Genomic DNA, 144,179 nt, shown 5'->3' with positions numbered 1-144,179 from the left:
GAACACCAACCCCATACATAGTCATAGGCCCAGCCAGTAGGGGCGCTGGTCCGAGAATGAGGATCGTCCGCATAAACGAGGATATCCTCGTAAACGCGTACAAATCATGTCCTAAAAAAATAAGGATCGTCCGCATTTTGGCTGGAAACACAAATACATGCCAGAAACACAAATACACGCCGGAAACACAAATACACGCCGGAAACACAAATACACGCTGGAAACACAAATACACACAGACGCAGTATAGGCTACATGAAAACAACTGTTCTCACACTGCCAATTTGATACTTTCATTACAATTTTTACACAGCTATTATTAATAGCTGTGTATAAAATAAAGGCCCAAAATCTTTGCATGTGCCGAATGTGCATAAATTAAGTATCAAATTAGCAACGCCAACGTGAAAACAGCTGCTGTTGTTTACACACTGCATGTGTTTGTTTCTCCGGCAGAACCAACTAACAAACCAATTTTCCTAAACTTGCTTAATACCTTGTAATCAGCTTTCTCCACAGCAAAACCAAAATCAGTTGTAAAAAATGATACCAAATTGTGTAACTTTCAGATATAGTTCTGAAATTTAATTTTGATTTGTGGACTCTATTTAATCAAAATTAAATTTCAGATCGACATCTGATCCCGTCATTTTCGTCATGAATCAAGGATAGCTCAACCCAGAGTTTGTTTTTTGTTTTTTTGCACAATTTTTTGATATAATGCACTTGCATTGTAAGGTGTTTGGGACTAAAATTACGTAAATAACTTACACAGCAGACGCTATATCATTGAGGTTTAGCTAGAATGAAGCACTTTGTTCCCCAAAAAAGTATTTTCTGTTGAAATTTACAGTAGTAATCTGCTCAAGGTTATGGTATAATGTAGCTTACAATTTACTACCTTTTTTCTCTCACTTTGAAGGAAACCGTTTTGAACCCAAGACTTCGGAGCCCATCACTCGTCCTCTCGATAGTCTAGATGAAGTCTTGTTATGGCAACCAGATGACCAGTTCAACGTTGCCAATTCCCCGCTGGCTACTCCAACGACCCCCGCTGAACCTCGACCTATGACCCTTGTTTGTCATGACATGAAGGGGGGTTACATTGATGACAGGTGAGCAAGATTGACTGTACCAGTATATGGAGAAGTCATGTGGAAAAGATATTGCCGTGACCTCTGACCTTCATGTGTAGGACTCAACACTGACAGGCACAGGGACATGTGGGCACTCAGAATCTATGTCGGGACCCCCCCCCCCCCCAACAAAAAGGAAAAACATTTTTGTACATACATGTATGGCTCATGAATACAGGCTCTATAAAGCATGTGTCCTGGAAACATGTTATGGTCGAGCCCAGGGTATGTTCATTAATATCCCAAGATGTTTAAATGCTGAAAACTGGGATTTATTATTGCAGAAATACTCTTATATATGCACAGAATTTCAGGTTTTGTCCCCCCCCCCCCCCAAAAAAGTCTTTCTCTTAAAAAGCACTTTGATGACAATGTAAATGTAAGTAGGTAGTGAAGAGTACAACATTTATAATACAGTGTACCCCATGCACAATTATTAATGAATCCCAAAAATACTCCTGACACATCCTCACTCCATTCCCTTTCCGTCATCACAGATTTGTCCAAGGCGTACCCATCAGCTCTGCCTACCGCTTCTACCACTGGCAATACATTGACATCTTCATCTACTTCAGCCATCATTTTGTGACCATTCCCCCACCCTGCTGGACGGATGCTGCTCATAAGAACGGCACCCTCATGCTTGGTGAGCACCCCACCCCCCTCCCTCTCATGCACGTGCCCCCTTGCCCTTACTTAGTCTTCAAGCTCAGATTCTAATTCGACACTTGTAGTCTCATACTAGTGCAGACATTCTTAGTTATGCACAACGTCTGACAAGGGTGTGTGCCTGCAAACTCCCTTGTCCCATAGCCACCAAAATAAATTCATGGTCCTACAAATTTTTTTTGCATCAATAACTTGATAATCATTCACTTATTTGATAGGTTGGACAAGCAATTTATTTTTTTCTTATGCTTTCTTTCGTTAAAGATGTAGAAGTAAAATGAATGTGCAATATATTGTTCCACCCTCCCTATTTCTTACATGTATCACTGATCTTGCACCACATGTAGATCCTCTTTCTCTATTCTCTAGTACTGCTTAAGCATTGTTCTCACTCTGACCCCAGCCATTGTAAGAATATATACATGTATACATATATAGTTTTCTATTTTCTGGAGCTCTGTTTCGGTTTGCTAATGTAATCTTGAAATTTTATTGTAGTGATTTTAAATGTTTTTCACCAAAGCTCTTTGTCAGTTGTCCAGAGCTACATTGCTCACTTCTCCTTTGTCTTAAAACACACAAAAGAAAATCTACTTTTTTTTTTACATGCAACTTTTTTTGTTTTCACAGGAACCGTTATCACTGAATGGCAAGATGGGAAGAAGAGGTGTGCGGAGATGTACGGGAGTGAGGCCGCGTGCAAGAGATTTGCAGACAAGCTGGTCGAGATCGCCAAGTATTACAACTTTGAAGGCTGGCTCATCAACATTGAGAACCCCATTCCAGTAAGCAATGTTTCTGTTGGAAGTTTTGTCTACACTTGGCTGTGATTGAGATGATGATGGTGGTGGTGGTGGTGGTGGTGGTGGTGGTGGTGGTGGTGGTGGTGGTGGTGGTAGTGGTGGTGGTGAGGGTGAGGGTGGTGTTGAGGGGGGTGATGATGTGGGTGAGGGTGATGGTGATGATGATGATGATGATGATGAGGGTGATGATGGTGTGGGTGAGGGTGAGGGTGATGATGATGAGGATGGTGAGGGTGATGATGATGATGGTGAGGGTGGGGGTGAGGGTGATGATGATGAGGATGGTGGTGGTGATGATGATGATGATGATGATGATGATGATGATGATGGTGTGGGTGAGGGTGATGATGATGAGGATGGTGAGGGTGAATGTGTGGGTGAGGGTGATGATGATGATGGTGAGGGTGATGATGATGAGGATGGTGAGGGTGTGGGTGTGGGTGTTGGTGATGATGATGAGGGTGAGGGTGAGAGTGATAGTGAGGAGGAGGAGGAGGAGGAGGAGGAGGAGGAGGAGGAGGAGGAGGATATCATTTTGCCACACTGTTCAGAAAGCAGGCATAATAGCCCTATCTGAGGGATATTTAGTTCATCATGGTGGTTTTGAATCCAGGACCTTCTGCTCCATGCCTTCAAGGATTGCAATATCCAAGTTTTGGATTGTTTGGAGGACATAGACTTTTTTTTAGGTTAAAATCTTTCATTGACTCATTTATGACCCAAGCCAGGGAATAACGTACCCTTAGTATTTTTTTTCTTCTAAATTTCCCATGCTAAAAAAAGTATTATTACCATTATTTGGGGGAGAACCCTGTTTTTGCTATCTGGAATGAATCTGAAACGTTTTTTGTTCCAAGGTTTATTGATTGCTGGAAAAGTGGGCACCTTTATGAAGCTAAAAATTTAAGTCTTAGAAATTGAAATAATCTTTAAGTTTGGCAAAGTATTTAAAGACGCTGCCTTAAAATTATGAGCTACCCTCATCAATACTTGTGATTTTTTTTGAAGGGGCATGTCATTTCCATCATCAAAGATTGTCGATATCTGACCGTTTTACAGAACGGTTCTTCCTTTCTCTGTTTCTTTCAACAGCCAGAGCACATGCCCCAGCTCCTTTTCTTCGTGCAGTACCTCACCAAGCAGATGCATCAACATATTGAAGGGTCAAAGGTCATATGGTATGACAGCGTCATTGCCGACGGCTCGCTGCGCTGGCAGGACATGCTGAATGATAACAACAGGTAGGCATGGTGAATGTTGGAAGAGTGACAAAAGAGATAAATACTTTTATTACCGGTAAAATGAAATATAATATTCAAGCTATTCCGATTTCCCAGTTTGATTTAGTAGAGGTGTTTTGGGATGATGAGCTTTTAAGTGAAATACATCTGATTCTTATCATTCAGTTATTATCACCACTTAATGATATTTCATTACCAACAGCCCATTATGTTTTATGTGATTGAACAATAGACTCTATACATACAAATGGAACAGAAAAGTTGATTTGTGTGAAATTTTAAGGATAAATACTGTCGAACCTGCTTTAGTGACCACCTGTCTGCAAAGACCACATTTTTTGTTTCCCTTGAATATGGTTTCTCATTGAAACATGTACTAAAGTAAACTAAAAAGACCACCAGTCTATAAAGAACACTTTTTGCGTTTCCCTTGGCAGTTTGCTGTAGACAGGTTTGACTGTATTAGGTTTTACTCATTGCAGTACATGAAGGATGTATTGATAAATGGAGGGTTTATGCCAAATGTCAAGGAATTGCAGGAGTCGTCTGTAGTTACTTTCTTTTCAAAAAAAATTGTGAAGTCTTTTCTTGAACGTTGAATTCATTCTGCAGAATCTTCTTTGATGCCAGTGACGCCATCTTCTTGAACTACACATGGAATGAGAACAAATTGGCCAGCTCTGTACAGAATGCCGGCCCTCGAAAGCACGACGTCTATGTTGGGGTGGATATCTTTGGAAGGAACTGCTTTGGAGGTGGGGGATGGAACACTAACAAGGTACTGTCACATCATGGTTTATCTATAGTATTGACTTATGGGGTTGAAAGTAGGCCTGTAAACGGTCATCGGATCGGGGGCTGATCTTGAGCCGATCAGGGGTGATCGGATAATAATTTCCGATCAATAAAAATGATCAGAAAAAATGTCGTAATTTTTTAATTTTTTTTTTAATGCCGACAAATTTGGAGTTGTTGTAGACCATGTTTGTTGATATTTAGTGCCTTTTCATGACTTTAAAATTGATAATATTGGTCCAAGAGAAGAGGCAAAACATGTGGGCCGCCATCTTGGATTATAATGCATGCCTACAAAAAAATCTATATATATATATATATATATATACAAATTTAAAAAATTGGCGTACCGATCACAGTTGCGAGGGTGTGGCCCTGATCTTCCGATCCGATCAAAGCCCCAACTTACAGGGTTAGTTGAAAGGTCACAGGACGTACAATACCGGGTAATTTTTTTAGTCCACCTTATGTATCACATGAATCCAATAAAGCTCTCTCTCTCTCTCTCACTCTCTCCCTCTTTTAATTGATTAACTTAAGTGATTTTAGGATTACTCACACCTCAACTTCTAGTTAACTGCTAGGACAATTCCCCAAACTCGTCATTCCCCCTCCCCCCCCCCCCCCCCTCCTCCTCCTCCTCCCTGCAATTTGTGATTCTACAATAACAACCTGTGTAGTACCACTTCCAACCCACTTCCAATCATCTTTCAGGACAATTCCCTCCCCTCAAACCCCCCCACCTGAGTTTATTCTTTAAAGCCCCACTGTACAAGTTGTAGCTACTTGCTCCCTCTATATAGAAAACAATGACTAAGTGGTGCCCGTTGGTCCCCAATGATCCTCTTTTTCTTATGTTAATTGAGAGCTGAATTAATAAGATAGCCACCTGTCAGTGACTATGCTGGGTGGTCTAATCCCTCAAGGCCAAACTAGTACAGACAGGCTTTAAATTCTATTCTTTTAGACTTGTCAGACTTGTTTTTTGTTTCTGTCCATCAGGCTATGGAAGTGATAAAGAGGCAGGGTCTCTCGACGGCCATCTTTGCTCCGGGCTGGGTGATGGAGAAGCTAGGAGAGGCAGACTTTGTCGCAAACCAGGACAAGTATGTTAACCCATAGCAGTTTAGTGTCTCCTTTTAGTGGCCTTTAAAATTTTTTTTTTTTTTAAGTTGATACTCTAAGACAATCCCAAATACTGAGATAATTACATAAATAGAAAGCTTTTAACCCCCATAATAACACCAAATGGTGTCCACCCGACAAAACAAGTTTAGAATAATGAATTTATTCGAGTAAACTCTACCAAAATATCTAAGTCTGAAACCCGGAAGTGCACGTAGAGTCGGGCCTCTATCCGTGACGTCACGAACGGGACTCATGGGCTCAGTGAGAGTGAATGGCAGTGATATCCCTACATACATGCTATCCTGTCAGAGCTTAGATTTGTTGTTGTTAAGGAGTATATTTGATGGATTTTCTGTGTTCATTTGAATGAAGAATAACGAAGCAACATTTTCCAGTCGCTGATTTCTTTTTATATCCTCATATTCACCTATTTGGTAGAGATTTAAGACGAGTTTACTGCTTAGGAATTAAAGTTAAATCGTGCACGTATGAATAGGCGGATGCATTATATCGTCATCAGATAAGGTAAAGGAGCAGTTTTGTAAAACGAATAGGTCTAGAACTATACTTATCATAGATGTGTGTGACTGCCTCAAAAAAGGATACAGTACCAGTTAAACATTTTATGTTGTAAATTATCAAACTTGAACGAGATCATGCAAGCGCGCTTCCTCTATAATATTTTGGCGAGTGATGCGGCTCTTGCATGAACGTTCGTGAAGCGAGCAGAATCGGGAGGTAAGACCAAGCCGCTGCTCTAGGCGCTGCTTGCTTGTGATGGAACGTACGTGCGCTAGTTATATGTTTATCGGCAATTGCAAGAGAATGAAAGCGACGTTGCCAGCTAAGAAAAACAACTAACAAAGACTTGCTCCTGACTACCGGTGTCAGGATTGGTAGATGAAGGATCTTCAGGGCCAAGGAAGGCGAAAGACATGGGGAAAAGGAAGAAGAAACCATCGGGAGTTCGCTGTAGTGTATGGTAATGAACTGTGCATGGGTAGACAGCTACTGTTCACTCCGTGCCTGGGCCGATTTCAACACCAAAACAAAAATTACATGGTGAAAATATCGACTAATAGCACATCGTTGGCATGTATATGTCATAATGTTTAAAAGGGGAATCGATATTAATACTATGAAGTACTAGGGGAAGATAAAGAATTGTACATAGAATTATGATTTATTAGACTTTTCAGCCTTTGAAACAAAAATATGCAGAAAATCGTATCACTCTGCACATGTTTGCTATGGAACATCCGGGTACGTGAATATACTCTTTCCCGGACGTGAGGTCATAAATAGTAGACCAGCGCCGTGACTGATTTTCTATGCAAAGAGAGGCGGATATTTTCGACATTTCAATCGAGGATTTCGAGTAGACAGAATTTTTGTGTGATATACTAAGTAATTGAAAAACTTAAAAATAACATATACTTGCCATAGGTAACAAATTAAGGGACATTTATTTGCTTAGAGTATCAACTTTAAAGAATTAAAAAAAATTATCTTTTGATCTAGAATTCTAGAAATTACATATAGTACTTGAGCAGAAAGAGCAAAAATCACTGAAGATTTTGAATCCATTTATAACGCAGTACAGTGTGCCATTCATGAACAGGAGCTATTTAATTGTATTCCATTATTACAGTCTCTAAATTGGCAACGAGGTGTGAAATTTGTAATCACTACATTTATGTACAAATTGGCAATTGTTTGGTGAACTTAGTAATGTTCATTCACATTAGTTCATTTCATGTACAGTTTTAAAATTTGATATCAAATATTTAGGAGTGGAAAATTGGTGCCAATTTGAGCATGAAAAAGTGATCTATGTAGACCTTAAGAATACTGTGAACTGCTATAATAATTAATACATATATTATATCGTGCATTCCCCTGTCTTATGTGTGCAGAAAGTTTGAGATGTTTTGTTTCTCATGCTATGCTATATTCAGTAAGTGCAACGTCCTTGGTCTACTTGGTAGAGGTGTTGTGGACTAGTTGATATGTCTTCGGACGGTGGATGAAATGGTCAAGGGTTTGAGTCCTGCCGCAGCACCAATGTCCATTGGCAAGACATTAATCTACTTTGCCACACTCCATCCGGGTGGTGTAAATGGTCACCTGTAGGAAGGAATTCCTTTAATGCTGTGAGCACCGAACTGGGTAGCCTACCAGAGCTGGGACCAGTTTCACAAAGCCTTGTTTCAAGGACAAATGACAAAAATCAGTGAGAAATCTGCTGATAACCAACAAATGTAATTTGTCACTGATGACAAGTTTTGTGAAATGGGCCCTGGGGTAATGTTAGAGCACCTTGCATGGTAGATATGTGTGCTATGAATATATCCAATACTAATGCTATTAGTGCAACTAATCAGCAATAAACTTTAATATCATCCAATCATTTTTTTCTCTTCTTCAATGTATCAGGTTCTGGTCTTTGCTAGACTCCTATCTTTACACCCATGGGGTCTCATCTCTACCCTTCGTCACAAACTTCTGCAGGGGATATGGAGAATTCGGTTTCAAATGTGGAAATGTAAGTTGGTTTCAGATTTAATATAACAGTATATACTTATGAGCAAAATTAGGAGACAATTGTCTTTGAAAATCTCTTAGATGTAAGTGCTAATGGCCTTTTGTATTGAATTTGATTTGTTTTTACTTGTTTGAATTGTCCTGAAAGTCAGCCAGTGTTTTAGAGGAGGTCTCCTAAATGCATCCAATCATGTGCCTGCTGTCTTATCATCTGAAGTATTTAAAAAAAAATTAAGTATATAAAAATCTACAAAATTATAAGATATTGCATCACAGCCTCATCACAGATTTGTCAATTTGTCCCCATGGGACAAATATTTTCATTTCATTAACTTAACCCCTTAACTTTAATATCAGTCTGGTTTCATTAATCCATTTCTGTTCTGTTTGGCAGATTTCTCTGCTTCTATTAAGAGCAACATAGTCTAAAATGTAGGCCATTGTTACTCACACCAATGCTTTGAGCCCATGTGTTTCCATTTCAATGTGAAAACCAGAGAGACGAGCTGACATCGATATAGCTCTGTTGCATTACCTATGTGTTTTAGGGGGAAATGGACTTTCCCCCTAACATTTCAAATTTCCTGCTGCATTTCCACTTCCACATCAAACCAGCATAAAGATGGTATCGAAATGACATTGAAATTAAAAACCATACTTCAAACTAATAATGCATTGTAGGGTAGAAGTGCATGGGAAATGCATGCCTTTAAAAATCGAGAAACAGACCCAAATCTAAACAAAAAAGTTTTGGTGTGACCTAGGCATAACATTGATGTTCTCTTATAGAACCCACGATGTAGCTCCAACACTGGACTTTTTATCACAGAATGCATGTGAATTATGACGTTAAAGTGCATCTGTATTTCACCCCTATTTCCCTTTGTCAGGAGGTGATGAAGAAAGCATGGTGTAATCTGAGCAGTCAGCAGATAGTGCCTACCTATGGCAAGGAGCAGTTCTCTGACGTAGAGGGCGCTTCAAAGAAGACGGTCATGCAATACGTGGTGTCCGATGCCTTCAACGGAGGCGGTTGCGTGGAGATTCATGGCGGACTGGCAGCTAGCCAGGTCACCAGATGCAAGTAAGTCAACAGCAGGCACGATCAAATCTAACATACTTTATGGAGATGATATTTTTTTTACAAACTGATACCAAATGTGATTTTTTATGAAATAATAAATTGAAATTGAATTGAAACGATGCAAGATAAAATTGTCGGTAAGATGTGTGGGAATTTTGACTTGATTTGATTTTTTTTTTTTTTTTTACTCTTTCGCCGCACCCCGACTTTTTGATATTTTCTTCTTTAATACAACAATGAGATTACAGATTTAGTAGCATTGATAAATATATTATTCTTCGATACTGTTCTACTTGTAAGTAGTGGAAAATGTGCATTATTTAATCACAGTGCAGTACATTTCATTTAAAGGGGGTGTAGCATGGCAAATACTGGTTAACGCCATCTACAACTTCTTTTGGACAACTGCACGTAAACTAATGGTCTTGATTTACGGTCAGCGCGCGCTAGCGTTTGCGAAAGAGACAAAAGTTTCCTCTTCGGTTTTGCGTATGTTGCACGCACGTGAATACTGCGGTTGTGTCGTCCATAGTTGTACTATACCCGATTGGCCCCGAGTCAGGCCGAGGGAAAGACACGTAGTCTCGTCATGCTACACCCCCTGTAAAAGAGTCTAGTCTAACTTGTGTCCTATTTCTTTATTTGACCCCTCTTCCACAGGTTGTTTGCTACCGGTATCTCTGGGTCACACCCTCTTCTGGTCTCCTACACTGCCAAGCATGGAGATAACTGCAAGATGTGTCTCTACCTATCCACGCCAAACAAGGAGATACTGCTGTGGAATACTGCAGGTAGATAGGAGAACATGTCCTTGACATCGGTTCTAGGACACCTACCCCCCAGACAACTATCCTAGGGGGTAGTTGTTCGGGGGTAGTTGTCCTTGGCGGTAGTTGTCTGGGTGTAGTTGTCCGGGAGGTAGTTGTCCTGGGGGATAGTCGTCTTAGAGGGTGGTTGCCCTAGGGGGTAGTTGTCTTAGGAGGTAGTTGTCCTAGGGGGTAGTTGACTGGTGGTGGTTATCCGGGGGAATGGATGTCCGGGGGAAGGTGTCCGGATACGCTTGAAATCAGTTTACCCCTTTCAGGCTATTATTGCTCTTGGCCCTGTCTTCTAAACAGTTGGGATTCATCCCAACTTATTTGAGAGTGATATCAATCACAACTATGTACATAAGAGATAGGAGACTGCAAAATTGCGATTAATTCGGATCAGTCGCAAGTGTGTTTAAGATGGGGCCCTGATCTGCTGGGATGGTTCTAATTACAATGAATTGATAAAAGGAGTAACAAATATATATGCGATACAAAGAAAAGTTAAAGGCCATCTATACTAGTTTGGCTAGGAGGGATTAGACCACCCAGGGTGGTCACTGACAGGTGGCTATCTCATCAACTCAGCTCTCAATTAACATAAGAAAAGAGGATCATGGGAGACGAATGGTCACTGATTAGTCATTGTTTCCTATATAGAGGGAGCAAGTAGTTACAAGTAGTGCAGTGGGGCTTTAAGAGATAGTGATAGGAAAGACAAATTTAAGAAAGAAATTTTGTCCAAGGGTAGAAGTTCAATGAAGGCAGTTTTAATACCACCAACAAAAAACATGCCAGCAATGACAAAAGAAGCCTGAACAATCACTTGTACTATGGTGTCATTAGAAATAGTAAGGCTTTCAAAGGAAATACTACAGTATGATGCTATAAGTAATCTACTGAGGGGCTTTTGGCTTATCCGTTTACAAACTGACACCACCTTTCAAATTTGTACCTCAGCTTATTTTAATATTTAACAACACAACTTCTTTCGAAGCCTCCTTTTATCTGGTCACTCTTCTTACATCATTCAGATTATGTAGAAGGAAAGGTAGAATCAGAGCTTCTTTCTCGGCTCAGAAAACTTGACAGAGCAATAAAAGTATTGCAATTTGCCTTTGCTGAGACAATTTTTTTTCTTTTTCAATTCAATAAACCATTTGTCTATCTATCTATTTATCTATCTATCGAATGTGTAGTCCTGTAGAAAGAATACCCCTATGATTTCTGTACTGAACCTAAACTTACCTCATTATGTGCATCCTGGAATATATGCTTTATTATGTTGAAATTTTATCAAAAAACAGAGAAAGAAGATAGTTCAAGCATTTCAAGAAGTACAATTGGAGCTGAACGTACACATACTTGTAGCGGTAGGATAATGAAACAGCCTACTTTGTTTGCTATTTAGCTTGTAAAGAGACTGCATTATACTGACACATTTATTATTGTCACTATCTACATTGTACATGTATATATACTTTGTGTTTACTAGTTGGTTCATTGTTCATGTTTGTACTTTCATACACTATATAGTATATACCTATTATCATTTGTATCTTTGTGTCATTATCTATGTACAATGTATGTGAATTGTATTCATAAGTCATGCATTGCTATTAATACTTTTGTGTTTGTTTGTACTCTCAAACCCCAAAAGGGGGTCAAAGAGTCAATGAAATTCTAAATTCTGAATTCTATCTAAATTATAATGAATATGATATTCACTCTCTCATCAAGATGACATGAAGGCAGGCGAGCAACCCATGAGTACCTATGGCCTAAGACTCTCTGCCCTGGTCGACCATTCCACCGTCCCCGACTCCCTCAAGTCCTCCGATCCCACCATCTTCTCTCCTCTGGTTGGCACGTGTCATAAGATCCTCCAGGATGCATCCTTTGGTATTGACAGCTCGGTGGTACCTACCCAAGGCTGGGTGACAAGGTGAGGTTTCCCAAGGGATCATCCAGTCCATTGGTACAATATGTTTCTGTAAAAATTATCTAGGGTTCCATGGAGCAGTATGCTTTAAGAGATCCTCTAGGATGCACTGTTTAGTATTGACAGCTCAGTGGTGCCTACCCAAGGCTGGGTGACAAGGTGAGGTATCCGAAGGGATCGTCCAGAGTCACTTGGTGCAATATGCTTCTGAAAGGATAATCTAAGGTTCTATGTAGCAGTATGCTTCATAAGATCCTCTAGGATGCACTGTTTAGTATTGACAGCTCGGTGGTGCCTATCTGAGGCTGGGTTACAAGGTGAGGTTCCAAAGGGATCATCAGTGGCAAATGGAGCAACATGAAATATTGCATCAAACTCAGTGATATTTGTGTTCTTTTCTCTTCCGACAAATTGATGCTCTACAAAATCTACTGCAATGACTTTATTGAGTTTATTCAAAGTTTATATAATTCTTGTCTAAAAAAAAAACCATGCTGAATAGGGATCCGATATCTTTGTCTTGATTTAGCTCATGCTGCAATGATAATTATAAAACTTAGGTCAGTCAGGATCCCCATGACTTTTACAAGCTGATCGCCTGTCTGATTATCAAGATATTTATGATTGAAAATCGAAATCAAATTTTGCGTTTGCCAAACGGTTTTCATAATACTACAGTCTATTGGAGAAAACGAGTATGGTAAAACTGGTCACTCAAAGGTTTTTACTTTTTCAGGCACTTCTTGATAATTTTGAAGCGCAGTTTTTTTAGGGCTTCAATATAACATCATATCACAGACACTGATAACACGTAGGGCCGTGCATCTCAGATTTAACATTGTTAAACAATTCCCTCTAATATCAAGATCTGATTATGGAGCCTACTTTTTTTGTTTGGCATAATCACATGACAACTTTCTTATTAAAGTCTTACAGGCCTTTCTCGATATTGACTTTCAATTATTTTTTGTACGATACAGGAACTACCTAGTACCAGAGTCTGTCCTTACTGCTGGTGCTAAGATCACAGAGATTGGTTTGCTTTGCTTCTCAGCAGCTCCTGTCGAGTCTTACTCAGTCAAGATCGGAGAAATCAAGGTGAGTAACAACAACAGACGTTTCATTTTGATGTTTATTGATGGGAAATATTTCTATTACCTCATACTTTAGGAAGAATGTTCAAGACTTCAGTTCATTGTAAATGAGTTTCAATAATTTTTCGAAAGCAGTATTCCATCATGTTATTTACACTCTGGAAGCATGATTTTGTTATACCATCTATATCATTAAAGAAACATAATAATAATAATAACAACGATATAGAGTATTTGTAATGTGCCAACTCCACATGACTAATGTGTTCGAGGCCAGGCCTGATAAAACCCGATTTTTCTTTTAATTTTCCTGATTTTTCCCGATTTTTTTCTCTTCCCGATTTAAAAAAAAAAAAAAAAAAATCAGATTTAAATTTTTTTTTTTTTTTTTTTTTTTTTTTTTTTTTTATACCAGATTTTTTTTTTCTTCCCTATTTTATCGTGATTTTCCCAATTTCCCCCTTATTTTCTCTATTCTTCCCTATTTGGCCCTCAATTTTCTTAATCAAAAGGGGGGAATGTTGTTAAATGCCATTTTTTCCCCGCGAATCCTCTTCTTTTTTTTTTACTCAAGGGGGGCGTGATTGAGGGGAAAACAAAAAACCTATTTTTTTTTTTAGTGCTCACTATCACCCCTGGAGGCGCAATGGAGAAGAACAATTATAAGTACACAAGTCATATCTTGTTTGAAAATATGTACAATGCACAAGGGCAGATAATATTTTTTATATTTTATGAACAGTTGGGTCAAACATCTGTTACTTGTTCTGCTTGCTTAATTGAGAGAGGACATGCGAGACCTAACTATCCTTTATTTTGAAGAAAAAAACTCTAAATATTTATAATTTTTCCAAACGCCAGGTCGTTGACCCCGGATCGCTTCGGGACCAAACACAGCAGGTGACCGACCTATCCTGTCAGGACGTCACCTGGCATCCACCCATCGCGAATGTCGTGGACCCGCACACCGTCGTTTCCCTCTGCGCCACGCTGACCTGGTCCTACCCCGCTGGCCTTGGGGACCACTTTGACATCTACTGCTCCGGCATCGAGCGCGACCCCAACCAGAGCCGTGCCGTCAGTAAGAGCGATAAGCTGTTCGTCGGGAGAGCTCACTCGCACAGCTTCCGCGTGTGTCATCTGCTCATCCCGAAGATAGAGAACGAAGGCCAGGAGGACTGCATTGAGTTCTGTGTGCAGCCGACAACGAGGGCGGGCTTCTCAGCACCTCTACTTGATGTCTCCAGCTGCAAAGTGGTCTACTCCAAGTAGTCTGGGTGAGGTTGAGATTTTCTTTAGAATGTACAGTCAAACCTGTCTATAGCTACCGCCCAAGGGAAACACACAAAGTGGTCTTTGAAGACAGGTTCCTTTAGTACATGCTTCAATGAGAAACCATTTTCAAGGGAAACAAAAAATGTGGTCTTTGTAGACAGGTGGTCTTTATAGACAGGTGGTCACTAAAGCAGGTTTGACTGTATTTTGAGAGTTTCAGTCACTGCTGAATCTTTTTTGTGATGATCATGGTTGTGTAAACAATACTTTTGGCGAACATTTCTTTTATTTGCAATAAGATACTCAGTCCCCACTCACCTTTTTCCGTGTATGTTATTATTCGCTGCAGGGATTACCATGTGATTAATGCAATCTGTGATCAAATTAACAGTTATTACTGATTCATTCTCAATGAGAATATGGGTATGTCTCTTTTCAAGTCAATCATGAAAGTGAGCATCGCATCAAAATCAGTATATTGTCTCTCATTTAGTTAGTGTAGGTCATTAACCACGGAGCAATTATTGTTGGAGCATGATGTACAACGATCACTTGACATATGCTTCAAAGTTTTATGTATCTTTTCTTAAACAGCAGGTTTATTTGCAACTATGTGTAGATTTTAGCGATGTGCTATGTTTTTATATGATTTCTTTTATTTGATTGATCTATGCATTGAATGAATACATTCCATACTATATTAAGGTTGTCTGGATTATTTTTTTATTGTGTTGAAAGTACAAAAGATTCCAGTACTTCTGTGAACCCCAATACTTATTTTGTACACCAATTCTACCAATCAAATTTGCAATCTTTCTTGCTTTTGTCAAAACTTTCCATTTATTGAAAAAAGTGAAAGGGAAAGAAAATGATCTCATCCGTAGTATATTATGTCTATCCCTATTTTTTGTCAATATTACAAAATATCTTGTATCTCTGTATTTGTGATGGTAGCATAGCTAAAATTAAATCCAATCCAGCATTTTCAAAATGTGCAATGAACATATATGTTGAAAGGGATTTAGAAGATAACTTGAATGAGGTATTTTTATGCATTGACTTACTGTTACTTTTATTTACTACTGTTGACTAGTTGAAAGATGTACACATGTAAGCAAGAATGTGTCACTCTTTCGGCCATTAATTATTTGCAGAGTTTTAATCTTCTTCATGTAAATGATGAATGTGATAATTTACACATTCCAGCAGTTGGCCACAGCAGTTTTGTTCTCTAAATTGATATTCAATGACCATAGCATGCAGGGATGCCAGTTTTCAGGCAAAAGCCTGAATTCAGGCCCTGGCGATATATTTTCAGACCATAGTTTAGGCTTTTTTGTGTACAAAATACCTCATTCTAGGTGATTTTCAGACCCATCGATCAATTCTAACTGGCATCCCTGAGTATGACAAGGATACTTAAAAAAGATGTAAATCAAAGCTCTTTATGTACAATTGCATTTAATCATGACCTGGCTGAATGCTGATGTGTGAATTTGACTTGTTCAAAAAACCAGAAGCCTATATTTTTCAGATAAGTTTTTTGTGAAACTATGTGTGCCTTGTGTACTGTCCAAGAGATGTGTGATAAATGTATCTGTGTAGAGATAGTATTTGAGCAATTATTTGCAGGGCTGTCAATAGTATGATATCTGCCACATGTATGAATTACATGTTTATAGTGATGATGTAATGAGTCCATAAGCCACAAATCTATATTTTCTTGACTGTTTCCTGCCATTAATACTATATATTCTGTAATCAGTATCATCATGTGTGCGTGGGGCAGGCGTCAAAAGGAAACAATGTTTCTTGAAAAAATATATACCGGTATATTACTACCGGTATGCCAATTCTGTGCATTTGCAGCTCATGTGGGTATTTGCTACATAGCTTGTATGTCTTTTTAGAACCCATGCATTCTCATGCATACTTGGGGTCTTGTACCTAGAAATTTTTCCATGCTTCCTTTAAGCAGCCCAGAGAGGCAACAACGTGATACTTTTATTTTATTCATTTTTTATTAATCAGCTATTTTTCTATAATTTGATAAGGCTCCAAGCTAATTGTATATTTGTCAGTGTTTCTTTGTTTGTTTGTTGTTTGTTTTTTGCCCTTTAAAAGCAATGACATTTTATTTTTTTGTGGCTATGCTGTAGTGCATTAGTAGTTTACGTAGATAAATATATTTGGTGTGAATAAATAGAGCATATACGTACTTATGAAAATTAGATATTTTACACGCATTTCTAATGTTACTTGTAGTTACGGAGCATCATGTAGTAAAAATTATAATCACAGTTTATTGATAGAATTCCTGAGAGGAAATAAACATGTAAAATGTGAGTCCTGCTCGATAATCATGGGTCATGGAATTGTTTTTTGCCAGCAGGATATATATAGTATGCGCTTCGTAGGTTGCCATAGTCTTTCATTGAGGATAAACCATGTTATTATTTGGAGGGGGTGGGGAGTTGTTGGGTTAAATATGGCAGTAAACAAAAGGCCTGCAAAATAATGTTAAGATAGTACTCGTGGGAGATATACTAGTTCAGCTTACAATTATTTGGTGAATGGAGGCATGTTTTTTTGTTAGGGGGGGGGGGGGCGTTAAAGTAGATGTAACATATTTAATTTGCATTCTTTCATTCCCGTGGTGGTATTTAATGTGGAAGAAAAAATATAAAACTTTCTGAATTGAAAATGAATCAAAGCTAACATTAGCTATCTGCTGGAATATAATGATGATGCGTGAAAAATTAACCAATTTGATGGAAACAAATAAAATATGAATGCTTCTAGCTGAGATAATCGATAGTCTATATCAAATGTATTATTTTGCAGGTTCATACACTGCTTTGTTAACTTTGTTGAGACATGATCTGATAGATTGCCTGTAAACAAAACAGAAGTTTTTCTTTATTAGTTTTTTTATGAAATGGTGAAAAAATAGCTGCCTGCATCAAGTGCTCGCATGTGCACTCACCCAAATGTGTGTTATGAGCCACAGAAATGTGAAGTCCATTACATTTTCAAGGCTGTCTACAAAAGGATAAATAAACAAGGCTCTATATACATGTGTAAGTGGTAAATGTTAAAGCATTTTGTCCGTCAAGTGCCATTAACAATACAAAGCTCTTACAGCCATTTTGCTGCCGTTTGATTTGTTTAAATGTAGTTTTATTTTATTAAATTGAGGCTCATGTTATGAAAACAAAAAAGTGTCTTTCAAAATGCTGAAATCGTTGTGTAGTAAATGAGTCGTGCAGTGAACTTAGTGAATACCAGATAGAATTGAGGGCAGATATTTTTATCAAAAGAAAATGTTGATCAAATTGAGTGCTTTAAAAATTAAGGTAGTTCATAGGATAAATGTATTGGATTTAAAGGGGAATTCCACCCTGATATTAAGATAGTTTGAATAGAAGCATAGCAAAAAGATAAACGGGTCAGCAAAACGTGACTGTGTGACCAAAATGTTAGAAAAGAGCTGTTAAAGATCTATATGTGGTTTAATTTTCAAATTTCCAGTTGAATTTTGTTTAATTTTTTAATTTTTGATTTTTTTTCTTCTTCTTTTTTCTTCTTCTTTTTTTCTTGTGTGAGACAGTAGAGATTTACTAAGTGTGATTTCCATAGATACTAAATACATTTATTTATTTTTGTTCCTAATAAAGTCCATATTTCAATAATGACTATTCTTCCATTTATTTATTTTCGTCATCCAATTTCACTGAAATTGTGAAATTCTAATTTTTCTTTCTTTGTGCATGATAGTTTTATGTAAAGTATTTTGTACTACCAGTACGTTATTTCTAGTTTCAACATAACACATTAAATCAGTATCATAACATCATCTGTATTTCAAGACAGAATTTTCAGGAGATTAAGATATGGACTGACATATTAACACCAATTGGATAATTGTTTTTTAATTGCTCCCATTTTCAGGTGAAATATCCATGCATCATCGTGGAGAAGGAAGAAGAAAACAAAATATTACAAATATATATGGAAACTTTAAAGGAGTGATATCTCAAGAGATAAACAATTTCTGTAACTTCAATTGATTGAATTCATGTGTACAATTTGCATATGAAAGAAAAATGCCAGTGTCCATTTCTTTTTATTTGGAAATGTTTCTTTTCATCAGAAAAATGCTTCTTATCATTGATGTAATATCTGTAATATGTAATATAGATTATGTAATATCATGTTTTTTTTTTTCAAAGACATTTTTCTTTTCTCATTTGATGAATATACAACTGTAGTATAAAAATGGTTTTCCATTATGTAAAGAGGCGTTTAGGGAAGGTATACTGAGAATGGTGTTATCTTTTACGTAACCAAAACAATATTAAATGTCGTAACAAATAAATATTAAGACAAGTCATTGGTTGATGTCTGTGCAAAGCTAGCTGCGTTCACGTAAAGTTAAAAGAGACATCTCTGCAAGCACCAATGGTAAATGTTAGTTCTGCACAAGTTATGAGCTTGTTATGAGAAGTAGCATTGTTAACCATACCATTAAAGATAACATCTTTGTCAGAATACAGCCCTAGAGCTTAGTAATAAGATGCAAACAGGGTATTTGTTTCCTCTATGTCCTTGTGAAAAAACTTCATTTCCATTACAACCACTATATTGAACCCACTGCGTACTGAAAGCAGTCGGACTCTGTGTTGAGCCTATGGGAATAAGAGAACTTGGTGGTGAATGGGTTAAAGATGTCTTTTCTTTCTACACATTGGCAAGTGTATGTCTCATTTATTATTTCTGTAATAATTATGCTGTGATGCAAGTAATGTGATTGACATTGTCATGAGCAATGAAATAAAGCTATCTCTGTATATGAATTGTCTCCAATTGATTTTTTGTTGTTGGTTAGTGTGTTTTATGAGTTGAATGTAGAGAATGTGCCTGGACGGCGGGGTATCAAAGTTTGGGCTGAAGGTTATTTTTTTGTTCTTCTATTTCTCTTTCTCCACCTCCCTCTTTTGTCCTCTTTTTGTACCCTGCCCCTTCTCTTTCTCCTTTTAATTCTTCTTCTTCTTCTTCTCTTTTTTCTTCTTCTTCTATTTTTTCTTCTTCTTTTGCTTCTTCTTCTTCTTCTTTTTCTTCATCTTCGTCTTCTACTTCTTCTTCTCCTTCTTCTTCTCCCCTTCTTCTTCTTCTTCTTCTTCTTCTTCTTCTTCTTCTTCTTCTTCTTCTTCTTCTTCTTCTTCTTCTTCTTCTTCTTCTTCTTCTACTTCTTCTTCTCCTCTTTTTTTTCTTTCTTCTTCTTCTTCTTCTTCTTCTTCTTTTTTCTTTTATTTCTCCTCCTCCTCTTCCTCCTTCTCCCCTCTCTGTTTTCTTATTTTTCTCTCCTTCTTCACTCCTCCATGTATTTGTTTATTTACTTGGATCAGGATTGTTCGCAGTAGGGGCAAAAGGAGTACTACTATTTATGTGGGGCGGGGGTGGGCACCCGATTAATTTTTGAAGCCTTGAATATATATAGCGGGTAAAAAATTATGATAATTTTGTTGTTGTTGAATTCTTCAACTTAAGTGTATTAATTGTAGAGTTTACAATATTTTGCTAAACATTAATCTATCATATGTCATTCAGAGGCTACATTCCTAACATTTCCAAGGCGGCATATGGGGGCACCGAACCGAAAATCGGTATAGCTCGAAAATTTCATTGAAAATTAAGTATTCAATTTGTGCTTTTGCCTCCGCTCGGTCGCAATTTGTCTGGTGAATCTGTTTGTACATAGACAAGGCCTTCTCTTTGTCGATATCATATAATGCCCGTTCATTTATCTTTTTGAAGGGGATTGGGGGGGGGGGGGCTTACCCCGCGACTTTGAGAGTTTATCCGTGTTTCGGTCATCAATCCTTGTCGGACCGTTTTCAGTTAAGGTCTAGCGCCATCTCGTGTTGATGAATTTACATTTGTTGCACAATATTCCATTCGCTTTTAATGTTATGAATGAAACTGAACGCGATATGTCACAACACGCGCTGTATATATTGCAAAGGCAAGCTGTGTAATGTAAAATTTATCGCATTGCCAGTCATTAGATTTCCAGTAACCTCAGCTCAGATCAGTCGACATTGCCGAACAGCTCTTTCCACTTTTCCAGTAACCTCAGCTCAGCTGAGTCGGTACTGCCGTAGACTCTACAGCAGAGAAGGCTCCTGTGAATGAAATACGGTACTTTCTACCTAGACAAGGACAATTCCTGGAGTGAACTGGTGAAGAGAGCCGCAGATACAGATGCACCAGCCTTGAGCCTTCCAAGCGGGTAACTTTTTGAAAACGGGATAGATTCTAGGCCAGGTGGTTCTGATGTTCCTTCTGAGTCGAACTTCTAACTTCTATATTACTAAGTAAAGTGTGCCACAAATCCCATCGAAATTTGAGCAAGAACAATGTCATTTTTACAAGAACAGGCAGCCATGTCATCATGTAAATTGGACAAAGGCAAGGGCAAGGTTCCCATGTTTGCGCACACATTAGTTTACGATGGGGTGACCAAAATTCACAGAGATTTTTGAAAATATTAGTAAATGTGATAGTCTACAGGTATTCGATCCGTGATTTCTCATAATCTACACAAATTTATTACCAAATGGACGGCAAAGTTTTTAAGTAGGCCTACCAAAAAAAATTATTGTCAAATTAAGCCAAAGGATTCCTGGGATATCGCTATCTAAAATTGGATGTCGGATCAGCACAAGCGCACGCGCTGCACATAGAACTTTACTAGCTTACATTTAGTGCATGCGCATAATGTTCATCCGATCACAGCGAATAGCATAAATTGGCGCCGACAAGGGCCCTTCTTATTGGCTATCGCTGGCTGCTATTCACTCAATGTTATAAGATATTGGTGCGAGGAGAAAGCTTGCGATTTTCCGTTTGATGCGATAGATTTTTTTCAGCATCCTTAAAATGTTAAGTGTTTCACTTAAGTTTAAGTCATTCCTAACTATTTTTAAAGTTTGAAAATTTCTCATTTCGTCATATTAGGGTACAAACTGGAAAGTTATTCTGAAATGTTCGTTGATTTGTCTATTTTATGTGTGCAATGCTGCAATGCCATGTGTGCGTCAGTTATGTGTGTAGATCATTCCCAAAACTGTTATAAAAACAAAAGTAGACGGTGAAACTGTAAAAGTAAATAGTAGATGGTCAAAAGGGTTCATTTTTCATGAGGATTCTGCTCATCAATTTGTATGCCAAATTTATTATGATTTTGATGACTCCAGAACCTTGCAGTGCACACCAATACTTTACATGCTACATGATCAACTTTTTTTCTGATCCATTCCACACCTTTTCTTTCACAATGCAATCGCATGACCAAAACTCAACTTTATCTTTATTGACTGTGATGATGTATTAATCTACATGAATATGAAAAGAAATAAAAATGTTTACAATTAACCCATAGAAGGCTATTTGGTTTAGCTATAGCAGGCATTTCCCTTGGACTCCAGCCTTAGTCCCTTAGTATACTCGGGTACCATCCTCAACGGCTAACATGTTTCATTGTTGAAAATGTACATGTAGCACAAAAATGGTCAGGGTGTACAAGTTACAGCAGTGGTACTCTTGTAGCAACTAAACAATGGACTTCTACTGCTTCATAGGCTCAATCACATTTCTTGTTTTCTCTTTCTAATTTCAGAATAAATTAGACAAGGAATGGACAGAGAATGGACCACTCATATGAGAAAGGTATGTGTGATGTGAGATTCATCTTTTGTGTATACAGTCAATCCTGTCTATAGCGACCGCCCAAGGGAAACACAAAAAGTGGCCTTTGTTGACAGGTGGTCTTTGTAGACAGGTTCCTTTAGTACATGATTCAATGAGAAACCATTTTCAAGTGAAACAACAAATGTGGCCTTTGTAGACAGGTGGTCTTTGTAGACAGGTGGTCACTAAAGCAGGTTTGACTGTATATATATTATAAATCTATAGCAACATAAAGATCATTGCTCATGTTTGTTGAATGGTATGGAAGCATGTTCGTGATGAAGACAGTTCCCTTCTCGACTGGTTATTGGTTCCCTTGAAAAGAAAACCATCACCAGTAGCATAAGTTTCAGAAGACATGAGGTCTATAAAAACAATGCATATAGACTTAAAGTGATATTAGAATATAATGTTGCTGCAGTTGTTAAAATTCTTTGTGTGGTTCATTGCTCATTTAGGTAAAGGATTAAGACGAAGCAGACGTGGACCAGATGACATGTCCGACAGTTACAGTGGTACAGAGAGAGTGACCGACTGGGACAGAGGGAGAAGCAAGCATGACCATTCCCACCATGGGGATGACGGGTCCAGGAGGAGCCAGAGTTTCAGTGAGGACAGTCATCACCACTGCCATAGCGAGGGCAGTGGAGGACCCAAAGCTAGGAAACAGAAGGTAAAGATCTTACAGAGACCACGGCAAACGTCCGGTCAGAGACATAGATCAGATCGTGATTTGAACTCTGGATTCAGAGGTTCATCTCCCGATGTCATAGACCTCGATGATGTCGGGTCAAGTAGCAGCCAAGAGGTTTCTGGGGCATCATCCAGTCAGTATATGACTGCAGGACAAGATCCAAGCCCTCCAAACACCATGGACGGTGAGAGACAGTCCAACATGTACGAGACGGAGAAGTGTCCAAAGAGTGTCGGTGAGTTGCTGAAGCCAGAAGTCAGCAGCGATGCAAGTTGTGCTCAGAATCCGCTTCTTGGAGGACTTCCTCACTTTGCCAATCTAGCGGGACTGCAAGCAACAGCAGCCATCGATGCGAGTATCTCTTCCAGTATTCAGCTTCTTCAGTATTACCAACAGCAGCAGATGCTGGCGGCACATTTTGGATTGACAGGTTTTGGACAGACTGGCTTGTATCCTAGCCTACCCCTAGCTCCACCTTTACCTATGGCAATGCCCTGTGCAAACTCCCTTCACACACCTTTTCTCCCTTGCTCATGCGTGACTTGCCAATCGGCCATGCTTACTCAGGATTTGAGCCGGCTGTTGCCTCAGTACGGTCAAACCGGACAGTATGCACCACCGATGCCCACCTTGCCAGTGCCTCAGCAACAAGGGTTGGTTCCCCCTCAAAGCCAGGACGTTCAGGCCCTCCTCAGACTCCTGCACCAGAATGATGGACATGACGTCCAAGCAGTGATGCCGCAGAGCTGCCAGGAGTGTGCATGTGAGACAGAGTGCAATGCTGCCCCGTTCCATGTCCCTCATGCCAACAAAGAACCTCCGCCACCAGTTGTGTCATCCAACCTTCCAATGGCTCAGCGCCCACCGTCCAACCACTCGCACCAGGGTATACCATTTAGTCCCTACAGACAGAGCGGAGATTTACCATCTGGTTCAGGAGCTGGCAACAACATGACACCCCTGAGACAAGCCATGACTAGCACCCTATGCAGTAGCCCTCTGCAGTCCCTTATAACTCAGCTCAATGAAAGCGGACTGTCAGCAGTCAGTGCCATCCAGTTCCAGAGCCCTGACAAGCACAATACTTCCAAAGGTATACAGCTCAAACTGTTTCCTCAGATAAAAAAAGAAAGATATATGTTGTGCATTCAGATTTTGAAAGTGAGTTAATGTATTGAGATGGTAATTGTGTTTGTTGAAGTAAACCTTGTTCGCACAAAAGTAATATCCATAAAAACCTAGTTATTTTCATGGTAATGAAGGTGAAAAGGCACATTTGTTTTACTTGTTTTAAATATATCATAAGTATAGTTTACTAATCTTTGATTAACACTCACTGTCAATACTTGACAGTGTCCTAGCAGCATTTCATGCAACATTAATCATGAAAGACTATTGGTGTAATTGAAGCTTGTTTGAGTTGTATGAATTCCAGAGAGACCCAATGACTCTTGACTTCTTTTCTATGGCTATAGCTGAGGAGAACCCACCCATTGGAGTCTTCTGGGACATAGAGAACTGCGCTGTCCCAAGAGGAAAGTCTGCTCTGGCCGTTGTTCAGCGCATCAGAGACCAGCTCTTCATTGGACATCGGGAAGCAGAGTTCATGTGTGTCTGTGATATCAACAAGGAGAGCAGCACTATCATACAGGAGCTTAATGACTCACAGGTAAATCCTTAATGATAATGATAAGCACTCAATTATTTTTTTCATCCCACCCTGTATATACATGTATATATATATATATATATCTATATACATGCATTTAAAGGCTGAATCAAAATGATTTAATGACCATTTAAGTGCTCTGTAAAGAGAATACTCGTACTGTTTAAAATGTTATTTGAGAGAAATAATTAAGTAATTTAAGCCTTGTGCGCTATGTGGGTGTCCCACAAGGATCTTTCAATGGACCTCTTCTGTTTCTTACAAAAAAATTGAAATAACGTGTGATATATCTGTTTTTGTACCAGTTGTTTGAAACATGAATTTATATCTTTAAAGATAAAGGTGAGTTCTGGTCATCCGATTGCATTGTGAAAGAAAAGGTGTGGAATGGCTCAGAAAAAGTTGATCATGTAGCATGGAAGTATTGGTGTGTACAGCAAAGTTCTGGAGTCATCAAAATCATAATAAATTTGGCCCAGTCTTGGTAAAGTAACAAGCACTGTACACAGAAAGATGTATATGGGACTACACAAATGGTGTCGGGGGCTACCAACCTTTATTTCCTAATCTTTCTATGCTCATTACTCAGCCAGTATACATTTTCCACCAAAATTGTTTGGCAAATGACATTTATTTGTAATCTTGAACATTCAGTGCAAGTTTCGTTTGATTCTGTGAGAATTCATTTTCTTTTTTTTTACCAGAACCCACCTTTATTTTTAAAGATTGAATTCTTCATGTAACTTATTTACAGGTGACTGTAGCACACATCAATGCCACTGCCAAGAATGCAGCTGATGACAAACTCAGGCAGAGCCTTCGGAGGTTTGCTGACACCCACAGCTCACCAGCAACAGTTGTACTCATTTCAGGTAACCCCCTATTTTATTTTTGCATAGGTCCTCTTTTATGATAAGAATCGCATGTAATAATAATAATGGTAGCTTCTTAAATAGCGCACATGTTCGTCAAGCAGGGTTTGATGCTGACGCAGTGAAACCTGGGACCCGTTTCACAAAACTTGTCATCAGTGAGAAATGACAGTCTTTGTTATAAGCTACTGAAATCCTTGCTTCTGATTGGTTATCAGCAGATTTGTCACTGATTTTTGCTATTTGTCATTGAAAAAAAGGCTTTGTGAAACGCCCCCAGGATGTAACTCACCTTTGACCTTTCTTCCGTTACCCCTGATCCAGGTGATATCAACTTTGCTCAGGATCTGTCTGATCTAAGGCACAGGAATGGACTGAATGTGATCCTGGTCCATGGTCTAGCCGCCTCTGAGGTTCTCAAGACCTGTGCTAACAAGGCTTACAGATACGATGAACTCCTTGCTGACCTTCCCTTTAGGTCACCCTCAAAGGTAAGATGAGATCTAGTATTGATTAGATTTAGGTTTCTGATGAGGTCTCTAAGTCCCTCAAGAACTGGACCAACAATGCTTTTATGTATATATATATATAATGAGCTCCTAGCTGATTTGCCTTTCAGATCGCTGGCCAAAGTGAGAATTTTTTCGGGGGGGGGGGGAGGAGCACTTTGCTCTTGTGAACAACAGCCATTTCATAGCTAATTGTCTTCAGGCCATCAATCCAGCCATCACATTTCTTGTATTGATTACTAAAAACTAAAAAATGTACATGATTTTCATTTCTTTTCTGTCCCTCGTTCCTCTCTATCTCCCGTTCTCTTATTTACAGAGCATTATTGAGAGCTCTGAGCTGGTGATTCACAACCTTCCACTAAGGAAGGACCCGGGAATCATCAGGACCCGTCTCAAGCAACTCTCCGACAACTGTGGTGGCAAAGTGGGCAACATTGTCAACACTACAGCGTTTATCAAGTTTCCTAGCCATGAGATCGCCTGCAGGTTTGTTACATATTCATAATCTTTAAAGAGAAAGTTGAGTTCTGGTCACGCGATAGCATTGTGAAATAAACGGTGTGAAATCAATCAGAAAAGCTTGATTATCTAGCATATAAGTATTGGTGTATACTGCAAGGTTCTGGAATCATCAAAGTGATTTAAAATTTTAGCCCAGTCTTAGTAAAGTTACAAGCACTGTACACAGAAAGATGTATATGGGACTACACAAACATATGGTGTAAAAATCTGTCCCGATTTTTATGCTATTACATGCCATATTTAGAATATTAAGGCATTTGAGGAGCAGTGCTTTTCAGGGAACATTTTTAATCTGATGTTCTTCCACACTTGCATAATAACAATGATAACGCTCACAAATCATTTTTCACCTCTTCCCAGAACTCAACTTTATCTTTAAATCCATAGGATTAACAAAAATCTCATAGGAGATGAGGATGGGTAGATGGAGATGGTATGGTTATGTCGTTTGAGAAAAAATAGCCATTGGCTCCAGAAAGCAATGAATTTCCAGGTTGCTGGCTTAATGTTTTGTGGAAGACCTCGCAAAACCTGGAAGGAAACGCTAATGTAAGATATGAGAGCATTTAGCCTCACTTGGATGGATGCTGAAGACCAGGGGCCCATTTCATATAACTTAATAAGTGACAAATGACAGTTTTTTGTTATATGCTACTGAAATCCTTGCTTCTGATTGGTTATCAGCAGATTTGTCACTGATTTTTGTCATTTAAAAAAGGCTTTCTGAAACGGGTCCCAGAAGGCTCGGAGAAGAGCCATAAGGGAGGGCATTTAAATCTTGTACGCTCTGTGTGTGTGCAAAAGTCGTGGAGGGGTTAGGAGTACTATCACAGGGTTTGATAGAACGCCAAAACCCTCTGCAGAATGATAGATCGAGATGCTCCTTGTCGTATGATATAGTTTTGACCAGTCCGTGAATGACAATCTATGTATGAGGTATATAATACAGCTTGCACACCTTATACTTTCACGTCCTTCTCATTCATGTCTTTCATATAAATATTACGCAGAGCTAAGAAAAGACTGGAGAAGGAGAGTGTGTATGGCAACGTCATCACCACGTCCTTCTGCCGCATCAATCGAAATGGCTACGGGAGTCCCAGGTATGGGAGGAACAACGTCAGATGGGACAATGACAGGAGCTGGAGAGACGGACAGGAAGAGGTCTCTAGTCATGGTAAGTTCAAGTTCAAGTTTTTATTGTTTCACATTTTACAAAAAAATATAGACATACATATAAATTTAAAAATTATACAATACATGTAGTATAAATGAGCACGTCCCAATGATTCTCAATTCATATAAAAGATTAAGTAGAATGTGAGGAACCTATTAAAAAGCAGTGCTTATATATTATAGGTTCCTGGAAAAATAAGTATTGTAGAAGAAATAATTGTAGCAGTAGAGAAGGACGTAATTTAGAGGTGAGAATTAAAAACACAATGGAATTTAAGGAAATTTGTATCCAAAATAATGCGTTAGCACCAATACCCAGAGTCACCCGGTTAAAATGCGTAGTCAAAATGCGTAATCAAAATGCGTAGTCACCCGAGCAATTTAGTTAGCAAAGCACAAAGTAATTTGTTTATATACATTAAAACAAAACAGAACATGCATCATTAATTAACAATTAAGATTAGCATAATGCATTGAAGAAAAAAGGACTGGGGAGGGCAAACAAATTATATTGTAAGAATTTAAAAGAAAAACTTGAAGTTTGCGTTTAAAGCAATTTAACGATGGTGCTTCCTTAACTACAAATCCAAACCATTCCTAAAGTGATCACCAAGCATGCATATTCATTTGAATCTTGGATATTCATGTACCAAAATCTGTCAGGGGTGGTGGTAATTAGTTAACCTTTCCAAAACCTAGACAGCCCATCATGGTTTAACTTGTGCCATACTCTTCCAGACATATCCCTGTGTGTGTTCATGGGAAATGCATGTTATTCCAAATTTCAATCGTATCTAATTGGTGAGAGAAAATTTACTCAAAACACTTTGCCTTTTTAGGTAAAAAAAGCAATATGTACTTTTTATTTTTAATGTTTAATATGAGAGAGTAGTTATCATAATAAAATTGAAAATAGTAACAAAATTCTTGCATTGACATGTGTAGTAATGAACAGGATAAAGGATAAAGAGCGTTGCAGTAATGAATGCCTGTCATGTGTTATATCTGCAACTGATAAGAAGTAGGTGGGTATGTAGGAGAAAGAAAGGCCTAGAATATATTGAGAGATCGCATGTGGGCATTGCTGTGATTGAACTGTCTTTTATTTAAATGTATAGACCAGTTTTGGGAACGCCCCCCCCCCCCTCTCAAAAAATGAATGGAAGCTCTTATTACCAATCATGTGAAAGAGTATGTTTTGACTAATTCGTGAGGATACAAATTTTGCCGGGACACCGCCTACTAATTGATATACTTGGTAAATTATTATATCTATCCGGGCTGGATAGATATCGCGTAGTCCCATATACATCTTTCTGTGTACAGTGCTTGTAACTTAACCAAGACTGGGGCAAATTTCTCATCATTTTGATGACTCCAGAACCTTGCAGTACACACCAATACTTATATGCTAAATGATCCACCTTTTCTGATCGATTCCACAACGTTTCTTCACAATGCAATCCCATAACCAGAACTGGTGTATACCTTTAACCTCTGTGTATTCTCATAGATTCTAGTAGCAGCCAGGGAACAAGCGAGAACCAGAAAGCGGAGCCAAACATTCCAAGCATCAAGACATACACAGGCCCCGCCCCCAAACCAATCCCCGTCTCGGTCGCCAGTCAGAGGGAATGCACAAGCCCTCTGGGTGCGGGCAAGACGGACATGAAAGTCAGCAGTGGCCTTGCAGCAGCGTTCCGTCCTATCCAACCCACCTCCTCAGCCCCACCCTCCTCTGCCGCTTCTCCTCGCAACACCCCGACCCCTCCCAACTGCGAAGGCATCAACCTGGTCATGGACGGGGCAGCCATGAGATCGTACCCCGCCCGAAGGCACCAGCAGGATGCTGACCCCCTACTGTCAAACAGGGCGCAGTCAGAATGGAAGCCCCTCATCCCCACGCCTCCTCCCATGGAAACACATAGTTCCTACGGCTGTGATGCGTTCAGGCCGATACCGTCGGTCCAGAGGATGGCAGGGGCTCCTGGATCTCACCTGCATTTCAGGAAAGATGGCACGCCTGGTAACCCATATCTCAAGGGATCATATAGGTGAGTTGATATCTTCAATCAGCTGTTTTTCTAAAGGAGACCCCCAAAATGATGGAATAGATCCTGAAAGAAACCCCTAACCAGTCTGTAAGTTTTACAGAAACGCAGTTTTTAAAAAAAAATCATCTGAACACAAGACATTATTTATAAATCCTCTGACAAAAGATATCTTATCTACAGTTGTCTCTCCCTCCTGAAATGTACCTATGTGGTACTACTAGGTTGAACATATTCACACTTTTAGTTCTATTCTCCATTATCTTTGGGAGTTCCTGCCTTGGTAGACAATTACCTTTTTTCTAACTGATCTATGTAAGTCTTTGCTGGGAGACCACAGTATTACCTGGTAAGAACTATTTCTTGCAATACTCTTTGTGCCTATTGTTTTAACCATAGCTACAGCAAAGGCAATAAATTCTTGAATGAAAGTGCAGAGAACTGTTTTTCAATGTGCTCTTTTTTTTGTATGCACTGGCTATTCATAAGTATATATTTGGCATGTATTCTAAACCTTATTTATTTCTTTCCCTCCCTCTTCTTCTTTCTCTCTCTCTCTCCCTCCCCCTGTCTCTCTCTCTCTCTCTCTCTCTCCCTCTCTCTCTCTTTTATCTCCTGTGTCCCCCTCTCTCTCTTTCTCTTTTCTCTCCTGTGTCCCCCCCCCCTCTCTCTCTTTCTCTCTCTCCTTTCTCCCTTCCTCCCCCTCTCTCTCTCTCTCCCTCTCTCTCCCTCTCTCTCTCACTCTCTCTCACTCTTTCTCTGCAATCAGAGCCCCATCTCCCCTGATGGTCACCAGTAAGCTGAAACCCAGCTGGCAGCAGCAGCAGCAGCTCCAGGGTGGTGGAGCCATGGGGTTAGCTCCAGGGGTCAAACCCTGGACCCCCATGCCCGGTATTGACCTCCTCATCACAAACCTAGACTGCCAGATCACACGCAAAGAGCTCAAGCGCCACCTGGTGGCAGCCATCAGTGAGCATTGCAAGGTGATTTGACATTCTATTCTCTATTCAGAGCTGCCAACCATTACATTGTTTTTTTCTAAATTACGGTAGTATGTTTTTTCTTCATAAATTTTTTTTTTTTTTTCGTTTTTTTTTTTCTTCATACCACACGTCAAAACAACTGCCCTAAAATGTTGATCACAAATTCAATAGAAAACTAATAATAAAATTCAATAACTAAACATACTTGAAGAGAAAAATATTCTCAAGAAGAATGAAACACAAATTATACCAAAATTAAAAAATTAAAAATACCTACTTGTAAATAATCTATAGGTCCTAATATAGAAATACAGCTTGATGAATGGACATTTCTGCATTGGAAGTGTGTCGCGCGTGGTTGTAAGTTTTGTTTTAATGAATTCCTTTTTTTGCTTGAAATTCCTCTTTTTTCCCATTATGGTTCCTCTTTTTGGTCGCACAAGGTTGGCAGCTCTGCTACTCTCCCTGGAAGCAGGGTTTGATGCTAACGCAGTGAAACCTGCTCTAGTGACAGACCACCTCCCTATAAAGACCACTTCTTAAGTTCCCCTTTAAAATCATCTCTCAATTTAATTCAATTTAAATATAAATTCACATATATTTTCTTCCATTCAATTTGACAACATATTTGACATCTGTTCAAACAATGCAATTTATACGTAGGAACATAAATATAATCAAAGAACTTGTATTACAAGGAAGAAGGCGTGAATCCTGATGAGCAAAGCTTGTAATGGGTACTCCCGAATACACAAATACTTAAAGGAAAGGAAGCTGTATATGAAAACCACCTGTTCATGAAAGACTGTAATTCTTGTCTCCATTGAGTGATCTTTATGCACAGATTTGACTGTAGTTTGCAAACCACAAAGATATTTATGGTTTTATTTGAAGGCATCACTGTGCAACACCCTCAAACAGTAAATTCTCCCAACCATTTTGGAATTTCCCCAACCGTTTTTCCGTGAAAATAAGACAGGCTTTTAAACATCTTTTGACACTTAAATGTCTGGAATGGTATATAGAGCCATTTTGTTGATTTGTGACAATTAAATTCACCAAAAAATGTAATTAAGTTGTAATAACTGTAGATGGGAGAATTAAGGTATGGATTTTTACCAATTTTTATCATTATAATAATGGTCTGTTTTCACTCAAACTTTCAGATTATCTTTTAAAATATTTTGTACATTAAGCATTTTCTCTCATCTGAACAATGTTACCAAGTCCCTTTAATGTATCCATCTGTAGGTCCTGCATGTGTTCCTGGCAGCCCCTGCTCAAGGTTATTTCCAGGCCGTTGTGAGGGTGCCCTCTATGGGCGATGCTATTGGAGTCCTGGCCAATGTCAACCGTCGTCAGATCGGTTCCAGACTCGTTCACATCTCCATTATGCCTCCAGGCGATTCTAATGCAGACAGACTGAGGTAAGGCTCATTATTAAATTATGACGTAGATCCTAATCAAATGATTGGTTTGAAGTTGAAGTTTTATTTATTCCACATTTTACACAGAAAAACAGTTTATATTCTTTTCTTTTTTATACAGGCGTATATTATTATAAGAATAGATTTCAAGAAAAAAAATTATTAAACAAAATTAGAGAATTCAGAATCAAATATAATGTACAGAAAAAAAGTACGAAATTTCGAAATATGTATATATAACAGGCTGGGTAGAACAATGTAAAATGTGGGGAGCCTAAATAAAAAGCATAGCTTGTATGTGAATAGGCTCCCGTACTGAGTAACACAATATAGTAGGTTTGCATTTAAAAGGTATTTTAGGAGGCGAAAACAGAGCGTACAAGTGACCAGGCAGTTATTTTGCCTAACACGTAATTTTGATAATAACCGGTCATTAGTAGAATCGTGTTACTCTACTCGGGTGAGGTAAATGGGTGCCCGGTAGGAAGAAATTCCTTGAATGCTTGAGAACCTCTTAATGGTAGGTCGGTTAAAGCCGGGGTAATAATATGAATGCAGGGCCCTCGGGTAGAACAGTATGAATACTGATGAGGCTACCCTGGGTAAACGAGACATATTATTATTATTATTATTATTGTTATTATTATTATTATTATTCTGTTTCTTTCCCCTATATCCTTATCTTTCTTTCAGGATGATGATCATCCAGATGCTGCAGGAGATCCCAGGAATGAGCATGCCTCTCTATAAACTCAGACAAGCCTTTGAAAACAAGTAAGACTCTAGATATCACTCTTTCCGTTTCTGAATACTTGTTCAGGTGTCATGCCACTCGCTCACTTTTGCGATGTGAAGTTTTAAAGCAGAGCTTTTCTCTCTCTATTTGAGTTGTCTCAATTTTTTTTGATTGACTAATTTAGCAGAAGACAGAACAGTCCAGCATGGTTGGGTTAGATCGGTGAGGGGCTGATAATTATATGATTACAAGGTTAAATTGTAGGATGTTTCACAGCAAAGATTTTTGATAGTGAAATATTTCAATGAATCATGTGCAAGTTTATTCTACTTCTACCCCAATATAAATTGTGGAAGTGTTGATAAGGGCTATAGTTGATGAAAGAGATGACAGCAAATTAAAAAGATTTGAACAGATCATGACTATGAAGAAAATCTCATGAGGAACATATCGAGGGTTCAGTGACTCAAAGATGTAACTCCATATTTCGCCAAAATGAGTATTTGATATCAAAATGTTCAGAAAAATGTGGGCTTTCCTAGAAATTCAAAGACTTAACTCCACCCAACACCCCATTGAAGTCAATGGCTAGTGAAACATAGACTTAACTCCTTAAAGCCCAAGTGTTCAGTGACACATAAACCACTTTTTCTAAAAATGGCCAAAATAGAGTTATATCTTTGTGTCACTGACCCCTCGATATCCACCTCATCTTTCTTTCAGATACCAGCAGCAGCTCCATGTAAGCGACCTCTACCAGATTCCTGACACAGTCACCATGCAAGAGACACATGGTGGAAAGCTTGTTTGTCTGACCGTGCTCAGCGCATCCAACTCTCCCGTACCCGGCAGTTACAACTCTCCCCTCGGCTGGCAGTCTCCTTCCATCCCATTTATACCACAAAGGTGAGTGATTTGGAGCACAATGTTGATGAGGAGGAGGATGGTGATGATGATGATGGTGATGATGATGATGATGATGATGATGATGGTGGTGGTGGTGGTGGTAGTGGTGGTGGTGGTGGTGGTGGTGGCAGCAATGGCGGTGGTGGTGGTGGTGGTAATGGTGATGGTGGTGATGGTAAGATGATGGTGATAGTGATGATGATGGTGATGATGGTGGTGGTGGCAGCGATGGCGGTGGTGGTGGTGGTGATGGTAATGGTGATGATGATGATGATGATGATGATGGTAAGATGATGGTGATAGTGATGATGATGGTGATGATGATGATGGTGATGGTGATGATGATGATGAGGATGAGGATGATGAGGATGATGGTGATGAGGATGATGATGATGATGATGATGATGATGATGATGATGATGATCCTACAAATTATTTAATCAGATATGATCGCATGGAATAACAGATATTGGTCGTCAATGTTGAGTATGTCTATTGATTGGTTTTAGATTATGACAGGGTTTACAAAGGATTCCTATGATTTCCTCTTGCAAAAAAAATCTTTAAAAATTCTAATAATCCTACCAAACATTAGTCCTTTAAAGGCCCACTGTACTACTTGTGGGTCATTCCATGTCAAATCACCCAAAAAATCTGAAAATCTTAACCCGACCATTTTTGATTTTGATGAAACTTAGTGTACTTGTTGAGTGTGATCTCACAGCACCAAATCCAAAATTTTAGGTCAATTGGGTGAGGTGTTTGGGAGATACGGCCAACCAAATTTTGAGATTTTTTCAAAAATGGGGGTGGCGGGCCTACCTTTGAACCCTTATATCTCGGGATCTAATAGGTAAATCTTCACAAAATTTGTAGTGCTGGAAAGGGTATTCAATAAGGATTCCAAATCTGCCGCCATTTTGAAAATTTGTACATGTTGGGGTACTTTGACCTCTTGACCTAAGATTTGACCTTGAAATTGACCTTGTGGATCACGTGACTTTGACAACATTTTTCATGAAATGTAATCTCTGACATGTTCACTTAAACATATAAAAGTTTCAGAGATATAATATTTTTTGTTTAGGAGCAATAAGGATTGAAAGTATTCATACTTACAGATATTCACAATAAACCCTATTATAATGTATACAATACATGCAATATGCACAGTACAACATACACTGTACATCTTCCACATGCTTCTTTGTTCTAGTCATATCCATTCTAAATGTCAGCAGTACTTGAATAGAAATAAAATGACAAGTTCATATAGGCCTAAAGGTTTAACAGGATGTATGGCTTTAGGCCTCTGAGTCGGTTCTAGGATAATTACCCCCCTGGAAAAATAACCCCAGGAAATGTTCACCCCCCCCCCAGGACAATTACCCGACAATTACCCCAAGGACTATCACACCCAGAGGCTAATTAGCCCCAGAAAATTACCTCCTAGGACAATCTTCCCCCCCCCCCCCCGAGGACAATTACCCCCCGGACAATTACCCCTCAAGGATAATTACCTCCCCAAAAAAATTCTGCTTTGATTAAAACCAACTTATTATCAGGATGGACTTCCCCTTTAATGAATAGGGGGGGGGGGGGTAATTATTCTAGGGGGTAATTGTCTGGGGGGTAATTGTCCTTGGGGGGGGGGACAGATTGTCCTAGGAGGTAACTTTCTGGGGGGTAATTGTCCTCAGGGGGGGGGGGGGGACCTTTCCTGGGGGTTAATTTTCCAGGGGGGTAATTATCCTAGAACCGACTCAGAGGCCTAAAGCCACACATCCTGTTAACCCTTTAGGCCTATATGAACTTGTCATTTTATTTTCTATTCAAGTACTGCTGACATTTAGAATGGATATGCCTAGAACAAAAAAGCATGTGGAAGATGTATGTTATACTGTGCATATTGCATGTATTGTATACATTATGATAGGGTTTATTGTGAATATCTGTAAGTATGGATACTTTCAATCCTTATTGCTCCTAAACAAAAAATATTATATCTCTGAAACTTTTATATGTTTAAGTGAACATGTCAGAGATTACATTTCATGAAAAATGTTGTCAAGGTCACGTGAGCCACAAGGTCAATTTCAAGGACAAATCTTAGGTCAAGAGGTCAAAGTACCCCAACATGTACACATTTTCAAAATGGCGGCAGATTTGGAATCCTTATTGAATACCCTTTCCAACAATACAAATTTTGTGAAGATTTACCCATTAGGTCCCGAAATACAAGGGTTCAAAGGTAGGCCCGCCACCCCCATTTTTGAAAAAATCTCAAAATTTGGTTGGCCGTATCTCCCAAACCCCTTATCCGATTGACCTAAGATTTTGGATTTGGTGCTGTCAGATCACACTCAACAAGTACACTAAGTTTCATCAAAATAAAAAATGGTCGGGTTAAAACCATTGGGTGATTTGACATGGAATGACCCTTGTATCTACTTGCTTCCTCTATATAGAAAACAATGCCTAATCTGTGACCATTGGTCACCCATGATCCTCTTTTTCTTATGTTAATTGAGGGCTGAGTTGATGAAATAGCAACCTGTCAGGGACCATCCTGGGTGGTCTAATCCCTCCTAGCCAAACTAGTACAGACGACCTTTGAAAAGCATAATTATAATAATCATGAAACAGAGAACTTCATGAGTAGTTTCCATTATGTTCTTAATACTGCAGAGAGCCGAGTCCAGAGCCATCAGAGCGTTTCTGCAGTCGACACGACCCTGAAGGTCAGAGCCAGTACAGATTGCTTGACACTGATCTCTGTGTGATGGTGGCCTATCAAACCTTCGCTGCTCAGGTCACGACCCTGCTAAACCTTCACAGTGGTTCTTTGTCTCTCCTAAGGTAAGCTAAAGTAGCAGGGGGGTGTTTCACAAAGATATTAAGTTGAACTTATCTCTAAGTTGGACTTAACAATTATGGAAAGCCGTTAGCAGCTTTGAAAATATTTTGTAAAAGTTATTTTGAAAGGCATAAAATGTTGATTCATATCATTAATACTTTCTATTATCAAGGAGATTTCATGTTCCTGATGTGGAATTTATGAAAAGTCTAAAACACTTAAATTTTTGCTTTTGAATATATTTTATTTTAAGGCTTCAAATGGCTCTCCATAATGTTTAAGTCCAACTTAGAGTTTAGTTTCGACTTGGAATTTGTGAAACACTCCCCATTCATGACAAGTTTGTGAAACCTGTATAGAAAGACCGTCCAAGGGAAACACAAAAAATTGTCTTTGTAGTCAGGTGGTCTTTAAATATGGGTTTCCTTTAACAGATTTTTGATGAGAATCTTGATTTCAAGTGGGAAAAAATATGGTCTTTATAGCCAGGTGGGCTTTCTATATGGGTAGTTGTGGGAATATCTAATAACGTCTTTATACAAGACTATATATTTGCAACGTTGAAACGACGACACGAAGTGAAAGTAAAACATAACCAAATCGTACTACCCTTTTGTGTCCATTCTCCCTTTGTCGTCTGGATAATACTACATGGTGGCAGCGGTATAAGTGAAGAACCATGGAAAGTTCTCGTCTACCATTGCCAGAAAGCTTTGATAAAGTTGCAGGCTTAAATCAAGCAGAACAATGGCCAAAATAGTCACGGCGGTTCTAGAGATATCGCGTCGCATCGGGCCTCGCATCCAAGCCAGACAGTGAGCAGGTTAGTACGCTACTCTATGCTATGGGTGAATGTGCCGATGATATTATCGTGTCTCTCAATGTGAAAGAGGAGACAGCAAAGTATGATGACGTGATCGCAACATTGAAGAAGTATTTCAATGTACGGAAAAACATTATTGTTGAAAGGGCAAAATTCAACAAACGAACACAACGCCCGGGAGAAAGTGTGGACACATTTATCAATGATTTGTACAGGCTAGCAGAGGACTGTGACTACGATAGACTTAAGGAGGGCTTGATAAGAGACAGAATTGTAGTTGGGGTGCTTGATGACTCCCTATCTGATCAACTACAGTCTAGAGAAGACCTAACTCTCTCAAAAGCAGTTCAATTGAATAGACAGTCAGAAGCCCGGAAACAAAACAAGTCTGTTGTGAGGGGAGGTGCAGAGAGTGAGAGCCCTAACTCGGCCGTAAACTACGTAAGGCCTAAGAGCAAGGGAACGTACTCGAAGAAAACATCTCAAACTCCGCAGGGTAACTGTAAGTGGTGTGGAAGGCAGAATCATGCACGTGCCAGCTGTCCCGCAAAAGATGCAAAGTGCCATCAATGTGGAAAGATGGGCCACTTCCAGTCTGTGTGTCAAGCCAAACAACCAGAACAGGGAAAACAAGAGGCAGCAAAGCTAAAATGGAAAGCTCGAGTCAGCGAAGTAGATGATTTCGATGACATTGATGTCCCCTTCCTTGGTGAAGTCAGCGAGAACGATCAGACGTACTGGAGTTCATCGATCCTCGTAGATGGGAATGAAACACACTTCAAGTTAGACACAGGAGCAGCCGTTACTGTGTTGTCTGATTCCACTCCATGGCTGAATAAACACATCATGAGACCAACAACCAAGAGGTTACGTGGTCCAGGAAGTACAGTCCTGACTGTAATAGGACAAATGACATCAACTCTCAGGCATAGAGATAAACAGATCAAGGAGACTCTCTATGTGGTCAAAGATCAGGAGTCTTCATTGCTGAGTAGGAAAGCGTGTAGAACCTTGAATCTAGTCCGCAGAGTGGAGGAAGTCGATTCTTGTGATGATGAAACTGCAAACTTCAAGGCTGAGTTCCCTCAACTTTTCACTGGTTTGGGGAAACTGAGGACAGCATACCACATCACGTTAACTTCAGATGCCAAGCCGATGTGCCTGTATACAGCCAGGAAAGTTCCTCATCCGCTTCTACCGAAGGTGAAGAAAGAACTAGAGTCCATGTTGGAGCAAAATGTGATCTCAAAAGTGACTGAGCCGACAAAGTGGTGTTCGGGGATGGTTCCAGTGTTGAAGCCCAGTGGTTCGGTGAGAATTTGTGTAGACCTTACATCTCTCAACAAGGCAGTTGAACGAGAGATTCATCCGATGTCTTCAGTCGATGAAAGTCTAGCAAAACTGGGAAAGAGCACAATCTTCACAAAACTGGACGCCAACAGCGGGTTTTGGCAAATTCCATTGGAGGATGAGTCAAAGCTACTGACAACCTTTGTCACTCCATTTGGGAGATTTTGCTTCAACCGATTGCCGTTCAGGATAACGTCAGCGCCAGAAGTCTTCCCGAGAGCGATGTCCACTATCCTCGAAGGACTTGACGGCGTGATTTGTCACATGGATGATGTGCTAGTCCATGGTGCAACACAAACAGAACATGACATCAGAGTACGAGCTGTTCTACAACGTCTGCAGGAAGCAGGTATCACACTAAATCAGGGAAAGTGTGAATTCTCCAAACAGAGTGTGAAGTTCTTAGGGCACTTCATCTTCGACACTGGTGTCAAGGTCGATCCGAGCAAAACAAGAGCTATTCGAGATTTTCCAGTTCCTCGAAGCGTGAAAGAGCTACAGAGGTTCATGGGAATGGTGAACCAGGTGGGAAAGTTTCTCCCAGGATTAGCTGAGATCAACGAGCCCCTTCGTCAACTCCTGAAGAAAGACAATGTGTGGTGTTGGGGAGAAGCGCAGCAGAGATCTTTCACACAGATCAAAGAGATGATGGTCTCGACAGCAGTCTTAGCTCATTATGATCCAGAACTGCCAACAGTCATTGCAGCAGATGCATCCGGGACTGGAATGGGTGCAATCCTGTATCAAGTGCAGACTGATGGAAATCGTAGACCAGTGTGCTATGCATCTCGATCGCTTACCGAGACTGAGCAGAGGTATGCAGTGATTGAAAAAGAGGCACTGGCAGCTACTTGGGCGTGCGAGAGGTTCTCCGAGTATGTACTTGGTCTTCATTTCGAGGTGGAAACTGACCACAAGCCATTGGTCACACTTCTAAACTCGAAAGAACTTGTGAAAATGCCTCCACGACTCCAACGCTTCAGAATGAGAATGATGAGATTTGATGCAGAGACATTGTATGTTCCAGGAAAACAGCAGACATCCGCTGACGCCTTGTCACGAGCGCCAGTAGAGAGGCCAGGAATGGATGATGTCAACTTCGTAGATGAGGTTGAATCATATGCATCAACATCAGCCATCAACCTCCCAGTGACAATGCAGAGATTTGAGGAAATCAGAAATGCACAAAAAGCAGATGAAGTATGTGAAAAAATCAGAGACTACTGCGTTCAAGGATGGCCAGACTACATGCCACATAACCCGATCCTCAAACACTACTATGAGCAGAGAGGACACCTGAGTGTGGTAGAGGACTTGCTTATCTACGACGAGAAAATAGTCATTCCGAGAGCTCTGCGACTTGATATCCTTGAGAGGCTACATCAAGGACATCTGGGAATCACCAAATGCAGAGCCAGAGCCAGAGATTCAGTGTGGTGGCCAGGTCTATCAAAATCATTGGAGGAAATGATTTCAAGCTGCTTGACCTGTGCTATCCATCGCCAAGAGGTCCGCGAGCCTTTGATGAGCTCATCCTTTCCTTCAAGGCCATGGGAGCGTCTTGGAATGGACCTGTTCGAACTCAAAGGGAAATCGTTCCTGATAGTAGTTGACTACTACTCGAGGTGGATTGAGGTCAAACAACTCCAAGGTCAGTCAACAATGGCAGTGATTTCTTCGCTGAAGGAGATCTTTGCAGTCCATGGGATTCCAGACCTTGTGGTTTCAGACAATGGTCCACAGTTCGCCAACGAGAACTTCAGAAAGCTTGCTGAAGAGTATGGATTCGTCCATACAACCAGCTCTCCAAGATACCCACAAGCTAATGGTGAGGCTGAAAGAGGAGTTCGCACTGTGAAAGCGTTGCTGAAGAAGAACGACGACATCCAGTTAGCCCTTCTCAGCTATCGAGCGTCACCACTCCAAAACGGGTTAGCTCCTTGTGAACTTCTCATGGGGAGGAGATTGCAGACTCAGGTTCCTACTTTGCCGCACATGCTGCTGCCACGGGTACAACAGCCGGACCTGACGACTGTGAGAGAGAAAGAGGAGAAGTACAGGTCAGATCAAATGATGACCTACAACAGACGTCAGGACTCACGTGAGCTTCCAGAGCTACAACCAGGAGATTCCGTGTGGATCCGTGATCAGTCTCGCTACGGGAAAGTCACCCAGAAAGCGCAACAACCACGGTCCTACCATGTCAAGACAGAACATGGGACAGTACGTCGTAATCGCCGTGCACTGATTGCTGTCCAAGGTCAACCCACCAAGACCAGAGTGCCGGAGTCATCCATGAGCAACGATCCAGAGAGACCTGACGATTCTGATGAAAGCGACTCAACCGGTTCCCAACGTAACCAGCAGATCAACCGGAAGCAGCCTGAGGGAGCCTCTACACCAACAGCTGCGACAGAGACGCGAACGCGATCTGGACGACTCGTGAAACCACCAAAGCGACTGTCCATGTAATGGGTTAAACTTAAATACCAAAATTGGGATTAACTTTGCAGGAACTGAAACTGAACAAGACTTTAAAGGTTTGGACAGTGTTTATTTGGGTTTAATAGTAAACTGGAATGGACTCGGGACTCGAAGAACACAATTAAGGAGAATATCCGTGAACTCTTAAACAGGATTATATTTCGGATTTTTATTGGATTTGAAACTATTTGGAAATCAATAAGAACTCTTGAACTGTTGATAATAAGCTTGGGGGGAGATGTGGGAATATCTAATAACGTCTTTATACAAGACTATATATTTGCAACGTTGAAACGACGACACGAAGTGAAAGTAAAACATAACCAAATCGTACTACCCTTTTGTGTCCATTCTCCCTTTGTCGTCTGAATAATACTACAGTAGTCACAAAAGCAGGTTTGACTGTAATATGAATTTCTTTGCATTGTTTCACATGAATATGTGAACAATTAATGAAAAAAATTAGGTTGTAGGTAATTGTTTCTGTAGCCCTGCTGTCATGTGAAGCCCCCAAAATCTTGAAGATATGCATGTAAATAATAATGATCTACAGAATTCACCTAAAACATTTCAAAGAAAAGCAACATAAGAGAAATCATAGATACAAAATGAAAGCAAGACCAATGATGTTGGCTCTGTTGTACCCTGGTAAATGATCTATCTTTATTAAGATATGAAATTAAATGAAATCCTTTTTCCTCTATCTCCCTTGTTAGCTTCCCTCTGTGCTACAAAGCAGAGTTCAATGACCTTGATGAGGACTTTGAAAAGGGGATTCCCCTGGAGCACCTGCTCAACTCGGTCCCAGGTGTGAGGGTAGCCTTCTGCAGGGAAGGCTTCAAGGTCATCTGCTGGAGCCAACAGAAAGAGGAGATCATCACTGATGGTAAGTATATCATTCAATGTGTGATGTTATTTAGTAGTAGTAGTAGTGGTGGTGATGATTATTTTACCTGAATGCTAAGAAATCATAAATGCTTGTTAGTAAGCAACCAGAGGACCGACGGCTTAATAGGTCCTCTCCAAGAGACCTGGTAATGAGGATAAATGCCTTTCCAAAGGGCATTAGTGCATCGCCTTGGTTTCGAACCCAGGTTGCCGGATTACAAGACCACTGCTCTACCAACTGAGCTTATGGCGCCTCCATTTCAGTTTTGTTCTGCTATAACTTGAAAACCATTGAATGGATTTAAATAAACTTAGTATATATGGGCATGCAAGGATGGATTGACTAGATTTTGGATGGCAGAGCCATCAAATTCATTTTGTTGGAAAATGCCTTTGAATTTGAGTTGCCTAGTTTAAATGTATTTGGGCACAGGCCAAATGAATCTGGAAAGTGTCTGGAAATTGAGGCTCTTATTGAAAGTAAATCTATTTCTAGATATCAATAGATACAGAATAACCGATTTCCCTTGAATATTTTCTTCTATATTGAAGAAGACATTGTATTTGATTCATATGAAGTAAGGATAGTTGTACAAAATTCCAAAGGATTCATTGCCTAAATATGAGGCATTGTATTTTTTTAATGACTTCCCTTATTTCAAAGCATTTGTAATTTTCATGTATTTTGCAACATTTGTAACAAAACCAAGAAACCTTTCAGAAACATGTTAAAACGGTTTTATTTAGAGTTACTTATGATATTATGTTGTTAAAATTCTGGAGAGAGATTTGTGTATTTTGTTTTGTATAGCGCCTTGAGTAAGTAATTAGAAAAGTGCGCTTTATAAATATTTATTATTATTATTATTACTTATCTAGTGAAGTGCCTTAACAGAATAACTCCATATATAATCAAAACTACTTCTTTTGACCTTTTTTTCAGATGGGCAGCAGATTTTCCCGCCTCTGCTAGGGCGTACCACACCCCTCCTTCCTCCGGCCCTGTTCCAGTTCAGCAAGGAGGTCGTAGAGCTCCTGAAACACTCCACCAAATGTCGTCTCCCGTTCACCCGCTTTGTCCCCGCCTATCACCATCACTTTGGGAGGCAGGTTCGGGTGGCGGACTATGGCTACCTCAAGCTGATTGAGCTCTTTGAGGCAATCTCTCATGTCCTGGAGGTATGAAAGGAAACATCATTATTTACCATTGAAAAATTATGTTACTTTCTTCGCCTCTCTGTACAGCCGCTCAATAAGCCAGTTCGTAAATACTATCTGCACATTGGCATTATTTGTTGTAGTGTATTACATATTCATGTACAATTCATAGTAAACAATTATAAAATTATTAGTATGGCTTTAAAAAATAAAACAGAAAGAGCAGGCCAAAGAAACTTATAAACCATGAAAAAGAGTATTTTAACTGTACGTAAATTGACGAAATTAAATTTAAGGGGTCGAAACTGAACATTGTGAGGTATGTCAAATCAAAGCTGATCATGCTGTATAAAGAAGAAATCTTTACCTTTGGTAAACATACAATCACATTCTAGTAGCATTGATTAATTAATTATTCATCATTACCAAGTCCCTCGGAGAGGACTTGAAGTTATCAGTCCCCTGGTAGCTTACTGCTGACAAGCATACACATGCATTCTTAGGAGTCGGGTAAAACAAACAAACATATGGAACTACCAGATTTTTCATCTAATCCCATTAGCATACCTGCCAACCCTTCCGAATAATCTGGAATATTCTCATTTTTCAAAATTGCAATTTTTTTTTTTTTAAATAATTTTGTTCTAATTTTTATATATATTTTTTGTGCTAAAGCCAAATACAACTTTTTTTTATCATGTGCCGCGATTTGAGAGTTCACGTAATGCGTGCGTTGAATCGAATGGCTGCATGCTCGAGCAGTGAATCTGAATTCGCTTTTTGGTACAGATTTACCCGTATTGCCAGTTATACTGCTGCTGCAAGTGAGATTTCTTATTTTTGAAGGCATACCGTGCTAAAAATTCCTAATTCTTATTTTCAAATGTTGGCAGTTATGCATTAGGTTATGTCGACATTAGGTTGTCATTTAATTTGTAGATTATTTAATTTCATCCTGACCGTTCACAACGATTTCTTGTTTCAGATCCTTGGTGCTACTGAGAACAAGACCCTGACCTTGACCCATCGTGCTCAGGTCAAGAGGTTCGGACAAGATCTTCTCAAGGTGCTCAAGTCACAGGCCAGTAAGAAGGTAGGACAAGTCACATTTCTTTGAACCCTCGCCAAACATGTGCTTGGTTTGTACCACTGAATGAAGCTTGTCATGGGAACAGAGCTGCCAACCATTCCGTTTTTCCCGGAATTATTCCATTTTTCCATCCAAATTATGTTCTTTTTTTACAAAATACTTTTTTTTAAAGAATTTTAATTCTTGTTTTTTTGTTTTTTTTGTTTTACATACTGCACGTCAAACAACTGCCCTTTCGATCACAAAGTCAATAGAAAACTAGGGTTAAAACATACTTGGAAGAAAAAAATATTCTCAAAAAGAATGAAACCCTGATAATACCAAAATAACAACAAAATACCTACTTGTAAAAAAAACTATAAGTCCTAATATGGAGAAGAAAAAAGATGCATGAGGAATAGTCATTTCTGAATTGGAAGTGTGTCGCGCTTGGTTGTAAGTTTCGTTATAATGAATTCTCTTTTTTTGGTCACACAAGGTTGGCAGTTCTGCGTGGAGAGCATAGTTCCAAGATTACTATTTAATAAGCCATTTTCAAAAAGTATTCAAATTTACTTAGGAACGAGCTATTACATTCTCATTGAATTTCATTAGAATTTCATTAGAATGTGAATGAGATAAATTATTTGTTGCTAGGGAGGACAAACATTATGGCTTGCCTTACCTAACAACAAGTAAATAATGCAATTTATATTATGACTATTAGTGTACAATTATTTTTAATGGGTGAATGAAATAATTTGTAACAAGGCAGTTCACAAAGTTGTATGCATGAAATTTGATTACAATACGAAAATGGTCTGATGTTTCCAGTATCTCTAGCATCTCATTGTCTTGGTAAATACATTCAAAATTGACATTTTTGGATAAAATTAATGAAACTACATGAACAAGCAGCAGTCAGTCCAAACTTGTCCTTTTGAACTTTTTTTTTCTTCCTGTAGTTTCTAGGTACATTGTTTGCTTTTAGTGTATAAGTTTGTGCTGGCAATTTACTCTGGGTAGTAGTAGTAGTAGTAGCAGCAGCAGCAAAATTTTGGAAAATACAAACAAATAAATTATAGGTGAAAAGCATAAAAATACATACAGCAAAAAAAGAAAATTGTACATTTTAACACTTATGATGAGAACATTTGATGAACACAAAATGTAAAAGCCTCCACAGTGATGCTCCTTAACCTTCATTATTCTTTCATCCCATTATATATGGATCTTTTTAGTATGTATTTTTGTCTTTCTCTTTGGTAGCAATCTTTTTTTAAGTTTTATAAGATTGGTCTTTGTGTAGTATCCTTAATCTGTATGGCAATGTCGTCTCTCAGTTTTAGGATATCTATAAGTTGTTCACACCATAACCAACACAAGTTGTAAACTACCGATCACTGTCTATCAATTGTCACTCTTTTTCAGGTGGTCATCAATGACTTTGCCCCTGCATTCCAGAGATGCCTCGGTCGTCCATGGGAGACCGCTGATTACGGCATCTGTGACATCCAGGACCTACTCTTTGACCTCCCTGAGAACTGGGTCACTGTAAGTATTTGGGATTCTCATCTTGAGGGTGTTTCACAAATTTCCTAAGTTGAATTTATCTCTTAGTTAGATTTAACAATTATGGAAAGCTGTAAGCATCTATGAAAATATTTTGTAAAAGTTATTTTAAAAGGCATAAAATGTTGATTCAAATCAATTATATTTGCTATTATTAAGGATATTTCATGTTCTTGATGTGGAATTTATAAAAAGTCTAAAACTTTCTCCTTTTAATATATTCTATTTTAAGGCTACAAATGGCTCTACATAATTTTTAAGTCCAACTTAGAGTTAAGTTTGACTTAAAATCTTTGTGAAACACCCCCCTTGTGTTGTAGTCATAATGGAAATGTATTCTCATAGAAATGCACACAGATTATTCGAGATAAGTGAAGACCTGCTAAATGGTTTTGATAGAACATATCCAGACAACTACCCTCTGTACAAATACCCCCCAACGACAGTTACTCCTATGTAATTTTCCTGGGGGGGGGGGGGGTAATTGTCCCTGGTGTAAGTGTTCTTGGGGGAGGGATAATTGTCCTGGACTATGGTAAAATACATGCATGTGTAATAGATGAGTTATGAGCAAGGAATAAGTCCAAGTCCAGACATCTTCCTCAGACATTTACTACCCGTTGTCTGACATCTATTAAGTGGCAGCTAGCTACTAGTGCACGTCCGAGGAATGTGTCTGGGCCTTTCAAAATACTAAACAAGTTACAATAACCGATATAATCTACTGAAATCATGGCATTTGATTGGCTGTGAGCGAATTTGTCATAGAAATCGAGCATTTGTTATTGAGGTATGAGTTATTGAGTTTTATGAACCAGGGCCCTGGACTTAGACCCCTGGGGGGTGTTTCACAAAACTTGTCACCAGTGACAAATGACAGTTGTTGTTATAAGCTACTGAAATCCTTGCTTTTGATTGGTTATCACTAGATTTGTCACTGATGTTTGTCATTTTTCATTTGTCAAAAAAAAAAAGGCTTTGTGAAACGGGTCCCTGAACTGTCACTTAGGTAAATAAATTTGGATGTGTGATTGAACTCTTCTCTTTTTGTTTTGTGTTTTTTTCCCCTCTTAACATCAGATTGAATGGGACGGTGATAACACAGTGATATCAATTCCAAAAAGAGGTAAGTGTTTTGGATAAGTAGACAGTTCTGCTGAAAAAAAATCATTAATTTCTCGATTAAATTCTAACTAAGCTCAAGACAGCTCGTGCTAATAGATCAATTGAAATTGAAAATGTGTCTTATACAAATATTTGGGTTAGATTGCAAATTTAGCATGTGATTTGTTGGTTTTTCTGCTGTATAATAATTAAAGGGATTGGGTAACTTTGTCTCAGATTCTGAAACAAAATCCTGGATTTAGCTCATGCTGCAATGATAATTATAAACCTTTAGGTCAGTCAGGAACCCCATGACTTTTACAAGCCTGTCTGATTATCAAGATATTTATGATTGGAAATCAAAATTTAAAAATTCGTTTTCCTGACGGTTTTTACAACACTGCAGTCTATTGGGAAAAATTAGTATGGTAAAACCGGTCCCTCAAAGATTTTTACTTTTTGAGGCACTTTATGATCATTTTGAAGCGCAATTTTGTTAGGGATTCAGTGTTACACCAAATTACAGACACTGAAAACATGTTGGGCCATGCATCTCAGATTTAACATTGTTAAACGATGCCTTTAACTCCTTTTAATCTGTCTTCTTAGAGCAAACAGAGGAGGAGTGTATACGAACGAAGAAGTTTACCAGGGAGATCGTCGACCTCCTGAGCCGACAGCATCGATCTCGCATCACGTTTTCCAAGTTCATCCCCGCCTACCACCATCATTTTGGCAGGCAGTGTCGGGTTGGGGAGTATGGATTCAACAAGCTGGCTGAACTGCTGGGGGCACTGCCAGAGGTGGTGCAGGTGAGTTTTGTGGTCTGAAAGGGATTGGGAATCTTTGTTTCAGATTCTGAATAAAAATCCTGGATTTAGCTCATGCTGCAATGATAATTATAAACCTTTAGATCAGCCAGGAATCCCATGACTTTTATAAGCCTGTGTGATTATCAAGATATTTATTATTGGAAATCAAAATTTAATTTTTTCGTTTTCCTAACGGTTTTCATTACACTACAGTCTATTGGGGAAAACGAGTGTGGTAAAACCGGTCACTCAAAGATTTGTACTTTTTTTAGGCACTTCAGGATCATTTTGAAGCGCAATTTTGTTAGGGCTTCAATAGTACACCATATCACAGACACTGATAACACCTAGAGCCATGCATCTCAGATTTAACATTGCTAAACGATGCCTTTAACAATTACGCTCAACATGTCTTCTACAACCTTGTTCAGATATGGCGCTGTAAACTGCAGCTTAAAAAAAAAAGATGATGTAAATCTGTAATACACTTCGCATATCCCATCCTATAGCACGGAGCTAAGTGAATACACATACGATGCACGCAGTTGCCATTCGTTCACATATAAAAAACCTGTGGCAGGTAGGAGGCAACGTTTGATCAAGTCTGTGTTTTTTTTTACCATGGTATTAATCTTTGGATAATGAATGAAGGGTATGATTCTATATGCTTGGATTTTGTTTTTAAAAAATCTTCAAAAAGATATTTAGCTGCATAAAACTGTACTAAATCCTTTCTCTTTTTTTCAAAGTCAAGTATAACACATGGTTCTGAGCTGAACTTATAGTTCTACAGCTATAGCCTACAGAAATTTGTATAATGGTGAGTGTTTTTCTCCCCATGTCTCTCTAGATTGAAGAGTACGGTGACGAGCGCAGCGTCCAGCTGACGGAGCCTGAGCGTCTTGCTGTGATGGCCCGTCGCATCTCCCAGCTGGTGCCCAGGAATCGCCAACACTCCCTGGCCCTCCATGCCCTGCTACCAGCCTACTGTAAGGTCTTTGGGCATCCTGTATGTCTGGAAGACTACGACGTCCACGACCTGGAGTCCCTGGTCCGCAGGTTCTGCCACATTGTAGAGGTACGTTTCTCTCTTCTTCTTTTTTGTCTTATGTGCGTAGCAAAAAGCGAGAAATAATTCTTCTGTTGATTCTTTGTCAATATTCACTTCAAAATGCTGATTATATTCAGAGGATTTCATTTTCTGGGGCCTGCTAATGGGCCACCCTGCCTAGAAATATGTCCAAACCTCAATTTTCATCATATCGAATTGTGTAATGCAGGCGAGACAGCCAAGAGCGTTTCCCTTGTTTTTGTTGGGGGAAGGGGGTTGTTTAGTTGATTCAATTTCATTACACTGTGATGTAGTATGAGTTGGTTCATAGCAGTGAAAGGGGCAGTATGGATAAGAGATGAGTCGTTGTGGTCCAGTGGATAAGTCTCTGGACTGAACCACAAGGTACAGGGTTTGAATCCCTGTTGCAGCACTAACGTCCTCTGGCTATACATTATCTACATTTGCCACTCTCCACCCAGGTGAAGTACATGGGACCCGGGTAGGAAGAAATTTCTTGAACGTTCTATGGTGGATAGCTACAGCTGGGGTAATAATATGATACTTTGTATTAAGCGTAGTGCAGAGCTGCCAACCATTACTTTTTCCCTAGAATTATTCCTTTTTTTCCCTACAAATTACGGAAGCAAGTTTTTTTTTAAAATAATTTTATGATTTTTTTTTTTTTTTTTTTTTTTTTTACATACCACACGTCAAACAACTGCCCTAAAATGTTGACTTGATCACAAGTTCAATAGAAAACTAAGGTTGAAACATAATTGAAAACATACTTGAAGAGAAAAATATTCTCAAAAAGAATGAAACAACAACAATAAATTTTAAAAAAATGTTAATGGATACTTTATTATCATCTCACTTTCTCCTCCCTCATTCAGATCGTGACTGAAGATGATGACAAGCGCCTCCGATCGGTGGAGCGGGAGCACCTGAGCGACCTGACCCAGCGGATCCTGGTGGTCCTCCTGGAGCAGCCACGAGGTAGTGCATCGGTGGAGAAGGTGGTGGAGCTTCACAAGAAGCTATGGGGCGAGGAGCTGGTAGCAACCGAGTATGGGTACAGCAGCGTGACTCTGCTACTCAAGGCTGTCCATCATGTGGTCATGGTAAGAGACATTAGATATTAGTAGATATTAGGCATGTTTCTACAGGATTACATATCGAGGGTTCAGTGACACAAAGACCTAACTCCATATTTTGCCAAAATAAGTATTTGATATCAAATTGTTAAGAAAAATGTGGGCTTTCTAGGAAACACAAAGACTTAACTCCACTCAACACCCCATTGAAGTCGATGGCTTACCTCCTTAAGGCCCAAGTGGTGACACGTAAACCACTTTTTCTCAAAATGGCCAACATAAACCCTTAACTTCCAGACTTTTCTGGGTACGTGCTTCTGTAAAAACACACCATAATCAGATTATAACGCTGATGCTAATAGAACAGTGTACTCATCCCTAGAGGTCTCCAAATGAGCAACATAGAGAGAAATATATAATCACTCTTTTCATGTATAAATTGTCAATTTCATGATGATTTCTTGTAATTTCTTCCATTTTGTTTATATCATAATCATTTTTATTTTACTTAAAACTATAAAAGAGAGGAAACTACAAATAATTGGTGCCACTATACGGAGGGTAAACTGATTCACGTAGAGCTTTCGAAAAATCTGAACTGCAATGGCTTAATTTTCACCGACAGGTAAAAGACGAGTGGTCCGACGACCCCTGTGCCGAGCTGACCCCTACCTACCAGTTTGCCCGTAGTGCCCGGGAGGTCCTGATCTCGGTACCAAACCAGACCCTGACCCTTCAGGCCTTCATGTCTCGCTATCAAGTCGTCCATCGCTGTGAGCTCCTACCCCACGACTTTGGCCAGACCACGGTGTCCTCCCTCATCTCGTCGGTACCGAGGGTGCTGACCCTGGTTGGGCGTGGCGCTCAGAGGGCCATCACACTCAACCCCTGCTGCATCGGTGAGTCCAGTGCCCGCCCGCTGACTCTTCTCCCAATTTTGGGAGTATTTGTGTTGCTTTTTGTTTTGTGTCTGTCACGTACTGTATAAGCTGTTATTTTTGCGAATATCGCAAATTTTGGCATCTCATCATTCCGGAGCGCAAAAATATCAGCATAAAATTATGTGCTTGCGTCCTCTCGATTGCTAGCTAGTAGTAACTGCTTTATGTTTGAAATATCAGCTTATACAGTAACTTTCTTCTTACTGGTCAGAATCTTATTTTTTCCCCCTTGAGAAACTTTTGAACAGTGATGTACATGTATAACGAAGCGCATTATATGTTGCCATCTCTAAGCCCTTCACAAAAGAAAAAATGTCATGCTTATAAAATGTACTTACATGGATTGATTAACTAACTTAAGATACCAGAACTCAGATGCTGAGAAAAGGTGACTTATGCATCCTATGTATCCCAGTGTTTCTGCAGTCTTTCCTTCATGATGAATCTTTGTGAATTGCAACAATATTTTAGAGCACGTTCAGTAGAGAAAAAAGCCTACTCAGTCCAATGCATCCACATGTTGTTTTTTTCTTCTCATACGGTTCTAAGATTACCACACCAATACTTTTCCAGTTACTGAGAATCTTCTTTATCTGTTTTACGATTTTCAGTTTCAAGTGACGGACAAACTTATCAGGATCACTCGTTTTCATCGGAGCACAACAAGACATCCCCCAGTGATTACACAGGTTAGATTCTTAATACTATTTACTGATCCACAGGTAGGGGAGGAGAGATGGTTTCCTTTGCTCAAGGTGCTGTAAACAAGGAAGGTGTTTCACAAAGATCCCAAATCGAACTTAACTCTAAGTTCGACTTAAGAATTATGGAGAGCCATTTGTAGCCTTAAAATAAAATATATTAAAAAGCAAAAATTCAAGTATTTTAGACTTTTGAAATCATGAAATCTCCTTGATAATAGAAAAATATGAATGTGTACCAACATTTTATGCCTTCTTTACAAAATATTTTTACAGATGCTAACGGCTTTCCATAATTTTCCATAATTATTAGGTCTAACTTAGAGATAAGTTCAACTTAGGATCTTTGTGAAACACCCCCCTGAAATTGTACATCCATGATGCTTTAACAAATTCCGCCTGTGGTTGAGATTTAAAAAAGTTTTTTTTCATGCCATGATGTAACTCAATTAACGATGATAAACAAAAATAACTTCTGAAATATATTCATTTCACAAATATCAAATTACACAGTAATTGCCAAATGGCCTGTTAAATTTGTGCTTAGATCATGATCAAAATACTACAGCTAATTAAATGGTTTTACACATTTTCCACTTTAAATTTGCTGGAATTTAAAATGTTAGGGTACTTGAATATGTTCTTCATTGTAAAATAGAAGTTATAGGTTTGTACTTATTCAATTATTGATTGTAATGTTTCTTTTTTAGCACCAAGTTCCACAACCAGTGAGAAGGAGAGTGGGAAGACATCTTCTAGTACTTCTACATCAGGTAAAGGAATGTTTTATTTTCCAGGGAAGTCTTAGAAAAAAAAAGATGCAGAAACCAATAAACCAAACAAATAAATACTAATGGTAGTTATGTGCTATTTTTTTAAAGGATCTGATAAATACCCTGCATTCAATACCAATTGGTAGATAATGCATAAGAGGCTATGATTTCATGGACAGACAGGGTTTGATACCATATTTGTGCAACAGCTTTCCTCACTATATGTGTATATGTATATGTAACAAATGCCACAAGCCGGTCTATAGACTAATCTACTAAAATACGATGCATATTCATCATAGCAGAGGCCTTCAAAATTTTGATAGATTTGGTAGATTTAGCATCAATCAAAGCTGGAATGGTGAACGCTTACCAAAAATATTATTCTCCAACTCCTATTCTCCCTCGCCGCAGAATCTGACGGTGTGAAGGGATCCAGCCCTCGAGCTGAGTCTGCTCCATGTGATCTCATGTCGGGTGGAGCAGCTCCCTCTAGTGACCAAGCTCCCTTCCTGGAGCCAACCCATCCTGAGGCTCCTCCTCCTCTTCTTCCTCCCAAGGATCTCATCAGCTTCAACAGCCCCATGTTTTCTCCACATAAAGGTAAGGAGAAAGTGTTGTGCCCATTAACAAAGAGTTCATATTCATCTGTTTGGAGCCAGAAGGGTGTTAACTCATTTAAACTGGATGCACTACATTCTTTTTGTTTATAAAGATGATTGAAGTGGTACACCTGCATTCAAATGTCATTGAGTAGGTAAATAAGTGCTTAAATGAACTGTATCATAAAGCATATAACTTAAGACATATTACATGTGATAGACAATTAATAAGACTTCCTTCTCTTTCTTTGTGTGTGCTTGTTTAGAATCCCAGAGTGCATCGGGTGACCAGGAGAAGATAGAACACATCGATCTGAGGAGCCTCCTCCACCTCCTGCCAAACCAAACCCGCTTCAGCGTCGGCCAGTTGCCCCACGACCTCTGCAACCCTCTACCAGGCCACGCCCTTCAATCAGGACCGGCCTCCTTACCCCACTCCGCCTCCACCTCGTTCTGTGTGGATCAGGGTGGGGACGACGGCGAGCTGCTACCCCACCACCTCCAGCAGCGCCAGGCCTGCTCCCTGCCATCGTCTGCCGCTTCGTCTCCAAGGCGCGACGTCTTGAGAGGGCGCACTCGCTTTCGCCTTGCCGCAAACTTTTCCCTGGGATTTCAAGAGGTACCATAAGAAATTTCAAGAGGTACCATGAGAATTTCAAGAGGTACCATAAGAATTTCAAGTTGTACCATAAGAATTTCAAGAGGTACCATAAGAATTTCAAGAGGTACCATAAGAATTTCAAGAGGTACCATAAGAATTTCAAGAGGTACCATGAGAATGTCGAGAGGTACCATAAGAATTACAAGAGGTACCATGAGAAATTCAAGAGGTATAAGAATTTTAAGAGTTACCATAAGAATTTAGAATCGGTAAGAACATGTGCGTTCTAGGAACACATGCTTTGCAGTTAACTGTTATATGTACATTTGTTATGCATGTGTTGTGGTAAGCAGCCTCTGCCTACCATTGTAAACAATTATTCTCTTAATATGAGTTGAGATTTCGACTCGGTTATCCATCCAATCTTCAGTATTACATGCATTATGTTTAATGTGGATAATGTTTGCGTCAAGAACCGATGCTACAGTTAAGATGCGATGATCGTCTGTTGTACATACATGTAAGAGTAAGATGTTTTTATGATGTGTACAGTTGTAACCATGTTGAGATTCATTTCATTCAAGTATTGCAGTACTTTAAACTCAGGTGCAACATGTGACATTACCTTGTGACTATCATTATGTATGCATATTTGTTGTAGCAGGACTACCATTAAAGTCTTTGTAGAGCAATAGCCAAAGTTTTTTTTCTTTTCCTGCACAATCAAAGAATGTGTAAAGGGTGTATGTATGTGTGTATGTACACTGTATGTATGTATGTACATGAATGTGTGTTCATAATGTGCATAGAAATTTGCAGCTGCTTATGCTGTAACAGAAAATGTCAGTGGTAAACTAAAGCTTGAACATTATTGTAGCATGTAGAAATGTTTGCTCCCCCCCCCCCCCCCCCCATTTTCCATGGCTAACATAATTTGCAGATTTGGCAGGCAAATTGTTGTATATATAGCTTGCTCTGTGTAAGAATGATTTCATTCTGACTTTTTGGCAATCAAAATTGGTGCTTTGGGAAATTTGAAGATACATTTTTGTAATTATCCTGTACTGATTCAATATTCCTGTTCCGATCATACTTGAAGCTGAGAAGTTGTCGTCAGTTAGTATGGCTTGTTTGATGTTATAAGTATTCACAGTATTTCACAAATGAAATAAAGATTTAAAGATACCAACTATACAATTATAGAGGACAATCATTAGAAACATGAGAACAAAATCTGAAATGAAAAAAAAGAAAGTATTTGCTTTCAATTGTGGCTATCTGCTTGAATGGAACTTTCCTTGTTTTAGGGGGGGGGGGGGCTCCAATTCATAAATCAAAAGAATAAAATAGGTAAAAGGTCACCCAGCTGTTTATATTTTTTTCTTTCTGAAATACAGATTTCCCCATATGTAACCTTAAGTATGAAATAATTTTGACGTAGGACTAAAATCATAACCAATGCCTTTTTCATTTAACAACTCTCAAGAGATGAAGAATTTTGATGATGAAATAAGGCTTCCTTTTGAATATAATGGAATGTGTGAAATTATGATTTTGTTTAATGCAATATGATTCCTCCATTCTTGCTTTTTTACTTGCCACTGCCACGGGTCTGATGTTTGATTTATTTTCTCTAAAATTTTTGTGACATGCAAAGCTTTATTTGCATGTGCTGTGGTAAACAGCCTCTTTCAAGCATCACCAGCAAAATGAAACCATTTTATGTGTAAATAGATGGCTTGCGAGGGTGAAAAAAAACCAAATTAGCTGTGTGCAAATAAAGACTTAAAGTGCACTTACACATCTATGAAGTAAGATACAAATATATGAAGCGCGCTATGTTTCATTTTTTTTATTTTGCTGCTTCAGCTGCTTTGAGGCAGGTTTATCCCTCGCCATGTTAACAAAGCTTAATGGAGATGTTTGTGTTTGTTAAGTGCAAGGAAGCACTGTCGATATGCTTGTAGCAAAAATTCTTGCTAAAAGGGCATTTATACAATCTTCCCATAATACTTGGTTATTTGTATGGTATTTGTATGGTAAAAATATGTGCAAATTGTAAATACTACTTAAGTTGCTAGGGAAAGAGAATAAACACTGTGTGCGATATGAGAGAGTATGTATTCATCAGAATGCATTTAACTGTAATAAACATAAAGATAAACATGTTTGTTTATTTTTGTACCTACAGATAGTTGTTTAAGGGAGATTAAGAAGTGCAATGGTGAATGGTGTGATGTTTGTTATGACTAACAAATGTACCGCACACTTGGACAAAATGTTTATTTGTATTATCATAGATGAAGAGGATTGATCAAGAGAGAGTGGAGATAGCACATTGCAAAGACTGTATTTGCAAGATAGTGCAAAGCAAAGTTTGAAGCAAAACTTTGGAGAATCATGACAGAGAATGTTGTCATAATTTGAATGTGCTTCATTCAGATATTTACTTAATTTATACTTTTGCCGTTGAGGTAACAATACTGTTAAAAGTCATAGTGCTATATTTGTTTTATATTTGTAAGCCATTGAACACCAGCATTATGCATTGGTTGGAATTTACAAAATTTTGAGATTCTTTTTGTCAACAAATTCTGCACTTATATGTTATATGAGGTGTCTCACTGACTATAGTTTTGTTCATAACTCAGAAGCAGACTTGTCCCAAAAGAATACACTAGCATTGTTTGGTTCACTGTGGTGAATTTCAAAACAATTTCATTTTTCGAAAGGGAACACCTAAAGATAATAATTTTTCCTCTCCAGCAAAATGACTAATATGGACCGTGTACGGTTTGCATTTTGGAGGAATTCATTATTGGTGTTGGACAACATTGTGTTAAACATGTACCTATTACAAAAATGAATGTGAATTGCATTATTTTTGTTAGTGTTCGACAAAACTCAAGTGCAACTCTATTGAATTTTTTTTTACACTTTAGATGAGAGAGGTTTGAATAGGATCATTTTAAGTCCATGGCCAAATGTAAGTGGATACAAGAAAAGATATAGGCCATTACAATGGTAATACTCTCAGTAGTTTCTAAGTGTTGAGAGTTTAATATTTGCATTGAGTAGCGAATATTTTTTATAGGGGATTCAGTTTTAAAATGCGTTCAAATGTGTAAAAGCTAAATACTGTAGGTGAAGAATTGTAATGTTCTTCAGATAGTAAAAACTTATGTAATTTGCACACATCATTATTACATTGCATGGTTTAATGAGTAAGTTGAATAGAAGTTAAGGAATATTAGTTTGAAATTGAATAGCAAATTATTGCTGGGTTGATTTGTGCTAAAGAAGGAATTGTTTTTCTAGATGTTATTTATTAACTGCTTCCTCTATATTGTGCATATTTTGTGAACATTGGAATGATTTATATACCGTCTGTTTGGAGCCAGAAGGGTGCCAATTCGTATAGTTCAACATAGAGCCCTTCTGGTTCCAAACAGACTTGCAATTGAATCCCAATTTTTGTGGAATAGGAAGCACATGAATCTCTGTTTAGGGACACTTTGCATCAATGGCTACATTGAAAACAGTATGAATAGCAAGAGATGCTTGTGTCAAAACACATTTCTAAGTGTGTCTTCCAACTTTCAATAGCATACAAGATGTATGTTATAGATGATTTTGAGAAGCTTTTATACTGTGCCCTTTCTTTCCAGTTTTGGTTCTTGTATTCTAATACCCGGTACATGCCAGTTTATACTGAAGCACTTTGTGTTGATTGGTTTTGCTGGTAGGGAAATCGAGACATTTCCAGAAAGGTGTGAAAAATAGATTTTCTCATTCTCGTTCCCAGATGTTCTACTTTTGAATCAGAATTTATCTTTGAAATGTAGATGTAATGAAGTTGGAAGACGTGTCAGAATAGGAGCACGATTTGTTCTCGAGTCAAACCGATTGTACCATTAGGAAAATATCGAAATAGGATCATCTATAGTATTTTTCATGAAATATTGAGAGGAGCCGAGAGAGAAACCCTTGAAAAGATGAAAGATAGTATATTTTGTGAGGACTAAGCTCATCTTTTCCTTGGATTCTCAGTTCTTGAAATCTCGGTCAGTAGATGATCAAGACATTTCCTGAGGAAAACAAAATGGATGGACACGAGTGTGTGTGTGATGATCAATTGTGTGAAGTAAATATACGTCATTGAACTTACTGGAAGCAATACACACATTGGAAAGTGCATGTACGTATAGGCTTCAACCCAGGAGCCAGTAGTTTTCTTCCAAGTATCTCTCCAAATGCCCTATCGCTCAAGGCACGCTTTGTTTTTTCAATTGAACGTGGCCTGTGGTGAATCGATGCATGGACAGGATTCACAAGAGGCAGTCTTGAGCTGAGACTACAATAGTGTTGTAGCCAGCCAAGTAGCCTCCACTAGCCAGTCACTTGCATGAAAAGTGCTGCCAGTGAGCTATTGCAAAGGATGGGGATACATCAAGAAGGCGCTGGTGAAAAGCCTGGTTGGTCAGAAGTGCTGTATATATAAACATATATGTACATTCTACATAAAAGTTTTAAATAGGACAAGGGACTAGTCTATATTTAAGGATAGAGAAACTATTGTTCATCTATTTTTCATACATTAAGTACTGAAGTATATTTGCAAGTGAGCAAATTTGATTTTTCTGATGAAATTTTGTTAGCCATTTCATTTCACTTTTTCAGGTACAGTGTAGGTACTTTAATCTTAGTTAATTGTAGATCAATGATTAAATGAAGGAGGCCGGATGAAGTAAAAGGAGGCGAAAGGGAAGATGAGATTAGAAGAAGTGAGAACATTTGTTGGTGTTGCCGTTTGGTGGTCTTCAATTTCCTTTATCATAAAGAATTGTCAATGGAACCATATTTGTTAACTTAACATATTTTCACCCTTTTTTTTCCTGGCAAAGAATGAGAAAGTGCTAATGTATTATTGAGTGTAGTTAAGATCAGATGTGACTTGATTTCATGTACAATGTTTATTTATTTAAAATTTGTTTATTACACATGCAGTGTACCATCAGCCGAGAGCCAAAACAGACAACTCTGTATAGCAAACTTACGCCCTTACGACTCTCAGAAGGTTCTCGATCTTCAAACCCTGAAGAGAATTAGAACCATTTCTATGTGATAAGTTTAGTTTTGCATCAAGAAACATTATTTTTCGTGTTTCTTTTCTTGGTGATCATATCTTTGTGCCAAAGAGGATTTTTCTTGCTATGCCATGAGTAGTTTCAGTGTCAGAGCTTAAAAAGTTTTTGTTTTGTTGTTGTTCGTTGTTTGTAGCTACATGACAACTTTTGTGTCTCATTGATAAGATAGTCAAGAGACATCAATAAGAAGCAGGAAAAATATTTGTTTTTATTTTCTGTGTCGAGTAATCAAACAATCTCTACCGGTAATCAATATAAGAAGCCTCTACCAGTTGCATTATGCCATCACTTTTGCATATTCCTCTGTATTTTGCACAGGACTGTCGTAATCCATTGCAAGTCTGAATGAAAGTTCCAGAATTTTTTTCTCAAAATTGAGGATGTTAAAAAACAAAAAGTCATTAGCTAGTGACAGTATTTTCTTTGTGATATTTTTCAAATTTTGCAACTGTTTTGAAAGTTTGGACCACATGTCGAAGAATTGTGATGACATAACGTATAAAACAAGACTTTGCTGATGTTGCTGTCAAGACAATTAATTTTTTTTAAACATCGTCCTATGATTTTGACAGCCATCACTCTCAATGTAGTTGACTCTCCTTGTTCCGAGTATTTTTGTATACATCATATCATACTTAATGATCATCATCATGAACATCATCATGAAATATTATCAGATGTTATCATGATCTTCCTTTGTATTCCACAAGGATTTTGTGATAAGTATTATTTTCTCGGAGAAGAGACTAATTAGAGGTGATTAAGAATAAAAACAGTAATAGTAATGTTAGCCAGTTAATATTTCAGTCACACCAACGAGACCCAACTACAAACTGAACAGAAAATTACATTAGCGCTAATGGCCAAAAATTGGTCGGTCTGACGTTGATGTGAAGTTAGTTTGGCCATGTGACTTAGGTGTAAGGGTAAGAAGTAAGAGTTCTTCTTCATTTTTGTTTCATTTTGTAATGTTTTGTTGATGTTCCCTTGTGAATGGCATAGTTTAGGCTATTCTTTGTAGTGCTGAGCTTCTGCTGATGTAGTAAAAGATTAGAATAAAGAAGATGAAGTAAACCTACACCAAGATGATCAAGGGGATCATTTGTTAAATATTTGAATGTTCATGAAGTATTAAATTATTTGTGAAACATTCAGGTAAAGCAAAATTTCAGGGATTGTTAATCCTCATTTGAAAACGTTATGAAACATAAAGCTTGAAATTTGTGTGTTTGCTTCCGTGTAAACCTGTGTTCACTGCAGCAAGCTCTTCTGTTATGAGTATAATTTAAAGTTTGTACAGAAGAATAAGAATGAAAAGAGTTTATTTTTATGAGTTTTGTTATATTTCCTGAAAAGAATTTGACTTGATATTTTTGTGAATTATCTTGAAGAAGACAAAAAACAGAGCAATGAGAACTGTCTAGATTTCATTCTTTTAGTCAAAAATAATTTGATGTCTTGAAAATTCATTACATATTACTTTTCCATTTGTATCATGAGAATTCAAGAGGACCTTTTGTTTTCTATTATGTTATGTTGATAAATAATTTTTTTTTTGTGAAAAATAATTTGGAAGGATAAAATAGTCATCTGATTCTCACGGTCGAAGTTCAGGTATTCATATTTCTTCCTGCTAACTATATTGCTCTTATGAAAATTATAATTCAGATACAGTATGCCAATTCAGTATGATTTTTCAAGATTGCATAATACTTGCGGTATCAAATATGGAATCACTTTTGATCGAATTCCATCCAGTGTAGGTTTTACAACTCAAAATGGCAAAAAGCAATACTTTTTTAATTATCAGGTAGAAGATGAATGTATCTGTTCTTGCTAAATCAGTTGTTTGTTAGAAAATGGGATATGAAGTTGGATGATATACCAAAGTTACTCATTGTATTGAAACTTGACATCTATCTCATAATAGCAGATATTAAAGAGGGGTATTCAAATACTTATTTAACTTTTAAAGCTGATTCACATATGACATGGTAAATTGCCGCAAATAAAAGAGAAAATTATATGTAAATAAATGGCAGCTGCGGGTAACAAAGGTCCTGCACGTATCCACTGAGCTCTGTCTTGTAAGATACAGAAATGTGAAAATTACTGCATATTTTACTTCATCTTTTTTTTTTGCCACAGTTTTACCATGTCATATCTGAATGAGGCCTTATAGGGGGAAGAAGTACAGTTCACTTGTATTAGATTTGTAATTATCAAATACAAGAAGTATTTGGGTTACCGGTATAGTAGAATTAGCAAGAACCAGTGAAAATACAAGTAGTTGTTCCTTTACAGTAATTGCCATGCAGGGAAGTGTTACAAATCAGTTTTTCTTTGCTGAATTCCTCTTAGACCACATTCCATTTTGTTCACTATTCTATGTTGAACTAATAAATGACCTCAATGACTATATAATGAGTGCATTTTTTGTTTGTCTGTACCTACGTGTATGTAGAAATCTCAATCATGTATGTCGTCAGCTTTACATATTGCTTCAACTTGAAGTCCCCTTCACATTTACCTCTACAAGGTATCTTCTCTCTTAATTTATTTTGTCCCCTCTCCTTGTCACCGTTTCATCTCCCATTTTCTCCTTCATTCTCCCTATCACTTATTTATCCCCCCCCCCCCTCTTTCATTCAATCCTCGTCTTTGTCAGTATCACCTCATCCTTCTCTTTACCCATTTTCTTTTACAACCTTACTCTCATGTTCTCTCTCTCTGTAAGTCGATCCTCCTTTTTGTCATTATATCAACCCGCCCTTCTCTTTATCCATTTTTCTTTACACTCAGTGACCCTCTTTCTCTAAGTCAATCCTCTTATTTGTCATTATCTACTAACCCTTCTCTTTATCCATTTCTCTTTACAACCTCACACACTCTCTCTCTCTCTCCTTCTCTTTCTCCACACCGAGTCCTACCTATCATAAGGAATTAACTTTATGATTGACTGCATGTACATGTACCACTCAAGCAATGTTCCCTTTCGATATCTGGCATCAAACAAAGAGCAAAGTATTCATGAAGTACTCTTTGATTTCTCATTTTATTGAGAATAACATATCACTGCTATTCAAACGCAGTCTTTTCTCAAACGATAGGTTTCTTTGTAAGATGTATGGCACATCCATCTCCACAACGTCAAACCATCTTAAAAACATGTACATATATCTATATACAGCTGGATCTTTTATCAACTGACTCGATAAAAAAACAAATCCACATAATATTAGGAGCGCATTAGAATCATCACATTATAAGCTTGGGTGGAAGAATAAATTTCAATTTGGTTAATGACTGATGTGTGTGTATGACTTAAGATCTGAAAGATGTTACCAGCAAACTACTACTTGATTGAATGCACCTCACAAATATCAAATACATTATCTTGCAGACCACCACAATGGGAAAATTTAAATTGTCTTCCAGAATAGGGAATTAGACTAGATTTAGAACCCCCGAAATGGGAGCACTGAAATAAGCCTTAGAAATTTTACCTAAATAACCCTAAATGTTGACTGAAATTGATATCTCTATTCTGTCATTCATCTCTCTAAATACACTGAAGAATATCTTTCCTTATCAAAACTCTTCTCCTGCGCAAAACCCCGACAATCTCTCCTCTTCCTGAGCTTAATGATGGTGGTTAATGTGATGAACATAATGGTGGGCTCCAAGATCTAAGGTCAAACAGCATTTTCCTGATGTCATACTGATGATGGCTCTGCTGTTTTTCCTTCTACATATCTAATTGGTGCTGTTTGAAGAAAAAAAAAGGAAAAAGAACATAAATTGTGGAAAATGAATATCAAAAGTGAATGTTTAGTTTACCCTGATAGTTAGACGCAGTTTCATAGAAGGATTATTAAATACCATTTTCATCTATCTGTTTGTATTTTTATTTGAAATCCAACCCCATGTTTTGGTTGCAATAAAAAAAAATAATAATAGGGAGAAAAAAAAGTTTAACAGAAGCCTTATTTGACAACTCTGAATTTAGCAAGGAAATCTGTAAATCTTGCCAGTAAACTCATCATTCTACAGAAACACTGCTGACAAACTGGAGAAGTCATCAATAACGGGTTTGTGGCAGCATTTGCCCAAGCGGTTCTCATACATATTTGAACATATTCTATGCAACGCATGGTTGGCTGGGTAGGAAATACTGAGCAGTACAGTACCTCCTGGATGTTCACCGCTTAATACCGTAATGCCCAGCACATTTTGACCAAATACAAAATAGAAACTGGGAAATACTCCAAAGACAACATTTTAAATAGTGAATTACCACAAAATAAACACATTACTGATCAAAAACCTATCTGAACAACAAGAGCAATGAAAAGGTAGTTTTATTCATGCTTATTGGGGTCGTTGCAACACGTTTTTCCTTTTACATGCAGTCCAAAGAGAATCCCTAGAATAATAAATGACAGAAGTATTTGAAATATTTGACTGTACAGGAGATCACATAGGATGAATTCTTACTTGGGTATTTGTTGGGTATTTTATCGGCATCGCTCTTCACTTTATCCCAGTATGAGTTGGGTGTGAGTAACCATGTCAGAGGCACTGTATGAAGCCATTATGAGAGAGAAAAGTAAAAAGGAGGATAATGTAATTTAATGCAGGCAACAACAAAAAAATTAACATAAAACTTTCATATAAATAACATAATAAAAACTGAAGGAGTGTTTAGAAGATCCTGACTAAAGTCAGTGTGAAACAAGGTAATACACAAAGCAAAGAGAGCATAAGAGAATAAAGATTTTTCCAAAGATTTATTTGAATAACAAGTACAAATAAAATACAAAAAAAAAAAATCAGCTTATTATAGACAAACATACCCTAATTAATTCTGATATTAAATACAATCATTGTAAAATATTGTACTCACAATGACACAAGCTTACATTAATTGATTTAATAATTTGATTGTAGCACATTGTTATTAAATTTATTAATTTATTAGACTCTACAGTTTCTTTAACTTAATTTGAAATCTAACCTCAAGTTTTTTGGCAATAAAGAAATAATAATAACAATAATACTCACATGTAGAGCCTAGAAGACAGGAAACAACAATAACAGGCTCCTTATCCCATGAAAACTTCAGGAAAGGGACGATACCTAGGGCAAGAAAACAAAATAAAAAACAATTTTAATAATGAATTGGAAATCTATTAATTCCTGTCAATGTATCATGTGGTGCTTAGAGTTATTCTGAAATCGTTGTAAACGTTTCTTGGTCACCGCTCCAGCCAGACTAAAAGTACATGAATCTCCAAAGTAACTTAAATTTTGATGCATTTTGACGAATAGTCTTAGTTAGTGTGTTTCAACATTTCGTGTCAATTTTCTTGATATTTTTGGAGTATTTTTCGAAAAAACAATGATATTAGTATACACTTTTTCTCAGGTTTCACTGCAAACTGCTACACAATACAAGTGCATACCGATGGTGGGTTGAGGACGTTCGCGCGGCTGTGTGAAGTTATGTACCGTAAATGAGGATCTGAGACATTACGGTAGATAACTTCACACAGGTGCGCGCCCGCCCGCAACCCACCATCGATATGCACTTGTATTGTGCAGCGGTTTGCCGTGAAACCTGAGAAAAAGTGTATACTAATATCATTGTTTTTCCGAAAAATACTCCAAAAATAACAAGAAAATTTATACGAAACAGGTAATAAACATAACAAATTTTAACTCATAATCTTTACTTGGACATTTAATGAATATATACTTCATTTTTGGTATGTTTTAGTAGGGTGTCACTATCTCCACGCCGGAGTTACGGGTCAAATTTTGGATACGTTTCTGAACCAGCGCCCAGAATCTGGCGCTTGAAACAATTCTCATTTTCGTCATACTTAAGGTACAACCTGGAAATTTATTCTGAGATGTTCGTTCATTTTTCTATTTTATGTGTTTGCAATGCAGTGTGTGCGTCAGTTATGTGTGAAGTGCGTCACCTGTTTAAAGCAGGACTTGTCAAAAATCTCTGTGGTGTGACGTAATATTACATATTGACTTTGCCGTTGAACTTAAGTCACGCTTAAGTTAAGTAGGCCCTCTCTCACTACAATTCAAAGCCACTCGAGCAGATCGGCCAAGGAGAGCACGTAAACTAACTGTACAGCGCTCAATGCGCAAAGATCTTAGTGAATAATTCACATTATGAATTGATGATGTTCATTCAGTTGCTAACTTCATGCACGCATGCTTGCACCCCGGCCTACTACTATACTGTCGTTATGCACTTGTATCGTGCAGTAATTTTGCCGTGAAACCAGTGAGAAAGTGTAGGAGTCTACCGTTTATACATATGTCTTCGTTTTTATTTTAGGAAAAATACTCCCAATTTCCAAAAAAGATAAGAAAATTGACACGAAACAGATAAGAAAGATAACGACTTTCAAATCATGACCATTATTTGAACAATTGTGGAGATTTAGATGATTTTTGGTATGTTTAATATAGTTGGGTATCTCCACACCGGAGTCACGGGTCCAATTGATCCAAGTGTTCACAGTTGTGAACAACTAAAATACAAGCGCCCAGAATCTAACTTGAGCTTACGACACTTAATATGGCATGACACGAACTCGAACACACGGGACTGGTATGAATAGAGGAGACGGCATCACAGGCAGTTTTCCAAGTCAAAATTAGAGGCCTGTAAGACTGTAACAAGATTAATTTTGCTTCAAATATTATAGTGACAAATAGGTTTACCACCAAAGATAACTCTTAAATAATTACATGCTTTATAAGTAGTAAAATAAGGGTAAAATTACCTTTTCTCCAGGCCTCTCGGGCTGGGGAGATTACTCGAGTAGCCATGTTCAGTCAACCGTGTGATGGTCAAATCCGCGCGATGGGGGCGCGCTAGCGTCGCCGTTTGAGCTTGCAGCTGGCGTATCAGGAAAAATATCCCCCAAGGAAAACCACCCCCACCCCCTGATCATAAAGGGGAAGTCCACCCTGATAATTAATTGATAAGTTGGTTTTAATCAAAGCATTTTTTTCGGGGGGAGGGGGGGGGGGGGGTAATTTTCCATGGGGTGATTATCCCGGGGGGGGGGGGGGGCATTGTCCTCGGAGGGGGGGGGGGGGGGGTTATCGTCCTGGGGGAGTTTATTGTACCTCTGATAATTGTCCAGGGGTTAATCGTCCTAAAAGCCATCAATCAAATGAATAGAGGAATACAAGTTACATGATAGGGCATTGCCTTCTTGTGTTTATTATAAAAGAAAAGTTTAGATTTGTTTTCTTCATGATTCTCAACACTTCTCATGCAGCGTGAAGGTTACTGACATCTAGAGAGTCATACATTTACCTAGTTAGAAAAAAATCTGGTGGAGGGTAGCTTTTTGTAGCCAGGTACCGTATATTGTTACCACTACAATTAGGCTATAAAAGCAGGGAGCCGGTTGACACACTGCCCTGAATTTCATAAGAACGAACTGTACACCTTTAAAAAAAAAAAAATACCCCTTCTTTGAATAAGTTATTTTCATGATTAGAATTGTGCCCATTTTATACTAAATCGTGTGCCACTTCAACTTCACTGATATAGGCTGACATTTATTTCCCTCAACTGCTATATTTGAGGCAACCTTCACCCCATCCTCAGGGGCGTCACTAGACTATTTTCAGTGGGGGAGGGGGTGTAGAGGCCACCGATTACCGACAAATATATTAATGCCAATGTTCCAATGTCTACAAATTTAACCCTATAAACCCGTGGCCAGGAGCTAAATTATTTTTTTGGTCTTGCTTTGGAGAAAGAAGACGATTCGTTCAACCGTTTCCGACTCTGAAGCCTAGTCTGAATTTAGACTCCCCCCCCCCACACCGTGCGAAGCGCGGAAGCTTTGACGTTTCGGAGAAAGGAGACGATTCGTTGTACTGTTTTTTACTCTTAATCCTGTTCTGAATTCAGTTCCCCCCCCCCCTTTCTGCCGCGAAGCGCGGAAGCTTTGACGCTTCATTAAATTATATGAGAAAGAAGACGAATCGTTGTACCCACTCTCAATCATTGTTTGAATTTTCATAAATGTTTCTTTGTCCTATAAAAAGTCACAGTTCGTAGGGGGAGAAAGAAAAGAAAGAAAAGGAGAAAAGGAAAAAAAGAAGATAAATAGAGAAAAGGGAAACAAAATAAACGGGGAATGAAAGAGAGGAGAGGGGGTAAGTGCCTGAAAGAAGAAGGTGGGAGAAATAGATAGAGGGGGGTGTTGGGTGGAGTCGCCACGTCGTTGGGAGCAAGATAAATACGCATAGATAATTATGTTGCTGTGTCGGGTCCGCTGTGTCGGTATTCTTGCTCGATCCTTGTGTACTAGATCTATATCAATGCAGAAGATTTAAAGGACACATGACATCGAAATACAAATGGATTCCTGTTGGTGTGCAGTCCTACATACATTCCATCATATTTTAATATGTAAACCTCTGAATTCGTTCCATAGATTTTTAAATATTTTTTGAAATATTTGTTTTTCAAACTTGCTAAGCTCCACCCCAAAAACCTCCAGATCTCATTCCCCTTGTGACATCATTTATCAGTCATCAATGAGCTAACTTGAGAAAGTGGTATGTATCTTTGCCGAAGTCGACCACCTGTTACAATACGTAATAAAATAGCGACATACGAGTTGCTATGTCAGACATGCATTCTTGTATTCAATCTTACATTTATTCTTGCATTTACTGTTTATATTGTATTTAATTTTTGTCTGTTTTTTGTTTGTTTTAGTTATTATCAAGTTGATTTTAATGAACATATAAATGAACATATTTGCTACATGCTGTAGCATCACCTTGTACATAATGTATGGAAGCATGCAATTCTATTATGAACGTGTGCTAAGCTGGGGGAAAATTGCATATCATTGTCTATTCTAGAATATTAGTTTAGTCTGATATGTGTTACTATTGTTTGTGGTATTGTAACAGGTGGTCAACTTTGGCAAAGTTACATGCCACTTTTTCAAGTTAGCTCATTGATGACTGACAGATGATGTCACAAGGGGACTGAGATTTGGAGGTTTTTGGGGTGGAGCTTAGCACATTTGAAAAACAAATATTTAAATGTATGAAACGAATTCAGAGGTTTACATATTAAAATATGATGGAATGTATGCAGGACTGCACACCAACAGGAATCCACTTGTATTTCGATGTCATGGGTCCTTTAAATCTTCTGCATTAATATAGATCTAGTACACAAGGATCGAGCAAGAACCCGACACAGCGGACCCGACACAGCAACATAATTATCTATGCGTATTTTTCTTGCTCCCAACGACGTGGCGACTCCACCCAACATCCCCCTCTCTCTCTTTCTCCCACCTTCTTCTCTCAGGCTCTTACCCCCTCTCCTCTCTTTCATTCCCCGTTTTTTTTTTTGCCCTTTTCTCTATTTATCTTCTTTTTTTCCTTTTCTCCTTTTCTTTCTTTTCTTTCTTTTCCTTTCTTTCCTTTCCTTCCTCTTTTTCTTTTTTTCTCTTGCTCTCTTCCCTTCTCTTTCCTTTCTCTCCTTTTTTTCCTTCTCTTTTTTTACTTTTCTTTCCCATTCCCTCTCATTTCCCGGCCCTCCCCTTTTCTCTTTTTCCCCGACAGCAGCGCAATTTTACCGACAATATCCTGACAGGTGAGGGGGACCCCCCCCCCCCTTTATCGACGCCCATACATTCTGTAATGCCCATATACCCTTTGAACTTCACAGGCGCACTTGTAATAAATTGCCCCTTTTTTTTAAACTTTAAAACTTTATGTGACTGCAAAACACAACCAGATTATGTTAAACTCATTATTACACAAAGGTGTCATTAACAGTTTTTCTTGTAGCCTTTGCGGCATGCACGGTGCCCCTGAAGCATTAACTGAGAGAAAATTCCCCCAAATCGTATTCAATTGCCTCCGCTCGCTTGCATCAAAAACTTCTTTCATTAAAATGTTAATGAAATTGAGCTTCAAGCACCGCCAAGACTGCTTATTTTCTTAAAATCTAATGATTCAGATCGGTTGCAATGCGACCTCTGTTACTGAAATCTTAGATAATTTGCTCGCTCTTTCCCACACTAATCTTTATACAGAGTAATGAAACGGAAACAGTGAGAGTAAAACGTTGAAGATATTCCTTGATATATATTTTTTAGAATGTACGGACTTTACCTATGTCTAAAAATTGATTTTTTTTTCTCGCATTTTCGCAAAATCGCCCTTTTGTGTTGGTTCCCTCCCCGCCCCCCCCCCACTCAGTGTTATTTAGGGTACGCATATGCTCGTACCCTCTTTTTGAAAGCACCCCCTATCTGAGGACTGCCAACATTTCCGAACCCCCCTTTCGCGGGCTTTTCGCGGGCTTTTTTTTGCATCATGGAGACCCCCTAAATCAGAAAAAATGCTCAATGTACCCCCCTAAATTCGGAATAATTTCTCAGGAGTCCAAAGAGATGAGAGAAAAAAAAGAAAAACACCCCCTTTTTAAAGAAATCTCCGGGTGAAAAGTCAAATACACCCCTTTTCTTACAATTCTCGGGCCGGACTTTGTCGCACGAAATTATACCCCTTTACCGGACATTTTGGCAACACGCATGCGGTCATTCCGACCTCTGAGTGGGGGGCCGGGGTTCCCTCCAGTCCACTTTGAAGAATATAGTCCCTGTCACTGGCGTACTGGTTGGGGGGGGGGGCTTGGGGGGGCGCCAGCCCCCCCCCCCCCAAATAAAATTGAACCATGACTTTTTTTCAATTCCTTGATGTATAAATGTTCGTGATATCTCACTATTTTCAACAAAATGCGCGTTTCTCCATTTCTGTTGCAAACTGACACATTCCAAATAGCCAAGAAGAGCATATGTTTTTTTATAGTCATTAAGGGGCCGTGGCCACTAACAGTAACACTAGTAAAAAAATCATTTCCAGAAGCAACTGTGACAAGCACTGCCGGGCGTTCCATACTTACATCATGTAACACTGCACATGTACCGTTGAGGGGCCCAGTTGGGAAATTGAATTCAGACAAGATTAAGAGTAGAGAACGGTAGAACGAATCGTCTTCTTTCTCTTATAATTAAATGAAGTGTCAAAGCTTCCGCGCTTCGCTCGGGAGGGGGAAAACTAAATTTAGACAAGAACACGACACAACGAATCGTCTTCTTTCTCTAAGAATTAAATGAAACTTGAAAGCTTCCGCACTTTGCGCGTGATGGGCGAAAACGAATTCAGACAAGGATTAAGAGTAATAATTTATTGAAACGTAAAAGCTTCCGCGCTTCGCGCGAGATTGGCGAAAAAAGATTTCAGACAAGGATTAAGAGTAATAATTTAATGAAACGTCAAAGCTTCCTCGCTTCGCGCGAGATGGGCGAAAATGAATTCAGACAAGGATTAAGAGTAATAATTTTTTAAACGTCAAATCTTCCGCGCTTCGCACGGGAGGGAGGAGGGGGGGGGGGGTGAAACTGGATCCAGACAAGGATCAAGAGGCGGGACTGGTACAATGAATCATCTTCTTTCTCTAATAATTAAATGAAACGTCATAGCTTTCGCGCTTTGCGCGGGAGAGGGAGAAACAAGAATTAAGAGTCGAGAACGGTACAACGGATCGTCTTCTTTCTCTAATAATTTACTGAAGTGTCAAAGCTTCCGCGCTTCGCGCGGGAGGGGGGGGGGGGGGGGAAACTAAATTTAGACAAGAACACGATACAACGAATCGTCTTCTTTCTCTAATAATTTCATGAAACGTGAAAGCTTCCGCACTTTGCGCGTAATGGGCGAAAATGAATTCAGACAAGGATTAAGAGTAATAATTTATTGAAACGTCAAAGCTTCCTCGCTTCGCGCGAGATGGGCGAAAAAGAATTCAGACAAGGATTAAGAGTAATAATTTAATGAATCGTCAAAGCTTACGCGCTTCGCGCGGAATGGGCGAAAATGAATTCAGACAAGGATTAAGAGTAATAATTTATTGAAACGTCAAAGCTTCCTCGCTTCGCGCGAGATGGGCGAAAAAGAATTCAGACAAGGATTAAGAGTAATAATTTTTGAAGCGTCAAATCTTCCGCGCTTCGCGCATGAGGGAGGGGGGGGGGGGGACTGGATCCAGACAAGGATCAAGAGGCGGGACTGGTACAATGAATCATCTTCTTTCTCTAATAATTAAATGAAACGTCATAGCTTCCGCGCTTTGCGCGGGAAAGGGCGAAACAAGAATGAAGAGTCGAGAACGGTACAACGGATCGTCTTCTTTCTCTAATAATTTAATAACGTGTGATAGCTTCCGCTCTTCGCGCGGGAGGGGCGAAAATGAATTCAGACAAGGATTAAGAGTAATAATTTAATGAATCGTCAAAGCTTACGCGCTTCGCGCGGAATGGGCGAAAATGAATTCAGACAAGGATTAAGAGTAATAATTTATTGAAACGTCAAAGCTTCCTCGCTTCGCGCGAGATGGGCGAAAAAGAATTCAGACAAGGATTAAGAGTAATAATTTTTGAAGCGTCAAATCTTCCGCGCTTCGCGCATGAGGGAGGGGGGGGGGGGGGGGGGACTGGATCCAGACAAGGATCAAGAGGCGGGACTGGTACAATGAATCATCTTCTTTCTCTAATAATTAAATGAAACGTCATAGCTTCCGCTCTTCGCGCGGGAGGGGCGAAAATGAATTCAGACAAGGATTAAGAGTAATAATTTTTTAAAACATAAAATCTTCCGCGCTTCGCGGGAGGGAGGGGGGGGGGGACTGGATCCAGAAGAGGATTAAGAGTCGAGACCGGTACAATGAAGCGTCTTCTTTCTCTAATAATTAAATGAAGTGTCAAAGTTTTCGCGCTTCGCGCGGGAGGGTGGGGGGGGGGGGGGGGGGGGACTGAAAAATAACTTAGTTCCTGGCCCCAGATTTATAGGGTTAAATTTGTAGACATTTGGACATTGGCATTAATATATTTGTCGGTAATTGTGCTCGTTTTGTCGGTAATCGGTGGCCTCTACACCCTCCCCACCTCCCTCCCCCCACTGAAAAAGATCTAGCGACGCCCCTGATAACGACACAGTTTATACACTCGATATAATTTTTGCAAGTACTACTGATGAAGTACCGGGCATATACAACGTCTCACGACTTGACAGATCACTTTTCTCTAACTTCTAACCAATCAGAAGGCCTCGTTTTTTTCCAGGAAGTGCCGGTGGACATTAATGCGCCAAATGTAGTTCTCAAATTGCAAAAGATCCCTACTCTTGGAAGGGGTAGGAGAAAGCAATTTTACGTCATATTACTCCAGGAAGTGCCTGAAAATGCGTCTAATTTGGTTCTAAAATTGCAAATGCTTCTTACTCTGGGTCTTACTCCAGACCCAACCCCGCTTGGTCGCTCCGCTCCCTCGCCGCTAAAGCCTCGTTCTGTCACTTCATCGTTTTACATATATTTAACCCCATGCAATTTTGTGCCCCCCCCCCGGTAAGAAATTCCTGGATCCGCCCTGATGCCCATACCCCTTGAGCTTTGGGGGCTCCGCCCCTAGACCCCACTTTGCGAAACGTTCAGCGGGGCCTGCATGTTAGAGTGGGGGTGATGCGGATATTTTTTTTTTGTCAGCCCCCCCAAACGTTTTTGCTCATTACGCCACTGATCTGTCCTTGTATTATTTAATTTTTTGTTTACTCATTTTGTTCAGACCGAACGCCACGTTATTTACCACCAAATTATTTTAGCGGAGAGGTCAGTGAGATTTTGCGTCAGTACAATGCAAGTACCGTAATAGAACTGTACAGATCAACACTGTTCAAGCCGCGCCGGTGCTGTTTTTAGTGCAAGTTGTGTGTCATTTTTCTATCTAGCACATCTTTCAAATTACGTATTAATTTGGAAGCACAGGCCACTATTCTCACCGAATAAGACCATCTTCGATCAATTTTACGCCGATTTAGCCCTTTTGGAAATACGTAAGGATTAACTATGGATGACGAGGACATTCCAAAATTTTCTTCACAGACTGAGGAGTTGGAATACTGGAAAAATAAGGCACAAGAATTGAAAACAAGGTAATTTTGTAGTGCGACAGAATAAGATTTGCGAGGCAGTGCCTTACTACGGGTGACAGTATGTTGATCGCGTCGCCGCAAGACAGGCGGCGCAAGGCGTAGCTCGTAGCGGGTCCCCGTTTTGTACATGCATTACATGTACACACCCGGCGTTTGCCGGTGCAGCTGCAGCATGCAGTGCGGTGATGTTGCGCTTGCTTTCCATTCCAGTTCAAATTTCACTAAAATGATTTCTGAATCTGATAAATGATAACATAGCAAAAAACGAACAAATCTCAGGGAATTTAAACTTCAAGTTCAATGATAAGAAAAGCAAAATGATGTTCTGACTCAGGACTCTGACTTGTTCACTCTTTTATTTGACAAGGCCAGGTAAAACTAAAAGTAGACTCTAGATCTAGTCTAGACCCTACTAAGACTAGAGTAAAGAACTAAAACTAGATTTAGATCTAGAACCTAAGACTAAAAACTCTAAAGTTTGATTAAATTTAAGTAGTCTACTAAGCTGTCTTAAATTCCAAAATTAAAGCGTAAGACATACATGTAGCGCCCTAAAAGTAGAACTTAAAGTAAAACAATAAGACCAAAAAAGGCACCAACTATTGACTGTAAAAAGTATTTGTATTGTCGGCATTGGCATTGTTTTTAATTAAATTTGTTAATTGTATGAGTGCGAAAAGCAGGAAAATGAGAGAAACAGAAATCAGAATGCTAAAATATCGGTTTAAAATAAATCAATGAAAAGGAAATTTTGTTTTACTTTTTAGATGTGTCGATATGAAATCTGACCCTAGAGTCTAGAGTAGATTTCATCTTTGTCGATAGACCTGTAATTTGGTCAGTGGATTGTCACTTGATCACAGACAACTTTCAGATTTTTTGTGTACAAAAAGTAAACAAATATATTTGTTTTTTGAATTCTCCAAAAAGTAAGCGCCTTCTCCCTAGCTCCCTTTACATACATTGTAGATTGATAATTGATCACAAGTCTTAAAAATTCATAACTGTATTATTGATTGATTTCATTCAAACTTTCTCTACTTTTTTCTGCTTTCTTTTAGTCTTTTTTCTTAAAGCAATCTGCTATTATGGTTGGATTTTCCTTTAAAAAATAGACATTATTTCTGACTCTGTAAACTGCTGAATAAACATGTGTGATGTGAATGCTACTGTACACTCAGTAACATTATCAATATTGCCCTTGGCATCGTTTTTTTAAAAATACAGTCAAACCTGTCTATTAAGGTCACCAAGGGCCACTGTAGACAGGTGACCTTTCTATGTATATGCATGTACATGTACATGTATGATGTCAAATTGATGGTGATTATAATAAACATTAAGTGGTAAGACTGAATAACAGCCCCTACTTAATCTTAATTCAAACCAAACTGAAAGTGCAATTTGAAGTGAAATGACACATTTGATCATTTGATGTACACCGTAAATGAAAGTGTGACTACAACTGTATACATGTACATGTACATGTACAGTGTATGTGCAGAACTCCCAATACTAATGGCAATATTTGGTATAATGTACATGTACATGTACTTTACATGTGACACCAATTGACTAAATACCCATTAAGGCTGGAGTTATTTAGAAACATAATACCAAAAAAAGAAAAACAAAATTAAAAAGAAGTCCAAGACCTCTTCTTGAGGCTGATATACAGTGTACATGTAATTCAATGTTTTCATTTTTTTTTAGATCAAGGTATTGAATATTTTGTATACAGGTATCATTTTTTATTTTAATTCAGAACATACGTGTACCTACATGTGTATCATTGTGCATTTGAAGAAATGGTTGTCGTTATTGATTTTGTTCTTTGATGAACTGAGAAGTGGACTGCAGCTGCCAGTACATGTACACAGTCTCACATACTGATCTCACTTAAATGTACCTGAGGTTTCAAACGGGCTATACAGCATATCCTGAGCTCACTATTGCATGCAGCCATGCACATGTACAAAGTCTTGACCTTGTACATTCATGAGCAATAAGTGAGAGAGAAAAGGTGATAATATTTTTCAATACGTAATGTATATAACTTTTAAGTACTCTAACACATAACTGTACTGTATTTAAATAGTTTTGCAACATTAGAAATTGCAAGCGCTTGAAACGAAAGCAAGCCTAGAAAGGCTAAAATCCACCACAACCCAATAAAATCTTTCAATCATGTCTCAGGTCATTTTTACTTAATACCGCCAAACCTGTCTGAGGCTGCCAATGTGGTGCTCTAGCATTGTAAAGAATTAATTACTTCCAGGTACAGCATACACATTTTACATTTATCTCACCTGGGTCGAGTGTGGCAAAAGTGTAAATTAATGTCTTGCCATATATGTGGCTTACTGTACATTGTACATTGTGGCTTACACCCAGTAAATAAGATCGATTGATCGATCTGTATTGATAAACAAGTCAGAAAAAATCTTGGAACCAGCGGGACTTTAACCAAGATTTTTCTGACTTGTTTTTCAATACAGATCGATCAATCGATCTTATTTACTGGGTGTAAGCCATGTATGTTTAAATAATTGAAATTTCTCCCAGGAGGCATTACATTTATAAAAAGTTATTGTCCATGGCGGACTAATGAATATAAAGTCAGAATGAATCAGGAGAGCTTGGGTATTTGTTTCTAGTTCATCTTGACTGTACTATGGACCAGTGATGGCCTGGTGGTAGAGTCGCTGCCCGGCAATCAGTAGATGGCAGGTTCAAATCCCGCTGGTTGCAAGATTTTTTCTGACTTGTTTTTCATTACAGATCGATCAATCGATCTTATTTACTGGGTGTAAGCCACAAATATACTTTGAATACTTGAAATTTCTCCAAGGAAGCATTACATTTATAAAAAATAAGCATATTTTTATCAACACTACAGTAGACACAGCATTTATAATACTAGTGTACCACACAATTAATTGATCTACAATGTAATGTAGGAAACATGACTCTTTGATTGCAGATCTATGCATCCAGTATTTCCACCAAGCAAGAACTGAATCCCCTCTCCTTTTCCATTTGAATTGATGAATTTTGAAAAGAAAAACAGAAATTACATACATGTACATGTATTGTACCTGAATACATTGTGAACTGTTACATGTTTGTAAATGATATTGTATTCTGCTACATGTATGTACATGTAGTTAAATCTGAATGCCTTCAAAGTAAATTCTACATCTCTATCAGTCATCTAGACTCTGAATTGTAAATGCATTTACATTATAAGCTTTGAAATATCATTTCTATGAAGATGATTAGATGATACATCATGTTGTATTGTATAGTAAATTGAATGGTGTTTTAATGTGTGCATGCTTCCAAAGCAGCCAGTAGGATTCCGGTGGCTGCCAACTTCCACGTCATCGATTGAGATACCAGTTCCTGTTCTCTACCCAGTAATCATCACAGATTCCATGAATGCCATTCTAGAGCCCTCTTCCATCAGTAGGCTGTGATATTTACATTCAAGTTGTCCTCACTATACCGGCTTTTTGCTCTGATATAATTACTGATGATAGGATAGAAAACTAGACATGTCCATCGACACCATGCTTATTATCTAACAGAGAGAGAGAGAGAGGGAGAGATACAAGGGGGGGGGGGGGTGAAGAGGGTGAAGAGGGAGAGAGGAAGATATGGATATAGGGAGATGGGGAGTGGTACATGTACATTGTAGATGGATGAAGGGAAAGATGGAGAGGGTTGGGATGAGAATGGGAGAGAATTGTGGACACAGAGCGATCTTGAAAAAGGGCTAATTGATTAATTTAAATTAGATCTACATTACATGTACAGGTACACTGTACATGTAGACTTGTGAGTACCCAGTGTATTTACAATTGTACATGTGCATGTGTACATGTGCAGTACAGTACATGTATGTCCTTGTCTGGATGGTTGTTGCATATTACATGAAAGCAAAGATGGAGAATTTAAGGCCATCCGTATCCTCTTAATCTTTTTAAATACTTTTCTGTCTCTTTTTCATAGAATTGATTGTAGATGACTGAATAATCCCCAAATGTACATGAGATAATGACTACATTGTAATGTACATGTACATGTACATGTACGTACATGTAATTGTATTATTGTACCAGACTACCAGTGTTGAGGTGCGAATGTATTTATCAGACAAATAAACATTACTACATTTAGTGTACATGTACACTGTAGATATCAGGCATTCTTGTCAATCATACTGGTTCCTGATTATAGTGTACCTGTACACAAAATGTACATGTACATGTAGATCTATTATGACTTACATCTGTATACCGGTAGTACAATACCGGTATTACATGTACATGTACCTGTACACGTACACCTCTACATGTACATCATGTATGTCTGCATCAATTGATGTGTAGCCAATCGTGTTTCAATATTAGCTTTAGGTTCGGCTCCATTCATCATAACTTTTTTGTGAAAATGTCAAAATGTGTTTGGCTTTGCAAATACTATCCTGTCACTCAAAGCTCATGCCCAGTCTCGACAGATGCTTATATTGAGATAAATACTGTTGGGAGTGTACATTGTCTATGGCAAATACATTGTACATGTACATGTAAAACTAAATCATGGATCTAATTCCTTATGCACTGTCTTTGATGATTGTTGACATTTTTAAACTGACAGCTTTGAATACTGCTGTTACTATGTTAGAATATTAGAAAATACCCATGTACATGTAGTGTGCATCACAAAAACATCTTATACATGTACATGTACATGTACTAGGATTATAGGATACTGTAGGCATTATGAAGTGACATTACCAAAATGTACATGTAGTTACACTACAACTGTACAGTATGTTGTGCATCATGGATAAAGAGAAACTTGTAATCTTTTATTTATTTTTTTTTTAATATTAAAATGTAATTCACACTTTAGAAGATGAGTCTGAAGTGGAAATAAACTTCTATGTTATCATTGCTTAATGATTTTTTTCTCTTTCTTGTTTTCAATGTTTTAGTCTGAGTGAGACCAAGGAGGAGCTAGAGGAATATCAGATCAGTAGTCAGGAGTTAGAAGCAGAGCTGGAAACACAACTAGAACAGTCAGAGTCTAAGGTCAAAGATCTCGCATCTACTAAAGAAAGATTATCAACAGAATGTGATAATTTAAAGGTAAGATATAAAATTATGTGGAATTTGTAATACAGGTACAGGGTAGCACTTTGACTGCATGTCTTGTGTGTGATGATACAAGCATGTAGTACATGTACATCTACTTTTTATTGTTTGGGATGCAAATTACTCAGATTCAGAAACACTAAATAATCTATAAATTTCTTGGAGTAGGATGTTGTTTTCTTCAGATCTCAGTGATTTCACTTTCGATGCATATGGATCCAGAATTTTGTCAACATTTGTTTATTATGATCGTCTAAAGTTTTATCACAAATTTTGTCTATTTGCATAAAATTGAAGGAAGCGAAAGTACTTGTATTGGAGGAAAACTGGATATGAAGGAGCCCCTTGAGAAGAGCAAACCTATTTTTTACCCCAGTCTCATTACGTCGTCATTATCATGTGATATAATTGCTTTCTGTGTTAAATACAAAACTCAAACTTTTTTATCATGCAGGAGAAACTGGAGATGTCCCAGGATAACTACTTACGGCAAATCAACGAGCTGCAGGATGAACTAGCACAAATTAAGGCCATCCGGGAGGAACTTCAAAAATACATCAGGGAACTCGAGCAGACAAACGATGATTTAGAAAGAGCCAAAAGGTGAGTGCCTTTTTGTTTCCCCCCTCCTCCCCCCTCCTCCCCTCTCTCCAGGATGCTAATGGCCTGTTCAGACTAGGGGAATTTATACAAACTTTGGATAAAGAAACGTTCCTTTAATAAAGAATCATCATAGTTAATGTAGCAGCAGGGGTGTACCGGTACATTTATGAAGAGGGATATTGTACCCCAAAACACCATCATTACAAGGAAACTAGTTTAGAAGAGGTTACATGTAGATGACATGTACAGGTCAGGTACAGTACAGTACATGTAGTTCACGTGACAGCGTGCTTTAATACAAGAAGCCACCCAGTTTTAAAAAGTTTAAACAGCTATAATTGTTGTACATACATGTATGTACGATGCAGCGTTCAGACAAGAGAGTGAGTGACCCTGATTCTTTTTCGAATTTTTGTTCGAAAATGATGCTCAACCATCTGTTTCATGATACAACAATGTTTCTTTAATATGCAATGTTTTATTATTCAACGTTCAGACTGGTAAAAATTAATCAGTTTTCGTACATGTAAAGCCTTACAATAAGTTTTGGTTAGTCTGAATGGGGGGGGGGGGGGGAGAGAGGAAGTGAGCAGCTTTGCCAGAAATTCCACATATCGATCATGAGGTGTATTTTCATTACCCAAAGAGTAAAAGTAACACTGACGCCACTGATCTGGGTATATTAACCCAATTAATAGGCCACTAATTTACCCAGCTTTACAGTAAAGAGTAATGACGTGGCATCAGGCTAATGAAAACAGGACTGGTTTCCTTGGTTGGGAAGTGCTTATCAATTTCAGTCTTATTTTTTGAAGCTCAAGATTCCAAATGCTATGGTGAGGACAGTGTACCTCCTGTGCTGGGACTTATGAGTAGAAAGATGACTGTTCCATGGAAGAAGATAGCAAAGGCATTAGGGTTATAAATCTTTCCTGTTGTCGTACATTAGCCTTATCTGTTTACAGTAATATTTTGAATATCTGCTGAGATCCAGAAAGGTGTTACCCATACTATAACATGGAGGTAACACCCTTCTGGCTGTCAATGGGTGATATCATATTTATATACGTATCTCTGCGCTATCTCCATTATTAACAACAGTGTTTATTCATTAGGGTAACTCCCAGAGCAGCTGTTTTGTGTAGGCTGTCAGTATACAGATATGAACAGGACAAGATCTTGATGTCATCTGTGCCAATAATAAACCAAGTATCGCCCCTGTGACATGCTTTCGACAGCTTGTTCAGCTGTGAAATAAATAAATCAAATTTCCTGGGGGAAGGGGTATGACAAGAATGTGCCCTCAAGTTCAGTGCTCCTTCACTGTCCCAGTTTTTTAGCTTTTAACCCATCACCTTCCAATGGCTTCCATGATAAAATTCAAGCTCATATGGTTGCATACATGTAGTCATGTGACTCATGTATAGCACGATAAGTACATATTCATTTATATCTGAAGTTAAACACTAATAATGTTTTATTTTGAAATGTACTTCAAGATTTACATGTAAACTGAAATAGCAAAATATGCAGGAGCTGTGAATGGCGCATAAAACAAACTATCAGAATTGCCCATGAAAAAATGTCATATTTTCTTGAGAGCTAATGTAATGCTTTAATAATGCGCAAGGTCCTTTATATTTTTAGGTACTGTACTTCCAAAAGGTTTACAAAAGCAAACAAGTTTGTTATTGACATTTGATCAAATTGTTGCATCTGCAATTGTGTACCTGTTCAGTGTCCAAGATTTGTTTTGAAAATAAATATCAGCACCGTTCTTGGTGAATACTAAAGATGCAATATTATTTTGAAAACACCCTTTTCATGAGAAGCGTTGGGGAGGTGGGATCAATTCAAATGCCATCGTTCAATATTAAATCTGAAGGTGTATTTCCAAATAAAAGTACCAAAGATGTATTATGTTATTTGAAAACAACAAATGTTTGTGAGATAACACAGAGGCGGGATTGATTCAAATGCCATCATTCAAGGTTGTTTCTTCCCATGAAAATGGTGATGACCACAGAAAGAAAGCCATTCTCCATCGACTCAGTACTAAAAATCATTGTCTTGCATTTTGTCATTGTAGAGGCATTGGTATGTGTGGTTCTATTGATTTGGAATCTATGGAGTGTTGTGGCACCACTGTTTCTGTTAGATTTCACCTTGTTTAGATGTCATGTGTATATTTAAAAACCAATTATTACTGTAGGCTCACCGTAGATTGATGATTGATGAACATAAACAATGTTCACTGTTAGAAAACAAAATCAGAGAGAAGAGAGTGACATAAAGGGTACAAAACATTCATGAACAATACCTTTTCACTTTAAAAAAATGCATGTAATGTACATGTAGATCAAAGAAATAGAATGTACATGTACACATATATACACAAGTATATTTTGTAAACTCAAAATAACAACTTCAAGAAAATCACATGCTTTGCTGCAACACAATAGAAACCAGAACAGCATACTTCCTGGCCCCAGTCCATTGTTTCTGATCTTTGTCTTGCAAAGGACCCACCTCAAAAGTTATGTGATGATACTGTTGCTCTTTTTGTCTACAAACAAATAGCATTGATTTATTGAATGAAAGAAACATTGGCTTGAGAGTTGAGAGAAACTCAAGAAAACAATTTACAAACTTCATGAAAGAGGAAAACATGCTGTCAATCACCGGTGTCGCAATTAGTTTAGAGGAAACCATATTATTGCCAAACATGTGACGTCTGCATTGGACATGGAAAATAGTTGGTTAATAGTTTTGTGAACTTCCTGTTTTTCATGTGTCAGCGGGGAAAACAGATAAAAGTAGAAGACTTGTGACTGTTTTGAAAAAAATAAGTTGATCCAATTTTTGAAAATAATTTTGTTGATTACTGCGCATGGTGCATAAATTATTTTGTGTACAGGATACCCTCATGTACCGGAAGGGGAAAACTGTTCTGTGCAGATAGGAGAGAATTTACTAAAGCTCTGCAAAAGTTCAAAAAGGAGCCTAGAAAGAAAAAAAAACAACAACAACAACAAAAAAAGTTATAATACTGCAGGCTGTGAGAATATACATGTACACTGTAGATTGTTGTCAAGGATATTGAATACTTTCAATTCAGAAAGAAACAAAAGCTAATTGAGTTCCCTGAGGCTGAAGGAAGCACTTCTACAGTAGGCTCATTTACACAGCCCCAAAATCTTCATGCTAATGCACAGAAGCAAGGAGAGTCATGTGACCCAAAACCGGAATCATGCACCAATGTTTTGAGTGCGAGCATTTGCACTGCAAAAATCTGTAAAATTTCTGCAGGCATTTAAAAATAAAACCCGTCTGGGGGGGGGGGGGGGGTTTCAATTTTTTTTGGTAGTGTTTTCAAATACAATGTAGTTGCCCATTAACTTCTGACAAAACACTGAAACATGAGAACAAAATTTGCTTGTAGTGGAAGTAGTACAGACGTGTAGTGATGTAATGTAGATGGACCTGTGACATTCCAATTGAATGTGTCACCTTCCATAGCATAGAATGAGCAGCTGGGAAATACTCTGCCCTCCGAACTTGACATTGTTTTGCTTTCCACACGTGATTGCGACAACCTTTGGCGTAGTGTCAAGTGATTGTGCCAGTCGATGATTCATTCATTTATCTTCCTTTAATTGCAATTCAATTGCCATGTTTACTTTTCAATGCTCACTAGACCAGGGGGATTGTGATATTATATTTTTATCACCCTAGGAATGATATTTTATGCTTATTTATAGGGTGAGCAAAGTGTCAGGGTTGAATGAGGCCTTTCTTTGTTGACTTAAAATCAGTCTGTGTAAAAATAGATGTACATGTACATGTAGATATAGTATGTTCTAATGTACATTTAGGCCTACAAGTACTGTGTATGAGTTAAATTGGCACCAACAAACAACATAATTTACTGGTGACAAAAGATATGTACACTGTAAGTAGAGGGCCAGAGGCCTGGGCAATGTTTTTCTATGGACACATGTACATGGAGCCCTACATGTACATATACTTTGTAGGCTATAACTTTCTTGCACCATTTAACATACAATGTACATGTACCTGTATGTACCTTACAGGTAATTCAGTGGGGAAACAACAGTATCAATCACTTGCTTGAAACTGAAAGTATTTTAATTCTCGTCTTAAAGCTCAGCTCATTCACGTATTTTGTCACATTAAAAAAAGTCAATACTTCCTTTGTCAAGTCTATTTATTTAAAACAGCTACCGTAGTATAACACCAGAAAATTTCACAGATGTGAAATGTTCGCAAATTGTTTCAGAGCCCTAAATTCATGAACTTCTAAAAATCAACAAATGATCAACTTCTGAGATAAATTTGTTCTCAGCCAATCAAAGGCAATGATTTCAGTAGCTTATAACAATTCTTGTAACTTGGTATTAATAACAAGTTTTGTGAAACAGGGCCCAGGTTCAGGAATGTGGTTCAATTTCATGCCAAAATATAATTAATACTGTAACTGACAGTCTGACACAACACCAAATTCTAGAAATTTGTGAATATTTCTTGCCATAAAATAAATCACTCTAGTTTACAAATCAAGAAAGATTCTTGTTTCTGTCACATTAGACAGATTGGCTGGAATGCTCCCCAGGGAGTGGAGAATGTGCATACATTGTGCGGGTAAGCCTGAATCCGATGACCGGGGTACTGGTAATAATATGATCGCAGGGCCCTCAGGGAGAACAGTATGAATACTGATGAGGCTACACAAGACATATTATTATTATTCTTATCATTACAAACAACAAACAATAGTGTATGTACCGGTCAATATAGTTCAGACCCTGTTGAAAGTGATGTTGAGGTGCAACCAACATTCCAACAAGTATAGGGCTTGTGCATTTTAAACTGCACTCTTCAAGAGGGTGTGGTGACACTTTCCATGAGTGAAGTTCCTTTACTTGCCTGTTGAGCTAGCTGTTTGGCCCTGAGTGAAGAGGTCACATACTGCTCCATTGGTGTTGAAACATGCCCTCTCCAATAGTGATATTGGTGACATGCATGTAAATGTAGTCTCAAAGTACAGACAGTTTTTGAAAAAGATTTAATACACAAGATCATTTTCAATAATAATCAATGACCAACGAGAGCAATTTTGAAATTTATGACAGAGCTGAGTACATTATACATGTGTACATGTAGGATTTGTGCAATACATGTACATCTGTCATTTGTTGAGAGTAAGAAGGGTATAAAGTCATACAGTGTATAGTTAATAAATACAGAGTTACATGTAACACTCTTCTGCCTTTGAACAGATGAGTATCAGTTGTAATGTTATTGTTTAATAAAGTATATTGCAGCAATGTTTGGAGTTGCCAACTTGCCACGTGTAATACCATTATGTGCCTAACAGAAGGGCATGAACAGATTTGAAGGGTTTCAAGTTTTGACCTTTCCTTGCCTATTGTAAATCTACATAACATTACCAGTTACACTATAAACAGATGTGGAGAGTTGTTTACTACATACTGTACGTGTTTACAGTGTTTGTGTATATATTGTACCCGTCTTGAGACTACACGTACACAGTTGACTCATAAATGCAGAGTATCGGGGACATGTTACTTTAATACCAATGTCCCTGCTATTGTCACAAAATATGCCTACATGTACATGTATTTACAGTCGTAATTGTACACAGTGTACAGTACACTGTCTGTATGTGCATGTACAATTTAGATTTTTACATTTTTTTCAATTCATATTTATTTCATTTCCATCATAAAGATAAACAAAGGTATACAGAAAGTATCAAAAAATGTATGTACATAATTCATTTTTTCTTGGGGTGAGTGCCTTTACCCACAACAGAAAACATGCTTTCTAAATGTTAACACTGTAGAATTTCCGTTTTTTTTATTTTTTTTAAAAAATCTATTCCCTACGTCTGTAATGTTATGTAATATAAACACATTTTATTGGAAGGATTGATCTTAAACAACTTTATCTTGATTGTTAACAATTCCCTTTTTACAGATTAAGACTCTAGATTGCGATCTGTTCCTCTTTCTTTATATTGTCTTTGTTATTATTTGTTTAAGAACTGCCCACATGTATTGAGGTTAACTGCGTGGTAATTCGCAGGTGTAACATTCTTATTGTTAAATAAAGTCGAATAAAATACATTGTTAACTGTGTCGATACGATTCACTGTAATATAAATTCCTTGCTGTTTACCATCAATACTGTTGTAGCATATGAATGACAGACCCTGATCTATTTCTTTGGAGCCTCGTAACCTATACACTCTTGCGCATTTAAATGATCTATTCTAACCTGCATTCCTCTTACCTGTCCCTGTATATACCCACACATATTTGCCTTTAATACTGTACGTTCTCTCATGTTTAATTATTTCCCCCCCCCCCCCTTTTCTTTCTTTTTTTCTTTTTTTCTTTTTTTTCTTTTCCTTTTTTTTCCTGAACTGGCGGTGGTCAGTACTAAACCGGAACCGCCACCAATGGCTGCAATTCGCTGTTCCGTTCATTCACTCACCATTCTTTGTATTATTTTAGCACTTGCACAAGTCATTGCACATGCACCCACGGTGAAACGACTGTTTATATTGAGACTAGTACGAAGTGAAACATTTTACATACTTAACGTTACATATCAAACAGACTTTATTATTCTACATCATATTCAAATCATTACATGGGCCCATTTCTTAATTATTTTATTTGATAATTGTAGGCCTATATTGAATTTAGTCATATGAATTTTGATTTAGAAATTAACCAAGATGTAACAGAAAATGAGTCAAAATATTTTACTACTGACGATTTCAACGCTGCTTTTAATTTAAATAATGATGGCCATAATCAACAGTCCCTTAGTTTGTTGCATATTAATGCTAGAAGCATGAATAAAAACTTCGATTCTATGGATTTATTTTTTTCTTCTATACAACATTTTCCGTTTTCCATAATAGGGATAACGGAAACATGGTTGAATAATAAATCACCTCCTTTATTTAATATTGAAAATTATAAACTAATTAGGGCTGATCGTAATTATGGACGAGGGGGTGGAGTAGCCTTGTACATTCATGATTCCTTAACATTTAAAGAGAGACCTGACTTAAGTGTAGATGGCTCCGAATATATTTTTATTGAAATTATAAATAAACAAGCTAAAAATATACTTGTTGGAGTAATGTATAGACCTCCTCATAGTAATATTGATACGTTTGTAGATAGATTAGAAGAAAGTCTTTCTTTAATATCGCGTGAAAATAAAATCATATATCTTATGGGGGATTATAATATTAATCTTCTACCACCTGCATTGAATAATATTGGACTTAGGTTACTAACTACACTCTCTTCTTATTCCCTCCATCCACATATTAACAAAGCTACCCGAATAACTAGTATAACTGAAACTTTAATAGACAATATATTTTCGAATATTTTTAATGAAAACAGTCAGAATGGAATATTGTATTCTGATATTTCTGATCACCTCCCCATATTTGTTATTTCCCCTACAATTCAGTTATTTAAACATGAGTCCATGAAGTATATATACGTTCGGAAAGAAACGGATGCTAATATTCAGAGCTTTCGGGCGGACTTAGCATCAGAATCTTGGGTTGATGTATTTAATTTAGTAGTTGCAAATGATGCTTACGATATATTTTTGAATAAATTAATGTATTATTACAACAAAAATATACCTTTGGTTCGAATTAAGTTAAATAAAAAAAAGGCTAAGAAACCATGGACAACGAGGGGCATTTTACGATCGATTGCGACTCGCAATCGATTATATAAGAAAGCGTTAAGAAGTAAAGATCATATTGATTTAGATAAATATAAAAAATATAGAAATAAGTTAACATCTATTATTCGGCTATCCCGCAAATTATATTACTCAAATAAAATTGCGAGTACTCAAAATAATAATTCTCTTTGGAATATTATCAAAGATCTTACGGGTAAGAAAAAACATATTAATACAACCATTAATGTTAATGGACAAGACATTAATAATTTGAATGAATGTGCTAATTATTTTAATGAGTACTTTGTTAATGTAGGTCCCACATTAGCCTCTAAGATAGATGCTGGCAACAATCATTTTTCTCAATATCTTTTAGAACCCTCTGAAAATTCATTATTCTTTACTCCCACAACAATTCATGAGGTAGTTAGAATAGTTCAATCACTGAAATCAAGCAAGTCATCAGGACCAGATGGGTTAAGTATGAATCTCATTAAGCAAATAATACACTTTATTGTTTCTCCATTGGTTCATATATGTAACATTTCTCTTTCTACTGGTTCCTGTCCTAACTTATTAAAAATTGCTAAGGTTATACCGATTCATAAAAAAGATGACCCATCTAAACTTCAAAATTATCGTCCCATATCATTATTATCAAGTATTTCAAAGGTTTTTGAGAAATTGGTATATAAAAGATTGATTTCTTTTTTGAATGAGCACGATATTTTGATTCCTAACCAGTTTGGATTTAGGAAAAATCATTCAACTGATTTTGCTTTAATTAAACTTTGTGATAAAATAATTGAATCTCTCGCAAATAAGAAGCATGTTATAGGTGTTTTTATGGATCTGAGTAAGGCCTTTGATACCATTGATCATACAATCTTACTTCATAAACTAGAACACTATGGTATCAGAGGCCTTGCTCTATCCTGGTTTGAGGACTATCTTAAAAATAGAACACAGTATGTTTATTATCATTCTAATAGTTCCTCAAAATTGAACCTCACATGTGGAGTTCCTCAAGGCTCCATCTTAGGCCCGCTCTTATTTTTGATTTATGTAAATGATATAATAAAATCATCAAATATTCTAACTTACATTCTTTTTGCCGACGATACAAATATACTTTACTCACACAAAAATATTGATACACTCGTTGATACTGTAAATCATGATTTGTGTAATATTTCAATATGGTTTAAATGTAATAAATTATCCTTAAATATAAGTAAAACTAATTTTATCCGTTTTAGAACTATTAACTCCCAAGACCAACCACAATGTAATTTGTTTATAGATGGTTTATCCCTGGTAGAAAAACAATCAACGAAATTTTTAGGAGTTATTATTGACTCAAATTTGTCTTGGAACGAACACATTCATAACATAAATATTTTGATATCCCGGAATATTGGTATTTTGTATAAAATGAAATGTTTGATAAATGATAGATCTTTGTTTATGCTTTATAATACTTTAATTTTACCATATATAACATATTGTAATATTATATGGGCAAACTGTAGTAAAACTAAAATAAACTCAATATTTCTTTTGCAGAAGAGAGCAATTCGTATTTGTACACACTCTAACTATCTTGCAAATTCAAACCCGTTATTTAGTCAATTAAAAACATTAAAGGTTTATGATATACATACGCTCCAAACTGCCATTTTTATGTATAAGTACACTTCCAAAACTCTTCCAGCATCTTTCTTAAACTTTTATTTATTAAATGTAAACGTACACTCATATTTAACTCGACATGCTCATGATTACCATCTTAATAATCCCAAACTTAGTTTAGCCCTACGATCAATTAGACACCATGGACCAGATATTTGGAATAACTTACCGAACCATATTAAAACTAGGACCTCCCTTTATTCTTTTAAAGCTTATATGAAAGCATATTTGTTAACTCAGTATAGTTTACTAGATCTTACATAGAAATTTAAAAATTATCTAATTTGTTATGTCTTGAATTGTTCTGTCTTTGTCAACAGAAATGGACCCTGCACACATTTTAATATTATCACCCGAAACTGAAACCAACACACAATTAAATATCACGGTATTAGTCTCTTTTTGTTCCACCAAGCTAAATTTTTTGCACCTTGCACAAATGCACTTCTCAACACGAAATATTTCACTAAATTTGTTTTGTTATTTTCACTCAAAATTAAATCAGCCATGCTCACTTTTAATCACTTCACTTATATCTTATTTAACATTGAATACAATGCAGTTGCATGGGTTGTTCTTTTATTTTGTTAACTCGGCAGAGGCCACGGTCATGTTCAAGCATTTACGCTTACGACATGTGGTCTCCTGCTTTTTCCTTTTGTAACAGTATGAAACTTTTATTTAAACTAGAAACAAACTTTGTCAAACTTACATGTTATTCATTATATTCATTTGTATGTTTCTTTGTAATGATATGAAAAAGTGGAAATAAAACAAACAAACAAATACACTTTACACATAATAAAATTATTACAAGAAATTCTGAATTTTTTTCTAGGAAATGGGGGGATCTACTAAAAAGCAGTGCTTGTATTTTGTGGACCCCCTAGAAAAAAAATCAGATTGTGCCTACAAAGTCTTGGAAAACACAAGGCAATATTACAAATTTCCTTCACCTCTATCATTAAAGGTTAGCACAGAGCCTAACTAGTATAGAGGCAATAAAATAGAATTACAAAATTTAATTTTAATAGTGTCGGCTTCGTTCATCTACACACTTAACATACAGTATACTGCCTAATGTACAGTACATGAAGAAAATTTGACATGTACACTGTACAGTGTGTACAATTATGTTCAAGTACACTGTAAATGAGCATGCAAGTATTGCATCATACATTGTCTATACATGTACATGTACATGTACATTGTACATGTATGTAGAGGCCTAGCCATTACAATGATACAGTTTGCAAGCTTGAAAATCTTGTTATCTTGAAGTTAATCAGATTATTCTTCCTTCATCTTGATTAACTATAACCACAAATCCTCTATGTTTGGAGAAGGAATTAAAATAGGATTAAGTTTGTGGGTCTCATTAACATATAGCTGTTCTTGTCTATATTGTGTAGGCTGTGAGGAATTTTTCTCTGTAATACATGTACTGGTACATGTATAATACATGAGGCCTACATGTTATGTAATAATAGGGGGTACATGTACAGTATTGTAGATCCATGCTCATGTGCAATTCAAACAAAGTTAAGCCTGTGAAATTGAAAATTAATTAATCTTGAATTCCAGTATTACACTTTTAAAAGCCACTTTAAAATCCCATGTGTTGTTTTTGTTTTTGTTTCAATTTTTTCTTCAAATTATCATAATTTTGCATTATTATTATTATTATTATTATTATTTTTTTAAATTTTATTTCTGCATTTTTCCAAATATAATGTAATTGAATAACAAAGAACATATAAATGTAGGCCTAAGGTATAATACAAATAATACAAACAATAATTTCTTCATGTCAAAATATTTTTTTACATAATACATGTACATGTACAAATAACGAAACTTAATATTTCCATAACATGTTATCATAAATTTAAAGTATTATCCAAACTATTCTGTTGGAAAAGTGCAGGAGACCGCAATCATAAGCAAAGCTTGACAAGGATGGCGGCCTCAAAAAAAAAAAAAAAAAAAAATGTTAAGGTAAAACTTAAAATGACAAAGTGTTTAATATGCATGTGTACATGTAGGTCTTGTATTTCAAGGGTATTCTAATGAGATAGGATTGGGATTGTAATTCCAATAAATGTTGATAAATTACTGTTTGAATTGATACAGTATAATTTTATTCCAATGTGTGGGTGATTAAATTGTATTTTGATATTTGAAGTTTAAACCATATATATTTCTGTCTTTTTCTCTCCGCTACAGAACAACTGTAACATCCTTAGAAGATTTCGAACATAGACTAAATTCAGTAAGTATACAGTATAATATTCAATCTTTTCTTGAAGTGTATTATGACCAGAAGCTTGCACATATTAACAAAGGGCCGTTCCAGTTTCCATGGCAAGAAATTCAGTGAAGTGGGATCCATTTATATGACAGCATTAAACTTTTGCATCTTGAAACCTTTGAGTACTAGTGAAGAGGCTAGAAATGTCAAAGAACACATAATTATACTGTCAGTTTCAACTGTACACATGTACTGTACATGTGAGTATGGAATATGGATTTTGTCAATTTAAAGGTGAATAGTTGTTAAAACCAAATTCTTCTGCTGCTCCTTTTTTAAGTGTCTGATTTCATAATAAAGGATTTATTCATTTAGATGGGTAATCCATAACGAAATATGGGGTTGGACTGCACAGATTTCATTTTAGGCTACACCTGTATACTTTAATATTCCCACGAGAATTAAGATACACCTGTTTGCACATTAGCACACGTTTCTGACAGTTCATTGAAAACCGTTTTTTGGAAATCTGGCATTCCTTCAAACAAGTGATGACACGCTCCGGCAAATGACAATTAGGGCCCTTTTGCTCCCAAAAGAAGGATTTGTAAGGTATTTTGACTTTTTAACACTGCCTATTTACCTCTGTTTACCCCCTAACAGAACAATGTAAATATATTTTCAACCCTAAGGATAGTAGTTATTTTGGCAGCTCTTCCATTCCATTGGCTGATAATTGAGTCAAGAAGATTGTGACACACCCTCTGTATTAGTTGTTCACATTCCAAGCAGGGTAGGACTGAAAATACTGCATTTCATCAATAAATATACCTACAGACATTGTCTGTGCTGGATATTTATTATCAAGAGCAAAGAGAATTGTATGCACCTCCATGATTTATTGCAGTACCTGTCAGTTGGGGGCAATAATCTTAGCAAAAAAAATTGCTGTAGGCGATACTCCTTTCTTCTAATTCTACAAACAAATGTAAGGTGCTTTTTTTTGTATGGATAATGCAATATAGGATTTGGTTCAAGCAGAAAAATTAATACCGTGAATGAAACCTGCTTTAGTGACCACCTGTATAGAAAGACCACCTGTCTGTAGAGAACACATTTTTGGTTTCTCTTGAAAATTGTTGCTCACTGAGTCCTACAGGGTGTTATGAAAGGAACCTGTACAAAAAGACCACCTCCCTTTAATGACCACTTGTCTTGTCTTGTCTCCCTTGAGCGGTCTCTACACTAGATTTAACTGTACCTAGATCACTTACATGAAGAATGTTGCCATTTTCCTTGCATTCTATGGGAAATGTACTTATCGTTAAAGTATTATTATTATGGACAAATTATATAGGGATGGAAAGATTTTCTCTTGAAAAACACGAATAATTTGCTGAAAATCATATAGATATCATGGAAAGGCCTAAAATGCAATTTTGTGGCTAGCTGTGTCTTGCTTGTGACGTCACAAATCTTGACGCTCTATGGAGGACCGCTGAAGGCAGAAAATCTGGATCTCAAAATTAACATTTATGAGAGGTGATTACTGCGGGCCCCAAACATATTTTGAAGAGGGAAGTTTTATATTTGATCGGTAAGGCTTCCCCTTTGCAATGATATGAATTTTGCATCAATTCAAAACACTTTTGATTCTTTGTGTGTCTACTTTAAAGGTATAGACCAGTTTTGGAAACGCCCCCCTTTCAAAAAATGAAATGGAAGCTCTTATTACCAATCATGTGAAAGAATATGTTTCGACTAATAAGTGTGTGATGACTACTTTAAAAAGCATTTTCAATGTCATGTACATGGAGATTACATACAAGGCCCAATATAGCACACCACATGTTCACGTGCCAGTGGTGAAATACATGGTCATGTCTATGTTTTATGCACCATGTGCATTTAAAAGTTACTGTGTGAAACATATGGGATGAGTTCATTCAAAGGTTGATTATAATTACATGGTTAGGTCATCTAATAAAATGATACCCATCATGTCACTCAGTCACATAGTCGTAAATACATGCAGTCATTTGCTCTTACACAACAAATATAATGTATGTGTAAGCCTACAGGAACTGTGCATGTACATGTATATAGGTTTTATATCGAGCTAGAAGAGCACTATCTCTGTGTATTAAAAATGATATGAACACCCTCCTGGCTCCAAACAGACAATAGGCGGTGTCACACAGAAAAGTCCCTTAAAAAATCCCTTGAAAAATCCTTTCAAGGGAGAATTTTCTTGCTTCGTTAGAGGATTTTTGAAGGGATAATTGATGACAGACAGCAATTAAGAGGATAACTAAAATCTGGATAACTAAAAATCCGGATTGTTGGCCTCTGTGTGACACCGCCTTTTATGTAGGTTTCATACGTGTGTACATTTCATGTGTAGATTTCAAGAGAGAGGGAAGAGGTGAAAGACACCAAATGTCATCTGCATTGTACACTCATGAGTCATGACAAACTAAACGTCACATTCATGTGAATGTACCGTATGGGAAAATTTGGTTTTGGATCATGCCACCGTTGATTTGGTTAGTGAGTTACCTAGTAAACAGTGTCAAATTGTCTAATATGGCATGGGAAGTTATAACTTAGCTACTGCAATCCCGGGTGACTTAATAGATGAAGAACAACATGTTTGACTTCTGCCACGACTCCTGCCACAATTTATATGTTTTTTTAAGGCACATTTTCTGTGTACATGTACAATTCATGCTTCACTATCAGAATACACCTACATGTACATGTACATTTACATATCAAGGCGTTAATTACATTTGTGAATTATGAGCAAATCTAGTTTTATTATTACTATAGGCTATTGTCCCCAGAAATTAATTGAAAATTTGGGATAAAGATAATTTCCTTTTAATAATGAAATAAAACTAAAGTAAAGATTTATGCTTCAAGGGACTGACTGACTGTTTTATAGAAAAAATGTAAAAGTCATGTGTGTTTATACATGTACACTGTATGTAAGACATGCATGGTGACTCCCCCATGTCTTAGAAAAATCAAAATTTTAAGTCTTGTGGGTATTGATGATTTTCAATCGTTCAGACAGTTGATAAGGATTTTATTTGTGTTATCCTCCCAGAAACATTTGTATGTGTATACAAGGTACATGTATATATGACTACATGTACCTTCAAAACCACAGGAATGGAATTCATGGATTTCAAAATACATATCAAATGATGTGTATGATGTGTAATTTTTAGGTAACATTACATGTGTGTAGATTCACTACATTGTCATTGTAAATTCATATCATACTCTCTAGGCCTACAGATTATAGATGAAAGCTATACATGTACATTGTGAAGGTCTGATAAGATAAACTCTGAATTATGCGTCATATCGTTATGCCATAAAAGATTTACGAGTTCAATGAACAACGCTGGCTTGCAAAACGATCCTCCTGAGACATTTAGAATTTACAGTGCAGTATGAATAGCCCTACTTCATTACACTAAGCATTGCTCGCATGACTGGCCATGCTAAAACTTTCACTGGCCAATTCCACAACCGGCTGCGGCGAGTGACGTGGACTATCGTCAGAAAAGCCATTTCAGAGGAAATGAAATCTAAGGGAATGTGTACATGTAGGCGGTCAGACTTGATCGCTTTCCAAGGTTGCCCAGCAGGTCTTATGATGGCGAGATATAGATTTATCTTTTGAATCGATAAATGCTTGGATGTAAACTTGAACACAGCAATTTTTGCCAATGTCTTCAAGAATTCCTTGACATCTAAAGAATGAAAGTAATAAGTTCTCATACAATGTACGTCATCTTCGACTCATCTTCTAGAATTACATTTTGGGTTCTTACAGAATGCAGTGTTTCTAGTGGTCTACTGCTGTATGTACATGCATGTACAGTAAATTCATGTTATCCATTTTTAACTCCATGTACATGCACATCTACTGATGTACATGTACATGTCTATCCATTTTAGGCTCATATTGTGCATTTGTTATTGTCATTATATACATGTACATTATACTGTACATGTAATGTTCATGTAGCCCTTTTCTTCAAATCGTCATGTACCGGGTACATGATATGTAAATGTACTCTTTTGTTCCCACTAAATTTGACATACATGTACATGTAGATGTCACATACATGTATGTACACCTGTACCAGTACATCCAAGATCATGGTCACAAACTGCCTTTTATGTTTAAAGGTACTAATAACTATGTCCCATTTGCAGGCCAAAAAAATGAAAAGGTTAAATTCCAACGGCATTTGAAAGATAATACTAATTTAGAACTTCCCTGAAAAAAAAAAGGGGGGGGGGGGGCTTGAAAATGTCTTTAAGTGGGAAAACAACGACTATTAGTTGTTGAATCAACTTGGGAGCTATAGAGCCAGTAAGTAATAGTCTGATTTTCAGACCATTGCACCGAATGGTTGTACATGTACGTTGTATGCTGCACAAGGATTCAATCAGTTTAATTTTGGCCATTACAAGAAGTGGGTTATCGATGTAGACAAATGCTCATGTACCCTTTACAGCTCATTTTATGTATCCAAAGAAGAAGAAAAGCCAGTCAGTCACTCAATAGTGTCTGACAGTAAAGTCTAGCAAGTAAACAGGTTTCCTTGCATAATTTGAATATTAGGACACTGCTAACGTTTAAATTTCATAGATAGGACATACATGACTTATTCATAATTCCTGCTTCCTGCAAAGTTCTACATAATTTGATGTTGGCTGCAAAAGGGACATAGTATCTTTAATACAGAAATTCAACTATGTCATTGTAATAAAAAATATGAACAAACACAAACCCCTTGTAGTGTTAGACAATGTCGTTTTGAATTTAAAAGTGCCCACCCACATTGATGCACTTGAATATTAATGCAAGAATCCCCCTCCAGTTCTCAAATGAGTCAATGCTCAAATAAGGCTCTGTACGCTTCTGTTCAAATGAGCATGCAGTCTAACATCAGTCTTGGAAGTACAATTCATGTACATGTAGCTATCTATAGAGTAATTTATTAAGCCTAATGCATAGATCTTAGCCCGGAGCTGAGCTGTCGGTGCAGGAGATGCACGCTTCCTAGCCAAATGCACCTGAGTCATCCAATGCTCTTATATTGGACTCAATCTAATCGCATCCCGTCTGGCCCTTTCCTAATTAAAAGACATCAGAGCAGATGCGTATGACATAAAGTCTGCTATTAAAGGGCAACTACATTTATTATTAGAAGTATGAATATACATGTACACCCTCCTGCACTTTTTGCTAAATTATGAAAAAGGGGATGCATGCTTTAAGTTTATTGATTTACGATATGGCCATTGTTGTTTAAACTGTTAGTTTTTGTTTGATGTAAAGCATTTCAAACCTGCAGCTCAAAAGATGGCATTGTTCCACTTGCAAAGTAATGAGTTGTTATTAAAAAAAGAGAGATATACTCTACGATGGTTGAACAATTGACAATCAAAGCTCTTCAGTTATTATATAAATCTATCTGGGATTCTATCAAGGATTATGATAATCTTGATAATAAAATTATGTACAAAAAATTACTATCTAGATAGTAGTATCATATTGTCTATTGTTAATTTTGTACAGAAATATTGCATGGATATTTCCTCATTTGAATTTCCAAAAGAATTCAATCTTTTGCTAGAAACCAAAACTGAAACCCCATCTCTTCAGAAATATATAAACCCAAGTTGCATAAAAAAAGAGTACTGATACTTAGAAACAGACAGATGATGTGCAGTATGTGTAGTATAAATGGGTATCTAATTAGGGATAATTATACATTTGTGTTAATTTATGATAATTGCTCTTATATCAATTAATAAATTGTTTTGTCTTCCGCTTTTCTGTCTTTTTCTCTTTGTGTATATCTATCTTTCTATCTGTCTCTCCATCTCTATTTCTGTCTGTCTCTGTCTCTGTCTCTGTTTTTCTCTCTCTCTCTCTCTCTTTGCCTTGTCTCTCTCGCCTCTTTTTCCCATTCTCTCTTTCTTCCCCTCTCCCCCTGTCTACCTCCCATACCACTCTCTCCCTTCTCTCTCTTTCCAATCTAGGCAATTGAAAGAAATGCCTTCCTAGAGAATGAACTTGATGAGAAGGAGTCATTAGTAGTCACAGTTCAAAGGTTAAAAGATGAAGCAAGAGGTAAGTTTATTTTAAATCAAATAAAAAAAAGTATAAATCTTCTTTCAAGCAGTATGATTATTACAAATGCAGAACAATCTGAAATAATAAGATATGACAAATTGTGTTGTTCACAGAAATTGCAGGCATATTGGATGACACTTTTCAGTGCATACAAACATGTATGTGTACGTGTAGAGGAAGGGGAAGTCAGTGATATCCTACACTGTATGCTGGCAACTCAAGCAGTATTTAGTTAGAAATAGGGGCAACAGTTTAAAATCCCTTGTAGTATAGGTACTGTCCACAGAAACTCAGCGAGCAACAAAGGTGCCATAATTTAACACACTTATAATTATAGTATAATTATAGAGTTGACAACTTGTCACCTTTCTTGCTTCTCAACATACATGTATATAGCAATGTCTGCTGAGAGCCAGAAGGACATACAAGAACACTGTACAATCATATCCTTCAATACAATAGATAAATCCCTTATGGTTCTCAGCAGACAATTACTATAAAGGCACACTATGGCCTGAATTCACAAAGGAGGTTTGTCGACAAACCTAGGTTTGACGCACATAAACCTAGGTTTTTTGACAAACCACCTTTGTGAATTCTCGCTACCCCAAATAGCGATTCTGCCGAGATCCGGGGAAAATCCTGAAAACGTGCATTGCATTATGGGATAGCTTTTCGACATTACAGCTTCCTGTGCAGGCGCTATATTACTAGGCGCGATAGCGCAAACGTAAAACGCCGTCGCCACACAACGTGTATGCACCGAATATGTCGTCTGCTCGGTCTTGTTTTTTTTTCGCAAATATTTCAACGTTTATTTGAACATTTCATTCATTGTTTTTTGCGTCTTTTGACATCAGTGACGATGGTTTTCTTTTGTGAGGCTGCACAGTGCTGGGCTCATGATTCCAAGCGTAAGAACCCTGATTTTAGCGTGCGTGAAAACTCTGCACAGCGAACACAGGCGCTAGCGCCAGCGGGATGGGACTCTATACCGGAAGTTGTAGTGACAACCCGAGAGAGTGAAAATTACCTCGTCTCGCGAATTTCGAGATTTTCGTACCTATTTAGGGTAGCGAGAATTCGGGCCAGTCTGTATGAATATGTATGCTGAAGAGAGCCAAAACCATCCAATTATTCATCACATTGTTTTCACTAATACATGTAGTGAAATATTTCTTTTGAAAGTTTTACATCAAATGGCATTTCAAAGAGATGACAGATATTCAATCAATAGTGACTCTTTTGTTCAATACAGTTTTTTATTTTTTATTTTTTATAATTTTCACCTGCTTTTACATTTGTTGCTGTATTGAGAGCTACTTGTATTCTCCTTAGCTTCTCTTTGATTTACCCTTAGTTTAAAAACTAGGGAGAAACATAGGAAACTTGTGAGGGTATCAAGGTGAAAGATTAGTAACTAAGTACAAAGGGATGTTCAAGATGGTTTGTCATTCAAGGAGGGGTATTTCTTAAAGGGAGATGAACAAAACTATTGATTGAGGAGGGGGGCACCTTGTTATGAAGTGGATCAGGGATTGTGGGGAAGGGAGAGGGGGTTGAGAGTGGATTAGGGAGGTACCGAGTGTACATTGAAAATGAGACTATTCATAAGGGAAGAGAAACTAGTGTTTTTTAGAATCAAAGTATTCAGGGTTAACACAGGAGGCATACAAGTACACTGGAAATGTATGCAGCTTCTCTCTGCAGTGGTTTGCCATTGTTTTTGTCATTTGTAAAGCTGAATGAATCATGTGATGATTTTCTGTACTTGTGTGCACTGTAGTTAGCTTAGCATATATAGTAACATGTGAATGACACATGATCCTGGGATAAAACACAAGATATACATGTAAAGAGTACGCGTACATGTATGAGAAATATGTATTCATTTTCATAATGGCTATATGGATGTGTATTAGTACTAGGAGACAGGCTGATGTACATGAACCATAAACATATCACACTTTCATGCTATGATTGTACATTGTTTATCTTCATGTAGCCTATACGGCCTAAATATTTCTTCACGTTGCCTTTCACATACCTACATCTACAGGAAAAGAATCCATGCAGGTTTTAATTTTCTTAGTACATTCAGTGTATAGACTATTAATGAAGAGCAGCAGGAAATTAATGGAAAATGAAAACCGAATACAACTGAATCGACCCCAATTACAACCGAATATTACCAATATCGAGTGGAAAATACCCCCCAAAAAGACTACAAGCTATTTAGGTACAATGGTGTAGTTCCAGTTTCAAGATGGGGAAAACCCCTTGCATAATGAGTAACACCATGCTGGCCTACATGTACATGTTAAAATTGAAACAAATTGAGGGAGGCGGGTGGGCTCAAGCAATTTCCAAATTTCTTTGAATCCCCCCATTTTTTATTGGTTATAAATGAATTTAAGTGAGGAAAATTGTGAAATTAATGCAAGGATCCCCGAGCCACTCTCCCTATCTCCCCAATCATTCTTCTAGAAATGCGCTTGGCAGTGGCAGTTAACATGTACAACAGCATGTACATGTATGAATGAACCATATCAAATTATCTATCTCCCAGCTTTTGCAGTAAAGAGAGATATTCTGAATAGCAGATTATCTACTTTGTACATTTCAATAGGACACAGCCTCCCTGGACTGATGTTATATTATTCCACACAATTCCAATCAATCATTCTGTAATCTGCTTATGTAATACTTCTATTCATAACTTGGCTCTTATTGCTGGATCAGTTACGCTGTATTGTTATTGAACGATCAACTATTGGTCCCTGCCTTAAAGATGTGTGATAACTGAAAGATAATTGACCCAAATCATCTGAATAGAATTCACCATTGCAAGTTTAATACTTTAATTTGTTTTATGTATGAACTAATAATTTCATGTAGTTACATGGGTGTTGCCTGTGTGTAGATTTACTGACACCACTCTCTCACAATAGGGTCCCATTGGTAGCAATAGGCAGTTTGAATGGGACCATTTTGGGAGCTGTCACTTTGAGTAACAAAGAATATATTTTGCAACTGGAGATTAAGAAAGTAAAAGTCACAGCTCCCTGGGCCATTTGAAGTACATGTTTAGTTATTTTGTTTACTTTGGCTAAAAAGGACCATGTATAAAAGAAGAATTGTTATTATGTACATGCATTCATTTCTGCAATGAACATGGCAACATGTTTTCTTTCATATGAAATATTTGTTAGGAAACCTAGCAGTATTTTTTTAAACTTTAGTTGTAAACATATGAGTATTATCCTAAATATGATTTTGAAAACTAGCCAGAAATAAAGACGAAACAGTTTGTTGATTAAAAGGGAAGCACTGTTTATTTCATATGAATTTTAATTCAATTTTTAGTTCATTATATTATATTTTTCATTTTTGTTAATATTCAGATCATCTCCTTGTCTTCATAAAATAATTATAAAGAATACAGTGAAATGGACTACATACATGTACATTCAAATTTAGAACGAATAGGGTAATTCTAGTCCTTCAGAAATATGTCCGCCTTTCTGCTAATCAATCGCAGTCAGAAAACAGAACCAGCAATGATTTAATGAATTTCTAAAATAGCCCTAATCTATTGATTACCATGAAGGAAATAGTGCAGCTCCCCTCAGCCTGATATTTTGGTATTGTTAACTGCCCGCAAGAAAGCCTTAACAGCTATTCAATGTGTCAGTGACAGTAGAGGCCTTCTTTGCTGGTAGCCAATGATTGCATTAGCGAATGTAGACTAATAAAAAAAATTGTTAGCAGTAGCGGACAAATAGACACTAGTGGTTGATACCATCGGTTAGGAGGGCAGTAATTAATGATGGATGAATAATGGGTCACTTCAGTCAATACAGTGGAGTGGTTAAGGACACTTGATATCTTATGATCTAATATGATCTAATGTTGATTGATAGATGAATGGAGGAGGGGGGAGGGGGGGGGGGGGGGGTGACTAGATGGCTGAGCAAAGATTGAAAATGTAAAATTGAATAGGTGAACATTCATGGGGTTCATTGGTGATAATGTTACCAATTAATCATAATTATATAAGATGCAATTTAGGAAATAACTCCACATCATTTAAATATGTTTTGACTCCTTGAGAAGAGATGATATACATATAGTGTTATTCATAATGAAGATACATAATGTACACTGTACATGTAAGTTGTATGTTTGTAAGTGTATTACATGAAGGTTGCAGTCGTAGGGGTGCACAGTATGAGTGATCTACTTAAGGATTTTCCCTGGTTGTGTACATCATACATGTTCATCATTTAGTCATTTCATACCATTCACCCATAAATTTCTACTGTACTTTCCCATCCTTATTTCATGGGATAACCCCTTAAAACCATATCTAATCATTTTTATTTTATAATTCCAGATATGAGGTCAGAGATCAATGTCAGGGTCGTGCCGGACAACGATGCAGAGCACGCAGCGAACGGAAGACACACGCCCTCTGGTGACCACACAGTGGATAACAAGGTCCTTCACGAAGCAGAGACGAACACCACCCCAGGAAAAGGTAATTTGACCACTAATTGGTCCATACAGGATTTGTTTGGCACTTGTTGCAAGTCATCACATGTCATTGTATGAGGTCAAGCCTCTGGTTAAGTTTGTGTATCTGGGACAAATTGAGGAACAGGTCCAACCAGTCCAACCTGTTTTAAGTCATGACTGAAGTTGTATGTAGGTACCGTAGGTGACTGGTATATTGATTGATTGGTTGACTGATTGGATGCTTCAACATTCCATGCAAAAATAACAAAAATATGATACATTATTTACAAAACATTAACATTTCTTTAAGTTTTATAAAAATAATTAATCCTGAATTACAGTAATTTTACCATAAAATAATGTTTTGTAAATCATTAAATACAGAAGTGAAAAGTGAAACTACTTCAAATCATCTATTTGTGGCTATGATATCGGGTTCTGACTTTTGGGAGGGAATGAAAAGGTTACATGGTGACCACTGGGAATACAACAACAAAAAATGTTATATGAAAGATTGATCTGAATACGACACATTCAAATCTACATTACATTGATGTTGATTAGAATAAAAATCACTGGTATTGTCTCCTATTCATTCTCAAATTCTGTTAATTTGAAGTTTATTTTACGTTGGATGCCGAAAGATTAGGTCTTTGTTTTTCTGTAACTAGTAAGCATTCATAGGACAATACAGGTAGAGCTCTAGCTCCAGTTTGTTGAGCTAGGAAAGGCAAGGTTTGATGCTTTTCTCAAAGGTGTAATTTAAACCCAAGATATCCCAGACAAACTGAGCCTCCTTTATATTCAATGAATTAATGAAGTTGTTTAGACACACCTTTGAGTGGGCTTACGGCACTAATGCTGATGCATATTTATGATTTTTTTTTTTTAGAATCCAGTATGACCTTAATTAGAAACTGAAATGGCTCTGTGTAAAGTTTTGCTCTTAGAAACATGCAAACAAGTACCGGTAATGAACCAATTCGACAGGCAGTGCTTAAAACCTGCTCCTTAATTAGCCAATTAATGTCACGGTTGCTGAGCAACATGAGTTATTAAAGTGCCAAATCAATTAGCAATTTTGAAGTGGCGGGACTCTTAATTGCACCTGAGTCAATAAGATGGGGGTAAATGTGTACTTGAAGAGACAGCCAGATGGCATCTTGAGGGGGTATGGAAGAAAATAAGACGTGGAGGGATGAAGATGATATTGAGGATCTTAAGAAATGGAGAAAGAGGGTTAAGGGGAGATCTAAAATTACAGAAAATTGAGTTCTTGCAAAATAGACAAGTGGAGAATATAGAGCACATTTGGAGTTTGTTCACTGACTTCAAAGAAGTACAACAATGTATGAAGGAGAAGTAGATGAGCAAAAACATTGTATGCATGGAGAACCAATTTTAAGAAAATAACCTGGTAAGGTAAACGAAAATATTGGGGCCTTTTGATGTATTAGTATATCAGTGCTTGCTCGTCCATTGTGTTTTTATTGTAAAGATATTGTTTTTTATCATGGGATTTTTCCTCTCTGTCTTTCTGCGATTATCCATGATTTTACTCTTTGTTTATATCTTTACCTCTACTACTCATTCATTTTGATAACATCTCCACATTCTTTTACCCTTCCTTCATCACCCCACAGATTTACAAGCTAATTCAACAGGCGTAGCAGGGAGTGGCAATGCTCCACTCACACCGTCAGCCAGAGTATCTGCTCTTAACATCGTTGGGGATCTACTCAGAAAAGTTGGGGCAAGTATATCTCCCACTTTGAATTATTAAATATCCATGAATCAGCAGTTCAAGTTTGAGCAGAAGTCTGTCTGTGTCAGTCAGGCAAACAATTGTTTATGGGTTTTACCTTTAAAGATGAAGTTGAGTTCTGGTCAAGCAATTGCATTGTGAAAGAAACGGTGTGGAATTGACCAGAAAAGGTTGATCATCTAGCATATAAGAATTTGTGTGTACTGCAAGGTTCTGGAATCATCAAAATGATAAGAAATTTGGCCAAGTCTTGGTGAAATTACAAACAATGTACACAGAAAGATGTATATGGGACTACACAAACACGTGGCGTAAAAATCTGACCCTGGATTTTTACGATGTTATATGACATATTTAGAATATGAAGGCATTTAAAGAGCCATGCTTTTCAGAGAACATGTCTTATCTGATGATCTTCCACACTTGCATAATAAGAATGATAACGCTCACAAATTATTTTTCACCTCTTCCCAGAACTCGACCTTCTCTTTAATGCCCTATATAATTAATTTGTAAAATGCATTTTAAGTCTGGTATTTAATAAATCAACAGCATTTCCTCTGCCTAACGTAATTTTACTGAAGACTTGTTCAGATATGGTGAAGTAAACCACCACAAAAAGATGAATGGCTACTGCGCACAACCAAGGACCTGCAAGTATTCATAAAGCTATATGGGGTCTGTCACCACGAAATGAGTCCAGTTGGTCAAAAATTTTATTCCTGTTTTTAAGTATTATATGAATCTACATTAAGTAAGCTTTAAATTAAGGGGTCACACATTAAAATTGATAAATTATATCCAGAAATATGAACAAAAACCTAATTGGACTTTATAACAATGGGATTACCCAGTTTTGAGATAATTAGGTGTAAAGTTGATGATGCGTAACATATTATAGTCTGGTCATCAACAACAACATAGCAACAACACACTTCCCATCATTCGATTTCAATGAAACTTTCAACAAACAAAGAAATAATAAGTCGATTTTTGGAAAAATCTTAAATGTGGTACGTGGGTCAATTTTCAGTACATACACACTATACATCGCTATTACTACGATTGAGCCTAATGCGACACTGGACTCATTTCATGGTGACTGGCCCCATATGTTATAAGATAGGAAAAGCATCAATTGTGAGCGAGCCTTAAGGAGGGCTGACAATTCAGCGGTATTCATATTTGACAGCAACATTTATGATACGGGATGGACACTAACCCCTTTGTGACTCCTTCATATAAATGCCCTTCTGATAAACTTCTGATAGAGACCTCTTTATGTTGGGTTCCCGTGAAGACCTTTTGCTTGTACGGCTGTAACATTGTACAAATATTTGGAATATATTTTAGGTGCTCCCCGAAATAGCTAATGGAAATTAAGAATGGAATTTGTTTGCATTTCACACGCTTTTGCTCAATGTATCCTCAAGACTGGTTAATGAGGAATTGTCCATTTCTAATTAAGAATGCTTACAAGGTCACTTAATTATGATAAACTTCTGGAAGAAACCTCTATGTAGGGTTCCAGTGAAGATTTTTTTTCTCGCTTGTACGGCATTAATATTGTAAAATTATATATTTTAGGTGCTCCCCGAAATATCTAATGGAAATTTAGAGTGGAATTTGTTTGCATTTCACATGCTTTTGGTCAATGTATCGTCAAGACTGGTTAATGAGCAATTGTCCATTTCCAATCAAGAATGCTTACAAGGTCAGTTAATTACCAAGTAAACGGACTTGGGTAATGATACATGGCTGTCTAAAGTGCATTGCTATTGTGATGTTATACAATATGCGAATAGTATGGTGTATGAATAAGTACTCATTAAAACAGGGCTTGATACTAATTAGAAAAGATGCACATGGGCCCACAAATTCGAATTCTTTACCCCCCAAACTTTGGACATTTAAACAGGGGCAAGTACACAACAACCATAGAAATTTCACTCCCCACCTTCTTTGAAGCCCTGCTTGAAGTGATCCTCATTTTTATGCTAGGTGATCATAAATAAATTCATCTTTTAGTATATATGACTGCAACACTATCCAACTTTCTGGTCATTAAGATGCATACAATAGATGATAATCTACTTTCCAATAGATGATGATCTACTTTCGTATAGATGATGATCTACTTCCCTATATCCTAATATGCTATATCCTACATCTCCAAATTCTCAGATCTAATCAGACTTCGTTTACAAGCATAAATGTTTACTAAATGTCAATTTTTTTCAGAGCTTTCGTACCTTATGAAAGTCCCTGCTTTGAACCAACCTTTAACGATCCCCCTTTTTGTCTTTTAGGCTCTGGAGAACAAGCTTGCATCGTGCCGGAATTTCGTCAAAGACAAAGAGGTTCCTAGGAAACCTGGCAGTCCTGTCGATACACCAAGGTCAGTACATGCATCTCTAGTTATATTTACTCATGAAAAAGATGATAATAATAATAGCTAGTTCTTATATAGCGCTTTTCAGAACCGAAGGCCCTCTCAAAGAGCTTTATAGATATATATATATATATATATATATATTATTTCCCCGGTCATTGGATTCAGGCTCACAGTGCATGCACATTTTCTACTCCCTGGGGAGCATTCCAGACTGGCGTCATTTTTACAAGCGCACACTTGCTAATCTAAGCACATTAGCTTTCGCATCCTACCGGGTACCCATCTAACACCTGGGTGGAGAGTGGCAAATATAGATCAATGTCTTGCCAAAGGACATAAGTGCCGCGGTAGGACTTGAACTGCGGACCTTGTGATCCACAGTCCGGTGACATATCTACTCGTCCACTACACAAAACTGTCTCAGATAAAGACAAGTTCAGAGTTTATACCCCACGATTCTTTACCCCGATATACAGTCACATAACTGTTAGTTATAGAGTGGTGGCACATCATGCCTCTTGAAATAAACAATCCCCAAAGTAATATTTTCATGCATTTGAGTTGATAGTATACAAAATGTTGGCAATGATACGTTTCAGGGGGCTTTCCCTATGCCTTCAGCAGCAGAGTGAATTGATTTTAAAGGTACTATGTCCCATTTGCAGGCCCAAAAAATGAAAAAGTTAAATTCCAACTGCATTTGAAAGATAATACTTATTTAGAAGTTCCCTAAAAAAGGTGGGGCTTGAAAATGTCTTCAAGTGGGAAAATAATGACTATTAGTTGTCAAATCGACTTTAGGGCTTTAGAGCCCAAAAGTAATAGTCTGCGCAAAGATTCAATCAGTTTAATCTTGGCCATCACAAGAAGTGGGTTATTGATGTAGAAAAATGCTCATGTACCCTTTACAACTCTTTTCGTCTATGTTATTACCAAAGAAGAAAAAAAAGCCAGTCAGTCACTCAATAGTGTCTGACAGTGAAGTCTAGCAAGTAAACGGGTTTCCTTGCATAATTTGAATATGAGGACACTGCTAATGTTTAAATTTCACAGATAGGACATACATGACATATTCATAATTCCTGCAAAGTTCTACAGAATTTGAGGTTGGCTGCAAAAGGGACATAGTACCTTTATTAAGGCCATATGCATATTTTTGAAATATTCATTAAAACTAGTGATCAATAATTACTTTTGGGTTTTGTTTATGATGTAATCTGCCGATTAAAAAAACCTTCAGGTCTGATCTTGCGAGGTAATTAGTAACATTTTCTTACATGTTTCTCTCTTCCCTTTGCACCCTAGGCAAACAAAAAGAACGCCGAGATCTACAAACTCGACACCCTCATCAAATCTACCAGGGGTCGTGAAGATAACCGTATGAGCTATCACTGACTTTAAGAACAATATCAAACTATTTACTCCTGTCAAAGGATGTTGCATTGAAAATGTGTATTCGACCCTGATCCTCAGAAAGGAAATGGCCTTCCGAATGGTGTAAGCGGACCGGTAGTCTCTCGCAGAAGGCCAGCTTGCACTGTACAGTTTCACACCCTGAAGGCCGAAGCGACGAGAACTCTCCATGAATGCTGCAAGGTGCGTGGGACACTCTGCGTGAGAAAACCTCTGTCTGTCCGAAAATCCTTCCAAGACTGCAGCAAAGCTGTCATCTGCGGAGAGGATGTGGGAGGCGAGAGGACGATACAGATTCATCTTCTTATGCCATGGAATGCCCCAAATGTGCATTGTTCCTTTATACCTCTTTGAATGTATACCCTTTTTCTGATTCCCGTGTGTTTTCATCAAGCATTTTGTCGAGTAGAGTGTGGGCTGATAACAAATTGAGTCCAATTTTCACTCTGTTTTAAGAGCGTCCCTGTCTCGATATTGAGGAGGCTGAGAATGTTTTGGTCCATTGCTTTTCTGCTGTCTGTACCGCTCTTTATGTATCCAAAATCTTGCCTATTGGATTTCATCATTTGATGCCTTCAGTTACCAGAAAAGTTTAGATAAAGTGTAGCTGTTGGATGATTTTTGGATCTTTATGATAAAAGGCTTACGATGGTACACCTTTCAAAATTGTTGATAAAAAGTTCATCGGAACTATCAGTGACATTAGCAAAACAAGGACTGGGAAGAAACCGAACTACTATTTTTCAACTTCATAGAGAAAATATAATAATACAGTAATAAGAGTAAAAGAGGGTTTTACACAAACAATATCTGCACTAGTGTACTGCACTAATTTATATTTTCAATTAACTTGTTACATGCTTCTTCTGTGCACATGAAAGATGTTTACGATTATTTATACTTCACATAATTTGTGGTACTTCCACTACGGGCATATATGGAACATTTTGAAATCTAAAATGGTCCTCCGTGAAGTGTTTCTTCTCACTTATATTCTTGCAGCTACATGCTTTGGCATAGAATACTAATATCAATGTTGCTTAAAATGAAAACACACACATCATTTTGTTCAAGCAGATTACTGCAGAACAGATCTGTAGAAGAAAGAATTTTCTTAAAAAGCATATTTTTCTGTCATACAAAGTTAGACATGTTTGGTCGATTCCATTTGTAAGATGGGGCGAGTAACCTATAGCGGTAGGTAAGAGGGCCAAATATGTTTCATATGGTGTGGACTGGGGATAGGGGCAATGAGAAGCTGTTTTGAAAAAAATGTGTGTAAGGAAGAGGAGACATGTATTTATGAAAAAAATGTTAAGATATTTTTCTGTATCTTTTAAAATATACAGAATAAAATTTATATGATGCAAGCTGTTTTGGAAGGTGTAACGTTTTTGTGTTCTGTCTAAATGGTATTCAATATTGGGGTAGTTTCAGCTTGTGTGTGTTTTTCTTTTTTCAAGCATGAAGGTGTAGATAGAAATCTTATCTGATCATTAGCAAATTAGTTATCAAATTAGTTATCAAAGTATCAGTTACCAAATAATAGAATATTTTTCAAACAGCAGTTGTATCGCTGTTGCGTTCTGTAGGCACTTCATTGAATTCTGTATGCTGTTTTGCTCTTAATCAAACAAGTTGGACCAATTTCTTTGTCTTGTCTTTTTAGGAAATATTTTAAGCTTTCAAAGGTAAAGAAAATGATCTTTAAGCTGAGACTCAACTGAAAGTGCTGTTCTACTTCTCCTTTTCTGCAGTTGATTGATCATACTATGAGAGTACAAAATCAAATTGTCTTTTACGCGCATGCAATCTTTCTTACCTAATTGTACCTGTTGTTAGAGGGCAATCCAACCTTTGTATTGAGTTCATTTGTATGAAAGCAGAAAATTAAGAGAAACAGAATGGCAAAAGTTTGGAATATATCGGACCAATTACACAAGAATGTTTGAAAACGAAAATGACTACCTGTGTGCAATTCTCAAATTGGTAATTTGGTCAGCGGATTGTGTCATAGTCATAAATAGTTCAGAATTGGCAGATATGAAGAAGATGAGTGTTTTGTTCCATTCTTAGCCAGTCAATGCATGGGAATGTTAATGATAGATTGAAGTACAGCATGACTGTAATTAGTGTTTGTTAATGCAAGCAAACATATAACCAACATTTTAGCTATAGGCTAGTACCCGAAATTAATTAGTTTTTGCAATGTCAACAAAATTTGTAAAATGCAAAAATACAATAATGTTCTTCAAAGCAGAATTTTTTATCTGTGACTGGTCTCAGATAGTTGTTTTGGCCCTCATTTTGAAGTATTACAACAGCTTTAAACAGTCCTATTTGTTGCCATGTCTTACAGATAAATATAGCATGTAAATTTTAGCAAAAGAAATTATTTTTGGAATAAAATGAATATGATAATTGATATAATCATAACGAAATAATTTACAATTGTACGAAATAAGCTGGGAAGTACACATTACACAAAGAGTATGTCTTTGTGGTAACTCTTATATTGGACATAGTTTATACTAAGCTGATAAAGTCACTTATGGTTCATACCTTAATTTTTATTTCCTCATGCAGATTTGTCTGTCTGTCAGTCTGTCTGTGAAGCATGACATTCTTCACGTTGAAATGTTGACCTTTTCTAGACGTTTGTTCAACTTAATATTTTTTTTTCTTCATTCAGATTCAGACCCATCATTCATAAGTTGATATCTGATCACTCTATACATTTCAGATATGTAAACATGAAATGTATTCTATGATTTATCTTAGTCAAGATCATTTACCAATGGCTATTCATCACTTTATTGACTGCTTTTCATTTTATTTTATCAGTGATTATTTCATTGACTTTCGTAAGGTTAAAGGTCATATGTATCCTCTTATTCCCCTTCATTGTTATCAAATCTATCATACACTATTCCTTCCAATAAAATCCCATTTTAACCGATGCATGACTTCAGTATAGCAACATGGAACCCCTTACATCAAGAACAAAACCTTTTTGGTAATTAGTACTTTTTAAATTCTAGATTGCGCCCAAATCCAGTGTCTGTTTATTTGTAACCAAACAACAACTTCAATCTTCTCCAAAAGGCTTTTTTTCATAATTTAATAAAGTCTAATACATCTTTGTTACGTGCCTCATTATGAACTATTGAATTTGCCTGTTATGAAAAAATTGTATTTCAGTGGTCCAATTGCAAATTGCATATACTTTTTGTTAGGCAGGGCAATCTGCAATGTCAGTCTGACCTAGCAAAAACCAATACATGTAATTTGCATTCTGACAATTTGATTACAACAATATGTAACAGGTGATTGAGATAGCTTTTTGGAAAGTCAACAGGTATAAATTTATAATCATTTAAAAAATGGTGTACTTACTAAAGAAAGAATAGGTTCATTTCATCCTAAAACATATACAATGACATTTGTGTTTGGTGTACGTTAGATACTTGTTATAAAGCCTATGTCAATCATAATCATTTATGTGTTTCTTTTTTTCTGTTTTGTCTTTTCTAAATCTAATCTATACATGTATTTTAGTTTATAAGATCTGGTGCTGCTACTGTGTAGACAAAAAATGACAAAAAAGAGCATGTAATACTTTGTAACCTAATATACGATTCACATTATCTTTCTATTATGATTTTTATGGTGTGTTTAAAGAATGCCTTGATGGAAATTACTGTATGTGGAATAGGCCAGTTGCTAACTATATACATGTATGTAGATGTAGCTTTGAAAAGATTGAGTTGCTGGGTCTCCAAAACAATATTGGCAAATGCTATTGCCAGTGCCGACACTTACTGCAACACTAAGTTTGAAGACTGTGTTTTAGTACAATTGTTGTTGTAGGTGTCCCATACTTGTATAGTTCCATAATGCTCCATCATTTCATATTAGATATTCATTGCAGATGTTTTCTTTGTTAAAGTTGCTCAAGCATGGGTATGTAGAGGGCAGCACACGGACGTAATACCCATTACCCCAGTGTTATGTAGTGATCGCCAAGTTGCCTACTTCATGAACGACTACATACCCACGCATGGACATCTTTAAAGAAACAATCGTGTGGGAAACTGTTGCTATTTCCCTCCCGGTTTAGAAGTACCTCACCTTTTCTGTGTTGCCTGGAATCGTAAATTTTCCAATGAAAGAGCCCTTCATGCCTTTTAAATAGCTCATGAAAGATAAGCCCTATGTTGTACAAAATGTCTGCTCAAAACCAGAGGGATGTGAACTCACTGATGAAATACAGTGTTAACATCCCTCTGGCTCTCAAGAGACGAATCATGTGACTCCATGCAAACACGCATTTCCCTTTTCTTTCTGTGAAAACATTGGACATGTTGCCAAATGGGTCATACAAGGTATAGGTAGCCCCACGCTGTTCAGTATGTTATTGGTGTATTTAGTTGAAACGGTAAAGAAGGTAAAGCATTCATGTAAAAAAAGAATATTGATCATTTTATTGATCAGCTTCTGCTTTGGCAAATAACTTATTTTTTTACCTGGTTATTTGCTTGAGTGGGAAGTATGAATTTTCAGAATTGTACAGAAAAAATATTTGAAATATATAGAGCAATGTAAGAATTATTTAAAAACTAGACAGATACTAGTATTTGAATGAAGTACATACTGGAATGTAAAGGACACATAGTGTATGTAAATTATAATATTGTGCATGGCGTGGGTAAATAAAAAGAATACCATTAAAATTGCACCTTATTATCCCAGGTAAATGGTACTTGTACTTTTCTTTTACTACCGGTATGTTGTTGCAGCCATTGTGAGCATGTATGTTGTGTAGAGTTAGAGAGAGGAGAGAGCAAAAGAGATGTCAGGAGAAATTGAGTAGCCCTAAGGAAGGGGGGAAAAGGAAGAACGTCATGTTTAACACTGCAAATATAAGATGTTAGAAAAATTTGAGGAAAGTCAAAGCAGTGAATGAATCAACCCAAACTACCAAGACCCATGGTACTTGTACTGTTTAGAAGAAAACATCCCTCACAATAATTCCAATAACAGGAGTTGAAAAGTATGAATGCATATATTATTCCAAGATTTTGTATTTAGGATTGAAATTGAATTGTACACTGTTTCATCAGAAGATGAGGAGGGACTTTGTGTATTGAGAAAAGATTCTATCGAGGGGCAGGAGAGGGAGGGTGTGTGAAAGAGAGAGTGATTAAAAGACTGAAAAATATTGATGGGCAGTACAAAGAGAATTAAATCCAAGACATGGTGGAATTTTTTGATAATGAGATAGATATGCCACAAGGACATGGGCAAGAATATAAAAAGAAAAGAACTTGGAAATTTATTTATTTTTATCTTATATCATTAGATGAAAGTTATGCACACAATTCTTTAAAAAAAAAACACACACACACAGAAAACGTATTTGACTAGGTTAGGTACAGTATCACCTGAAGTGGTGTATTATTTCCATAGAGCTATCCTCTGTCTTCATAATGTGTGGACAATTTCAAACAATAAATCACATACAATGTTATCAACACAATTTTCTGTATGATTAACATGTAGTTTTCAAGCACGTTGCACACGTTCTAAAGTTATATGGTAATGGCTGCCATACATGTTCTAGTGAAGTTATATTATCTCCTTTTGCTTTAAAGGTACTACACGTCCCATTTGCAGGCCAAACAAATGAAAAAGTTAAATTCCAACTGCATTTGAAAGATAATACTAATTTAGAACTTTCCTAAAAAAAGGCTTGAAAATGTCTTCAAGTGGGAAAATGACGAATTTTAGTTGTCAAATCGACTTTAGGGCTATAGAGCCCAAAAGTAATAGTCTTGATTTTCAGACAATTGTACCGAATGGTCATACGTTTTATGCTGCGCAAAGATTCAATCAGTTTAATCTTGGCCATCACAAGAAGTGGGTTATTGATGTAGACAAATGTTCATGTACCTTTACAACTCTTTTCATGTACATGTATGTTATTATCAAAGAAGAAAAAAAAGCCAGTAAGTCACTCAATAGTGTCTGACAGTGAAGTCTAGCAAGTAAACGGGTTTCCTTGCATTATTTGAATATGAGGACACTGCTAACGTTTAAATTTCACAGATAAGACATACATGACATATTCATAATTCCTGCAAAGTTCTACAGAATTTGAGGTTGGCTGCAAAAGGGACATTGTACCTTTAAACATACACATGTAATGCAAAAAAAATACATTTATTTATTTACCATGATTCCTCCAGGAATTGCACCCCAAAATGCTAGTTGATTCAGAAATAATGATAATTCACATACAAATTTATGTGAGTAGAGGAGATTTTGATGCTAAATTGAAGGGTGCAGTTATGATTAATATGCAAGTATATACTTCAAGACGTTTGGTAGTTCGGGGGATAATGGTTTTGCTAAATTCAATATACAACAGTACAAAACATAAAATAAATTAAATGTACATTACTACATAGTATAATGTAGAGTTCAATTGCTATTGTCGAATGTACACCAGCTTTAACCTTAAAAACAGAGTATAGTATTCAATCTTAAGACATCTTACTGCTTTCTCTCCCTCTCTATTGAAAAAGAAAGAAAACATAAAACTACTGGCGTCTATAATTATTGCTTTACTAGTTTGTGCGATACTGAAAATGCAGCAAAGACCATGTTTGTTGGTTGAATAAATACTACCAGGTATAACAAAAAATAAAGGTGAACAGTAATAGGCTATTTGAGTATTTGACTTTAATCAGCACACTAGCACAAGGCATTTTCATTTTCATTTTTACAAGTGAAATATAATGTGCTTTGAATATAGACCCTGCTTCACTTATCGCCAAAATGTGCATTCTTCAGAACAGACAATGCCCTGAAGTTAACAAGAAATATAAAACTAGAAATGTCTCTATCAATAAATAATGGGAAGTAAAACACTTTGCCAATTCACATAGCGATTGAAAAATCCTGTAGTTTTATAAATGCCTAGGGGGAGGGGATTTAGATCAATTTCTCCACTTGATTTCAATTACTGTTCTTTAAAACTTTCTCTGTCTAAAATCTAGATTCTATAAAATATTTTCTTCTCTTTTACTCATGGCATTTCCCCCTCATTATGGGCTGTAAACTAGTGAATTTTTCATCCTTTCTCAATGCTTAGCCTTAAAATCTTCCCAGCGGATTTTCTGAATACAATAGAAATATGATCGTTGCAAGTACCTCATCATGCCTTTTGGCATAACAGTTGCAGTGGACATCTTGGACAAACAAATTAAATTAAAGTCTTCTAATCATCAAATCTGGAGTCACTAAGTCTCTAAACACAGTGGAACCTCTTTATAACAAACTCTAATGGAACCATGAAATGCTTCACCTTGTATCTTGCCTGTAAAACAATAGAAAACAAATAAGTTGGGCCAGCAATACCTTGATATCAGAAAGTTAGAAAGTTTTTATTCCATAAAAGTGTTCAACATAATCAGCGTTCCAATGAATTATACTGAGAAGACCAAAGATGTCAATTAAAAGTTCACTGATTTGCAATATATATATTTCTTCAAAACATCCTTTCTTTCTAGAAACCAATTCCAATAATATTCACTCCTTCAAACTGTCGTCAATCATCATCTCTTGTGCCCTAAGCTCCTCCATCTTCAATCCAATCGTTCTCCTCACATTTCTCTCCTGTTCCTCACTCAGCTTCGCCATGAGGTCCTCGAATTGTGACAGTGTTTCCTGCACAGCTTCCTTAGCGTCCTTGAGATCGTCATTGAAGTAGACGGTGTCCTTGGACTCCATCTGCAATTAAAAACAAGGTACAAGTACTGTCACATGCAGTGCTTTGTGTTTCCCATTCAAGGCACTTAAAGAAAGAATCAACACACACACACATCAACAAATAAACAAAGAAAAAAGAAGATGTGCTTGAAGTACTGTCATTTAGAATAATTGTAAGCTTTCCTCTTTTCTGCTTAGCTGACTTGTTACACTAAAACTCTTGTTTTGCAAAGAATATTTCAGTAGAAACTACATGAAGTGACTAGGTTTATGCCTATTATCTACATAAGATAAGAGTATAAGTTCATCAAACAATTAATTAAGAATGTGATGGAAAATTGAAATAGAAATTAAACATAAATCTAGTAATTAAATAGCGATCACGAGAACTACTGCAAATTCATAGGATTCAAGTAAAGTCTTATTTTAACACCAACTCAGCTAGATGATGGAAAAACAAACAAACAAGCACAAGATGAAAATAACAACAATAACAATAATGATAATGATCATAATAATTTTAAAAAAATAACAAAAGTAATAATAAACAATCATAAAAGATATCCTACCGAGAGTTAAACCTAAATTTAAATATCATAACAATACCAAGGCCAAAGTAGACTCATCAGATTATAATTAAAGTTTATTGCACTCAGTCTATTTTCATTTTGCATAAGGTTAATTAAGTAGAAAATATGGAATGTAGACTATGTTTACATCTAATGAAGATAGTGAACACATTCCTTGAAACCGGTGTCAAAGCTCATTGACAACTTTGCAAAAATATTTATAATTATATTTATATATATAATTACAGCTAGCAGTAGAGATGCACAGAGCAGATTTGGGAGACTTTCTCCTGTATTGGAGACTTAGCTTACAAAAGAAAAAAAGTTATGTGTGTGGATGATAACAAAACTTTTTTTTTTTAATGAGGAATTTGCTCATCTCATCTTTGATTTTGAGCTGAGTTAATCCCTGTGCAGCAAATGTAAATAAAGGAAATTGATATCCCAATACAAATCTGAGGGAAGCTGTCTCCCAAATAGCCTATAATAAATTTTGTCTAAATTTTCCCAAATAGCCTACATAATAAATTTTGTCTAAATTTTCCTAAATAGCCTATAATAAATTTGGTCTAAATTCTCCCAAATAGAAGAAAATCGTGCATATTATTAATATTATTGGGTGTGTATCTGTGCGCTTCCACTGTTCAGGGTCAGAGCTGCAGAGTCAGAGAACATTTCAATGATTTCTCAATAATCAGTTCAAACTACAAGTATAACTGGGCTCAATCTTGGCTTCATTCTCAAACTAATTTTTGTATTGCTTATTTGCTAATGCTAGCATATATTTGAACTCATTCCTGGATTCCAAAGCTTTTCCACACTCTCTACAACTACAAGCTTTACATTAAATTCAACTTTAAAATCTTACAGCATCTTCCAGGAGTTCTCTGGTCTCCATGAATTTGTCGGTCAAATCATCAATTTCCCTTTTCAGTTCCTTTTCGGTTATTCCTGGCTCTGTGCTTGAAGTTGAACTGGAAGATGATGAAAATTCCTTGTACTGATGTCTTGTTCCCCAAACTAGCCTTTCACTGCATGATAATAATACTTGGTTGTTTCTAAAGTATGTGGCGTTGGAAAGAAAATGTGTCGAAGATAAAGCTGAAGCCCACTCCTCCGCAGCACCACCTATGCTTTTGCCCGGCCCAGCGGCTTGCCGTTTGCTACAGCTGTGAACTGAAAGAGCTGCGGACGCGGACGAGTGACGGGCAACTTCTGTTCCCCTCCCCTGGAGACACGGGGCCGAAAGAAGCGGGAGGTGGTGTGTCCTCGCACATACGGCTGCGACAAGGGTTGCCGAAGATTGGTTCACAAATTTAAACATTTCTGTGATTTTGACTTACAAGTTCATTAATTGAAGAAAATGATGAAATAAATGTGTTCTTAAATACACAGTAGTAGAGTTCATGTAGGAAATATGTTCTCAAATTTGAGCAAAGTTTCGATTAGATTTCAGTCACGACTAGTGTAATTTGCCATCAACTTCACATGGAGGCTGCCATTTTGTAACATAAATAGGCTCAATAAGATTAATAATCGTAGATATGATAAAAATTACCTAAAATGTTATATGTATACCATTTAAATGCATTTAAATAATGATTATGGCTAAATTATATTTTAACGAAAAATCTAAATGGAATAAAGCTGCATAAATATTTTATCTTTTAGTACAATTTCATTTTAAAGGCTCACTTCATGGCTTCCGTACATCAGCGTTGAATATGTGGGACTAACTGAGAATAAACCCTGTGTAACTTTTGACTATTTTGGTAAGTAAATGCCACTAAACCACTTTTTAATTGTGAGAAAACTGGGTATGAATTGACTCCTTTTAAGGAGGAGAGACTACCATTTCCAACGTATAAGAAGTGTTCAATATGTTCTGGTAAACATGATGTCGTGACAGAACGCTCGTGGAGCTGGAGATCCCATGCATTGCGTATGTCCATGTACACTAAGTACACAGTGGCGGGAGAGCGCATGCTACATGTACATGCGGATAGCCTACACACGGCGCGGCGCAGCGGCGAGGCATTGCATCGGCTTTGCCCTCTCGTAGCATGCAGCATGAGCATAATAGTAGGCCTAGATCTAGTGGCCTATACTTTATAGGTAAAAGTGAAGACACCCTCTGCAATGCTCTGGCTCTAGACTATTGTATCTCAAATTTTCCAAACGATATTGATGATTGTACAAAATCACCAGAAATCAGTAGGGGCGCTGGTCCGAGAATGAGGACCGTCCTCATAAACAAGGATATCCTCATAAACGAGGACAAAATGCGTCCTCAAAAATATGGGTCGTCTGCATTTTCGAGGATGTTTTTTTTCATTGGCGCTCTGGGGGTTTCATGTTACAGAACGGCCTGCTGGCGATGCCAAAAATGGATTCCCCAGGGGAAAATAACCCTAGTTCACCGTCTACTTTTAGTTTTATGGGTTGTCCGTCTTCCCAAGTATTTATTGCTCATAATGTGAAGGTCTCTGTACAAAGTCAATGTAAAATGCATCAAGAAAATCATTGCAGAATCTGTTTTTGGAATCGCCACTGCGCCGATCAAAAATATGAAACGTCTGCGAAAATGCAGATGGTCCTTATTTTTGAGGACGCACCGGTTTGTGTTAAAGAAGACGATCCTCGTTTATGAAGACGATCCTTATTCTCGGACCAGCGCCCCTACTGGAAATGGCAGAATTCATTAAAAATCTGCACTGCCGTGACAATTGATGACATTAAAACGACATTTAAACGTAGAGTTCTAAAAAGCCTAGAGTAAAGGAGGGGGTAATCGACCAGCTCCAGTTTTCGGCCGATCTGTTGGATTCATGGTAAAATCCCTTTAAAATACATCGCATAATAGCATATCACATATCCCACACATACCATACCATGCCAGAGTCACTGAAGAACCACATTTGCAATGGAAAATATATCCTAAAATATCACATTTTAGCGATGTAATCGGCTGTCCCGCTACCCAAATCTGAAAAATCGAGTATCTTCGCGTGTCTGTAAGAAATATGGGTACCAGAAAATGAGCTTTATTTCAAGTATTTTTCAGATTTACAGCCCGATTTTGTGTTAGTCGCAAGCTCAAAAGTATCTCATCGCATGTATTAAATCAATGCAGCCGCACACTGCAACGCACACACGATATGTCCGTCTAATTCAGATTTCAATTTCTGATCACGGCAGTGCTAGTTTTCGACCAGACGAGCACTGGGGAGCTCCGGCATGGGATACCTGCTCCGCCCGCTTGTGCTATAGATCAGCGCGGAAACGCACGGCGTGCGCGAGCGCTTCCTATTGACTTTGTACATGCGGTCGAAAACCGACTCGCTAGGTCGATAACTGGCTCCAAAACAGTGAAAATTGAAATGAATATTGTCATGGCAATTCGTGATTTTTTTCTGGGATTCTTTTTTTGTTTAAATAATAATAATATTTTCTTCATGATTTGAACAAGAAATGATAATAAATAGGAAGTAAAGAGTCCAACAAAATAGGATTTTGTCTTAAGTGGCCGAAAACCGGCTCCTCTACTCTAAAATAACAAGAGAATACATTCAATTCAACTCGCGGATGTTTGAATTTTAAATCAGAAATCTATCGTCAATGTCAGTTCTGGAAAAGAGCCGCTTCGTATTCATTTTGTGCCTTTCTTGGTCACAGCGCGCATTTGCAGGCAAGCGCTTCAATCTCAGAGACAAATATTGCAACTGCCTCCTCACCCCCCCCCCCCCCCAACACAAACAAGAGTTTCATGCGCGAGACATCGGTGGACTTTTGTGACTGATTTTTATTGGGCAAGTTGGTTACTGGGAGTACGGAGAGTCAGTAGTTTAGAGCAGGTATAAATTTGAGTTGGGAAGTTAAAGAGAAGGTCGAGTTCTGGAAAGAGGTGAAAAATAATTTGTGAGCGTTATCATTCTTATTATGCAAGTGTGGAAGAACATCAGATAAGACATGTTCCCTGAAAAGCATGGCTCTTCAAATGCCTTCATATTCTAAATATGTCGTGTAACATCGTAAAACTCGGGGGTAGGATTTTTACGCCACGTGTTCGTGTAGTCCCATATACATCTTTCTGTGTACAGTGTTTGTAACTTTACCAAGACTTGGCCAAATTTCTTATCATTTTGATGATTTCAGAACCTTGCAATACACACAAATTCTTTTATGCTAGATGATCAACCTTTTCTGGTTGATTCCACACCGTTTCTTTCACAATGCAATCGCATGACCAGAACTCAACTTTATCTTTAAAGAAGCCAATGCCAATTAATGATAGATTCTTCTTAGAGATCTATGTAGACATGCAGTCGAAATTATAAAGAAAGTGGGAGGGCATTGGTGTTGAAACTTGAATGTGACTCAAAATTAATTTCTGTGTACAGAAATAATATCAAATTTTGGAAATAATATCCAGACGTGGGATACCACTACGCTTGGTATTTCATTTGCAGCATCACCTTTATAAGCCCCACTGTACTACTTATAGCTACAAGTTTGCTCCCTCTGTATAGAAAGTAATGCCAAATCGGTGACCATTGGTCCCCCATGATCCTCTGTTCCTTGGTACTTGGTTGGGTAATCCCTTTGGCAGCTCACTCAGGAAGCTATACTGGGATGGTAGGTGAGGCAAGTGACTACAAGGAGTGTCATGAATTGCTGGAATGGTGTGTGGACAAAGCACTTGTCAATTTACAGTAAAATATGCTAAGTCCAGTGCAAGTAAAAACCAAGCTAGTAAGCTTATATGATGTGAGAACCAACGGGGGGCTGCATCATTCTGATGGAGGGTAGAGCAGCCTCCTTGAAGTTGGTTATTCCTGTTGCATTGACTGCTGAGCCTGGCAGATGGTTCCAGATCCTTATTGCTCTTGGGTAGTATGAGAACTTGAAGGAGTCGATAGTTGCAACAGGAATTACATACTTCAGGTTGTGGTCATGTCTTCCGAAGTATGTAGCAGGGATAACAATAGTTGGTGCAGGTATGGAGACAAGTCGGTGATGGATCTTGTAGAGAAGGGTGCATTGGTCGAGGATTCGACGTGTGTGAAGCGTGTCCCACCCTAGAGCTGCCACAAGAGCTGATGGTGATGTGGTGTATCTGTAGTCACGGTACACAAAGCGAGCCGCTGTTCTTTGTACTTGCTCTAGCATTTTTGTGACTGTGACGCTGTGTGGGTTCCAAGCCTCCGAGGCATACTCCAATTGGGGGCGCACTAAGGCTGTGTAGGCCCTGGACTTTACATCCCTGGTACAGGGTGAGAGAGTCCTGCGAAGAAGACCTAGGGTACGGCTTGCTTTATGCCGGATGGTTTGGCAGTGCTTGTTCCAACGGAGATCAGCAGCAACCATTACTCCTAGGTACTTGTACTCTTTCACTCTCGGAATCAGTCCATTTGACAGGTGGTATTCTCGGATGCTGGGAGTACGCTTCCGTGTGATGGTGAGGATAGCGCACTTTTTCACGTTGAAGTCCATCATCCAGTTTGAAGACCACCTGGACAGCTGTTGGAGATCGTCCTTTAGGATTTGATGGTCCTCAGGTCCTTATGTTTAATTGAGAGCTGAGTTGATGAGATAGCCACCTGTCAGTAACCACCCTGGGTGGTCTAATCCCTCCTAGCCAAACTAGTACAGACGGCCTTTAAGTTGTTGTCATGTATGAAGGAGAGATTTTAGGACATTCTTTTTCCATGTACCATGTTCACTAATCTTTACCTTTCTTTGCTAGGGGGAGAATGACGATAGACGACACTCTGCGGCGAGACCTTTTCAAGTCTAAGGCCAAGTCTGGTGATCGAGAAGGGAGCGGGACAAAGGCTTATGACATTGACTTGGACAAGCACCTGGTGTCTTCTTCGAAACAGGTTAGCATAACATCTGAACTTGCTTGCCCACTGATCTACATTGTAGATTTATCCTGCTATCTACTCAACACTGCCACTCCAATATAAACCTTTCAATTCAACATGATGTGTGTGTTTGTAAATTTGTTGTTACCTACATGATTTCTCTTTCAATTTACTGTTTGTAAAGTCACTGTCATGTATGTGTGTAATGATATTGAAAAGAAATAACTGCTGTCTCTAACATTTGCTATTTTTTTCTTCACATTCCTCAACTAGTTTAGATATAAATGGACGATTTACTGGCAAGAATGCACTATTTGTCAACATGTAATCACAAAGTTTCAGCAGTATAGTACCTTTTAATTTCAATACTAGTAGGAATCAAACATCATTGGGTTGACAAAATATAGAAAATTAGAAAACAAAGAGAACCCAATCTTTTCTGTTTACAGCTGATATGTCATCCATATATTATCTTGATCTGTTAATATTTCTCAATAAATATTTTTCACTGGCAGGTACTATTGAAGCATGTAGATTTCCAGGCAGCACAGAAAGACATTTCGTTTCGTCTCCAGAATCTGCGAGGGAAATATGTCCCATTGAATGCAGCCAAGTCAAACTTACAGGGTGAAGGCTCTAAGAAGTCCCAAGGATATTCACACAAAGGTTTGTTTAGGAAGGAGGGTTGGGTTGCCTATAGACATTATTTTGTTTACTGTATTTTTAAGGTATGGGTTGCATTTTAGTTTAAGGCTAGGTTGAGGCTGGGGTTAGACATTTGCTCCAAGGTTGTCATCAAGAATTCGGGTTTTAAAGCAAATTGACTGAATCATGTGTAAAAAAAACTAGAAAACACTATCTATGTTCTTGCAGTTAGTTGAGCTAAATAGAAATGACATGAATGAGTTAAGGTGATTTTGCTTTTGCTTATATAATTTGAATTAATTGAAGATAGACTTAGGGACACGAAAGTTGAATTTGAGCTGTATTTGAGCTGTTAGCAGCAAATTGAAGCGAGTGCAGTCGTGTCAATTGATCTAAGAGCGACTGACTTGAAAATCTTATTGAATACATGTAAGGTAGAATGCTTCAGCTACTTTAAAATTCATTTTAAATTTGACTTGTGATTTACTTTATGATAATACCTTAGTCCAAACAAACAACTTGAACTAAACTGAACAAAAATTCCTAATAGTTTGATTGCTCTTGTTATTATTTGCAGGCAAGATGAGCCTTCAGGATGAGAGCCAAAGCAAGTCGGATGGCATCCCGGCCCCCAAGCAGGTGCTCTACAAGCCGGAGAGGGTGCGGCTGGACTGGCAGAAGTGTAACCGAGTCGGCAGCGGCCTCATCAACATGGGCAACACCTGCTTCCTCAACTCCACCCTGCAGTGCCTGACCTACACAGCCCCTCTGGCGAACTACCTGCTCAGCCATCAACACAAGGAGGAGTGTAAGTTTGAAATAGGTTGAGGGGGTATGTTCCCTGAAAGGTTGGAAGTTTAAAGCCCCACTGCAGCTACTTGCACCCTCTATATAGCAAACAATGCCTAATCGGTGCCTGTCGGTCCACCATGATCCCCTTTTTCTTAATTGAGAGCTGATTTGATGAGATAAACTCATGTCAGTGGCCTTGCAGGGAGGTCTAATCCCCCGTGGCCAATCTAGTGCAGACAGTCTTTAAAACGTATGACCCTAGTTCTATTTCATGACACTTTCAATGGTCACGGGCCAAGTGATACCATAGAATGAGCCGCATTGATTACATTTTAAGAAATTGATTTGTTTGATACCTATGTGATATTTTCGTATGGCGTGGTCAATCCATATTGCGTTTGCATTTTTGTTTTTGTAAGTAAACATTTCTAAATAAAATTTTTCATCTTGTCATCTTATTACTTAGTAATGATGAATTTGAAGAAGAAAAAGTCTAAGAAATGATTCAGAAGTGTTGAAACCTAACACCTGTCCTAGAACTTTGTTCATTAATGAGGACTTTTGGATTAGTTCCTGATCTGGAAATATTCACAACTTTTCAAAGCATGATACAAAAAATCAGTGGAGCTGGAGACGCATGAAATTATGAGTTGTACTTTGAAGTTATTAAAAAATCTAATGGCAGGTGAGTTATTTTATCTTAAACATTACTGACCACATCTTAGATGTTAATATTATCAAAGCATGGCCTAGAATCTTGATGCTAACATACAAAAAAGGTTGCCCTCTTGATAATGTCTTGATTTCTTCTGTTTAATCCTTAAATATCACAAGAGCCCTTCGAAGACTTGTCTGTTGTGGTATCTCTAATGACCTTCTTTGTTGATATTTGACCTCAGGTCGATCATATGGTTTCTGCATCCTGTGTGACCTCTACACACACATCCAGCGTGCCTTCCAGCATCCAAACCAAGCCATTAGACCCATGAACATGATACACAAACTCAAAAGTAAGTGTTCTTTCTTCTTCTAATGGCTCTGTATATCTATAGTCTGGGCTCTTGCCAGTGTATATCTCACTTGGCGCTTATACCAAATGTGGGGAACTCCAGAAATACAAATACAGTCAAACCTGCTTTAGTGACCACCTGTCTACAGAGACCACATATTTTGTTTCCCTTGAAAATGGTTTCTCATTGGAACATGTACTAAAGGAACCTGAACATAAAGACCACCTGCTTATAAAGACCACTTTTCTTGTCTCCCTTGGGCAGGTTTCACTGTACCAAGGAAAATTGTCAATGACAAAAGTAAGAAATAATCCCAACTTGCAAAAATAATTTGGTCTGTCCAAACCATTCCCCTTGGATGCTTCAAGGTCAGTTTTACATTGGGTGTATACAGAAAACAAACCCATAACAAACCATTAATTGAAAGAGGAAAATATATGAATTGAATTGAACCAGGCTATTTGACTAAAGAACGTGTTCCACATAATTAAAAAAAAGAAGAAAATAGTACCTTTCTATAAACTTAACAGGCAGCCGTTGAGTGTAACCACTTTTTTAACCTGCTCATTGTCATTTGTTGTTGTTGTATTGATACCTATTGATTTTACCATTATTGAATTATGATATGATGTATACCGTATTTGCCGGCGTAAAGGCCGCAGTATTTTTGGAAGAGAAAATATCAAAAAGTCGGGGTGCAGCCTTTACGGCAAAAGAGTAAAAAAAATCAAGTCAAAACCAGCACGAATTTGCACATATGAGACTACATATGGTAAAATAACTATACCACTATAGTACAGGACATTTCAACACATCTTACCGACAATATTATCTTGCATTGTTGACATGAATACAAAAATAAATTGCTAAACCAACATTTGCCATATAGATCTTGATCTAAGTTCGTGCCAATGCATTGCAAAAGTAAAGGAAGGGACCATTTAACGGACCTGTCGCTAAGCGTCCATCCAAAGTCGCCATTTTGTTTTCCATTTCATGCAGTTTCGCATTTCATGCAGTTTCGCATTACACCGTACATTGTGGTACGGGTATATATCGGCCACCAAAATTGTGTTTTACGAGAAAACTACGATTATTTTTTTTTGTCCGTTGGTTTTTTTTTTTCCTCTTTGAAATGTCAAAGTTGGGGTGCGGCCTATGCGGCGGTGCGGCCTTATCGCCGGCAAATACGGTAGATTCTTTTCACAAATGAATTTTCCTGAATCTCAAATTCATACAATTCTACTTTTGATTTTGTCTCTAGGTATAGCCAAGCACATGCATATAGGACGGCAGGAAGACGCACACGAGTTCCTACGCTATGTCATAGAAGCAATGCAGAAGTCCTGTCTTAGTGGATATGATAATAAGTAATCTACCCACCTTTGCATAGAAACATCATTAAGTCGCAGAATACGAAAATTTATCACCTGTACATGTAGAATCGACTCATTGATTTGGCTTTAGTGAAATTTTAATTTCTACAAGTTGAACTAATTGAAGGTTTGAAGTTATTTATTATTACATCAAAAAAGATAAAAATCGTTAAATTAGGATAACTGGGATTGTGATATAATAGAAAGCTCAGGTTTCATGAGAAAGTCAATCCATATTACGTTTGCAAATATTGTAAGTTAACATTTCTAAGTAAAGTTTTTCATGTTGTCATCTTTACTTGGTAGTAGTGATTTGAAAAAAAAGTCTAAGAAATGATTCAGAAGTGATGAAAACTAACACCTGTCCTAGAACTTTGTTCATTAATGAGGACCTTTGGATTAGTTCCTGATCTGGAGATATTCACCACTTTCAAAGCATAATAAACAAATCAGTGGTGCTGGAGACATACAAAAATACAAGTTCTTCTTTGAAGTTATTGAAAAATCTAATGGCAAGTCAGTTATTTAGGTATGTCTGATTATTGTATTAATTAGCTGTATAGCCCTACTAGAGCTTGGAGCAGACTTAATATGAAGTGAAATGACACATTTTTATGTCAATTTATGATCAGAACTCCTCATTAGCTATTATAAAGGTGTGGTTGGAGAAGGTATTGCATTCCTGCGCTTAATATGGTGCATTTGTTCCTCGGTATTATTTCTATGGATTTCAAATTATTCACAGTACTGATTATGTAAGACCATGTTATGAACTTAGTACTGAATATGTGAGAGTATCTTGTGGTGACTATAACCATTTTGACCAAGTCATATTGTAATTTACTATCTTTTTAACTGGAAACTGCTTCTTGCAATTATAATCAAATTAGAGCCCAGTAAGTATCTTTTGTTATGATCATCATAACTAGTAGAGATAATGGCAATGTTTTTTGATGGAATTATTTCTATTTGACAGACTGGATAGGTACAGCAAGGAAACCAGTCCTGTACATCAGATATTCGGAGGCTACTACAGAAGCAGAGGTAAATTACAACACTAATTATTTCATTTTCAGCTCTCGAACAGTGTTACTCTATGCCTTTGGGAAGTAAACAGGGTTTTATGGAAGTACAATCAGATGTGATGACAGCTAAAAATTTGTCCTAGAATTTGTTTCTTTGAGACAAATTCTTTTGTGAGGACTTTTGGATTAGTTCCTGATCTGACGTATATGAAATTGTTTAGACCTGTTCAGTAATAAGATTTCCCATGCCATAATTTTGTTTATTTTTAGGTTACAACCTTTTTGATAGCATGTCTGTTACCTGAACCCTTGAAATAGCCAGTTGTCTCTGTGTCTGCAGGGCGACAACATGTTCTCATTTGGGCATATACATCTTTTATATCCTTAGCATAGGTCATGGAATGAGAGGTACCATTATTCAAGTGTAAAAAGATCACATTCTTTGATTCTGTGTAATCACATACTCATCGTTCTCCGTTTCTTACAGTGATATGTGCAGCATGTCAGAGTAAATCAGACACCTTTGACCCTTTCTTGGACATCAGTCTGGACATCAAGGTGAGTGACCCAAGTAGGCTTTCATTTCCTCAGGGTCTCAACCTTGCAAAGGCCAGGGGAGTGTTTCACAAACATCCTAAGTTGAACTTAACTCTAAGTGTGACTTAAAAATTATGGAGAGCCATGTGTAGCCTTAAAATGAAATATATTCAAAAGCGAAAATTTCAGTAATTTAGAATTTTTTAAAATTCCACATCAAAAACAGGACATCTCCTTGATAATGGAAAATACGAATGGATTGAATCAACATTTCATGCCTTTAAAATGACTTTTACAAAATATTTTCATATATGCTAATGGCTTTCCATATTTTTAAGTCCAATTTAGAGATAAGTTCAACTTAGGATCTTTGTGAAAACCCCCCCCCCCTGGTTATGCTAGGTGGGGGTGATTCCACCACAATACATCATAATGATAATAATAGTAGGTTCTTGTTTTGTGCTCACGTCGGTCCGGCTTGACACACTTTGCGCTACACAATTATTACCCAGGCTTTAGCGTGGCTGCCATAATGTTGCTCTTTCAAGGAATTAATTGCTGTCTGGTACCCATTTACCTCAACTGGGTCGAGTGTGGCAAATTTAGAATAATGCCTTGCCAAAGGACATTGGTCTTGCGGTGGTATTCAAACCACAAACCATGTTATCCTCAATCCACTTGACCATGGCACCTCCTCATGTTAGGTAATAAATGCCTATTTTGGCCATTTGCAGCTTGGTGTTTTTTTATGCTTCGTGGTAACTGTTGAGTGAAATTTTATAAAATTGTTATCAATAGATGGGGGTGTGGGGGAGTAAATTTCAAGCACGATTGTCTTTAATGAATATCTTCTTCCTAAGCCTTATCCAATTGAAAGCTCAGGTTTCATGAGGAAGTTTATTCATATTACGTTTGCATGTTTTGTAAGTAAACATTTGTAAGTACAGTCTTTCATCTTTTCATCTTTACTTAGTAATGGTGAATTTGAAGTAAAAAAAAGAAATGATTCAGAAGTGATGAAACGTAACACCTGTCCTAGAACTTTGTTCATTAATGAGGACCTTTGGATTAGTTCCTGATCTGAAAATATTCACGACTTTTCAAAGCATAATTATTTTTAAAAAAATCAGTGGAGCCAGAGATATATGACATTATAAGTTGTACTTTGAAATTATTGAAAAATCTAATGGCATCTCAGTCATTTTATCTTTAACATTACTACTATCCGCATCGAAGAGGTGTGGGGGAGTAAATTTCAAGCATGATTGTCTTTAATGAACATCTTTTTCCTAAGCCTTATCCAATCAATTTTTTTCATAACTTTCCCTCAGAATTGTTAAAGTGTAAAATCCAAGTAGATATATAGGTAAAATGGACTGATGACAGCATGACCTCTGGGCCAAGAAACACCCACTTTGGTTGGTTAGGATGAATCCTGCTGTTCAAAGTTTCAAAAATGGCTAATTCAATCACATTGCTAAGCAATGTTTATTTTGTTTTATTTTCCTACCTTTTATTCGTGATTTTGATTTGACCTCGCTTTTTTTTCCAGCATGCTCCTTCTGTTCACAAAGCCTTGAATAGACTTATACAATCTGAAATGCTAGATGGGGATAATGCGTACCAATGCAAAAGGTAAGAAAACTTTTTATTAAAACCTTCATAAGTTAAGTAGGCTATTTAATTGATGGTTTATGGTTACTTTCATCTACATGTATAGTGCACTACTAGCTAGTTCGCATAAAATAGAAAGTTTGAAACAAAGTTACTAATATTTGCATGTTCAAAGATTCCAAGAGTATTCATGTTGAGTGGTAGATCCTGTTACAATATTACCATTAAATTTGAAACCATACAGGCTTTAACACTCCATGTAACTGGACCTATAACTTTGCTTCATGTTGAATGCCCAGCAGTGTACTTTGGTTGCACTAGAGTAATGGTGAATTTGGAAAAAAAGTTTAAGAAATGATTCAGAAGTGATGAAACCTAACACCTGTCCTAGAACTTTGTTCATTAATGAGGACCTTTGGATTAGTTCCTGATCTGGAAATATTGACGACTTTCAAAGCATAATAAACAAATCAGTGGAGCTGGAGACATATGAGTATACCCTTGTGAAGAGATCCAATCTTAAACCAGTAACATAATCATTTATCTGTAACATAGACATAGCAATGTATTATTCCACTGTCATGAAGAGAAATAATCATATAATATTGGATGACCTTGAGTGTGATACAAAAATATATTGCTCGAGCTATGACAATATTGGACGAGTCTAATAATGTCTTAGTGAGAGCAATATATTCTTGTATCACACAAAAAAAAAGACATACAATATTATTATTATTATCTATATTAGTCTGTCTAGCAAAATAACAAATTTGACTTGCCTCAGTAAATATGGCTTTGTTTTCGTGTGATATCGCCATGGTATCGATATCGATAGTTGAAGTTCCCGGATGACTGAGCAATACGAAAAAATACCGGTCAGTCATCCGGGTACTGCGCTAAAGATATTAAATACACTGATTTATTGTACTGCTTGGAAGCCTTATATAGATAATAATATAATGTATTTGTATCATTTTGAATGGGTCTTTTCAGGTGCAACAGAAAAGTGCTAGCACAGAAGAGGTTCACGATACACCGATGTCCCAATATACTCACACTTTGCCTGAAGAGGTAAGGTTCTGACCACTTTTAAGTTGTAAAAAGCAATAATTATCTATTAAACTGATCTAGTTTGTGTGTCTGTTTGCTGTTTTTCTTTCTTGTTTTGTTTGAAATTTTAGAAATGATGGTGATATTTTTTAATCTCTACAATTTGTAGTTTAAGTAATTACTTTTTTTATTTTTTATTAAGTTAAAAAAGATAACCGTCATTACATTAGAGTAACTGGGATTGTGATATTACAATAGAAAGCTCAGGTTTCATGAGAAAATGAATTCATAATTGTGATTTACTGTAAGTGCTTTGGGCCTCATGGGAAAAGTACTGTATTAGTAATTATAATAATAATAATGATAATACATTTGCTTTTTTTGCTGTAAGTAAACTCTTAATCGTGTCATCTTTACTTGGTTATGGTGAATTTGAAGAAAACAAAGTCTAAGAAATGATTCAGAAGTGATGAAAGCCAACACCTGTCCTAGAACTTTGTTCATTAATGAGGACCTTTGGATTAGTTCCTGATCTGAAAATATTCACAACTTTTGGAAACATGATAACGAAAAAATCATTGGAGCTAGAGAAGTATGAAATTATGACTTGTACTTTGAAGTTATTGAAAAATCTAATGGCAAGTCAGTTATTTCATCTGAAACATCTAAGATTTTGGTATATCTGATTATTGTATTAATTAGCTGTATAGCCCTACTAGAGCTTGGATCAGACTAAATATGAAGTGAAATGACACATCTTGATGTCAAGTTATGTTCAGAACTCCCAGTAGCTATATGTTTGGGATGCCAAATGACCAAATACCTTGGACTTGTCCTGATATTTATATTGTCATGGCAACATACTAGAGGATAACCATTGTAACAACAAATTTGTGTTGTTGACTTTGAATTTGAATGCACATATGTTTGACTCATTGAGAATACCACAGTTTTCTTGGATAATGATTTAGTTTATCAAGAACAGAATTCTGGTTGGTGTATCTCTATTGGAAAGATATTAACCTGCACCTGCTACTCTCCACCCAGGTGTTAAATGGGTACCCGGTAGGATGAGACCTTCATTGTTGGACAAACAGTTTTTGAGCGTTAAGTAACGCCTGGCTGGAATGCTCCCCAGTGAGTGGAGATTGTGCACATAGTGTGTGTGGGCAAGTATTGAATCCAATGCCCAGGGTAATAGCATATCTGTAAAGCGCTTAGAGACATTTGTAATACATTTGTATTAAGGCGCTTTAATAGAGACATTTGTATTAAGCGCTATATAATAAAAGTGGAATATTCTTATTATTATTATTGGAATGTTTTTTTTCTTCCAGGTTTGAGTTCAACCGCTTCAGCATGGGTAAGATCAACAAGGAAGTGAGCTACTCAGAATACCTCAATCTTCGGCCGTTCATGAGTGAAACCAAAGTGAGTTGGTCTTTTTTCCCCAATTTTTTTGTTTGTTTTTGTTCTCCTGATTCCCCCCCCCCCTCCCGATTTTACCCTATTTTCCCTATTTTTTCCTAATTTTCCTACTCAAATAGGGGGGGGGGGGTGGTTGAGTGCTCACTATCACCCCTGATGTTAACAGATACATTTAACAGGCTAAAATGAGAAACTGCATGAAGTTAATTTGAAAGATCAGAAAGTTTGGGTTTTGTGAAAGATTTATTAATTGATTGTTAAATATTGATGAAAATAATGTATTTTAATAGGGAAAAGCATTTTCAGATGTGAAGAAAGCTAACACTGTCCTAGAACTTTGTTCAATTTTGAGGATTTTGGATTAGTTCCTGATCTGAAAAGTAATTTTTATAGGATTGTATTTCTATGCTTGCACTTTTGAAGGAAAATTGGGCATAAATATACAGTGTACCTGCAAAATATTTAGGTTGTAACCCCTTTATGATCTGGCAATCCCATGCTGTGACTTATAGGATTGTTGGCCTCCAAAACGTATTTTCTCACCATTTCTTGTTTCTTGATTGCTGAACTACAGATCAATGTGATGTTTGGCTGAATGTGCTTTAAAAAAAAAAACTTGATCATCCAACTACTCTCAAATTTACCCTCACATCGCTGTTATCCCAATTTTTAAGATGATGACGTGGATCCTAATCAAATGATTGGTTGAAAGCATACACGGGATCAGGCATACATTTTGACTAACGTATAATTTGGTTAATGACCGGTCATTAGCAAAATCATGTTAGAAAACATCATTTTATAAAACAAATAAAACATAATCTTATAAAACAAATAATACACATCATTTTGTTCGGGCATTAGTAAAAATTACCCACACTCGGTACCTTCAAAACAGTCCAAACGCCCTTGGCTATCACCTCAGGCTGGTTAGACTGTTCCAAAGATATCTTGTGTGGGTAATTCTTACTAATGCCCTCACTGCTGTGTATTATTCCTATACTATTCACCCTCACATTACTCCTCTTTTTCTGTTCAGGGTCCTGCCGTCGGCTACCAGCTCTACGCCGTCCTGAAGCATGAGGGTGGCTCCTGCAACTCTGGCCATTACTACTGCTACGTGCGCGCCCCCAACCAGTCCTGGTACTGCATGAATGACTCCTACGTCAGTCAGTGCAGTCTGAACAGGGTGCTCAACCAGAATGCCTACGTCCTCTTCTACATCAGGAAACCTCCCAAGCCCAATGTCAATGGGAACAATCAGGTAATAGGTTACACCCATAGAGTGCCACACAATTATTATGGTAGGCTCAACTTTAAGGCCCGAATTCACAAAGGAGGTTTGTTGACAAACCTAGGTTTATGTACGTCATATGACGCATGAAAACCTAGGTTTGTTGACAAACCTCCTTCGTGATTTCAGGCCTAAGAGTAGGTGTCCCTTGAAAGTAACCCTGCTCTGATATCACCTTAAAAGTCCTGCCATCTATCAATGGCACAAGAATGTTGTACAAGTAAAATCAGGAGTGATCATTACTAAAAACTTGTCCTAGAATTTGTTTTCTTGAGACCTATTCTTTTGTGAGGACATTGGATAAAGACATCTATCATTTTTTAATAATTTGAACATTCTAAAATAAAAGCATCTGAAATTATATTGATGAGGCTGTCCCGTTTCTTTTGTACAGATGCAGGCACAGCAGACCAACAAACAAATGCCAAAGACAGCCACCTCACCTGGCATCACCCACAAGGCTTCTAACCCTCATCAGGGTCCAGTTGGCACACCTATTGCCAGACCCAAGCCTACCCCTCCCAGGCCCACTACACCAACGTCATCGCACACACCACTTACTCCTAAGCCAAAGATCATCCGAGAGCCAGAAAAGAAGCCGCAGACATTCACCCCAATGGCCAAGCACAACCTGCCTCAGATGATCGCACCACCTGGGAAGAGAGACAAGTTGTCCTTCGTGATCAAGAGCAAAGGTATCGCAAGCACTCTGCTGAGTTTGAAGCAGGGACAAGGTAGCGTGAAGCAGGGACCAGGTAGCGTGAAGCAGGCACAAGGTAGCGTGAGTGCGGAGACCAAAGGCAATCCACTCCTGGACAAAGGTGGTGCCTCAGGTCCGCCTCGAAGTGATTCATCAAGCATCTCTGGGAAATCGCCACTCAAGGCAAAGAATAATGGGGACGTTGCTGTTGCAACAAAGAAACATAAAGCTCCCGGATTGCTGAAGTCGAAGGAAGAGGAGAAACCAACCGAGTCGCCGAAGAAGGCAACAGTGGTGAAGAAGACAACAGTGATGACAAAGACAACAGTGATGACAAAGGCAACAGTAGTGACAAAGGTCAAGAAGCGCTCGTCTCTAGTGCCATATGACAATGATGATGACTCGAGTTCCTCAAGTGACTCTGACACAAACTATGATGCCGTTGTAGAACGTTTGAGCAAGGGTGCAGTGAAAGATACTGGTGCCTCATCCAGTAATGGTAGCAAAGAGGTGGTGAAAGGGGATCCGGACATGAAACCCCCCGATGCAGCTGCTTTAGAGAGAGAGAGAGAAAAGAGGTCTGCTCTTGCTAGCAGCATAAACTTGACTGCCATCCGCAAGACAGACTCACCTCTCAAATTGACAATCACCACAAATGGAAATGCCCAGCGCATTATGAGCACAACACCATGGAAAGTTACAGATGGTGATGAACAGGTTTCACCGTCAGTCACATCAGATAGCAGCAACCACAGCAATCAATCCTCCAACTCTACCAGGGAGTGGGCTGTGAATGACAAGAAGGATAAGCAATCAGTTGAAGAGGCAGTTAAGAAAGAGGCCTCTCATGTTGGTTGGAGCGTCAAGCCTTCCCCCTCCCGCAATGGTGTGGGTAAGTTCAGGCCTGATAATGGAGAGGACAGAAGGACTGGCTCCCCCACAAAGCCAACCCCTTGCAAAACAAAGAAAGACGTGACTGCAGGGAACGGTTTGAAAAACAGAACTCCCTCCTTTTCTGAAAAATCTTTTGTGAGCAAAAGAGAAAAACTTGGTATTGTTCCCAAGCAGTTGAATGGCAAGCATGTGAACCAAGACAGGACTAAGCTGAGTGTGCCTGACACCCAGACAGATGTGCAAGGTAGCTCTGGTGTTGGGAAGGAAAGGGAAAAATCCAATGGTAAATCATTTCTTGTACATCAACAGTCGGCCATCACAAAACATGGGGTTGATGCCCAAAGCTCCAATGGCAAAAAAAATGGTTCAGATTTTAAGAAAGACACTGCTAGCTCAAGTGATGATAGTGATAGCGAGGAGGAGGAGGAGGTCGGGAAAAACAATAAATCACGGTCAGAAGTCACCCTCAAGAAGAATAAGAAGAAGAAAACGAAGAAGTTTGTTAGTGATGCAGAACCACCAGCGACCAGTGAAGCAAATGGACAGAGTGATAGGAAGGATACGAGTGAGAAAGGAACGGGCGTCGGTAAGAGTGAGAAATTACCAGAGAGTGACGCATTCCGGAAATATCGTGGGACGGGTAACGACTCGGACAGCGATCACGGGAGCAATGCTGCTTTCAAGAGGAAGAAGAACGGACAGCCAGCCTCCGGTCTGCACCATCAGAAGTTCCCACCAGCTCCACAGCGCTTTCATCAAGAGAGATTCAGCTCACCGACGGACAGCGATTATGACGAGGATTCTCCAGTGGGGCCTCACAATCAGGGGCCACGGAGGAAGCGGGAGTATCCCGGCGGCGGGCAGGGCTATTACGAGGAAAGGCCGCACCCCCCACAACAGCAGGGACAGGCCCACTGGTACGGCGCACCCCTGGGGAACAAGAGGAAGAAGATGGTGAATGGATATGATGATGGCTACGGGAAGCAGGACCAAAGGAGATTCAGACAAGAAGGTGGGATATGTAGATCGAGTGAAAAAATATAACTGAATTCTTAACAATGTGATGCATCAAATACTGAGCGAAATGCAACATCCAATATCAATAGAATGTTATATTTTGAGGTAAAGTTTAGTTCGTAAAAACACAATACTCATTGAATTATAATACTGCATTTCATTAGAAATTAGAATTAAGAGTGACCCCAAAGTTTTGACAATGCTTTTGTGGAAAATAAATGAACAATTTGCTTTTGATGTCTTTTGATATTACCCTTACATGAAGTAAGGAGGCCGCAAAAATTGCAGAGTCGTCTGTATTCGATCATTCCAACTTTCATTTAAAGCCCCATTGTACTACTTGTAGCTACCTGCTCCCTCTTTATAGAAAACAATGCCAAAGTGGTGCTCGTTGGTCCCCCATGATCCTCTATTTCTTATGTTAATTGTGAGCTGAGTTGATAAGAGAGCAACTTGTCAGTGACCTTGCTGGATGGTCTAATCCCTCCTGGCCAAACTAGTACAGATGGGCTTTCATTTTCGGTTCATTTTTAAACCCTTTTCTGCAGGTCCCCACCAGCACTGGGACCACCACATTCAGCAGGGTGGATATCCACAGCGACCGGGTGGAGATGGCCCCCCTCATAAGATGAGCCAGTCTTGGGATGGGACCAGGAGACCTCCTCCGGGAGAGGTGATGGACTTCCTCAACAAATCCTCTCACAAAGGATACGGACCATCGGGTAAGAGAGACCAGGGACCAGTTTCACAAAGCCTTTATTCAATGACAAATGAAAGATATCAGTGACAAATCTGTTGATAACCAATCAGAAGCAAGGATTTCAGGAGCTTATAACAACAACTGTCATTTGTCACTGATGACAAGTTTTGTGAAACACCCCCCAGATCAACAAAATATTTTGACCCTATTAAAGTGACTCTGTAACATTGCCTCAGATTCTAAAATAAAATCCTGGATTAATCTCATGCTGCAATCATAATTCTAAAATTTTAGGTCAGTCAGGAACCCTATGACTTTTACAAGCCGATCGCCTGTCTGATTATCAAGATATCTATGATTGGAAATCAAAATTTAAAAATTTGTTTTCCTTTCCTTATTGGGGAAAATGAGTATGGTAAAACTGGTCACTCAAAGGTTTTTACTTTTTTGTGGCACTTCATGATCATTTTGAAGTGCAATCTTTTTTAGGGCTTCAGTATTACACCAGACACTGATAACATGTAGGGCCATGCTTCTCAGATTTAACATTGTTTAACAAAAATAATCAATTGTTTAGGGAAAATCATTTTCAGATGTGATGAAAGCTAACACTGTCCTAGAACTTTGTTCAATTTTGAGGATTTTGGATTAGTTCCTGATCTGAAAAGTAATCTCTATAGGATTGTATTTCTATGCTTGCACTTTTGAAGGAAAATTGAACGTTTCTTTCACAATGCAATCACATGACCAGAACTCTTTTTTTTGGTGTACAAAATAGCTAATTCTAGGTGATTTTCAGACCCTCAGGCCTCTGATCAATTCTAACTAGAGGCCCTGGTTAAAGCTGTGTTGAATGTTGGGAGTTACACCGTTCTAGCTCTTGGCATCCTTTTAGTAACTTTTGCTTGTTCCTGCATTTCTTCCCGCAGTGCAAAGTTGGGATGGTGGACGGAGCGGCATCGATGAGGAGGTTGCTAGAGACCATGCCAACATGAAGAGGAGGAGTACATGGAACGATGATTACGATATGGGGAAGGTAAGAATGATGATATCGGTGGGTTTGTTGGCGAGATGATTGGATGAAGGAGGGAGGGAGCGGTCTACTTATAAAACTTCATCGGAATTAGGGAGGGTCCGCAAATGAGGGCTACTACCTTTAATCTGATAGTTAAAAAATACTGATTATGTTGCAGGCATATTTACGACTGCCCAAAGTCAATTTTTTTTCTAGTTAATTCTTCAGACATGATAAAAACTAACACCTGTCCTAGAACTTTGTTCATTAATGAGGACCTTTGGATTAGTTCCTGATCTGAAAAGATATGATAAGTTCGCAACATTTTAAGAAACTTGAATGCAATATTCCCACAACAATTTTTCAGGATTAATGTAAAGCTTAGTAGGAGAACTATGGTATGCTGGTAAAGGCCCTTGGCGCTCATATGAGAGGTCCTGGGTTCCATCTTCGCTAGGTGCTTACATCCTTGGACAAGGTGTTTTGCCCACGTTTGTCCCACTCTACCCCAGTGTACTTGGGTACCTGACAATGCTGGAGTAAGACTTATTGCAGGGCCGTCCGAAGAGCAGTATTCATACTGACATGGCTTCCCTTGGTCAAAATGACCAAATTATTGAATATTATCATTACCGTATTTGCCGGCGTAAAGGCCGCAGTATTTTTGGAAGAGAAAATATCAAAAAGTCGGGGTGCGACGTATACGCCGAAACAGTAAAAATCGCAAGTCAAAACAGCACGTCCATTATTTGTAGGCAACTTCATACAAAAAAATATATTAACAAAATTGACTTGAAAACACATCGGACAAGATCTAGTCTGAACCACGTCAGCAGCAAATTTGAAGAAGTTATCTTTTTAATCGTTGTGCAACCAAAGAAATAAGAAGAAAACTGACCAGAGACTCGTACTAAAAATCGTACTTGTAAAAATGTCCTTGGCTTAGACAGCGCATGGTCCGGTAACCAAAATCATACCTCGCTCACACACTCTGTGGTGGGGAGCTACCGGGCTGGGAGTTGCAACAAATCCAACGCAGCTTCGGAGATTCAAAGCGTGCAGTGCGCAATCGTCGGTGTTCTTAACTTTTCAGTAAGATAATTCTGAATTATAATTGAGATTATCTAATTAATTAAAGCGACAAACTAACCTCGGTAGATCTCTAAGAACAATACAAAAGCTTTTTTATTTTCTCCATTTGGCGGTACGATAGGGGTAAGACCGGATAACATTATGGCCACAGCTTGGTTATGGCAGGCCGTTCATGTTTCTGTATGCATGCGAAGCGCCCTCTAGTGTCCAATGAATGTGCTAATCTGCCTAAAAATTGATGAAGATTTGCTAAATTACGATCATTTTTTAGGTAAACTTCCTGTAAATTTATAAAATGATTGATAATTTTGGTATTAGTTTGTAGGAAAAATAGAGTTCTACGAGAAAATTATGATTATTTTCTTTGGTCCGTTTTTTTTATGCCTCCGTTACGAAGTAGCCGGAGGCATTATGTTTTCGGGTTGTCCGTCCGTCCGTCTGTACGTCCCATTCTCGTGATCGCGTTATCTGAAGAACCGATTGATGGATTCCTGCCAAACTTTGGTCATGTATGTATCTTGCATAGCCGATGAACTGATTAGATTTTGGGGTCACGAGGTCAAAGGTCACAGGGCTCATTATGTATGCAAAAACAGCTCGTGATCGCGTTATCTCAAGAACCGATTGATGGATTCCTGCCAAACTTAGGTCATGTATGTTACTTGCAGAGCCGACGAACTAATTAGATTTTGGGGGTCTTGAGGTCAAGGTCAAAGGTCATGCGGCTCATTATGTATGCAAAAATAGCTTGTGATCGCAATATCATTAGAACAGATTGATGGATTCCTGCCAAACTTATATCATGTATGTATCTTGCAGAGCCAATGAACTAAGTAGATTCTTGGGTCATGAGGTCAAAGGTCAAATGTCATGGGCTCATTATGTATGCAAAAATAGCTTGTGAACGCATTCTCATTAGAACTGACAGATGGATTACTATTTAACTCAGGACATCTTGCAGAGCCAATGAACTGAGTAGATGTTAGGGTCATGAGGTCAAAGCTCAATGGGTCATATATGTATATGAGATATTGCTTGTAATCACGATATTCTGAGAACCTGTTAATGGATTACAATGAAACTTGCATTTGAAAAATTTCTTCTGTTTTGGTTTGTAAACTTGCTCTATGACGGAGGCATCATTTTCAACTGCGCGCAGTCGAAGTTTCATCTAGTTTTTTCCTTTTTTTTCTTTTTTTTCTCTCTCTACGAAATGTCAAAGTTGGGGTGCGGCGGTGCGGCCTTTATGCCGGCAAATACGGTAATACCTTTCAATAATAAGTACTTTGAATGTTATTTGTTGTTCAAATTAGGTGAAGAAGATGAGGAAACCCTTTAACCCTCAAGATCAGCTCCCTGGCCATCACAATTCCTTCCAGCATGTACAGAACCATCGCAATAAGGGCAGCTTTCATGGGGTGAGTACATACAATACATACAACATTGACAAATAACACAATGATGCAAAAATATATGACTTGATCTAATTAACCCATTGCCTTCTGAAACCGGGTGGCTCCTGTATTAAGCCCATGTGAATGTGAGAATCCAGTTGTCAATAGGTTAAACTGAATTATTAAATCATTCATTTCAAATCGTAACATTATAATCCAGTCTATTTCTTTGATATTTATGCTCTCGATTAGTGATAATTATCCTGGTAAGGGGAACATTCATAAACTTGCTGATCCAACACTACCTGTCAAATTCTGTTGGTGGGATTTTTTCTTCAAATACAGTAATATAAATGTCTTTTTGATTATTCAGATATGATGAAAACTAATACCTGTCCTAGAACTTTGTTCCTTAATGAGGACTTTTGGATTAGTTCCTGATCTGAAATAATATGTTATGTTTTTGAAGCAACACTTTGCTAAGTTTGCAACATTTTAAGAAACTGTAATTCAATCTTCCCATAACAATTTGTCAGGATTAATTAACAGCTTAGTAGAAGCACTATGGTATGCTGGTTAAGGCCCTTAGCGCTCATATCAGAGGACATGGGTTCCATTCTTGCTCGGTGCTTAATTCCTTAGACAAGGTGTTTTGCCCACATTTGTCTCACGGAGAGGAAGGCCTATTGGCCATAGTCATTTAGTTGACCCATTCTTTTCCCAGGGTGACGTCTCTGGTGAAACAGTGTCTTTGAAATTTCTGTTTAGTCTACATTCTAAGAATGAAATTATGTACACTGTACATTTGTTTGTTGATGATTTGAAAGTGCCAAATAGATAATAGTGATGATAGCGATAATTGCAATAATAGTAGTTGTAGTAGTATAATAATAATAATAATAACTTTTATTTACCCAGGGTAGCCACTTCAGTTATGAAACTGTTCTTCCAGCGGGCCCTGCATAACATAATATGTTATTACTACCCTTCTCCAATCTAATATGCTGAGCGCCTAGCTAGAAGGCAGAAGGTCCCATTGTTATAAGTCTTTGGTATGACTCGGCCGGGGTTCGAACCCACGACCTCCCGTTCATGAGGCGGGCGCTCTAACGACTGAGCCACCATGCCCGATTAAGTAGGATTAGTAGTAGTAGTAGTAGTAGTAGTAGTAGTAGTAGTGGTAATAGTAATAGTAGTATTAGTATTAGTATTAGTATTAGTATTAGTAGTATAGTCAAACCTGTCTACAGCCACCGCCCAAGGGAAACACAAAAAGTGGTCTTTGTAGACTGGTTCCTTTAGTACAAGTTTCTATGAGAAACCATTTTCAAGGGAAACAAAAAATGTGCTTGTTGTAGACAGGTGGTCTTTGTAGACATGTGGTCACTAAAGCAGGTTTGACTGTAGTAGTATTAGTACTAATGATGATGATGATGATGATGATGATGTCGGGGATGATGATAATGATAATTTAACAGGTATTTCCCTTCTGTTACTTTATGCAGCAGCATCGCGGAGGATTTAACCAGCATCATATCAAGAAATCACGGAGTTGGCATGGCGGCAACCGAAGAATGAGGTGATGTCATCATCGTCATGGATACCATCCTTTGCCGTTTCTTACCTTTTATAGTCGCAGAGTTCATTATCTAGTAAGAGATGTTATCAGCAAAATCAGCACTAACACTTCTCATATTCATGCATGGAAGCATGTCAAATTCAGGGTGACCGTACAACGTTTTAATCTCCATTAGACTGTGTGGATACAATGTTCGCTCCATGCTCTGGTGATCGATTACTTCTCAGTCATAGCGCTAAATGTGAACAGAATGACAGAGTTCTGCATTCTGACAAAGTAGAGCTATTAACAGTGACGTTCACATACGGACAGCAAGAACGGCTCCTAGACCTGTGTGTTGGATGTTGACAGAGGAAGCAATGAGGTTTACTATGAACCATACCAATAGCAGGTACAATATATATAGAAATATCTTGGATTCGTCATACCTAGAGGGGAAGATCATGCCTTAAAGGAGTTTTATTGTGAAGCATGAAAGAAAATGGAAAAGGATTGAAAAAAGGAGAAAAGAAATTAACTGACATTGTCTCAAGTATTGAGATTTCCATGTTGAGGCCTTTGGTCTTCACATGACCCAAGCATCTGCTTCGGTCTTGATATTGTTCCCTCTAGGGTCCCGTTTCACAAAACCTTTTTTTCAATGACAAATGACAAATGCCCCCCCCCCCCAGGTTGCAATTCGTACAAAAAGATTACCCCTGGATTTTTTTTAATTCCCTCATGATGACTGTCTCTTGAAATTTTGTTCTATTTTTACAATCTTTAGAAGTCGTCCCCTGTTTGAGTAAGCTTTTGCTTGACTTGCTGCAAGCTTCTTCTGGGCCCTGTTTCACAAAACTTATCATCAGTGACAAATGACAGTCTTTGTTATAAGCTACTGAAATCCTTGCTTCTGATTGGTTATCAGCATATCTGTCACTGATATTTGTCATTTGTCATTGAAAAAGGGTTTGTGAAACAGGCCCCTGCCGTATGCCATAGCTGGCGCTGTTGCTGATGAAGTACGGCGATAGGGTAGAATGGGATCGTAGATCATTGTAAGTTGAAGAAAGCGACTTGGGACAATATACAGCTACTGCATTGGTATGAAGAAGTTTTCAGCATAGTCAGTGAGAGCTTACCGAAACGGGTAATACGTCTATTTGGAGCCAGAAGGGCATGAACTTTCTTTTCTACATCAAGTCCGTCAGGACCTTCCTTTACAACATACCATGGCAGAAGTCTTGGAGGTAGTTTCATTCGTTTGCAAGCTATCATCAAGATGAAAACTTGTTGATATATTTCATGTGAGATTTGATATCATGTGTGAAAGATTGGGTTCAGAGTCCTATAGATATATTGAGAAATTAAAATCTTGTGGCATAAGTTATGGCTCAATTAGATGCATTCTCAAGACACTCCAGATTATATTTTAAAAATTGCATTAGGGTTCCCTTGTTCGTGTAGTTAATTTCTATTGTTTTTAAAGGATTGGCCTTCTATTTTTTTAAAGAAATTTCTATTTTATTTCATACCATTGCTAGAAGTGCAAAAGACAAATTATATGTATAATTTATGAGATCAAGAAAACACATCAATGTTATAAAAAGGGTTCAAGAATGTAGGCAATCTGGTTGGTCAAATGACAGCATGTGACCATGCAGCATTCGTTCCTACTGTGCTCTGTGCCAAAAAGTTCCCATCAAAAAGTGATATCCCATGGCTAAGTTAAATGTATGCAGATCTCTGGCACGTAAAAAGTTCAGACGTGATGATAATGCACATAGCGTCACATGGCAAGGGTATCGTAGCGCGCATTCAAATGTTTGACAGCATGCTTGTGGTTTCATTCAATAAAGCAAATGGCGGCCTCCATGGCTGCGAATCTTGGCCTTTTTATCAGGTTTCTTGCTTATTTCTCGAATTTATATTCATATTACAGACCCTTTTTTATAAAGGAAATAATTCATGCTTTGAAGCCTTGTGCATTAGTGATAAATGCGCTGCATTCGGTTAAAGTGAAGGTTGAGTTCTGGGAAGAGGTGAAAAATAATTTGTGAGCGTTATCATTCTTATTATACAGGTGTGGAAGAACATCAGATAATACATGTTCCCTGAAAAGCATGGCTCTTCAAATGCCTTCATATTCTAAATATGTCATGTAACATCGTAAAACTCTGGGGTAGGATTTTTACGCCACATGTTCCTGTAGTCCCATATACATCTTTCTGTGTACAGTGTTTGTAACTTTACCAAGACTTGGCCAAATTTGTTATCATTTTGATGATTCCAGAACCTTGCAATAGGTACACACAAATTCTTATATGCTAGATGATCAACCTTTTCTGGTCGATTCCACACCGTTTCTTTCACAATGCAATCGCATGACCAGAACTCAACTTCATTTTTAAGTCACAATTAGCTGGATAATGAACTCGACTGACGACATGTAGAGTCCATCATCCGATTGTGACTTAACCTGCGTGCGGTGCATATTCACGAATGCACTCGCAAACATGAATTACCAGTATTTGTATGCTGTTAAACGACTAGATGATAGTTGGTATTCATTGTTGTTGGTTGAAAGATTTGTATATATAACAGACACTTCAAATCTATTTTAATTTATACTGTATATTGTGAATTGAGAAGCTATGCTTTGACATAATGTCATGTATTGTAAGCTTATATCTATTCTTAACATCTTTTAAAACGTTAATTCGGAGTGTCCAAGTATCTTCAGCATTTATCTTTTGTCCTTGTTTTTGTTTTGTTTTATTTTGTTTTTATGATTTTATATTTCTGTAAGTGCTAAACGTGTATCAAATAAAGCTCAAGCATAGGTATACTTGTGTACAGTTGGTAGATTGAAAGTTACATTAAAAAGCCAAGCAGGAGTTTTAAATTTACCCGACCGATCTGATCTATGACATGAAATTAACTGACCATGTCACATCTCCACATAAATCCCTGTCTTACGAACTAAACCTTATTAAATACTCTGTGAATTTGCTTATCTGGGACTGCTTCTAAACCCTTCATGATTCCCTGTTCACATTGGTCATTTTATTTCATTTTTTTTAAATTCTAGCGTACTGTGTACCTAAATAATCATGTTACAGACGCATATTAGCGGTCTCTCATGGGAAATTCAACACCATTCCTGGGTTAACCCAATAACAGGTGTTCTCAATCACCATTATTAGCCTTCAGTTGCACGACCAACAGACCTAATGTAATGTCTTGCATTTTCCACCAATCATCCTGTGTGGAAAAGTCTGCTTACGTTTCCCTCACCCGAAGACTCTCAGAAGTATGTTCATTTCTGATTTAGAAATCCTGTAAGGGTTATGTTTTTCTTGTTAAATGTTGGTATACAGTGGAAACTTGTTATAACGAGGTCCTTGTGACTGTGGAAATCACCTTGTTATAACAGATACCTCGCTATATCAAAGCTCTTTATAATGAGTTTCCACTGTATACATCGAGGGGTGAGTGACACAAAGACGTAACTCCATTTTGAGAAAAAGTGGTTTATGTGTCACTGAGCACTTTGGCCTTAAGGAGTTCAGTCTATGTTTCACTAGCCATTGACCTCAATGGGGTGTTGGGTGGAGTTACATCTTTGTGTTTCCTGGAAAGCCCACATCTTTCTGAACATTTTTATATCAAATACTCATTTCGGAAAAATATGGAGTTACCTCTTTGTGTTACTGAACCCTCGACATATAATTTTTTTACAACTCTCCTGTTCCTGCATTAGGTAGAATCAAAGATAAGCATTTTTGCTTTTAATTTATTTTTTGAATACTATCGGATCATGACTTAAGAATTCGTAGCAATGCCAAACCATGTCATCATTAAATTTCATCAGTTTGAAGGAGAATATTTTTTTCCTTTTTCTGGTGTTATATTGTTCATTAAAACATGCCAAAATTGATTTGATATAAGAAAGGTAAACTGCACACATCTTATATGTTGGGTGATATGCATCAACGTGTTAGAAAAGCAGATACTTAGTTGTTCGATCTTCTTGATACTGCCAATTTTATTGATAAAATAGGAAAATATGTAGAAACTGAATAAAACCAAGGAAAGGATATTAAGCTCGCTATTCCGTAGTTGCTTTTAATTTTTTTTTTACTAGTTTGATTTCAATTTTAGGTTG

General features: G+C 37.7%; 6 protein-coding genes across 7 annotated transcripts in view; 4 read left to right on the top strand and 2 right to left on the bottom strand.

The window, feature by feature from the left end:
• Positions 1-16,748, top strand: part of LOC589610 (cytosolic endo-beta-N-acetylglucosaminidase) — a 17,183-nt gene extending 435 nt beyond the window's left edge. Inside the window, exons 2-13 of the mRNA XM_030991503.1 lie at positions 923-1,115; positions 1,634-1,782; positions 2,436-2,590; positions 3,701-3,849; positions 4,462-4,627; positions 5,647-5,750; positions 8,209-8,317; positions 9,207-9,400; positions 10,061-10,191; positions 11,950-12,154; positions 13,132-13,249; positions 14,107-16,748. Of these exons, the coding sequence (XP_030847363.1) occupies positions 923-1,115; positions 1,634-1,782; positions 2,436-2,590; positions 3,701-3,849; positions 4,462-4,627; positions 5,647-5,750; positions 8,209-8,317; positions 9,207-9,400; positions 10,061-10,191; positions 11,950-12,154; positions 13,132-13,249; positions 14,107-14,517 (2,084 nt within the window). The 3' untranslated portion in view covers positions 14,518-16,748. The remainder of the gene's footprint in view (positions 1-922; positions 1,116-1,633; positions 1,783-2,435; positions 2,591-3,700; positions 3,850-4,461; positions 4,628-5,646; positions 5,751-8,208; positions 8,318-9,206; positions 9,401-10,060; positions 10,192-11,949; positions 12,155-13,131; positions 13,250-14,106) is intronic.
• A 3,789-nt stretch (positions 16,749-20,537) lies between these two features.
• On the top strand, positions 20,538-54,592 carry LOC105444039 (meiosis regulator and mRNA stability factor 1-like). The gene is made up of 27 exons (XM_030991500.1): positions 20,538-20,812; positions 22,202-22,251; positions 22,731-24,059; positions 24,442-24,635; positions 25,390-25,507; positions 25,832-25,998; positions 26,336-26,505; positions 27,552-27,718; positions 29,231-29,771; positions 30,538-30,751; positions 32,003-32,178; positions 32,872-32,952; positions 33,638-33,820; positions 36,509-36,679; positions 42,051-42,220; positions 43,166-43,401; positions 44,366-44,473; positions 45,881-46,003; positions 47,102-47,147; positions 47,735-47,937; positions 48,788-49,015; positions 49,885-50,112; positions 50,711-50,984; positions 51,638-51,715; positions 52,438-52,500; positions 52,915-53,103; positions 53,369-54,592. The coding sequence occupies exons 2-27, from the start codon at positions 22,230-22,232 to the stop codon at positions 53,728-53,730; spliced, it is 5,841 nt and encodes a 1,946-aa protein (XP_030847360.1). The 5' UTR covers positions 20,538-20,812; positions 22,202-22,229; the 3' UTR covers positions 53,731-54,592.
• Positions 54,593-61,886: 7,294 nt separating this feature from the next.
• LOC115926617 (NADH dehydrogenase [ubiquinone] 1 alpha subcomplex subunit 3-like) lies at positions 61,887-65,758 on the bottom strand. The gene is made up of 4 exons (XM_030991493.1): positions 65,663-65,758; positions 63,915-63,989; positions 63,348-63,431; positions 61,887-62,616 (listed from the first exon to the last, which is right to left on the bottom strand). Exons 1-4 carry the CDS (start codon positions 65,706-65,708, stop codon positions 62,567-62,569), a joined length of 255 nt encoding a protein of 84 aa, XP_030847353.1. The 5' UTR covers positions 65,709-65,758; the 3' UTR covers positions 61,887-62,566.
• Positions 65,759-72,712: 6,954 nt separating this feature from the next.
• On the top strand, positions 72,713-111,415 carry LOC590751 (nuclear distribution protein nudE-like 1-A). The gene is made up of 9 exons (XM_030991487.1): positions 72,713-72,920; positions 77,923-78,076; positions 78,537-78,685; positions 90,374-90,419; positions 96,474-96,564; positions 100,964-101,107; positions 102,729-102,838; positions 105,160-105,248; positions 106,551-111,415. Exons 1-9 carry the CDS (start codon positions 72,835-72,837, stop codon positions 106,627-106,629), a joined length of 948 nt encoding a protein of 315 aa, XP_030847347.1. The 5' UTR covers positions 72,713-72,834; the 3' UTR covers positions 106,630-111,415.
• A 1,970-nt stretch (positions 111,416-113,385) lies between these two features.
• On the bottom strand, positions 113,386-116,483 carry LOC105437211. Its single transcript, XM_011663532.2, has 2 exons — positions 115,869-116,483; positions 113,386-114,452 (listed from the first exon to the last, which is right to left on the bottom strand). Exons 1-2 carry the CDS (start codon positions 116,322-116,324, stop codon positions 114,252-114,254), a joined length of 657 nt encoding a protein of 218 aa, XP_011661834.1. The 5' UTR covers positions 116,325-116,483; the 3' UTR covers positions 113,386-114,251.
• A 183-nt stretch (positions 116,484-116,666) lies between these two features.
• LOC754104 (ubiquitin carboxyl-terminal hydrolase 36) lies at positions 116,667-141,189 on the top strand. 2 transcript variants are annotated; one of them, XM_030991471.1, is made up of 17 exons: positions 116,667-116,772; positions 120,747-120,882; positions 121,383-121,533; positions 122,090-122,320; positions 123,204-123,314; positions 124,579-124,684; positions 125,667-125,734; positions 126,203-126,273; positions 127,805-127,887; positions 128,863-128,940; positions 130,257-130,350; positions 131,387-131,611; positions 132,036-134,247; positions 134,801-134,974; positions 135,882-135,988; positions 138,373-138,477; positions 139,962-141,189. In XM_030991471.1, exons 2-17 carry the CDS (start codon positions 120,754-120,756, stop codon positions 140,034-140,036), a joined length of 4,020 nt encoding a protein of 1,339 aa, XP_030847331.1. In that variant the 5' UTR covers positions 116,667-116,772; positions 120,747-120,753; the 3' UTR covers positions 140,037-141,189. The 2 variants fall into 2 exon arrangements, with proteins under 2 accessions (XP_030847331.1, XP_030847327.1); XM_030991467.1 differs by having other exon boundaries at positions 139,959-141,189.
• Positions 141,190-144,179: the final 2,990 nt, after the last annotated feature.

This window comes from Strongylocentrotus purpuratus, unplaced genomic scaffold (assembly GCF_000002235.5).
Source record: "Strongylocentrotus purpuratus isolate Spur 01 unplaced genomic scaffold, Spur_5.0 spur5_contig_845, whole genome shotgun sequence".
Taxonomy (NCBI): Eukaryota; Metazoa; Echinodermata; class Echinoidea; order Camarodonta; family Strongylocentrotidae; genus Strongylocentrotus; species Strongylocentrotus purpuratus.
This window is presented reverse-complemented; position numbering and strand designations above follow the sequence as displayed.

What these genes read in the sequence shown, in the direction of transcription:
- LOC105437211 (XM_011663532.2), bottom strand. Translation starts at nt 116,324, where the DNA reads ATGTTTAAATTTGTGAACCAATCTTCGGCAACCCTTGTCGCAGCCGTA. An exon ending in GAGAACTCCTGGAAGATGCT is followed by an intron (nt 114,453 to 115,868) that starts GTAAGATTTTAA and finishes TTTTAATTGCAG; the next exon opens with ATGGAGTCCAAGGACACCGT.
- LOC590751 (XM_030991487.1), top strand. Translation starts at nt 72,835, where the DNA reads ATGGATGACGAGGACATTCCAAAATTTTCTTCACAGACTGAGGAGTTG. An exon ending in ATCTACTCAGAAAAGTTGGG is followed by an intron (nt 102,839 to 105,159) that starts GCAAGTATATCT and finishes TTTGTCTTTTAG; the next exon opens with GCTCTGGAGAACAAGCTTGC. An exon ending in AGTCCTGTCGATACACCAAG is followed by an intron (nt 105,249 to 106,550) that starts GTCAGTACATGC and finishes TTTGCACCCTAG; the next exon opens with GCAAACAAAAAGAACGCCGA.
- LOC754104 (XM_030991467.1), top strand. Translation starts at nt 120,754, where the DNA reads ATGACGATAGACGACACTCTGCGGCGAGACCTTTTCAAGTCTAAGGCC. An exon ending in AGGCTACTACAGAAGCAGAG is followed by an intron (nt 125,735 to 126,202) that starts GTAAATTACAAC and finishes CGTTTCTTACAG; the next exon opens with TGATATGTGCAGCATGTCAG. An exon ending in CGTTCATGAGTGAAACCAAA is followed by an intron (nt 130,351 to 131,386) that starts GTGAGTTGGTCT and finishes TTTTCTGTTCAG; the next exon opens with GGTCCTGCCGTCGGCTACCA.
- LOC105444039 (XM_030991500.1), top strand. Translation starts at nt 22,230, where the DNA reads ATGGACCACTCATATGAGAAAG. An exon ending in AGAGGAGATCATCACTGATG is followed by an intron (nt 42,221 to 43,165) that starts GTAAGTATATCA and finishes CCTTTTTTTCAG; the next exon opens with ATGGGCAGCAGATTTTCCCG. An exon ending in CAATCTCTCATGTCCTGGAG is followed by an intron (nt 43,402 to 44,365) that starts GTATGAAAGGAA and finishes TTCTTGTTTCAG; the next exon opens with ATCCTTGGTGCTACTGAGAA.
- LOC115926617 (XM_030991493.1), bottom strand. Translation starts at nt 65,708, where the DNA reads ATGGCTACTCGAGTAATCTCCCCAGCCCGAGAGGCCTGGAGAAAAG. An exon ending in CCGAGAGGCCTGGAGAAAAG is followed by an intron (nt 63,990 to 65,662) that starts GTAATTTTACCC and finishes TTCTTGCCCTAG; the next exon opens with GTATCGTCCCTTTCCTGAAG. An exon ending in CTGTCTTCTAGGCTCTACAT is followed by an intron (nt 63,432 to 63,914) that starts GTGAGTATTATT and finishes GGCTTCATACAG; the next exon opens with TGCCTCTGACATGGTTACTC.